Here is a 103,259-nt window from a genome sequence, read left to right as displayed (position 1 = left end):
CCATTAGCCAGGCCCCTCCATTGCAATGCTGTCCTTTCCTTCTGTAGCCTTGGCAGGCTGGCCCGTGTGCACCCTAGGTCTGCCCGCCTCTGCCTCCCACTAACCCAGGAGCTCTCAGAGGCAGGGGCTCACCAGAAACCTATCTGCCACTCTGTCTATCATGTGCACTCTTCTGTCCCCTGGAGCAGTGTGCTTGGTGCACAGAGGACTGTGCTGACCGAGTTGGGCGAGGACCTTCTGAGTGCAGATTCCACCCCTTGGTCACGACTTTTGCCAGGTGGGTGGGGGCTTGGGACAGCTGGAGGTGGCGTGACAAAGTGCAGCAGTGATTTCACCATGAGCTGTTCAGCCGCACTGGGACATCTCCTCTCCTCCTTCAGGCCAGAGCAGTGGGGAGGGGGGGTCCTCGCTCTCAAGGGAGAACCCAGGGGATGAGGGGCGGGGAAATCCCTCAGACCAGGGAGAGAAGTGTTGTGGGGATGTGGGGGAGTTGGAGGGGGAGGGGGAGTCCCACCCCCACCCCAGGCTTCATGATGTCAGACTCTGCCCGTGCCTTTCCCAGTCCGGGACAAAGACCCATTGAGAGTTGGGTGGGGCTTGAACGCCTGGGTCCTGGAGAAGAGAGGGGCCTGGTGCCTGGGCTTTGGTGGTGGTGGTTGGGGTGACAAGGAAATCCTGGAGGTATTTGCATGTCCCAGCCTTCAGCATCAACACCCACCTCGTTGGAGCTGGAGTTGTGTGCTGGTGTAGTGTGAGGCTCCATCTCCTCCCTGGGTGTGAACTGAAGGCTGTTGCTGGGGAGAGGACAGTGTCCCACAGGAGCACTCGCAATAGTCGCTGACATCTGCAACTTGGGTCTCCAGGAGCCCTGTGGGAGCAAGGCAGCTGGAGCCCATGAGAGGAAGGGGCTGGGTGAGAGGACCTGTGACTGGCAGGCAGGTACACTGTCTAAAAGGACAACCGACCTACAGATCCAGTGGCCGGTGCTGCCGCATCAGCTGATCTCTTACGAGAAAGCAGGTGTATCAGTTTTCCAGGACTGTTACAACAAAGTTTCACAAACTGGGTGGCTTAAAAACCAGAATTGAGGCCAGGCACGGTGGCTCACACCTGTAATCCCAATGCTTTGGGAGGCCGAGGTGGGTGGATCATGAGGTCAGGAGATCGAGACCATCTTGGCTAACACGGTGAAATCCTGTCTACTGAAAATACAAAAAAATTAGCCGGGCGTGGTGGCGGGCTCCTGTAGTCCCAGCTACTCAGGAGGCTGAGGCAAGAGAATGGCGTGAACCCGGGAGGCAGAGCTTGCAGTGAGCGGAGACTCCTCCACTGCACTCCAGGCTGGGCGACAGAGCAAGACTCCAACTCAATAAATAAATAAATAAATAAATAAATAAATAAATAAATAAATAAATAATTTTTTTTAAAAACCGCCAGCATTGAGCTTGAATTCCAAGATCAACAAGATCAAGGTGCTGGCAGCATTGGTTCCTTCTGAGGGTGTGAGGATCTTTTCTGGGCCTCTCTCTGTATGGCATCTTCATCTTCACATGCTCTTCCCCCTGTATTCACCCCTGCCCAGATTTGCCATTTATTTATTTATTTATTTATTTTTGAGACATAGTATTGTTTTGTCATTGAGGCTGGAGTGCAGTGGTGCAATCATAGCTCACTGCCACCTCGACCCTCCAGATTCAAGCGATTCTCCTGCTTCAGCCTCTCGACAGTAACTGGGACTACTGGCTTTTTTTTTTTTTTTTTTTTTTTTGGTAGAGACATGGTCTCACTATATTGCCCAGGCTGGTCTTGAATTCCTGAGCTCAAGAGGTCCTCCTGTGTTGGCCTCCCAAAGTGCTGGGATTACAGGCGTGAGCCCCTGCACCCTGTCAGATTTCCCGTTTTTATAAGGAAACCAGTTCTTTTTTTTTTTTTTTTTCCGAGTCTGATCTTATTTATTTGTTACTCAAAAAATCTTATTTCTGACTGGATTCAGACTTAGAAGTAGAAGCTCGCAGAGAGGAAAGTCTGCGTCTCTTTGCAATTTGTTCCTGGCGCTTCTCCTTAGCCTCCTTCATTCTTTTGGCCAAAAGTTTAGCATATTCTGCAGCCTCTTCCTTGTTTTTCTTAGTACGCTGCTTCTTCAGAGCAATACGCCCGCCGTTTGTGCTGCAGGACACGTGGAGTAACAAGACGCTGAATCTTGGGTGCTTTGGTCCTAGGTTTCTTACCTTCTTTGTTTAAGGGCTTTCTTACAACATACTGGCGGACGTCATCTTCTTTAGAGAGATTGAAAAGTTTGCGGATTCTGCTAGCTCTTTTGGGGCCCAGGCGGCGAGGCACTGTAGTATCAGTCAGTCCAGGAATATCCTTCTCTCCTTTTTTTACAATAACCAAGTTGAGAACGCTCAGATTGGCATCCACAATGCAACCACGAACTGATTTTCTCTTTCTTTCTCCCGTTCTCCTTGGTCTGTAACAGGAATGCCCCTTACTCAGTAGCAGGCGGACACAGCCATGGGTCAAGACACCCTGCTTCATGGGGAAACCTTGTTTGTCGTTCCCACCACTGATTCGGACCACATAACCCTTCCATTCTTCACCCAGAGCGTCAGCAGCAACTTCTGTGGCCATACGCTTCTCATAAAAAGTACGAAGTTTGCGTTCATCGTCCACTTCAATGAGTTTCTGGCAGCCAGTGGCTGGGAAGGAGATGTTCAGCTTCATCTTGAAGCAGCTGAACGCCTCCAAGGCGCCACGGAAAAGAGCGGAAACCAGTTCTATTGGATCAGGATTCGCCCATCTCGTTTTAACTTGATTACCTCCGTGAAGACCCCGCCTCCAACTAAGGTCACATTCTGAGCTACTAGGGGTTAGGACTTCAATGTGACTTTGGAATTCCTAGCAACAGGAATTCAGAAGGAAGCTCTCGGCCATGGGGAGCTCTCACTTAAAGCTTAAAGCTCTCGTAGACAGGGGCTGAGGCTTGATCCATCCAAGGGTCCTTGCTGTCCTCAGACAATGCTGGCAGCTTCACAACCAGTCCTCCGCAGGACTGTGGCTTGCTCAAAATGCAAGTTCAAGGGCCCCACCTTGCACCTGTGGAATCAGAAATTCTGGAGGCCCAGTTATCTGCATTTTGTATGTTTATTTATTTTACAGACAGAGTGTCACTGTGTCACCCAGGCTGGAGTGCAGTGGTGCCATCATAGGTCACTGCAGCCTTGAATTCCTGGCCTCAAGTAATCCTCCCGTCTCAACCTCGTAAACTACTAGGATTATAAGTGTGTTCCACCACACCCAGCCTCATCTGCATTTTATTTTTATTTATTTATTTGATTTTTTTTTGAGACAGAGTCTCATTCTGTCACACAAGCTAGAGTGCAGTGGCATGGTCTTGGCTCACCACAGCCTCTGCCTCCCAGGTTCAAGCAATTCTCATGCCTCAGTCTCCCGAGTAGCTGGGACTACACATGTGTACCACCACCACCACATCCAGCTAATTTTTGTTATTTTAGTAGAGGCGGGCTTTCACCGTGTTGGCCAGGCTGGTCTCGAACTCCTGGCCTCAAGTGATCCTCCAGCCTCAGCTTCCTAAAGTGCTGGGATTACAGGCTTGAGCCACTGCACCTGGCCCCATCTGCATTTTTACAGGCCCTCCAGGAGATTTTGAGCACGCTGAAGTTTGAGTATCTCTGCTTTATATGTTCTCCCGTCTCTCTAGGACCACACCAGAGAACTGCTTGCTCGGGAGAGAAGAGCACCCCATGTCATTAAGTGTAATTCCTGATTTCGGGTTTCCCACCAACCAGGAGGGAGGCCTCCACCATCCCCTGTCAATATGAATCCTTTACATTGAGGAAGCACTGGACAGTTTCCAAAGCAATTTCACACTCATCCCCTTTGTTGAGCAACTCTAGAGCCAGATAAGCTAAGTCCTGTACAGACGCTTCTGTGTTTTTTTTTTGTTTTTTGTTTTTGTTTTTGTTTTTGAGATGGAGTCTCGTTCTGTCACCCAGGCTGGAGTGCAGTGGCATGATCTTGGCTCAGTGCAACCTCTGCCTCCCGGGTTCAAGTGATTCTCCTGCCTCAGCCTCCTGAGTAGCTGAGATTATTTTTAGGTGTGTGCCAACACGCCCGGCTAATTTTTGTATTTTCAGTAGAGATGGGGTTTCACCATGTTGGCCAGGCTGGTCTCAAACTCCTGACCTCAGGTGATCCACCTGCCTCAGCCTCCCAAAGTGCTGGGATTACAGGCGTGAGCCACTGCGCCCAGGGCTTCTGTTCTTTTAAAGGTAAGGAGAGGCCAGGCATGGCGGATCACACCTGTAGTCCCAGCATTTTGGGAGGCTGAAGTGGGAGGATCATTTGAGGCCATGAGTTTGAGACCCACCTGGGCAACACAGCCAGATCCACATCTCTACACAAAATACAAAACTTTAGCGGGGTGTGGCGATAGGCACCTGTGGTCCCAGCTACTCAGGAGGCAGAGGTGGGAGGATTGCTTGAGCCCAGGAGGTCAAGGCTGCAGTGAGCCATGATCACACCATTACACTTCAACCTGGGCTATGGAGCAAGACCCAGACTAAAAAAATAAAATAAAAAATACGGATGAGGAGGTGGAGCTCCGGATACGAAGAAGATGCATGCATGATGTTATAGGTAATAAGCAGCCAAGCTCACCACAACTCCCCTCTCCCTAACCTCCCCTCCCAGAGGACAAGCCTCCGTGGATTCCAAAGCGAAGGCAGACGTTGGTGGTGCACCGGGACTCATCTGGCTCCCAGCTGGGCTTAGTTTGGCTCACAGAATGTTAATGTAAAAAGACAAATTCCTTTGCTCAGTTGCCAATACTGTAAAAGCAAGAAATCGCAAATAAAAATAGGAATTCCCACCTTCTCTTGACGAAATCAGAAGCTCTAGCCAGGTTTGCCTGCCTTGGGCGCGGCGGCCGTGTCTTGGAGCCCTCTCCCGCCAAGCCTGGGCCTTCCCACTCTCTGCCCACACCCAACATTGAGGCTGAATGACCAATGCCCTTTACCATCAAGTGAGAGCTGTTGCTTCCTAGGAGCTAAGAAGACGGTGAAATACAGCTCCTATCTCTGTTTCTATCAAATGTGGGTGGGCTGGGCACGGTGGCTCACGCCTGTAATCACAACACTTTGAGTGGCCGAGGCGGGTGGATCACTTGAGGTTAGGCGTTTAAGACCAGCTTGGCCAACATGGTGAAACCCCGTGTCTACTCAAAACATGAAAATTAGCCAGGCAAGGTGGCGGGCGCCTGTAGTCCCAGCTATTCAGGAGGCCGAGGCAGGAGAACCACTTGAAACTGGGAGGTGGAGGTTGCAGTGAGCCGAGATCGCACCACTGCACTCCAGCCTGGGCGACAGAGTGAGACCCTGTCTCGAAAATAAATAAATAAATAAATAATAGAAATATTTTCCCAGTTTCAGTTTCTAATACATCAGGCAACTAGAGATATAGCCCACTTCAACAAGAGCTTTTTGGAGTCCTCAATAATTTCTCACAACGTAAAGGGGTCCTAAGACGGAAAGGTGTGAGGGCCACGACCTTCAGAGGCCATCCAGGTGTAGTGAATGAGCGAGATACAGGGGATTGTTACATGAGAGCATCTTAAGTTGTATTCTTCCAGGAAGGGCGCACTTTGCACGTGAAACATATAGGAATATGGTTCACCTCCACAAGACACTGAGTTCCTGCCCATTCTTTTTTTTTTTTCTTTTTTTTTTTTTTGAGACAGGGTCTCACTCCATCACCCAGGCTGAAGTGCAGCAGTGCTATCTTGGCTCACTGTAACCTCCACCTCCAGGGTTCAAGTGATTCTCCTGCCTCAGCCTCCTGACTAGCTGGGATTATAGGCACATGCCACCATGCCTGGCTAATTTTTGTAGAGATGGTGTTTCACCATGTTGGCCAGGCTGGTCTTGAACTCCTGACCTCAAGTGATCCACCTGCCTCAGCCACCCAAAGTGCTGTAGGCATGAATCACTGTCCCTGTCTCCTCCCATTCTTAAAAGCTGTATCACTCTCATTTTGGTTGCCCGACTTTTTTCTTTTTTGACACCGAGTCTTCTTCTGGAACTCCCAGTCTTTAGCGATCCTCCCATCTCAGCCTCCTGAGTAGCTGGGACCATGTAACCGCATTGGGCTAGAAACTGGGACATTTAAAAGCATGAGATACACCAGCACACAATCCATTAGCCATCTGGTGATGATGCCATCAGGTGTCACGGAGCCTCCTGGAAACTCCATTGTATACTCATGAGAGAACCACGGTGAAAAAGGCAAATAAACATCTTTGTAGGCCGGGCGTGGTGGCTCACGCTTGTAATCTCAGCACTTTGGGAGACTGAGATGGGTGGATCACTTGAGGTCAGGAGTTCAAGACCAGCCTGGACAACATGGTAAAATCCCATCTCTACTAAAAATACAAAAATTAGCCGGGCTTGGTGGCGCGTGCCTGTAGTCCCAGCTATTCAGGAGGCTGAGGCAGGGGAATCGCTTGAACCCAGGAGGTGGAGGTTGCAATGAGCCAAGATCGTGCCACTGCACTCCAGCCTGGGTGACAGAGACTCTGCCTCCAAAAAAAAAAAAAAGAAAAAAAAAATGTCTTAGTAGTTTCCACCTTCAGGAGCCCTACAAAAGGAGTCCCCGGATCTTACTTTGAGAACCTTTATAGTAGTGTCCAATGTTTTGGCTTCCCTGAGCCACACTGGAAGAAGAATTGTCTTGGGCCACATGTAAAACACACTAACACTAATGACAGCTGATGAGAAAAACAAAAAAAAGTCACAAAAAATTATCATAATGCCTTAAGAAAGTTTACGAATTTGTGTTAGGTGCATTCAAAGCCATCCTGGGCTGCATGTGGCCCACGGGTGGAACAAGCTTGCCTTATAGGCACTGATTTCTACGGCTGTTTTAGGAAGATCTCAAGGAGAGGAAACATTAAGTTTCATCCCCCGTTATTGCAACATGAAGGGGGAGAACAGAAACGAATTTTCTTCACCAACTTTCCTGGCAACTTCCAGGACACACCAGCCCCACATGACCCACCAAGCACTGGCGCTTGCAAGGCAGGGTCAGGACAAGCTCTTAGCACAGGCCCTTGGCAGAGAGAAAGGACAACAGACACTCTGGTTTGGAAAACAAAAGAATCAGCCGTTTTATTCCAAGACCTGTGTTCTGGGGCAGCAGGAATAAATAAGGAAGGGAGGGGATGGGGGCAGGGCAGGAAGGTTCTACGTCCTGCAGCACATCCCACACTTTGATCGATGACAGCAGCCGCAGCAGAAAATGCAGATGGGGAAGTGGGTGTCTCGCCTCCTTCGCCTCTGGAGCATGGGCTGTGAGAAGGAAGGGAGTGTGAGCAGGGAACCGACCTGGGCATGCGGAGGGAGCAGGGGGCTGGGAAGGGCGTCACTGGTGTGCTCACCGTCCAGCTGGCCCTGGCTCCAGCTCTGTCCTGAGGTTGCAGCTCTGCAAGTTGTCCCGTCTGTGAAAGCAGAAGGGGGTGTTGAGGATGGCAGGGGGCCCGGCGGACCTCTGAGACTGGCTCCCAGCAACCTGCTCCTCTCCAAGTGGTTTAAACCCAGAGCTCAGTTGGACTCCTAGGAGGGGCCTTGCTTTCTTGCTTCTGCTCACCTTCCCATGGGCGGCTCTTCCTAAAAAAAAACCTCCCAGATCCGCCGCCTCCTCTTTCCACAGCTCCTACTCTTCTTTGGGACATCATCTTCCCTTGCCTGGATGACAGTACCAGCCTCCTAACACATCTCCCTGCATTCTTGCCCCTCAATCCATTTGCCACACAGCAGAGTCACTTTTTTTGTTTGTTTTTTAGACAGTCTCCCTCTGTCGCTCAGACTGAAGTGCAGTGGCACAGTCATAGCTCCCTGCAGCCTCGACCTCCTATGCTCAAGCGATGCTCTCACCTCAGCCTCCTGAGTAGCTGGGACAGCAGGTGCACGCCACCACACCCGGCTAATTTTTAAATTTTGTGTAGAGGTGGAGTCTGGTTGTGTTGCCGAAGCTGGTCTCGAACTCCTGGGCTCAAGTGATCTTCCTACCTTGGCCTCCTGAAACTCTGGGATTGCAGGCGTGAGCCATGGTGCCCGACTGGCAGACTAATTTTTTAAAAAACGTGGCCAGTGAGATTGTGGTTTTCTCCATTTAAAAAACCTATAGGAGGCTGGGCGCAGTGGCTCACGCCTGTGATCCTAGCACTTTGGGAAGCCGAGATGGGAGGATCACCTGAGTTCAGGAGTTCAAGACCAGTCTGGCCAACATGGTGAAACCCTGTCTCTACTAAAAGTACAAAAATTAGCTGGGCGTGGTGGCGGGTGCCTGTAATCCCAGCTACTTGGGGGGCTGAGGCAGGAGAATTGCTTGAACACGGTAGGCGGAGGTTGCAGTGAGCCCAGATGATGCCATTGTACGCCTGCCTGAAAGACATAGCAAGACCCTGTATCAGAAAAAAAAAAAAAAAAAAAAAAAAAAAAAGCCTATGGGGGCTTCCTCTTTACTCCAAGGAAAAGTCAGCGTCTGTACGGTTGCCCACAAGACTTTGGGACTCTGCCCACCCCTCGGCCTTATCCCCAAGTCCCACCGTCTCCTCTTGCTCAGCCTGACCCTGGGCTATGCCAGTTCGTCCTCTCCTCGGGTCTCTGCTGCCTCCATCTCTCACCCTCCAAGACGAAGGCCAACTGTCACTTTCTCCTGAAACACTTGCTTGACTGCCAGCCCCTTGACCGTGCCGTGGGCCCGCCACCCGTGGCATGTGCCTGCTGTCCCAGCTATTTGGGAAGCTGAGGTGGGAGGATTGCTTGAGCACAGGAGGGCGAGGCTGCAGGGAGCTATGACTGCATCACTGCATTCCAGCCTCAGCAACAGAGCATGACCCTGTCTCTAAAAAACAAACCAAAAAAGTGACTTTACTGTGTGGCGAATGGATCACGGTCACTCTACCACCGTCTGTTATGTGATTCATGAATAGCATGTACTAGACACAATTATTTGTTCATGTTTTCCTCAGTCTTTAACGAATTCCCTGACCAGGATGAGAGGTCTCCTCTCTCATCTACCTTGTTCATAGCCTTGTCCTCACTGTCTAGAATAAGACTCCACACAGCGTAAGGGCTTCGTAGATACCCACAGAATTAGGACCTTCCAATCCCTGTCACTTGGTGCTTCATCGATTTCTGTTCTTTTTTGGAGATGGAGTCTTGCTCTGTTGCCAGGCTGGAGTGCAGTGGTGCAATCTCAGCTCACTTTGCAACCTCCACCTCGCAGGTTCAAGTGATTCTCCTGTCTCAGTCTCCCGAGTAGCTGGGATTACAGGCACCTGCCACCACGCCTGGCTAACTTTTGTATTTTTAGTAGAGATGGGGTTTTACCATGCTGGCCAGGCTGGTCTCAAACTGACCTTAAGTGGTCTGGGCATGAGCCACCGTGCCTGGCCTGGTTCCTGTTCAGCTGCCGGCCCCCCTGAGCTGTCCTGAGCTCTACTCAGTGCTTGGGTGTCTCTAGTGCCCTAGGCTGGCGCCTGGCTCTCCCATCCCTGCTGCCCTTCTAAGGACCCAGGCCACTGGGCTCTCACCTGTTGTGGGAAAACGGAGCCACTGGTCAGGCTGGCGAGGAGGAGAAGGAGGAGGAGGCAAGTGGCCCAGATCTGGGAGCTCAGTGCCATCGTGCCGTCTGTCTGGCTGTCCCACTGCTAGGTCTTGAGCTTGCTCTGGTGTCTGGGACCCAGTGACAGTCGCTTTTATGGGGCCTGCCAGGGGAGGCAGTGGTCTGGGCCCCCTCCCCTTTGCTCTGACTCATTTCCAAGAAGGTGGTGGCGCCGAAAAGGCGGGAGAGATAAGCGGGAACAGAGCGACAGGGAACAGGGTTGTGTCACCCTCAGCCGGCAGAGGTGTGTTCAGGGGGTGGGGCAGACGGGGTCACAGACACACACTGCTCGCCAGCCATCTGGGGAGCCCTTTCCCCATCATGATGTCATTCTGCTGATTGAGAAAAAGTTACCCCTTTTGCTTCAGCGGTTAAGCAGTTTGATGATCTGAATCAAGGTTCCGTTCTCCTTCACCCACTTCCCTACCGCCTGCATGCACACAGGGCATGGCCAGCAGCTGCCAGGCTCCTCAGGAGTGTCCGGCATATTGGGGGAAGCATCCATTGCTTTAAGCTCTCACCACACATGTATAGGTTCTGGCAGGGAACAGTGGATAGCCCTGAGCATGGCGAGCATCAGCGTGTGCCCCTGATCCGCACGCGGTGTTTTCCCAGCGTCAGACCCTTGAGACGTGTCTCTGGTAACTGGAAAATGTTTGAGCAAACTTTTGGCCATAAATGACAGCAGTAATATGGCCCAGTGCAGTGGCTCATGCCTGTAATCCCAGCACTTTGGGAGGCTGAGGCAGGAGGATCGCTTGAGCCCAGAAGTTCAAGACTAGCCTGGGAAACGTAGGGAGACACCATCTCTACAAAAAAAAAATTTTTTAAACGAATTTAGCCAGGCGTGGTGACACACATCTGTAGTCCCAGCTACTTGGGAGGCTGAGGCAGGAGGATCACTTAAGCCCAGGAGGTTGAGGCTGCAGTGAGCTATGATCGTGTGACTGCACTCCAGCCTGGGTGACAGAGCGAGACCCTGTCTATAAAACATAAAATAGCAGTAATAGGAATAGCTGACATCTGCTGTCTGATGAGTACATTTTATACGATGGCACATGTGTTGACTCACTTCTGCACCAACTTAGCCTGCGCCGCCTGTTCTCCCAGCAGCACTTGCTGCCCCACCTTCAGCTCTGCTCTGTGTTCAGGGGCTGCCTTCTCGGTCACCCAACCCCAGGGGCTTGGGCTCCCCAGACCCCACTCCCTTTCAGGAGCCTCCTCCACGTTGGACACTCATTTCCTTCACTTTACAGAAAAGGCACTGAAGGCAGAGATCAGGGCATGGCCCAAGCTTGCCCAGGCAGAGGTAGAGCTGGGATTCTGACCTGGACAGCCTGAACCCAGGGCCTCTGCTCTTACCCACCAGGCTTCCCCATCTCCCCTAAAACACAGCAGGGTACAGTGGCATGCTAGAACTGGCTCAACAGAGCAGACCGTGCACATCTCGAAACTCTTCATTCACTGGCATCATGCCGGTACCCTGAAATCAGCAGTGGTGGGAGTGTTGACACCAGGAAATGGGCAAACCCTACAAGCCAGGGACATTTTTGGGGAGCCGGTTCCTTAGGACACCACTAGCTGGGGGATGAACCCAGGCGGCCTGACTGCAGTGCCTTCATTCCTTTCCACTACCAGGCCGAGCTCAGGGTGCACACGGCCCAGGGGATCCACAAACCTTGGTTCCAGATGGGCCCTTGGACATTTTGCCACTTTGCTTTTCATTCCAGGGCCATCCAGTGTCAGCCCAGTCACCAGAGCCTGGGGATGTTGCTGTCGAGGAGTGAACACTTCTTCCTGACTGCTGAACCGCTGCCAAGGCCCACTCAGGCACAGAAATGGACAGGCCCTGCCATCTGCCTCCTCATCCACACCACGTGGGAGGTTCCTCTTGTCACAGCTTGAGGAACAAAGCGCGACCCCATCGGTACAAAAGCCTGACTGTGGTGCTATGCACCTGTAGTTGGTCAAGGCTCCAGTGAGCCGTGATCGTGCGCCACTGCGCTCTAGCCTGGGTGACAGAGTGAGACCCTGTCTCTAAAAACTAAACGAATAAAGATGGCCTCAGATGGGAATAGCTAGGAAACAGAGACAGGACTCTTGAGGCAAGAGACGATTGGGGGGAGGACATTTGGGAGGAAAGGCAGAGCATGGAGCGCCACAAGGTGAGCAGAGTGGCAGGCCCAGCTCCTGGGAGTGGATGGAGTTGAAGGGGGCTGCAGGATGCGGCAGGGTCCAGTGAATAGGGGCGTGCTCACCCGGGGACTCGGCAGCAGCCCCCAGCCCTACCAGGCATCACTGCATCTCAGCTCAGGACAGGTTTCATCATCAGCAGGGGCAGGGGTCACAGCACAGGCGCCAGAGCCTCGGTGCAAGGCGACAGGCTGACGGGCCAAGCTTGGCGCCCTGGCCATCTGCCCTTCCTGGGGGTGAGGGGCTCAAGGCCGGGCCCCACTATTGGCTGGTGCAGAGGGGAGGGCTTCAGCCCAGCAGAGTAGGGCCAGGGGCTGGTTGTGTTTTCAGAACTGCTGACACGGAGACCCCCGCCTCTCCTCCAACATGGGACATGTCCTTGACCCCAGCTCCCCACACCCTCATGCATGCCTAGGGCCTCAAAGGGGACATTCATTCCCTAATTCCTTCATCCATCCAACCAACCACTGGGTACCAGGTGGTGCAGCTGGCAGGGACTGCACACAGCCATGTGCACAACGGCGGAACCATGCTGCTTGGAGCTCTGTAGACCCCAAGCCCCTCCCCGTTCCCGAGATGGACAGACACACAAGCAGACAAGGCGGGGGCCACATGGGGCCAGTTTATTGCAGTTAAATACCTCTCTCTCTCTATTTTTTTTGTCAATTTTTCCATAAAGAAAATTAAAACACACACACACACACCCAAAGGGGAGCAGGGACCCAGAAACAAGAGGTGGGGTGGGACGTGGCCTCCCTGCATAGGTCCAGGCCCCGGGTGGCCCCCCAAAGGCTCCCCTCCTTCCCATCAGCACCCTGTCTCAGTACCTCCAGAGAGCAGGAGGCAGCGGGACGCGGAAGGGCCTCTGTCCCCCTCCCTCTTGCCTCCAGGTGAGACCACTAGAAGTGCCGGGGCTTAGTGAGGGCCGGGAGAAGGGCGACAGACGGATGGGGAGGGAGGATACCGTTTCCAAGTGGAGGAGGGCGGTGGGCACTGTATCCACAGAAATCCATTATTTCTCCCCGTTTTTTGTTAAAAATCTACTATAAAAAAACGCAGCTGGGGGAGGGGCGTGTGTCCCTCTCTGTGCTAAGGGCTGGGGAAAGGGGCAGCAGAGGCCGGCGTGGGCGGCGGCGGCTGCGCGGTGGCGGCGGGCGTCACTGCCGGGTGCTCTCGCCCACCATCTCCAGGTTGTGCTGCTGCAGCTGGGCTCGAAGCAGGGCGTTCTCATTCTTCAGCTCCTCGATCTGGCGGACACGACGGAGGACAAGGGAGCTGAGGGCCAGCGCCTTGCATGTGGGGCTCCTGGGCCCCGACCCGCTCCAGGCCCTGCACCCACCTGCTGCCTCAGGAGCTCGTTGTCCATCTGCAGCCGCTCGGCCTCTTTGAAAGTCTCTTGCATGCGCTGGTTGGTCTGGCGCAACTCCCGGATGTAATCGCAGGCCTTGGACAGGATCCCTCCTTTACTCTGGGGGGCGAGGGGACCAGGAGCCTTAGGGCGGGCACCACCCACTGGCCTCCACCCCGGGGAAGACTCCTGAGCCCCATGGCAGTTGGACTTTCTGCATGCAAGGGTTGGGGGCCAGGCCCACCGCAGCCACTAAGGGTCCCGGATGCTCACCGCTCCCGTCTTGCTGTTGTCTGCATTACAGTCTGGAATGATTTTCGAAAGCTGGACGATCCAGTTGTTGATCTTGTCCCTTCGCCTCCGCTCCACTGCGGGAAACAGAGCCACAGCCACGGCTTCGCTGACAGGGCTCGTGCCCGAGCGGCCGTCCTCACAGGGCAGAGGCTCAGCCCAAGGACACCCAGGCACAGCGCAGGCCCCACTGAGACCATAGCCCTGGGAAGTGAGGGGCCGCACCCTGAGCCCAGCCGGCCCCCACCCCAGCTTCTCAAGAGGAACAAAGAAACCTGGGCCCTCCAGTGCCACACACGCTTTTAGGACGGGCGTCAAAGGTCAGGCACTTTGAGTTCGTTTTACGGGCCTGCCCCGTCACACTTGTACAAATTTGAATCGACAGTTAAGAATAAGGAAATATCTCATGGTAATTGGCGTCACTGGCTTCTTTTGAGAAATGGAGCTCTGGTCACAGTGGGCACGTACTGGGAGGCAGGGATGGGCAGAGCCGCTCTTCGCAGGACTAGTGCCCCTCACTGGCTCCCGTGGCCCCTGCACTGGATTCTCCAGTCTCCCCAGAGACTCTGGGCACTGTGATTTTGTTTTTTAACTCATCTCTAATTCCAAGTCTGACCATGTTTCACCCCTGCTTAAAATCCTTCCACAGGGTAATGGCAGATCCCAACTGGTATTTGCAGTTCCCAGGCCTGGCCCACAAGGCCAGGAAAGACACAAACCCTATGCTGAAGGCCAGAGATGGCAACTCATAGAAGATTTTACTTAAAAAACCCAGATTTGTGATTTTACTCCATAAAACTCCACAATCTCACGCCAACTGTGTCGGCCGGGTAGCAGCTGTCCCCAGACAGAGCACAAGCCTGTCTCTGGCCACATGCCGTCCTGATACCTGCCTGGGGTCTGTGTGCCACGGAGCCTGAGACCCCTGACCCAGGGCCTGCTAAAGCCAGGCTGTCCCAACCCTTCACCGCCTGCCAAGCCCCAGCACCAGGCACCGTGGGGACAGGAAAGAACGCTCAGCTACCCCCATTTCCTACCCCACGGAACCCCAGCCCCCTGCCAGGGTGGCCCATGCTGTCTGTGGCATTGGCGGCGGGGAACAAAGCCTATAGCTAGGGCGGAAGCGGCAGGAAGGCCGGGAATCTTTTCAAAGCCTTGGATAATGGTGATGGGATACCAGCCTGGGGTCCAGTGAGCCTGAGAAGGAGGGGTGGGCCACAGCCTGCCCATTACCCTCACACCCGGAGATCAGCTGCTCCCCGGCCCCGCCGTTCCCTCGAGAAGGCTGAACCCACCCATCGGCAAACCCCACTGGGCTGTGGCCGTGTGCCGCTGACTGGCCTCTCCCTGCCTCCTGTGCCTCCCACTCAGGCCCGAGTGACAAACCCCCCGAATGACATGGACTTTCCTCCTCCCACCGTGACCACTCTTCCCTGGCCCCTCTTCCACCCTTGAGCTCCCTCTTTCCTCCAAAACCAATACCCGAAGATCAGAGCTCGCTATGGAGCACGGTCCAGGCCCTGCACTGGGTTCAGCGAGTGCTTGCTCCCCTGTTACTATCACGGTGCGCCGAACCCTCCCACCAAAGACAGCCACACCTGCCTTTGGGAACTCTGGCCAAAAGCAGCAGCGGAGCTGACAGTCCAAGCCCGGAGACACCGCTGGCACAGTCCCCAGCAGAGGGCTCCTCGCCCAGGGGTCTGTGGAGGAACTCGGCAGATGGCCTTGTTTCGGCCTCTGCCTTCCCTCAGCCCTCTCAAGGGCTGGGCACCGGCTGCAGCTACATCCTCTCCAGCGCGCGTTTACTTCTTACACACCTACTGTCTGCCCTACTGTATGCCAGGCCCTCCGCCAGGCCGGGGTCCAGGGTGGAAGCAGCCCCACTGTGCCCCGTTGGCACCCGCAGCACCACTGTGGGCAGGTGGCACTAATCCCATAGCATTTGTGTCACCACTGAAGATGGTACAAAGTGCCTCGGGAACGCCAGGCGCCGAGCCATGGCCTCTGCACGGGAATGGGGGTGGGACGAATCCTCAGAGATCCAGGAAACATTTGGGCTGGTTCCTGAGAGAAGGGCTCTAAGGCAGGCAGGTGGGAAGATCCCAGAAATTTTGGCTTGAAAACCATTTCAAGGTGTGCAGGGGCGGGAAGAGGTTGTAAAGATCGGTTGTCAAGGCCTTGCGTGGTCTGCTCACACGTCAGGACCAGGGTGCTCTGTTCTATAGTGAATTTCAGATCCTCCTCTAGAGGCCCAGGCCCTTGAGTCTAGGCCCTGACTTCAGCAGGTGGTGATGCTGTCCAGCCTGTGGCTTTGGAACACCATCATGGCACATTTGAAATACAGGACCAAGGCCACGTTCATTCCACAGAAGCACTTCAGTAACTCCATAGGACACTTAAAATTCAGAGGCTAGGCGGGGTGGCTCACGCCTGTAATCCCAGCACTTTGGGAGGGCGGATCACATCAGGCCAGGAGTTCGAAACTAGCCTGGCCAACATGGCGAAACCCCGGCTCTACTAGAAATACAAAAATTAGCCAGGCATAGTGGTGTGCGCCTATAATCCTAGGGACTTGGGAGGCTGAGGCATGAGAATTGCTTGAACCCAATTGCACTCTAGCCTGGGTGACAGAGAGAGACTCTGGCTCAAAAAAAAAAAAAAAAAAGAGAAAATTCAGAAGCGAAACCTTCCAGGACTGAAGAAAGAAATGGACAAATCCACAAACATAGTGAGACACACGGACATCCTTCTCAATGATTGGTAGAACAAGTACACAAACAAACAAACAAAATCAGAATAGAAAACCTGAACACTTAACCAGCCTGACCTCACTGACCTGGGGGGACATTCTGCCTGACGGCAGCAGACACCTGTCCTCATCAATGCCCTAGAAGCTTCCGCCAAGCTAGGACACATTCAGGCCCGTCGGGTAAGTCTCATCAAATTTCAAGGAACTGAAATCATACAGAGTATGTTCTCTGACCATAACAGAAATTAAAAATCAGTAACAAAAAGATATCTGGAAAACCCACAAATATTTGGAAATTAAGCAATCTGCCTCCAAATAACAGAAAGGTCAAAGAATAAATCACAAGGAAAATTGGAAAATACTTTAAACTGAATAACAAAAACACAACACATCCCAGTGTAGCTAAAGTGATGTTGGAGTGAACTGGCAACTCTAAACGCTGTTAGGCAAAGACAAAGCTTAAGAATCATCTCAATCCCTGCTGTGAAACATAAATCCTGTAAAATAAAGATTTTAGTAGAAAATTGAAAAAAAAAAAACCTTAAAAAGCCAGGGTTGGGGCATGCCAGGGGAGCCAAAGCACAAAACCTAGCAAACTGAATCCAAAGTGAGTAGAAGGGGCCGGGTGCAGCGGCTCACTCCTGTAATCCCGGCACTTTGGGAGGCCCAGGCAGGTGGATAACCTGAGGCCAGGAGTTCAAGATCAGCCTGGCCAACATGGTGAAACCCCATCTCTACTAAAAATACAAAAACTAGCTGGGTGTGACAGCGGGCACCTGTAGTCCCAGCTACTTGGGAGGCTGGGGCAGGAGAATCACTTGAACCCCAGAAACGGAGGTTGCAATGAGCTGAGATTGCACCCTGTGACACAGCAAGATTCCGTTTCAAAACAAAAAAACAAACAAAACAACAAAGTGAGCAGAAGCATGAATTAGTAACATTAAGAGCAGAAATCAATGAAACGGAAGAAGCAATCCAATCTGGCACCTAAAAATCAGATTTCACATAGAAGTCTCGATTTCTGGCTTCTCAGAGTTTCTGACAACAGTGGCCCTAGATTCTGACAGGGCAGCAAGGGGAAGGTACTGGGCAAGGGCCACCCTTCAGGCAGGACACACGTGCCCCAGATCATTGGGGGCCCCCCACACCCTTTCCTATTTTTTTCTGAGACAGGGTCTGGGTCTGTTGCTCAGGCTGGAGTGTAAAATCAGCTCACTGCAACCTCCATCTCCCGGGCTCAAGTCACCCTCCCACCACAGGTTCCCAAGTAGCTGGGATTGTTACAGGCATGTACCACCAGGCCTGGATAATTTTTAAATTTTTTTTGGTAGAGACAGGGTTCTGCCACATTGCCTAGGATGGTCTCAAACTCCTGGGTTCAAGTGATCCGCCTGTCTTGGCCAAAATGTAATCCCAAAAGTGCTGGGATTCCAGGTGTAAGCCACCACGCCCAGCCACACACCCCTTCCTAACATGCCAAGTGCACCTCCCTCCCTCAGGCCCCTGCAGGCATTTGAGTTTGTGACACTGGGATGATCTCCTGCGGTACCAAGAAGTGGTGGGAAGGAGGGAAAAAGAAGTGAGAGAAGCGGATCTGAAACTCACCATAGAACAGAAACTTGGGGTTTGTGGCCATAAGGGAAGAAGAGGGCAGGGCTGAAAGCGGCTCTGGTCTTAAGTTTCTGGCTTGGGCAGTTGTGACAGGGGTAGCTTTTGCTGCTCTGCAAAGAGGAATGTTGCATGAGAGCCTTTGGAGAGGGGAGATGGCACATTCTGTTTTGGGCGAGTTGAGTTGGAGGCATTACAGGGATGTCCGAAGATGGAAATCTTGAACGGGTAGTTCAGAATGTGGGGCTGGAGTTGCAGTGAGAGGAATGGAATGGGATGGAAACACAGTTCCTTGCATTACCAGGAGCCAGGTGGTGGGCAAAGCCTGGGAGGACATCAAGGAACAGTCCTCAACTTTTTGTGAGTCACGCACTCTTCTGGAACCAAGAAGAAAGAGGACCACCTACAAGTGGGAACGGAGTTTGGGGGATACTGACCAAGAGCTTCCAAGCCTGTCGCTGGGCCTCACACATCATACACCTGAGGCCGACGGAAGAGGGGCTGGACCTTATGAAACACCAGCAAGACTGGGCGTGGCAGCTCAGGCCTGTAGCCAAGGCTGGAGGACTGCCTGAGGCCAGAAGTTCAAGACGAGCCTGGGCAGCATAGCAAGACCTCTACTCTACAGATAAAAAAAAATGACCCCATGTGATGGCACCTGCCTGTGGTCCCAGCCACTCAGAAGCCTGAGGTGGGAGGACTGCTTGAGCCTGGGAGGTCAAGGCTGCAGTGAGCTGTGACTGTGCCACTGTACTCCAGCCTGGGTGACAGAGTGAGACCCCCTTCTCAAAAACAAAAGAAACACTCGCAGCTAAAGCAGTTTCTCAACTTGTCCACTATGACAAATCACCTGAAGAGCTGATGGAAAACACAGATTCCCGGCACCCCCACCTACTCACTTGGAACGGGGAGAGCCCTGGAAATTTCATTGTTAACAGTGGGGCAGGAGAGGCAAAGATCACAGGAGAATCAGAGAGGGTGCAGGAAAGGAAGATTCCAGAAAGGAACAGAGGGAAGCAGGCAGCGTCAGATGCTTGGAGCCCAGACAGCAAAGGAGGCCAGCTGATGTGGCAATGGGGTCACCATGGGTGACCTGAGTGGAGCTGTTTTGGTAGAGCCATGAGCCAGACGGCCGAGGGTACTGGGAGGATGAGCAGATGGGGCAGATGCTCTGCAAGTCAGAAAGCAGACAGGACGGGGCTGGAAAAGTGGGCAGGTGACGAAGACTGCTTCACAAGGACAGAAAGTCTCAAGACTGCCTGGAGTCACATTAACCGAGGGAGAGGCAGGGGTGAGAGTGGGGTGGGAGGGTCCCGAGTCCTCTCCTCAGCCTGTGTGGCCACCTCAACTCACTGCATCCCCACCAGGTGTTGGAGGCAGCCGTGCTTCCAGCATTTCACAGAGGGGAGACAGGCACGGAGATTAAGAACCACCGTGATGCCCCACCATAGATAAGTGGTAGCGTGGGGGCTGCTCTGGGGGCCCCTCAAACACTGCATCCCAAAACCAAGCTCAGATGCACCCCTTCCCTTCCAAGCATGGAGGGGAGTTCAGCACGAAATCCTGACTCTCCAGCCATGGAGTCCTCCCCCCATTCCCCTCAACCCCTGCCCTGTCTCAGGCCTGACACCCGAGTGGTGTCCTATCTCCCAGCCTCTTCCCACCACCCTTGCCAGCAGCCTCCACGCACAAACCCCTCCGCTGGCTTCTCATCACCCTGGAATAAAACCACAGGAGTCCAGACAGCCACACTAGGGACTTCTTCCAAGGTCCTCCACCATCTGGCCTGGGCAGCCCCCTCCACTGCGCCGACTTCCTCTTTCTTTTCCTGAATTCTGCTCTTCTGCAGACACACCACGGCGGTCCCGGTTCAGGGCCTGGCCTGTGTCCTAGCTCTTCCCTCTGCCCAGCACTCTCCTGAGGTTCTCAACAGGCCCCTTCCCTCAGGTCCCTTCAGGACTCTGCTTCAATGTCACCTCTCGAAGAGCCCTTCAGAGCACAGTGCCATGCCGCCATCACCCGCCACCTCCTTCCCCAGCTTTCCTCTCCTGCCTGTGCTGCCTGATGCCTGCTTTGGCTGTGTATGACTCCCATCTCTCCCACCAGAACACGCACAGAGAGCTGAGACCTCGTCTGGCCTATTACCTGCTGCACTGCCATATCTGAAGACGCAAAACGGGGGCTGGCCGTAGTATGCACACGCTGAATGAATGCCTGAACTCAGAGAGGAACTGCTCAGAACACAACGACCTGGGCCACAGACCCCAGCCCCATGGCCACCGTTAGGACTGAGATTCAGCGCCTCACTCAGGCATTTAAGGCCTTCCTGATCTTCCCGACCTTCCCTCCTGAGGCATTCCAGATGGAACTTCTCCCACAACCAAACCAGCACCCCACAAAGTAACCTGACCCAAACTCCCCTCTCCCTGGGGAAGCCTCACCCCAGCCCACTCCCCATCAATGTCCCACGAGACCCGTGAGACATGAGCCCGCCGGCCTTCGAGCCTCCCCAGCGCTCCAGGCCAGACTCCAGACCTGGCACAGGGCTTGTGCCGCTCGGCCCAGAACCCATGGGCAGTAAATATTTGTTGAATGATGGTTGTTTGGGTATAAGCACTCCCCTGGCACTTGCACGCTGCTGTGCCCACTACAGTGGCTAGTGACAGGCGGGGTGGGGGCGAGGGGACAGTGTCGAAGGCCAAATGACCTGAGGTGAGACTTGGTGTTTCTGGAAAGGGCAGGATGCTCCAGCCTTAGGCAGCCAGAGGCAGAGCTTCATGCAGTTTCTGCCTCAGATGTGCTCTCTGGGGGAACAGACCTACTTCTGGAGGCCAGGCAGGCATGGGAATGAGGGATGTGAGCATGACAGCTGCCACATGGAAAGGTCAGCTCAGGTGAGCCCGGTCAGCCCCAATTTTCAAGTGGGGCAGGCAATCCGTATGGGAACGTGAAATCCACCATCTTAGATGTGGGCCATGAATTCAAGATCACCAGCCGGGTCGACACATGGCCAGTTCCAGTTCACACTCCCTGTCCCTCTATTTCTGACACTGTACTCTCCCCTCGTTGCTCACTTTCTACCTTTACAGCGTCCAGCAAAGCCCTCTGGAGCACTTGTGGCCTGCCAGGAGTGGCTTCCCTCTCTGTCACTCCACACCCCGGGGCTGGCTGAGCCTGTGAGGGTGGTGGTCAGGGGGGACCCGGAGCCACACCTTGTCCTCACCTTCATTGTGCTGGGCTCTTCTCCTCTCATCTCGGGGTGTTCTGGTTCCATCAATTTTTCTAGAAAAGGAGGGAAAAAAAAGGGGCATGTATTATCACAGATTTGCTTGCCCAAGCATTTGTTAAGTATTAGACTTAAAAATTATCTTTTTCAGGTAAATCCGTGTGCAGAAACGAGATGATACTTTATGTGCACTAAAGAAGCAGAAACAGGCAAAGAAAAAAAATTACACCATGTGCCTGCTTCATGCTAACTGCCCAGCTTCTACTCCAGAAACCCCTCCCTTCAGTTCCAATGCCAGGCCCGCCTGGTGTCCCCTGCACATACGGAGAGTAGGGGTGTGTCCGGGGGGCGATCGTCCTCTGTGTTCCTGTCTGAAGCACATCCTGGGGCGTCATCATGACGTAGAACTGGCCTGCAGGGATAGTGGGGGTTAGTGGCAAGACAGGGTGAAGTCAGAACTGGTTGCAGGGGCTTCCCTCCCTGCTGGGCCCGCTGCCTCCCCGACCTGCCAACCTGGCTTCTTCCTCTCCTCACCTCCAGCCTGCAAGCTCTGGTCTGTGGTCTGTACGGACACAGCCGTAGTATCTCCCACACTGGACGCTGGGAAATAGGCAAATCGTGCCTCCCCGCTGACAGCCTCGGCCGCAGGGCTGCCACCATTGCTGAAGGGATTTTGGATCACAGCCTGGGGAGTAGGAGGACAGAGACTACCCTTAGCTTTCTCTGTTCCTCTATCCGGTCCCCTCATTGCTGTGCTCGGGGTTTACTGCATTCTCCGCAATTAACAGGAGTGGGGACTCCTTCTGCGAGTAGCATTCTGTCCTGTGTCTCAGACAGCCCTGGAACATGGCAGGAGGTCAGCGATCACTTGCTGAGCCAATCCGTTTTGCACTCTAAGAAACTTTTCTCTTAGACACATCATTCCCATTTTGCAGAAAAAAAAAATTCCAAGAGCACCGTCCCCAGGTTTCAAGGTGCACAAGAGGGATCTGACCCCATGCAGCCTGAGGCTTGAAGGCAGCATCTCCTGGGCGACACCTGCCCCACCCCCGGGGATCCCCAAGAGCAGAGCCAGTGTCCCCTCTCCACCCCCCGTCCAGGGGTGGCAGGGCACCTACCAGCGGGAAGGGCGCTGCAGGACCTGGGGGCACAGAGGCAGCGGCGGGGCCCGGGCGCTGGGCTGCCCCGTCCACACCCACCTGGGTCACAGCCTGCTGCCCCCCCGCGAAGGCAGCGGTGGACACGACGCTGACGGCGCCAGTCGTGTCGCCCTGGCCGTCCAGCTGACCATCAGTCACCTGGACTACGCGGTATGTCACCTGCAGGGGGCGGCAGAGCGGCGAGGCCGGCGCTGGGGCCAGGTCCGAGCCTTCCCGGCGCGCCCGCCCGCCCGCCCGCTCGCTCGCCCGCCCTCGCGGCCCGCAGCTCACCTGTCCTCCATTTGTCTCTGTGCGGAACTGGTACTGGATGTTGTGGTCGCCGAACGCCGCCTGCTGGACGCTGGTGATGGCCACCGCTGTCTGCTCCTCCGCTCCTGGGCCGTCCCCGCCTGGGGCCGAGGAGGGTCGGGGCACGATCACGGCCGCGCCGGGCGCCCCCAGCCCTCCCCGGGCGCGGCCGGCCCCGCAAACACTCACCTTCCTGCAGCTCGACACCCTCCTCCGCCTCGGGTCCCTTGTCGTGGCTGCCGGGGGCACAGGAGGGAGCGGGATCAGCGCGGCTCGCGCCCCCGCCCCCGTGCCCAGCTGCAGGGCCCCCGTCCCTCCCGGCTGCGCCTGAGGCCGGGGGCGCTGCCGGGGCCGGGGTCCGGGGGCGGGAGACGCCGGGTCCCCCCCCGCCTCGGCGGCCTCCATTTTGAGCCGGGCCCGCGGCCGCTCGGGATCATGGCGGCCCCGGCCTGCAGGCCGCGGGGCCGGGGCCGGGGCGCGGGGGCACGGCCAGGCCGGGGATCTTACCTGGCGGCGGCAGCAGCGGTAGCCGAGGCAGCGGGATCCAGACCCGGGTCCAGCATGTCCATGGGGGGGGCGGGGGCGGGGGGGGCGCGGGGCCCGGGGGGGAGGGGAGGGGAGGGGAGGGAGGGAGGGGAGGGGGCGGGCGGCCGGGGGGGCCCGGAGCCCGGCGCTCACGCCGCGCGGCAGGAGGGGACGGAGGAGATACGGGAGCCGCTCGCGCTGATCACGGGGACAAACAGTGGGGTCATGTGAGGAGGAGATGCCGCCGCCGCCGCCGCAGCCGCCGCTGCTCCTGCAGCCGCTGCAGCCGCCGCCGCCTCCGCCTCCACCCGCCCGCCGGCTCCGGGCGGCCCGAGGCTCCGGGACGCCGCGCGGCCGCCCCCAGCCCGCCCGCTCGCCCGCCCGCTGCACGCGGCCCTCGGGCCTCCTTCCCTGAGCAGCCGCCGCCGCCGCGACTTTTTTTTTTGAACACGGCCCGCCCTGGCTGGCCGCCGCCGGTGCCCTGGATCGCCGGCTCGCGCAGCCGCCGCCCGGCCTGGCCCAGTCCGGCGGCGGATCGCTGCTGCAGCCGCCGCCGCTTTCTATTTTTCCCCCTTTTTTTTTTCCTCCTTTACTTGAGCTGCGCGCGCGCGGCGGCGGCGGCGGCGGCGGCGGCGGCGGCGGCGCGAGCCCGGGGCGGACGCGCGCTGGGGGAGGCGGCCCGGGAGCGCGCGCGCTGGCTGTCTCCGGGGGCGGGCGGGCGCGCGCAGGCCCGGGGCTCCGCGGGGCGCGAGGTCGCCGCGCGCCGCCCGGGTGAAACGAGGTCCGGATGGAACGTCGGGGAACCCGGAGCAGGGGCTCGGGTCGCCGGGGGCCAGGTGGGCTGCCTGAGTTTGGAGACAGTAAAGTAGGTCGGTGGGGGGTGGGGGGATGGGCTGGAATGGGAGAGGGGCGCGCGCGCGCTCCCGGCAGTCGGCCTGCGGAGCGCGAAGGCGGAGGACCGGGGCGCATGCGCACGCCTGGGCGGGGCTGGGGCGCGCACGCAGGCGGGCGGCGGCTGCGCGGCGGGGCACGTTCTCCGGCCGGCGGCGCGGGCGCGGGCGCGGGCCGGGCCAGGCTGGGTCTCTCCTTCCCGGCCCGGGACTCCGGCGCCCCCGGGACGCGGGGCTTTACAGACACACACGGGAGCAGTCCCCGTTCCCCGCCCTACGCGGCTGAACAAATGGTTCTCTCCAGAGCTTGTGATTATACGTTTTATTAGACTCGGGAGGGGCATGGCAGGGCTTCATCAGTGTTCCTTCAAATTAAAAAAAAAATACAAAAGCTACGTAGAAAACGTCAGATCAGACGACTAAACTTTCCCGACTCAGGGCCAGGTTCTGCAAGGGAGAAAGGAAGAAGGGTATGAGCCGCGGGGACCGGCTGGGGACCCAGGGACGATCTGGACGCCAGGGAGGGCGGCCCTCACCTTCTTGAGCCTGCGCTCGCGGGACGCCTGCGAGTCGGTCTCCGAGTAAGGGGGCGGCGCGGGGGGATAGTAGGCCTCTTCCTCCTTGTAGGGTCTCCGTCTCTCCCCCGACCCCTTCTTCTTCACGGCCTCCTCCAGTAGCCGCCCATCATAGGGGGGGTCCCCGGACCTGGAGCCGTTGTCCCGAGGGTCCCGGGTACGGTGGTAGTGGGACCTGGGGTCGGCAGGGAGGCGCTCCCGAGACCTGATGTCGTCGTAGTGAGGGTCCCGGGAGCGTGGGAAGTCTCTCGAGTCTTCTTGGTCATAGAGGTCGTCCCGGCTGCGGCTCCGCGGGGGCATGTAGGCCCGGCCTCTCCTCCCACCACTACTCGGGGGAGATCTGCTCCCTGACTCGGCGGAGCTTGGCGGGGTGAGGTCGTCCAGGGCGTCCACGGAGCGGGCCCGGGGCCGCCTGGCCCGCCAGCCCCCGCCTGCCTGCTCCCTGGGGGTCTCTGGGTCCCATTCCCTAGGACTCCGGGGGGAGTGGCCACCCCACTCCTCATCCCGGATCGGGGTGAGGGCAGGGCCCCGAGGAGGCCGAGATCGCCAGTCGTCCTCATGGAGGGAGGTGACTTCACTCATGGCTGCAGGGAAGGGGGGTGTCACTGACTACTGGAGGAGCCCAGGTTTGCCCAGGTCCAGGGTTTGCACCAAGAGTCCCCGGGGCAGGTATCAGGGAGACATGCTTCCCCCTCCCCCCTGCAAGCTTAAAAGCCCTCAGACCCCAAGGTTCCTGCTCACCCCGCTCCACACGGCCATTGGGGGGGCCAGGTCGAGAAGGGTCAAAATTGGCCAGCTCCTTCTCCATGTAGTACAGGACCCGCATGGAGTCGTCTTGCTGGCTGGCCTGAATCCTGTAGCCACTGCGGACTTCTAAGGACAGGGTGGTGGTGGTCGGTTTGGGAGGATGGATCCTGGCCCAGCCCTCTCCCTTACAGGCACATCCAACTTTGGGATGATGGATTCTCACCAGAGGCCACACTGCTGTCTGTGTCCCGAAGCAGGGGTACGTAGGAACCTTGGCCACCAGCTGGGGGAGAGTGGCTGTCAGTTGCTGCTCACCAGGAGCAGAGCCCCTCCTCGGCTCCCAAGACCCTCTTCCTTCCAGCCCCTGCCCCTCAGTGTCCGGATGCCCAGCACACCCCCACCAGCTGTTCCTGCTTCCCCCAGCCTCACCTGAGCTACTCCTGTCGAGGTCCCCAGGGTACCCTCCAGGGTACCCGTTGTAGGCAGGGCCCATGGGAATCACAGTTGGTAGGGGCGGGGTCTTGGCGGGAGACAGGTGGGCATAGGTGCTGGGGGCATAGATGCTGGGAACACCTGAGGTGGCTGCTTTGCCGGCGGCATACACTGTGAGGACACAATGAACATGAGAAGGCGGGTGGGGCAGGAGCCAGGCTGCCCCATACCCATTGGCTTTCAGAGGGACCTGGGCCTGGACCTCCTTCCCAAGCCGCCCTCTCCACTGTAGAGCTTCCGTGGGCATCTGAGTCCCTGCTGGTCCTCATTCCATTTCTGCAGCATCCCTGAGGTTGGGGGACACCAGCTTCACAGAGACCCCACCCCACTTCCTGTGTGGTTTTTCAGAGGGTGCACACAGGCAGCCCACGGCCTCAGGGTGGCAGGACAATGTTTCATTTAACAGCATGGTGATTTGCCAACGTTTGCCAATCAAAAGGTTTTACCTAAACTTCCAACTCCCCAGCTAACTTACTGGAAGAAGTGGCCACCCATGGTCTGTGTGTTTACAGGGCAACAAAGCTGCCCCTTTATATAAAGCCCAGGTGCTGCGTCCACCACTGTCCCCACAAGCCAAAATCATGTATCCTCTTTGGCGGCCAAGCCCCTGCTCTAGAAAAAATGAGTCATCTGGGAGACGTGCATCCTGCCCACCTGGTCACCTTCCAGACCGAGATGCAATGGCAGGAGCCTCAGGAGTTAACTTGCCTGCCCTGGCCAAGCAGCAGTGTCTCCTCCAGTGTTTCTAACTCATGGACTGCACCCATTCCTACCCGCCCTGTCAGGGTCTAGGCTTGACAGCTCGAGGTAAGATCCTCCTCCCTAGGGCAAGACGCTTGCAAAGTTCCTGGGCCCTAGGCAAGTGGCTTCCTCCCTGGGACCCCAACAGGTAAATGGAGGAAAGAGATGGGCCCAGAGAGGGTGCCTCACCTCTGATTTGGTTTGGAAGCAGAAGGCTAAGTGCACAGCCTAGAGGAAGCCCATTCATTAGCGCAGGCAGCCTGCAACTTCATCAGTGGCAGAGGCTGTGGCAGCAGCAGATGTAACAGGGCCTCTGCCAGAGAGTTAATGGGGTGCCAGGTTGGGGTGACAGGGTCTCCAGATGGAGGAAATGTGGTGTTGGAAATGTGGTGTTGGGACATTAAATGCTGGGTGTTACAGCATTTACAGTCCTGGCCCTAGCTCTGGTCTTAGTGGGTTCACTGCAAACTTGGTTGCAGCCCATCTGTGAAATGGACCTAACACTCACTGCCTGGGCAAAAAGCTGTCAGCTAAACACGACAAGAGGCGGGGGATGAAATGGCCTGCATAAGCCTCCAGGGAGCAGTGGAATTTTTTCAGGAAAGTGATCCTTTGAGGAAGCAGGTTGCACACCACTGACTTCAATGACTATAAAATTAGCCAGTGACTTCCTTAATACCCACAACACCCCATGAAGTGGGGACCTAACAGAAGGAAACAGGACTCAGAGAGGGAAGGCTGCTTCTCTGGGGTCACTCTGTGTGCACCAGGGATCTGACTGGTGCCCTGGCCCTCAGTCACTACCGAGGCTGAGAGTGGCAGTGCCCAGCAGTTGGCAGACGTAGAATATTTTATATAGATCAGGTCCCATGCTCAATGGCGTGCACATGAGCTCACCGAATCCCCAAATGCACCCAGAGCGGTGAGCTTTGCCATAAGCCCCATTTCACAGGGGACGACACTGAGCTTTAGGGAGGGAAACTGCTCACTGGGCTTCTGAGCAGGAAGGTGTCAAGCAGGCCTCAGCTCTCCACCTGCCCACGCTTGCAAGGATTGCCTGGTACTTCACTGTTCATGTGTCTTGGGCTGTGCAGAAAGGCCAGTCTACCCAGACACCCTCCTGAAGGAAACCAAGGACTGGCAACAGCTGTGGTCCCCGAGGAGGGGAAATGGGACAGCAGTTGGAGGGATGCTGAAGTGTCCATCAGTGCCACTTAGTGTACACGCTGTGGCCTGGTGTCCCGGGGCTGATGGCTGTGACCACGTCTATCAGCTCCTCTGTGAAAGTGTCCCGTTGGGATATCACAAACATTCACAAAAGAGGCAGGAGCAAGTCTTTTTCAATTGCACATGTCTGACTCCTCTCATAGAGTTAAGTCTCTCTCTCTCTCTTCTGTCTTCTCTTACCTTCCCCTGCTTGGTTTGCTTACTTCCCCTTTAGCTCTAGTCCCACAGCCAGTCCCAGCTCTCCACAGTACCCATGCTGGTGTGCTAGATATGACCCTAGACATAGTAACTGGGCAAAATGTGCAGCATTCCTGTGGATATGTTTTCAAAAATTTGCTTAAATTTGGCCAGGCACAGTGGCTCATGCCTGTAATCCTAGCACTTTGGGAAGCCAAGGTTGGGGGGCGGGGCGCGGATTGCCTGAGATCAGGAGTTCGAGACCAGCCTGGCCAACATGGCAAAACCCTGTCTCTACTGAAAATACAAAAATTAGCCAGGTGTGGTGGCAGGTGCTATATCCCAGCTACTCAGGAGTCTGAGGCAGGAGAATAGCTTAAACCCGGGGGACGGAGGTTGCAGTGAGCCGAGATCACACCACTTCAGTCCAGCCTGGGCGACAGAGTGAAAATGTCTCAAAAAAATTGCTTAAGTTTAAGGCCAGGTGTGGTAGCTCATGCCTGTAATCCCATCACTTTGGGAGCCTGAAGCAGGATCACTTGAGGTCAAGAGTTTAAGACCAGCCTGGGCAACATAGCAAGACCCTGTCTCTACAAAAAAATTTTAAAAATTGGCTAGCATGATGGCACATGCCTGTAATCCCAGCACTTTGGGGAGGCTGACTTGGGAGGATCACCTGAGGCCGAGTTTCAGATCAGGCTGGGCAACATACTGAGACCCCGTCTCTACAAAAAACAACAATCAAAAAATTAGCTGGGCATAGTGATGTGTGTCTACAGTCCCAGCTGCTCTAGAGGCTGAGGCAGGAGGATTGCTTAAACCCAGGAGTTGGAGGCTGCGGTGAGCTATGATTGCACTACTGCACTGCCTGGATGACAGTGAGACCCTTTCTCTAAATAAAAAAAAATTTTTTTTGCTTAAATCATGTAGTGTTGTAAACCTTGTTTGGTTTCTTACCTTTTTCACTTAAGATTTGTTTTCTTTTTTCTTTTTTTGGGGGGACAGTCTCACTCTGTCGCCCAGGCTGGAGTGCAGTGGCGTGATCTCAGCTCACTGCAACCCCCACTTCCTGAGTTCAAGGGATTCTCATACCTCAGTCTCCTGAGTAGCTGGGATTACAGGCGAACACCACCATGCCCAGCTAATTTTTGTATTTTTAGTAGAGAACGGGGTTTTACCATGTTGGCCAGGCTGATCTGGAACTCCCGACCTCAAGTGATCCGCTCGTCTTGGCCTCCCAAAGTGCTGGGATTACAGGCGTAATCACTGGGCCTGGCCAAGATTTGGTTTTTTAAGAGGGCTTTACTTTCATGTGAATAGTATCTTGTACTGTTGAACATTTTTACCATGTGTATGGATTATACTTACAAAAGAAAAAAACAACATACATAAAAAGAAACTGAAAGTTGGAGGAAGTAAATGACAATCTAAAGCAGCAGACCCTCCTCAGCCTACTTTCTCCCCACTTGCTAAATTCACACCCTCCAGACCAATGCCACTGTCCTGGGGGCAGGTGGATGGCCAACTCCTTCCCTCGGACTCAGGATGTTGCCCGAACCAGGGTGGCCATGAGCAGGGCACTTACGGGCCTCAGGGCAGCAGCACTTGTCTGGGCAGCAGGGGCACCTGACGTAGCAGCAGCAAGTATGTGGGCAGCACTGGCACCAGCAGATGCCCAGGAGGAGGAAGACGAGGAAGGCAGCCAGGCACACCACAACCACGAAGAGCCAGTCTGCAAAGAGAGAACAGGCCCTGAGCCCGGAGGCTTGGGAGGAAACAGGGCACAGCAGGGGCACACGGTGCGCAACCAGCACTGACGTCGGCGACTATTTGCAAAGCTCACCAAGGAACCTGCAACCCTGGCTGGATTCTTTGTGCTAGAGGCTGCGCATGGCACACTCCCCATTCTACCATCCCGGCCAGTCCCCAGTTAGGGCCCTCCCGCAGGTGCAAATACACAAGGCAGAAAACAAGAGGCAGCCTGCCCAGAGGGAGGCAGACTGCAGCCCCCAGACCAAAGAGAGCCAGCTGCCCAGATGCCACGCCCTCAAGAGCACCGCAGGTGCCAGTCACAGAGCCCCGGCCTGCACCCCGGCTCTCCTCAGCCCAGCCCAGCCCAGGCCACTAGATGCCTCAGAGCCACAGTCAGGCCAGGTTAGTGAGGGGTCCACAGTGAGCAGGGTTTAGTGGGGAAGGGGATACTAACTAGAGTCAGAAGCAGTAGGTGATGTGTGGGAGCTCCTCAGAAGCCCAACACAGGATCCACCCCCCGTACCTTCCATGGGCCCCGCCTGAAAACCAGGTAAGAGCTCAGCCACCCCTGAGGTCCTCCCTGGAGGGACAAAAGAGAAATAGATTATGCTGGCCAGAGCCAGCCCAGGCTGCGCCGCCCCCGAAAGCCCAGTTCCAGGCTGGCTAAGTGGAAGGTGTGCCCTGAAGTGGGGAGGGGCTGAGGACTGAAGCCCTAGCGCATGGCTCCTGCCCTCCACCCGCCCACATGTGAGTGCTCATAGGAAAGAAATTCCCATTGCATAATCCACCTGTGTCTCATGCCACGAGGACTCCAACACAAATCCCAGGGGGTTCTGAGGGCTCTGCCTCAGCTTGGGCACCCTAAGTTTTCCTCATTCATAGGTTTTAGCACCCCAAAGGGCTCCAACCACGGTGATAGGGATGTCCTGTTCCAGCAGGCACAGTGCCCTAGGGCCCACGAGATAAAGAGACAGACAGGATCTCAGCTCTGTCGCCCAGTCTGGAGTGCAGGGGTGCGATCATGGCTCACTGCAGACTCAACCTCCTGGGCTCAGGCGATCCTCCCACCTCAGCCTCCGGAGTAAGTAGCTAGGGCTACAGACACGTGCCACCACACCTGGCTGAAATGGTTTAATTTTACTTTACAAATCTGAAAAAAAATAAACACTGAATATATAGTAATAAACTGTCTTTGTGAGAACATAATCACAAATTTTTGTTTTAAAACAGGAAGGGACCCATTGAAGCAAAAATGCCCACATATGAAAGTCATACGCAGTCCTGGTTCTGGGGCCCACAGGGTCTCCATCTCTACTCAGGCATTATCACATTCGCGCATCTCAGACCAGGTTCTTATCTTCCCTCGAGTGCCCCCTGGAGCTCTGAGCCCCACCAGCATTGTGTCTGAGGGGCCTCCACAGGCCCAGTGCTGCACCCATGAAGCCCTCCCCAGAGCTCATGCACTTGGCACCGTAGGCCCTCGCAACAGGACAGAGGCATGTCAGTCACGGCTCTCAAAGCATGGTCCTGTCCACAAGGCCAGAAGAAGTATTTTTAGAATAACACTAAGATGTTATTTGTCTTTTTCACTTGTTCTCCCATGAATGTCCAGTGGAGTTTCCCAGGCTCCCTGAAGTCATCATGGCCCTGATGCCTAATGGACTATATGCTTGTGTATGTGTGTGTTTCTTGAGCCAGGGTCTCTGTCACCCATGCTAGAGTGCAGTAGCATAATCACGGCTCACTGCAGCCTTGACCTCCTGGGCACAAGCGATACTCCTGCCTCAGCCTCCCAAGGAGCTGGGCCCACAGGTGCATGCCACCACGCCTGTTAATTTTAAAATTTTTTGTAGAGTCAGGGTCTTGCCATGTTGCCCAGTCTTGCTTGTGTATCTTGGGCTTGAAAAATTTCCCCATTTTAATTCCTAATATATTAAGCAACATATAGACATAAAACCCACAGGAACAAACAAAAGCTCTTGGAGACCCTCGATAATTTTTTAGAGTGTAAACAGACCCGGAGACTAAATTTTGGGAACTGCTGATGCAAATGGTGCATTTTACCAAAGAACACGAAGAGGTTCCTGGGTCACTGGTGCACGTGTTCCGTCCCCCACACATGAACTCTGTCTTGCAGCCCAAGTACTCCCCAGTCACGTGCTCACTCACACATGTGAAGATGGCAGTATACAGCCCAGCGGCGTCACTCCTGCAGAGCACATGCCACACGAGACTCCGTGTGTTGGCTTACAGCAGGGTACCTGGCGGATGGCAGCATCCCCCTAACACATGGAGGGAGGCCTTCCAGCCACACAGACACCCCGCCCTGCCCCTGGGTGTCTGGAATCGGCTTCGTTTCAGCTGCACTCACACACTCTCTGTGTGTGCCATGCAGCGCCATCCCAGCGGGGCACACGGCAAAGCCACTGTGCTTTAGCGAGGGACTCAGGTGAGATGAGGTCTTGGGGATGTAGCAGGAGGTGGGTCAATTTTGCACACCATCAACTGTCCTCATTCACTGCCCATGGACTCTGACCATGTCTGGAATTTTTTTTTTTTTTTTTTTTGGGACGGAGTCTTGCTCTGTCGCCCAGGCTGGAGTGAGTGCAGTGGCGTGATCTTGGCTCACTGCAACCTCTGCCTCCCGGGTTCAAGCAATCCTCATGCCTCAGCCTTCTGAGTAACTGGGATTACAGGCATGTGCACCACCACGCCTGGCTTTTATGTTTTTTGTAGAGACGGGATTTTGCCATGTTGGCTAGGCTGTTCTCGAACTCCTAGCCTCAAGTGATCCCCCCGCCTCCGCCTCCCAAAGTGCTGGGATTACAGGCATAAACTACTGTACCCGGACCCCAAGTCTGGATTTTTTTTTTAAATGAGACTTTGAAGAGGCAGAGTCACCAATTCTCTCCACTCTTAGTTTGGCTTGGCTGATTGGAGGCACTGTGGGCCAGTGGTCCCTGCCTGGGGTGCAGGGCACAGGGGGGCCTAAGTGACTGGCAGAGCCTGGGGGAGAGCAGAGCAGGCGACAGAGCCCAGAGGGTAAGCTGGAGGGCAGAGGGCGGACACGGGGGAGGACAGACAGAACAGAAGCGGACAAAAGGAAGGGCCATGCCTCCCCCTTCCCAGGCCCACTCACCAAGGACGATGAGCTCTGCGTAGGCCTCATTGTTCCCCTCGAGGTCCTGGGCTGAGACCACAGAACAGTAATACACACCGCTGTCCCCCCACGCCGTCTCGTCAAAGGTCAGGTCAGCATCTGGGTCAGGATGAAAAGGCGTGAGGGCACCTTAGAGGCCGGGGCACCTAACCCCACAAGGGTCAGAGCCCCCTTCCCAGCACATCCAGGAGGGGGCAAGCGGTGGGCTGGGCAGGCTGAAGATGATCAAATGCATATGCAAAGATTCCTACCAACGGCACGCGGCCTTTTACGCCCCGTTCGAAACACCTGGACTACTACAAGAAGTCTGCGAGGCAGGGCCGTTATCACTCCTGTTTTGTGGATGACGTATCGGGTCTGGAAAAGCTGCACAGCTCCTCAGTGTAGAGCAGTAATGGTGCCCTCAGAGCCTGAGGTTGGTTTTTTTTCTTTCTTTCGAGACAGGGTCTCACTCTGTGGCCCTGACTGGAGTGCAGTGATGTAATTATAGCTCACTGCGGCTTCAACCTCCCAGACTGAAGCAATCCTCCCACCTCAGTCTCCTGAGTAGTTGGGACTACAGGCACACTCCACCACACCCAGCTCTCTTTTTCTGTTTGAATCAGAGTTTCGCTTTTGCTGCCCAGGCTGGCGTGCAATGGCGCGATCCAATCTTGGCTCACTGCAATCTCCGCCTCCCAGATTCAAGCGATTCTCCTGTGTCAGCCTCCCATGTAGCTGGGATTACAGGCACCTGCCACCATGCCTGGCTAATTTTTGCATTTTTAGTACAGATGGGGTTTCGCCATGTTGACCAAGCTGGTTTCGAACTCCTGACCTCAGGTGACGCACCCGCCTCACCTTCCAAAGTGCTGGGATTACAGGCGTGAGCCACCACACCCAGCAGTCTGTGCTTCTCAACTTCCAGCCATCTCTGAACCACCTCTCAGATCCAAAGTCTGAACTCCCCTGATGTGAACTGCCACCCACAGGGCCTAGTGTACACCAGGGATGGGTGTGGAAATAAACAGTCCAGATTCTAGGTACCAGGAGATGCCCAGGCACCCATAAGGAGTGGGTGTGTCTGTGTGGGGGAGAGAGACTTACCCCCCACCCGGGCCTTGGTCCCTCCCCCTCCCCTTCCATCCCCACATGCCAGGTCAGGCCCAGGGCTTGGGGACGCTCATGTCTGAAGCAGCTGCAGACAAGGAGCCTGTTAACTCTGCCAACCATCAAAGTGTTTTGGCACATCCTGTTTCCTCTCTGCTCCTCAGGCCCTAATTAGTTAAATACCTTCAGCCTTTCACCAAGGTGGGACGCGGGCACCTACCAGGCAACTCCGCCTTAGGCCAGTGGGGAGAGAAGTACACTACACTGGGCATCTCGGGCAGGAAACGCCCTCAGCTTCCCAGCCTCTTTCCTGCCAGCCTGACCTGCCTGCCACCTTCCCAAGGACGCGCTGCCCTCCTGCACGACAGCTCTGTGATGGCGGCAACCACGCATGCCAGTCCACAGCGCCTGGCACCCCCAGGAATGAAAGAACCCTTTCCTTCTTCTTTCTTCACAAGGAAGGCCTCATGTCTACAGAAAAATTCTCCTTGCAACCGTGTCTCACTACAGCATTCCCGACGCCTTCCCTAAGGTTCCACGGTCCCCAAGGCCCTTGGCACAACATGGTCTCTAGCTACCATGCCAGCCTCACCCCTGCCATCGCCTTGGCTCTAGATTCGCACTGTCCCCCAATGGGCTGGGCTTCTCCCACAGCTCCCCCAACCAACTGGTGAAGTCTATCTCCCAGCTTAGGGGCCGACCATCCCTTGCCTGGTGAAAATGTGGGCTCCACGAGGCACAGCCCTGTCACTGCTGGGTCCCCAGTGCCTGACACTATACCTGGCCAGGAGTAGAAATGAACACCCTCTTTGCCGGACACGGTGGCTTACACCTGTAATCCCAGCGCTCTGGGAGGCTGAGGCGGGTGGATCACTTGAGGTCAGGAGTTCCAGACCAGCCTGACCAACATGGTAAAACCCTATCTCTACCAAAAATGTAAAAAATTAGCCAGGCATGGTGGTGCGTGCCTGTAGTCCCAGCCACTCAGGAGGCTGAGGCAGGAGAATCACTTGAACCCAGGAGGCAGAGGTTGCAGTGAGCTGAGATCGCGCCAGTGCACTCCAGCCTGGGCAACAGAGCGAGACTCCATCGCAAAAAAAAAAAAAGAAAAAGAAAAAGAAATGAACCCCCTCTCCCGTCATGCTAAAGTCCCTTAACTTTTGTCATCTGTCCTGTCATTCTGGGCACATGGCTGGATTCAAAGACACATTTCATTCATTCATTCATTCATTCATTCATTCATTCTTCAACAATAATTACTGAGTGCCACCTACGCTCTAGGCAGTATTTGAGACACCTGGTATACCACAGCAACAGTTCTCAAACTGCAGCCTCTAGACCCTGGGGTTCCCCAAGACATTTTCAGGAGATCCTGAGGTCAAAGTTATTTTCCCAACAATACTAACTGGAGTTTTCCAGAGGCTACGTGACATATGACAGACATCACAGCAGACCGAAGCAGCTTTGAGAAGCCAGGCTCTTCTATCCAGCCAGGCTTCAGAGATTTGCAAAACAATAAAACCATGGCACCTTCTCATGCACAATATTTTGTCTGCTTTCAGAAAATGACTGTTTTTCATAAAAATTATTTTATTTATGTTAATCTATAATGAGTTGTCATTTAAACTATTTTGTAAACTTTTCTCAGTTTGCTACCTTTGAAAACAAACTCTTTGAGCTCTTATTATTATTATTATTATTATTTTTTGAGATGGAGTCTCGCTCTGTTGCTCAGGCTAGAGTGCAGTGGCGCGACCTTGGCTCACTGCAGCCTCCGCCTCCTGGGTTCAAGCGATTCTCCTGCCTCAGCCTCTTGAGTAGCTGGGATTATAGGCGCCAGCTACTCATAACTGGCTAATTTTTATATTTTTAGTAGAGACAGAGCTTTCACTATGTGGGCCAGGCTGATCTGGAACTCCTGACCTCAAGTGATCTGCCCGCCTGGGCCTCCCAAAGTGCTGGGATTCCAGGCATGAGCCACTTTGCTAGGCCTGAGCTCTTAATTAACCTCAAAATCAAGAGTGTAAAGAGGCCTAAGCCCAGAACCTTTGAGTTATAAATCCTTGCCCTTGTCCTTCTAGAGCTCAGATTCTAACTGGGAAAGAAAGACAAATAAAAAATGTAACTATGTCACATATCAGACAAAGATAAGCTGTATGGAGAAAAGGAATCAGGGACAGCAGACAGAGAGTGCCAGGCGTGGAGTGGGGGCTGTGCCATTTTAAACAAGGAGGCCAGGGAGGCTTCCAGATATGGTGACCTTCAGAGCAGATGTGAAGGGGTTGAGGACACGACTTCCCCTAATGATCAGGCATCTAAGCCACTGTCAAGTGATCCACCTGCCTCGGCCTCCCAAAGTGCTGGGATTTTACAGGCATGAGTCACTGCCCTGTGCCCCCACCATTTATTGAGCTCTTACTATGTGCTGGGCCCCTCTGCACACATTCTTTCATTGAATCCTCATAGAATTCTAAACTAGGTTCTCCTAAATCCTCCAGGTTTGCCACAATGCCCTCTTCGTCCATCATTTTTCCACCTGTATCTTTTCTGAGAGGGCCTAGCTTTGTCGCCCAGGCTGGAGTGCAGTGGTGCGATCATGGGTCACTGCAGCCTCGAACTCCTGGGCTCAAGCAATCTTCCCATCTCTAGAGTAGCTGGAATTACCAGGGTGCACCATCATGCCCCGCTAATTTATTTTTTGTAGTGTCTGGGTCTTACTGTGTTGCCCGGGCTGTTCTCCCAACTCCTGTCCTCAAGCAATCCTCCTGCCTCAGCCTCCCAAAGTGCTGGGATTATAGGCATGAGCCACCAGTGTCTTCAAATGAGACCCTGACTATGCCTCTCCAACAATGGAGCTCAAGAGCTGGTCCCTGCTGTAAGCAAAAGACGTGGACAGGAACCCCCTGACATAGCAAATGGATCTTATAGGCCAGGGGTTGAAATCTGGCATCTCATAGGCCAAGGCTGGACCTCACTGTGTTTTATTTGACCTGTCTGACGTTTTCAAAACCCACAAAAAATATAGTTTTCTGGCTTCTTTTGATCCATCCTAAGGCCTGGGCACACCTTCTTCCTGCAGGGCGTACCCTGTTCCTGGTCCTGGGCTGGCGCTGATCTCACCCGGGCTGAGCGTTGCTTTCATTGTTTTAGGTTAGGGGAGGAGATGCCAGGTCTCCAGGGGGAACAGCAGCCAGGCCTCCTCCACATCTCCAATCTCTGGTTCCTTTATACACTGCAAAGGTGACCTTCATGATTTCAGAGGTCCCATGGGCTCTCTGCTGCAGTGCAGCTGGAGTTGGGGGCACTTGGACCCCAAGGAGCCTGAGGAGGTGGTACAGGGCCTCCTGTCCAGGTGCTGGTCTATCACCCAAAGCATGAAAGGATGAAGCAGGGCATGAGCCACCTGACCTGAGGGACGCCTGGAGTGGACGGCCTCCTAGTTCACCCAGGACTATTTTCACTTTTGAAACCAGGATAGGCCGGGGATGGTGGCTCACATCTGTAATCCCAGAACTTTGGGGGGCCGAGGCAGCAGATCACCTGAGGTCAGGATTTTGAGACCAGCCTGACTAACATGGCAAAATCCCATCTCTACCAAAAAGATACAAAAATTAGCCAGGTGTAGTGATGTGCACCCGTAATCCCAGCTACTCCGGAGGCTGAGGCAGGAGAATCACTTGAACCTGGGAGGCCGAGGTTGCAGTGAGCTGAGATCACACCACTGCACTCCAGCCTGGGCGACAGAAAAAAAAAATAATAAAAAATAAGCAGCACAGTGGGTGACCCTAGGAACACCACGGGGAGTCCACTTTTCCCCATCCTCAAAGCTGAAACGGAGGAAGCTCCTTTGGCTACGGGTTTTCCTGAAAGGACACACACACAATGGATGTTTACACTCAGGGCCTTGATCAAACACGGGCCCAGGTGGGGGTGGTTTGAAAGACCCAGGCCTGTGAGGCCCCTGAAGCATGCAGGGCCCCTTTCCCCAGACAGAGCCTGGGGGGTCATCCTGGACTTTTGTGCCCAGCAGAGGAAGCACCCTCAGTATTTGGCTTGTCCTGGCAGGAGCTGAGCAGTCATGCCCAGTCCAGGCAGGCACAATCCCTGGGTTAGAGGGGAGGGGGCCTAAGAAGCTCTGTGACCTCAGTAACAGTAGGATGCTCATGGCTGAGCTGCCCACAGAAATCCAGGGCAAGCAAGCCTGGTGCGTCCTCTGAAACAGAACTGACACAGGCTCAGCCCCTGGAACCCTGCTTCCCATCGATCCTCCAGCAGAATGTGCTCCAGTTCCTGGCTTCCTGGGGTCTGCAAAGGGATGCTCCCTTCCCCCTTCTGTCCCATGCCCAACTTTAAATGCTTGTTTAAGACAGTGAACACACACTAAGACATGAGGTAGATGAGCCCTCATCCCTGGCACCCTGCCCCTCCCCTTCCTCTCTGTCTTCTAGGTTCTGTAGGGCCCAGGCCCAGGCCCTCCTCAAATCATATTCACAGCCCAAGTCACTCCATGTAGCACATCACCCAGTGCTATTTTCTTTTCTTTTTTCTTTTTTTTTTTTTTGCAACGGAGTCTCACTCTGTTGCCCAGGCTGGAGTGCAGTGGCACAGTCTTGGCTCACGGCAACCCCCGCCTCCCAGGTTCAAGTCATCTCCCTGAGGACAGAAACCAGCCATCCCAATCACCTCTATCCCCAGCACCAATGACACATAGTAGATGCTTGATAAATACCAAATGAATGAATGAATAAATGAATGACTGCCCTTTACTTAGTCCCAACAGGCACATCCTATCAGGAGGCAAGCACTACAGTTAAGAACAAGGGTTCTCAGGGCTGCCTGGGTTCAAACTCCAGCTCCAGACTTTGACTTCCTATGCGCCCATTTGAACAAGGTAACCTCTCTGTGCCTCAGCTGTCGGGAGGGTAGAGGAGAGGACTCAGTGGGAGAAAGTGTGTGCAGTTCCTGGCACGTCGTAGGCTTTCTCCATTAAGATCTCTTGCCCCTGCAGTTCACTCCTGCCACCTCCTCTGAGTTCTGTGGACCACCCTAGGCAAGCAAAGGGATTAGGAACTTGGCCACTAGACCCGAAGCGGCCGAGTTAGAATCCCAGCCCCTTTACCAGCGATGTGATACTAGGCAAGTCACTTTCTCTCTCTGGGCCTCTGTAAGATGACAGTAATAGAATCTATTCAAATACTATGTGGTCTGAGTTAATCCTTGGGAACCTGGATGGGAGCTTAGCACACAGTAGACCCTTTATAAGTTGTTACTTAGATAAATTTTACTTCTTACTGCTCGTGTTATTAATATGATTATAGAACAAACCCTGGCGTCCTCTCTCCATTACCTAGTTTTGTTTATCTTCAAGCACTTGAGAGTGTGTTGTGTTTGTCTCTCTCACTGCAATGTGGGCTCCATGAGGGAAGTAGTTTGATGTTTTTTTTTGTTTTTTTTTTTTGAGACGGAGTCTCGCTCTGTCGCCCAGGCTGGAGTGCAGTGGCCGGATCTCGGCTCACTGCAAGCGCCGCTTCCCGGGTTTACACCATTCTCCTGCCTCAGCCTCCCAAGTAGCTGGGACTACAGGCGCCCGCCACCACGCCCAGCTAGTTTTTTTGTATTTTTTAGTAGAGACGGGGTTTCACCGTGTTAGCCAGGATGGTCTCGATCTCCTGACCTCGTGATCCGCCTGTCTTGGCCTCCCAAAGTGCTAGGATTACAGGCTTGAGCCACCATGCCCGGCCTGATGATTTTGTTAACAGCTGTATTCCCGGGGCCCAGAACAGCACCTGGTACATGACAGGTACTCAAAAAATCTTCGTTATTAAATTAAGGAATGGAAAGATTAGCAGAAGGAAGAATAGTAGAATAGAATTGCTCCCTTTAGGCTGGGTATGGTGTCTCCCAGCACTCTGGGAGGCCAAGGCGGGCAGTTCATTTGAGGTCAGGAGTTTGAGACTAGCCTGGCCAACATGGTAAAACCCCATCTCTACTAAAAATATAAAAATTAGCTGGGCGTGGTGGTACATGCCTGGAGTCCCAGTTACTTGGGAGGCTGAGGCAGGAGAATTGCTTGAACCTGGGAGGTGGAGGTTGCAGTGAGCCGAGATCACACCACTGCACTCCAGCCTGGAAGCCTGGAGTCCAGAGCAAGACTCCATCTCAAAAAAAAAAAAAAAAAAAAGAATTGTTCCCTTCATTGGTCCTTTCAGACACTGGCACTCAAGAGCTTTCAGATGGGGACTCCAGGTCCAGTACAAGGATGCCAGCCCCACCACCCGGGCAAGCCCAGCCTCATCCCCCTGCCCCGCCCAACATACTTCCGGTGATGGTAATCCTCCGACCCTGGTAGTAATCTCCCAGGGTCACAGCGTTGCCCTGCTTGGTGGCCACGACCCTGACGGTGCGCACGCTGTCCTGGCACTCGACGTAGGGGTTGTAGCCTGGGTTCCCGGCTACCAGCTGGGCATTGAGCTGGTTGTCGACGCTGGCTGGGGAGAAGGCATCAGCGATGCGGTCCCGGCAGAAAGACTTGTACTTCCAGATGACGATGGGTTGCGTGGGGGTCGAGGTCATCTGGTAGGTACAGGGTAGGGTCACGGGCTGGAATAGGATCACCACATGGTAGGGGTCGGACACGGTCACCTGGATGGCCCTGGCAGGGGCTGAGGGCAAGAGGAGAGAAGCAGGGGTTGCTGTGAGCTCAGGGAGGTGTTTCAACAGGAACGCCACCTGTCACCAGCTTGACACTTGCAAGTGTGTGGCTTACTTACAGAGTGCCTGGCACACATTGTTCCTTAATCACCAGGACCAGTGAGGTAGGCAGGATAATCATGCCCATTTTATAGACCCGTGGGGCTGAAGTGGCAGGTGCACGGTGACACAGCCAGTTTCCTTGGACTCATCCGCCATCCCTCTTCCCAGCCTGTGGCCTCTGAATCACACCAGTCTCCTCTTCCCTTTGCCATTCACCCACAGCAAGGGGCCTCTGTGTGGCCTGGGCAGGCAAGCCCAAATGGCCATGTCAATGCCCCCAGCGCCCAAGGCCCCACTTCAAAACCGACTACCAAGGATTCCAGGTTATCCGGGGTCTTTTGAATTTGGAGGGAAAACCGCAGAGTTGTTTGCCTGAACTGCTTTGCCATGGAGGGACTAAAGCCCCCACAATATCTCCATCAGCCTCCCACCACCTCACCCTACTCTAAAGTCATTTCAAATGACTTCACCAAAAGCGTCTGCTGAAAGACCTCATCACTACCCAAACATCCCATCCTGGTGAAAGCCTGCCAGCAGAAGTCGGTTTCAAGTCCGTAAATCCACCCCATCAGACTCTTACGCACGTATAATCCGGAACCCGCGGGAGGTGGGTGGGGTGCGGGGGATGGGAAGTCCCTAGTCCCACACCCACCCGAGGCCTGGGCATTGTTCCTTCGTCTCTGTCCCTCTAGGAAGCGTCTGATCCAGCCCTCCCGTGCCCTCTCCCCGTTACTCCAACACTTAGAAAACCCCGGGAGCGCCCAAACTCCATCCCGGCTTTTCTTTTCCTAGTGATCGGGCGGTCCTCCACTCCCTCCCCACAAAGAGTTCCATTCTCCCTGCCGCTCCGGGTCTTACCGTCCAGGGAGTTTCACTTCCTGGTATCTCCCAGATAAGGGCGGGGGGAGCGCTCCCAGGCACGGATGGGGAATTCCTCTCACTCCGGCACGCAAGAGATCGCCCAAGACCCAGGGGATCGTAAGGACCCAGCCTCTGAGACCTCCCGCTTCCCGCGCCCTAGGCGCCCCCGCCGCCTCCAACTCCATCCATTCCCCTCTACGGTGCCCTCCGCCGTTCCGCAGCGTCAGGGGCCCCGTGCCCCGTACCTGTGAACCAGGTGCTAAGCAGGAGCCACACGAAGACTACCGCGTCCCGGCCTGGGGCGGCCGGGTGGGAGCCCAGCCCTCTAGAGAGCCCGCCGGCCACCAGCGCCATCGCGGCCGTCTGGGCGCGTCCGGCCCGCGCGTCCCTTCCAAAGTATCTTAGGGGGCGCGGGGCGCACCAAGGCCAGGAGGGGTGCACGCTCCTCCCCTTCCCACTTCCGTTCCTTGTCCCTACAACAAGTCCATCCTGCTGCGTTCTAGAAGTTTTAATGAACGTAAACGAGGTGGACAAAGGGCACGCTTTCAGATATGGGGAAGAAAGGTGCTTGACCCGCCGCGGTTCTCCGAGCCACACTCCACCCGCTGCGCGCTCCGGTGAATGGTTCGGCCCAGGTACACAAGGGTGGGAGCCGAGGGCTGGGCTTGGGGGTGAGTGGCGGGGAGGGGTTCCTCTGCCTCCCTCCCCGGAAGTGGGCTGACCCAGGTGCGCTCCGGCCCCCAGGGCCCGAACCAAGTGACTGGCCCGCTGGGAGGGCGCCTGCGGACCACAGGTCCCGTCCGGCCCCCATCTGCTCCGGCCAAACTAAGCGCACCGAGATCCACGAAACCGAGACCCACTTGGAGCGATTCACCTGTTGAGATAGGGCAGGACCCGCAGCGCACCTGTTCCCTCCCTACCCACACCCCTCTCCCCGGCGGGCGATGGACCAGCCTAGGTGCGCCCTGCCGGGAGGAGCGAGTCTAAGCAAAGTCCTGGCGGGGAGAGGCTTGTCGGTGGCGCCTGACTTCTCCACTTCCACTGGGGTTCGTCCGGACCGGGTGGAGGGGGGCACTTCAGGCCCCCTGTGTCTCCCAGTTAGATGACCTGAGAAACCCTCTGAAGTCCCCGGAAGGGAAGCTTTGCCCCCTCAGGGATGCCCGAGGGGAATCAGGCCCAGGAAAAGTTGGAATTCCACTTCGGAAGTTTTCGCCACCTCCCCCACCCGTTCCCAACTTGTGGTTCGGCCCCTGGGCATCCCTAGCCCCAGGTCAGCCCTCCGGAAATTCTGGCTCTTAAAGGGGCCGAACGAAGGCGCTGGGCCTGGGACCGGTTTCCGCGTAGGAATTCCCGGGACTAGCCACCTGCAACCGAGGTCCGGGGCGCGGCGCGGCGATCAGCCTGCGCAGCGCTGGGCGCGACTCTGCTGTCTCCAGGTGGCGGCGAGGGGAAGCGCATCCTGGGGGAACCCTGGGCGCTTCCTCGCGTTAGACTCCCCCAAGTTGCCAACTGGTCACTGGCTGGTTTCGGTACCCATGCGTGCTTTGTTTTACTGGCCCTGTTAACACTCAAGCCAGTTGATGTCCACCTGCTCACAACCCGCCTGTGGCTCCTCCTCACTCTCAGCAGAAACTGACCTTCCCTCTCTTATCTCACCTCCTCCCACTCTCTGGCTTACTCAGCTTCAGACACCCTGGCCTCCTCGCTGTTTCCAAATATGCTTCTCACAGTCCTCAGAGCCATCGCCCGTGCTACTCCCTCTGCCAGAACACCCTTCCCGCAGATGTCCACATGAACTTCCTCCTCCGGTAGGACACTTTGGCAGTGACACCTTCCCTGGCCACTTTTTATAAAATTTCAACCCGTTCACGTTCCTTCATCATTTTTAAAAATGTTTTTATGATAAAATATGCAAACTATAATATTTATCGTTTTAACCATTTTAAGTGTAAAATCCAATGGCATTAAGTACATTCACAATGTCCTGTACCAGTCACCACTCTTTATCCCCGAAACTGTTTCAACACCCCCAACATAAACTCTGTGCCCATTAAACAATAACTCCGCATTACCCGCTACCCTTGCCCCTAGTAATTTCTATTCTACTTTGCTTATTAAATTGCCCATTCTAGATGCCTCATGTAAGTGGAATCGTCTAACATTTGTCCTGTGTCTATTGCATAAAGAATAATGTTTTCAAGGTCCATCCATGTTGTAGTATGTCAAAGTCATGTAGCATGAAGTAAGATCAAAATTTCTTTTTACAGCGAACTAGTGTACCATTGTATGTATATGCTACGTTTTATTTATCCATTCATTTGTGGATGGACATAGGTTGTTCCTACCTTTTGACTATTGTAAATGGTGCAGCTGTGAACACTGGTGTACAAATATCTGCTTTCATTTCTTTTGAATATATGCCTAGGAATGGAATTGCTGGGTGACTTGGTAGTTCTATTTTTAACGTTTTGAGGAACTGCCAAACTGTTTTGCCCAGTGGCTGCACTATTTTACATTCCCACCAGCAATGCATGGAAGATTCCAATTTCTCCACATCCCTACCAAAACTTATTATCCATTTTCTTGATTATAGCCATCCTGGTTAGTGTGTGAAGTGGCATTTCATTGTGGTTGTAATCTGCATTTCCCCAATGACTAATGATGTTGAGCATATTTTCACGAATTTATTGTCCATTAGTATATCTTCTTTGGAGAAGTGTCTATTCAAGTACTTTGTCCATTTTTGAACTGGGTTGTTTTTTTGTTGTCAAGTTGTAGGAGTTCTATATATACTTTGGATATTAATCCCTTGTTAGATATATGATTTGCAAATATTTTCTTCCATTCTCCAGGTTTTTTCACTTTCTTGATAGTGTCCTTTGGTGCACAAAAGTTCTTAATTTAATGAAGTTCAATTTACCTACTACTTTTTCTTCCTTGTACTTTTGGTCTCCTATTTATGCAATTGTTGCCAAGTTCAATGTGATGAAGATTTCAACAATATTTTCATCTAAGAGTTTTATAGTTTTAACTCTTAAATTGAGTCTTTGAACCATTTTATTTTATTTTGTTTTATTTTTTGAGATGGAGTCTCACTTTGTCACCCAGGCTTGAGTGCAGTGGTGTGATCTCTGCTTACTACAACCTCCGCCTCCCGGGTTCAACCAATTCTTGTGCCTCAGCCTCCCAAGTATCTGGGATTGCAGGTGCGTGCCACCACACAGGGCTAATTTAATTTTTGTATTTTTAGTAGAGATGGGATTTCACCATGTTAGCCAGGCTGGTCTCGAACTCCTGACCTCAAGTGATCCACCCACCTTGGCCTCTCGAAGTGCTGGGATTACAGACGTGAGCCACTGCACCCGGCCTGAGCCATTTTAATTTTGGTATGTGGTAGAAGGGTCCAACTTCATTTTTTTGCATGTGGATATTCAGTTTTCCCTCTACCATTTGTTGAAAACACTGTCCTTTTCCCATTAAGTGGTCTTGGCTTCCTTGTCAAAAATCAATTAATCATATGTGTGAGGGTTTGTTTCTGGGTTCTGCATTCTATTTCATTGATCTATATGCCTATCCTTATGCAAGTACCATATGTTTTAATTACTGTAGCTTTGTAGTAAGTTCACAGTTGGGAAGTGTGAGTCCTCCAACTTTATTTTTTTTTCAGTATTGTTTTGGTTATTGGAGACCCCTTAAAACTCCATATTAATTTGAGGATCTGCTTCCATTTCTTTGGAAAAAGATGTTGGAATTTTGGTCAGCGTTGTGTTGAATCTGTAGATTGTTTTGAGTAGTATTGACATCTTAACGTTAAGTCTTTCTATCCATGAACACATCTTGCCATTTCTTTAGATATTTGTTAATTTATTTTGATATTTGTTAATTTATTTTAGCAATCTTTTGTAATTTTCAGTGTACAAGTCTTTCCCCTTCTTGGTTAGATTTATTCCTAAGTATTTAATTGTTTTAGATGCTGTTGTAAATGGAATTGTTTTCTCAATTTCCTCTTCAGATTGTTCAGTGCTGGTGCGTAGAACCACGAATTATTTTTGTGTGTTGATCTTGTACCCTGCAATTGGTTTAACTGTAGTAACTGTCTTGTGAATTCTTTTGGATTTTCTATATATGGATCATGTCATCTCTGAATAGAGATAGTTTTACTGCTTTCTTTCCAATTTGGATGCCTTTTATTTCCTTTTTCTGTCTGATAGCTCTGGGTGGAACTTCCAGTATAGTGTTCAATAGCCATGGTGAAAGTGAGCATCTTTGTCTTATTCCTGATCTTAGGGGGAAAGCTTTCAATCTTTCACCATTGAGTATGATGTTAGCTGTGAGTTTTTCATAAATATCATTTATCACATTGAGGAATTTTCCCTGTAGGATTAGTTTTCTGTTTTTTTTTTTTTTTTTTTTTTAATCATGAAGGTGTGTTGAATTTTGTCAAGTACCTTTTCTGTATTAATTCAGATGATCATATGTGTGTTTTTTACCTTCATTCTAATAATGTGATGTATTACATTGATTGATTTTCTTGTGTTGAACCACCCTTGCATTCCTGCATAAATCATACTTGGATATGGTGAGTAATCCTTTTAATATGCTAATGGATTTGATTTGCTAATTTTTTTTGAGGATATTTGTATCTATATTCATAGGGGTTTTAGTCTAATTTTCTTGTGATTTTTTTATTTGACTTTGGTATTATGGTAATACTGGCTGCATAGAATGAATTAGAAAGTGTTTCCTTCTCTTCAATTTTTTGGAAGTTTGAAAATGATTTGTGTGAATTCTTCTTTAAATGTTTGGTTGAGCTAACTCGTGAAGCCATCTGGTTTAAGATTTTTCTTTGCTAGGTGGTTTAAAATTAGTGGTATTGCCACTTTCATTTCTAATTTTAGTTATTTGCGTCTTCTCTTTTTGTGCTTCATCAGTCTCGCCAAAGGTTTGCCAATTTTGTTAATCTTTTCAAAAAACCAACTTTTGGTTTTATAGATTTTTTGTCTGTTCTCTTTCTCTATTAGTTTCTGCTCTAGTCTCTATTATTTCCTTTCTTCTGCTGGCTTTGGGTTTTGTTTGCTCTACTTTTTCTAGTTCCGTAAGGTGTAAGTCAGGTTATTAATTTGAGATAGTTCTTCTTTTTAACATGTACATTAATAGCTGTTACTTTCCCTCTGAGCACAGTTTTTGGGGCATCTCATAAGTTTTGGCATATTTTGTTTTCTTTCTCACTTGTCACTAAGTATTTTCTAATTTCCTTTGTGATTTCTTCTTTGACCTATTGATTGTTTAAGATAGTGTTGTTTAATTTTCACATATTTGTGAATTTTCATTTTTCCTTCTATTGATTTCTAACTGTATCTTGTTGTGGTCAAAGAAGATAGTTCGTTTTATATTTATTTTAAAATCTACTGAGATTTAACTTATGGCTTAACATGTCATCTATCATAGAGAATGTCTCATGTGCACTTGGATTTTTTTTTAATCGGGTGAGTGTTCCATATGTGTCTGTTAGGTCTATTTGGTTTTTGTGTTATTCAAGTCCACTATATTTTTACTTATTTTCTGTCTGTGTGTTCTATCCATTATCGAAAGTGGGATTTTGAACTCTCCAGCTATCTTGGTAGAACTGTGTATTTCTCCTTTAAGTCTATCAATTTTTGCTTTATATTTTGAGGTCTGTTATTAGGTGCAGAAATGTTTATAACTGTTATATCTTATTAATTTGTAATGTCTGTCTTGTCTCTTGTAAATTGTTTTGATGTAAAGTCAATTTTGTCTGATATTTGCATAGACATTCCAGCTATCTTTTGGTTACTATTTGCATGGAATATCCTTTTCCATCTCTTTTGCTTTGAACATATTTATGTCTTTGGATCTAACACGAATCCTTTATAGACAGCATATTGTTGGGTGATGTTTTTAAAAATACATTCTGGCAATCTCCGTCTTGATTTAAAGAAATGACTATCAGCCAAATTACTGCCACTTTGCTACTTGTTTTCTATATGCCTTTGGGCTTTTTGTCCCTCATTTTCTTCATTACTGTTTACCTTTATGTTTAATTTTTTTGTAGTGAAATGTTTTGATTCTCTTTTCATTTCCAATTGTGTATATTTTGTAGCTTTTTACTTCGTGGTCATAGAGGAGATTATATTATATATAACAACCTAAAATTATAATACTCCAATTTGCATTTATACCAGCTTAATTTCAGTAATACATATAAAAACTCTGCTCTTATATAGCTCTGTTGCTCCTTTTCCTTTTTCTTTCTTTTTTTAAATTTTTTTGAGATGGAGCCTCACTCTGTCGCCCAGGCTGGAGTGCAATGGTGCAATCTTGGCTCACTGTAGCCTCTGCCTCCCGGGTTCAAGAGATTCTGCTGCCTCAGCCTCCCCAGTAGCTGGGATTACGGGTGTCTGCCACCATGCCTGGCTACTTTTATTTTTGTATTTTTAGTAGAGATGAGGTTTTACCATGTTGGCCAGGCTGCTCTTCAATTCCTGACATCAAGTGATCCACCTGCCTCTGCCTCCCAAAGTGCTGGGATTACAGGCATGAGCCACTGTACCTGGCCTCTGTCATTCCTTTTCTGTTGTCAATGTCACAAATCACACCTATATACATTGTTTTCCCAATAACAAAGATTAATAATTGTTTTCATGCATTTTATATCATGTAGATAATAAAAAATGAAATTACAAACTCAAATTATGATAACAGTAGCTTTTATAATTGCTCATGTATTTATCTTTAGCAGAGATTTTTATTTTTTTCTTCATATGTTCAAATTACTGTCTGTATTCTTTCATTTCAACCTGAAGGACTTCCCTTAGCATTTCTAGTAGGGAAGGACTAGTGGTAATGAACTCCCTCAGCTTTTGTTTATCCAGGAATGTTTGAACTTCTTCCTCATTGTTGGAGGATAGATTTGGTAGCTATAGAATTCTTGGTTGATAGTTGTATGTTTTTTTTTTTTTCTTTTGGCATGTCAAGCGTATTAACCCACTGCCTCTGGGTTTCCAATGATAAATCTGCCAATAATCTTATTGAGAATTTCTTGAATGGGACAAGTTGCTTCTCTCTTGCTGCTTTCAAGATTGTTTCTTTGGCTTGGGCTTTTTACAGTTTGATTATAATGTGTCTCAGCTTGAATCACTGGGTTTTTCATACTTGGAGTTTGTTGAGTTTTTGGATTTGTTGATTCATGTCTGTCTTCAAATTTGGAAAGTTTTCAGCCTTATTTCTTAAATTACAATTCTTTCTTCCTCTTTTTCTCTCTCTTCTTCTGGACCTTCTGTAATGTGTATGTTGCTCTACTCTGTGGTGTCCCACAGATCCTTTAGACTCTGTTCAGTTTTCTTTAATTGTTTTTCTTCCTGTCCCTCAGACTCAATAAATTGTCCTATCATCAAGTTTGCTGATTTTTCTTCTGCCTGCTCAAATCTGTTTTTGAGCCCCTTCAATGAATTTTTTATTTCAGTAATTGTATTTTTAGCTCCAGAATTTTCCTTTTGGTTCCTTTTTGCATTTTCTATCTTTTTACTGATGTTCTTCTTTTGTTCATACATCATTTTTCTGTCTTTGTCTATGTCTCCTTTAGCTGTTTGAGCATCTTTAAGACAGTTATTTATGTCTTTGTCTAGTAAGTCTACTTCCTGGGCTTCCTCACGTATAGTTTGTTTATTTTTTCTTTGAATGGGCCATACTCTCTTGTTTCTTTGTATGTATGTCTTGTGACTTTTTTGTTGAAAATGGACATTTGAATCTTACAATGTGCTAACTCTGGAAATCAGATTTTCCCCGTTCCCCAGGATTTCCTGTTTGTTTTTTGTTTGTTTGTTTGTTTGTTTATTGTTATACGAGGTCTCTGTGCTAGGATCAACCTAAAATGAAAGCTTATGATCATCTTAGGTCTTTTCTGAATTTGCATCTTTCCCTGAGCTTGTGCAGTGCCTTTTAAATTCCCTTGTATACACAGTTGCTTTTGAATGTCCTGATCCCTAAATGTCCACCTTCCAAAGGGAACAAAAGGGGAGAAAATCCAGTGGCTATCCCTTGATACCTTCTGGAAGCCAGTTCAGCTGGTGGGGATTAAGCCAATCGTGGCCCACCCCATGTGTCTGCACAGCTGTGATCAGAAGTAGTAATCCAGAATCCCAACACAGAACTCTGATATTTGGAGGATGAGTCCATATTGCTCATCCCTAGGTACTAATACTGGCTGATACTTTATAAATAACATCTCATCAAATCCACACAAGAGCCCTATGTGGCCAGTACAATTAAAATCATTTGAAAATAAGGAAACGGAGGTTCACAGAGTGAAAGCCATTTGATCAGTCTTTCATTGCTGGAAGAGACTTCACTGAAGTTCCTCATCTATGTAAAAAAGAAAAAGCAGCCTCTAATAGCTGGGAGCTGGCCTAACAGTAACAACTGGGTCTTGGTGTTGCTAGCAGCTTGTCTAGAATGCACTGCTAGATCATGGTGTTCTCCTATTGAAAGTGAACAATTTTCACAGAACAACAACAACAAAGGCCTCTCTGTAACTGTGATGCATCTAGACAGAAACAAGACTGCTCTGTAATTAAGCCTGAACAGAGACGAAACAGGAACACTGTCCAAACCATAAAATATCAAACATCCCCTTCTCTCAGCTGATCTGAGTGACTGCTGTTTCTTTACCAATTGCAGTTTTAGCTTTGCTCCATTCTTCTCACCTTCTAGAAAAGATATAGTTGGTTACACTTGTTGTGGGCAAAGGACATGAACAAACACTTTTCAAAAGAAAATATACATCTGGCCAAGAATCATATTAAAAAGCTCAACATCACTAATTATTAGTGAAACGCAAATCAAAACCACCAAGAGATACCATCTCACACCAGTCAGAATGGCTGTTATTAAAAAGTCAAAAAACAACATGCTGGTGAGGTTGCAGAGAAAAAGGAATGCTTGTACACAGTTGGTGGGAGTGTGAATTAGCATGTAAGACAGTGTGGCAATTCCTCACAGACCTAAAAACAGAACTACCATTCAACCTAACAATCCCATTACTGGGTATACACCGAAAGAAATATAAATTGTTGTCATAAAGACACATGCACACGTATATTCATTACAGCACTATTCACAATAGCAAAGACGTAAGATCAACCTAAATGCCCAACAATGGTAGACTGGATAAAAAAAATGTGGTACATATACACTATGGAATACTATGCAGCCATAAAAAAGAATGAGATCATGTCCTTTGCAGGAACATGAATGGAACTGAAGGCCATTATCATTAGCAAACTAATGCAGAAACAGAAAACCAAATACCACATGTTCTCCTTTATAAGTGGAATCTAAATGGTAAGAACACCTGAACACATAAAGGGGAACAACACACACTGGGGCCTATCAGAGGGTGGAGTGTGGGAGGAGGGAGAGGATCAGGAAAAATAGCTCATGGGTACTAGGCTTAATACCTGGGTGATGAAATAATCTGTACAACAAACCCCCATGATGTAAATTTACCTCTATAAGAAACCTGCACACATACCCCTGAACTTAAAATAAAAAGTTTTTTAAAAAAGAATTGGTTACACTTTTTGATAGCACCCAACCCAAAGCAAATCCCCACTTCTTTGAATCCTTCCCAAAATCATACAACACAGCCCAAATTCTGTTAGTCTTCTCTGACACCTTCTTCCTGAGACACCGCACCGTTCCCCGTGGTGTACATCTGCCCTCACTGCAGCAAGTCAAAAAACCTAACTTTGTTCATAGGTGCATGCCTGATTGTCTTTAGCTGACGGGTATTCACATAGCAAACCTGTTCCCACCTCAAGGCCTTTGCATGTGGAGTGTGCTTAGTTCAGACCTCGCTTTCTCTGGAATGTTTTTTTGTTTGTTTGTGTTTTGAGACAGAGTCTCACTCTGTCACCCAGGCTAGAGTGCAGTGGCACAATCTCAGCTCACTACAACCTCCACCTCCCAGATTGAAGCAATTCTCCTGCCTCAGCCTCCTGAGTAGCTAGGATTATAGGTGTGTACTACCACACCTGGCTAATTTTTGTATTTGTAGTTGAGATGGGGTTTCACCATGTTGGCCAGGCTGGTCTCGAACTCCTGACCTCAGGTGATCCACCTGCCTCAGCCTCCCAAAGTGCTGGGATCACAGGCATGAGCCACTGTGTGAATCTTCATGACCATCTTATATAGGTCTGCTCAAATGTCACTTCTTCAGAGAAGCCTTCTCTTCTCACCTACCTGTCTCTCCACAGGCTGGGCATGGTGTCCCACGCCTGTAATCCCAGTACTTTGGGAGGCCGAGACAGGAGGATAGTCTGAGGTCATAAGTTTAAGACAAGCCTCTACATGGTGTATACATTTTCTTTATCCAGTCTACCATCTCTACCAAAAATTTTAAAAATTAGCTAGGCATGGTGGCACGTCCCTGTAGTCCTAGCTACTTAGGAGGCTGAGACAGGAGAATCACTTGAACCCAGGAGTTTCGGGCTGCAGTGAGCTATGATTACACCACTGCACTCCAGCCTGGGTGACAGAATGAGACCCTGTCTCAAAAATAAATGAATAAATAAAAATAAAATAGTCTCTATATTAGTTGGCTAGGGCTGCCATAACAAACACCAGAGACTGGGTGGTTTAAACAATGGAAATTTATTTCTTCACAATTCTATAAGCTAGAAGTCCAAAATCAAGGTGTTGGCAGGGTTGGTTTCATTCTGAGGCCTTTCTTCTTGGTGTGCAGATGGTTCCCTTTTCACTATGTCCTCACTTGGTCATCCCTCTGCCTGCATTCTAATTTCCTCATCTTTTAAGGGCACTAGTCATATTGGATTAGAACCCACTCTAACAACCTTATTTTAACTTAATTACCTCTTTAAAAGTCCTGTTTCCCAGTACAGTCACATTCTGAGGTATTGGCGGTCAGTGTTTCAACATATGAACTTGTGGGGTCACAATTCATCCCCTAATAGTCTCCATCCCCAATCTCTCTTCATGCCTTCTTTTTTTCTTCAAAGCGTTTACCATGACCTGATGTTTTATTAGTCATTTATTTGTTTACCATCTGTGTATTAGTCTATTTCCATACTACTATGAAGAAGTATCTGACACTGGGTAATTTCTAAAGAAAAAGATGTTTAATGGACTCAGAGCTTCACATGGCTGGGGAGGCCTCACAATCATGGCAGAAGGCAAAGGAGGAGCAAAGGCATGTCTTACATGGTGGCAGGCAAGCAACCGTGTGTAGGGGAACTGCCCTTTATAAAACTATCAGATCTCACCAGGCACAGTGGCTCATGCCTGTAATCCCAGCATTTTGGGAGGCTGAGGCGGGTGGATCATTTGAGGTCAGGAGCTTAAGAACAGCCTGGCCAACATGGTGAAACCTCCTCTCTAATAAAAATACAAAAATTAGCCAGGTATGGTGGCGCACATCTCTCATTCCAGCTACTCAGGAGGCTGAGGCATGAGAACTGCTTGAACCCGGGAGACAGAGGTTGCCATCAGCTGAGATCATGCCACTGCACTTCAGTCTGGGTGACAGAGTGAGACTCCACCTCAAAAAAAAAAAAAAAGAAAGAAAGAAAAAGAAAAGAAAAGAAAAAAAAAAAAAACATCAGATCTTGTGAGAGTTATTCACTATCATGAGAATAGCATGGAAAAAACCTGCTCTCATGATTCAATTACCTCCCATTGGGTCCCTCCCATGACACATGGGGATTATGAGAGCTACAATATGAGATGAGATTTGGGTGGGGACACAGTCAAACCATATCACTGGCCAAAGCATTCAATTGCCAGTTCACGATTTGCTATACTCCCTTATCCTGCCATAGCAACTAATGATGTTGCAGATGGTACCACCTCTGTTAGCCACAGTATCTGAAGGGACTTTGTGGAGTAGAGCTCTCCCCAGCCAACTTTGGATACTTCACATGAAAAAAAATTTTATTAAGCCACTAAGATTTTAGAATCCTTTGTTACACAGCATAACTTAACCTATCCTGACTAACACATCCCCTAGGATGGATGTAAGCTCCGAGAGGTCAAGGACTTAGCCTGGATCCTTGGTGCCTGGTGCAAGGTGGATAAGTGATATGGTTTGGTTTTGTGTCCCCGCCCAAATCTCATCTCGAATTGTAATCCCCACGGGTGGAGGGAGGGACGCAGTGGAAGGTAATTGGATTATGGGGGTGGTTTCTCCCATGCAGTGAGGGAGTTCTCATGAGCTCTGATGCTTTAAAAGTAGCTGGCAGTTCCCCCATCGCTGTCTCTCTGCTGCCACCTTGTGAACGTGCCTGCTTCCCTTTCGCCTTGCACCATGACTGGAAGTTTCCCGAGGCCTCCCCAGCCATGCAGAACTGTGAGTCAATTAATCCTCTTTTCCTTATAAATTAACCAGTCTCCAGTAGTTCTGGCCGGGTGCTGTGGCTCACATCTGTATTCCCAGCACTTTGGGAGGCCGAGATGGGCAGATCACTTGCGGTCAGGAGTTCAAGACCAGCCTGTCCAACATGGTGAAACCCCGTCTCTACTAAAAATACAAAAATTAGCTGGGCGTGGTGGCTCATGCCTGTAATCCCACCTACTTGAGAGGCTGAGGCAAGAGAATTGCTTGAATCTGGGAGGCAAAGGCTGTAGTGAACCAAGATTGCATCATCACACTCCAGCCTGGGGGCTAGAGAGTGAGACTCTGTCTCAAAAAAACAAAAAAAAAGGAAAGTCTCAGCAACGTGCCTGGGGTCATGTGGCTCACACAGTGCCTAGCACAATTCTGGTACAACTAATATTGTCCTATCGGTCACAGCTGTGGAAGACATGGTTGGCTACACCAGGTCAGCATTCTTTTCTACAGCTCTCCTGCATACAAAACCCTGATTTTGTTTGGGTCTTCAGCGGCTTTTCTGCTAAGAAAAAGCTGACCTTACCCAGTCCTAGGGAACAAATTCTAAGTGGTTTAAGCCAACGATGTAAACTTCATTTATTTTCAGGGATTGGTTTAGACCTGGGCATGGGCCCCGATCCTGGCCAATAGAACTTCAGGGCAGAGCTGATGTGAGGATTTTGGAAATGGTTTTAACTCTGTGATATAAAGGATAATACCAGAGGAAAAATTCCTTGTAATAGACATTAGCCATGGAAATCATTACTGCCATTTGCCAAGAGATTCCTGGAAATAGTAGAGTTCCATTTCTTTTTTTTCTTTTCTTTTTTTTTCTTTTTTTTTTTTTTTGAGACACAGTCTCGCTCTGTCGCCCAGGCTGGAGTGCAGTGGTGCGATCTCGGCTCACAGCAAGCTCCACCTCCCAGGTTCATGTCATTCTGCTGCCTCAGCCTCCCCAACAGCTGGGACTACAGGCGCCTGCTGCCACGCTCGGCTAATTTTTTTGTATCTTTAGTAGAGACGGGGTTTCACCGTGTTAGCCAGGATGGTCTCGATCTCCTGACCTCGTGATCCGCCCAAAGTGCTGGGATTACAGGCGTGAGCCACCGCGCCTGGCTAGAGTTCCATTTCTTTTGGTAGATTGGTGGTGCCATGTAGCTGTTTCTGGCCAATGGTTTGTGAGCAAGTGACATGACATGTGTTACTTAAGGGCAAAGCATTTAATGTAGACCCGAAATCTTACAGAGAGCTCTTTCCTCCTCCTTGGAAGAAACTGAAGATGTTTGAGATGGCAGTTGCTCCATCACCCTGGATTCCTGAGTGATTCCAGTACCGATGCACAATGAGTAAGAAGTAAACCTTTCTTGTTTTATGTTATTGAGATTTGGGGGAGTTGTTTTTGTTTTTGTTTTTTTGTTTTGAGATGGAGTCTTGCTCTGTCACCCAGGCTGGAGTGCAGTGGCACCATTTCAGCTCACTGCAACCTCTGCCTCCCGGGTTCAAGTGATCTTCCTGCCTCAGCCTCCCAAGCAGCTGGGACTTCAGGTGCGTGCCACCACACCTGGCTAATTTTTGTATTTTTAGTAGAGACAGGGTTTTGTCATTTTTTGTATTTTTAGTAGAGATAGGGTTGGCCACGTTGGTCTCAAACTCCTGACCTCAGGTGATCTGCCCTCCTCAGCCTCCCAAAGTGCTGAGATTACAGGCGTGAGCCACGGCACCTGACCAGAAGTTTATTATAGTAGCAAATAACTTATCTAGATTGATACCAAAATAGTATCAGGAGTAAGGTACTGAGGTAATTAAAAAAGAAAAAGACAGCATTGGCTTAGATACATTTGGGACAAAGACACTTATTTGAAACCTGAAGGATGGAAGGTGTCGCCTGAGATACTCTGGAAGGCAGATAGTGCATTTTATGGACTTGTAGCTTTCAAGGAAGCAGCTGGAATATAAGATATTAGCAGTAGATATTGGCCAAAGTTAGCTAAAAATTGAGAAGGCCTTTGAGAGACAAAGTCCAATTAGAACTCAGCTTTTGACAGGGATAAAATCAAGAGTATATGCCTAGGTAAATAATTATTACCCATTGTTTAAAGAATCTCTGAGTGAATTAAGACACTACCAGAAAATGCTTTTGGTGGACAAATTCCTCAGTGAAAGAGAGATAAAGGATATAGCTCTCCAAGGATGCTTGATAGAGTTTCAGGTACCTGAAAAGAGAGAGAGAGGATAAGAATATCTTTTTTTTTTTTTTTTTTAGACAGAGTCTTGTCCCGTCGCCCAGGCTGGAGTGCAGTGGTATGATCTTGGCTCACTGCAACCTCCATCTCCCGGGTTCAAGCAATTCTCCTGCTTCAGCCTGCTATGTAGCTGGGATTACAGGAGTCCACCACCACGCCTGGTTAATTTTGGTATTTTTTAGGAGAGACAGGGTTTCACAATGTTTCCCAGGCTGGTCTCGAACTCCTGGCTTCAAGCAATCCTCCCACCTTGGCCTCCCAAAGTGCTGAGATTATAGGCGTGAGCCACCGTGCCCAGCTCGAGAACATCTTGAACAGAACTACGACTGTGTGTGTGTCTTTGTTTGTTTGTTTACATATTTAGTTGACTGGAGGCTTATAAGAACTGTAGGTCCCAAACTTTGGGAGATAGAAAGCAGGCTGAGTAAACTGCTGATGTCTCGAGGAGGGCACATCTTCAGATGTAGCCAAGGAGACTATGAGAAAAGGAGATATTTCCCTGGAGAGTGAGACATGAGCCACAGAGAACAATCATTTGGGAATCCCTCTACCCTCCCCACACACACCAAGGAGCTGCTTCGGTGCTAGTTAAGGAATCTTTCCCGTCTACAAGATAGGGGGTCCTTGTAATGTTTTCCCACTGGATTTCAGAAGTGGTACAGAGCAGTGATTTCTGTGTGTCTTCTCTCTCTCTCTCTCTCTCTCTTTCTTCTTTCTCTCTCTTTCTCTCTCTCTCTCTTTTTTTTTTTTTTTTTTTTTTTTTTGAGACAGAGTCTCACTCTGTCATCCAGGCTGGAGTGCAGTGGTGTGATCTCAGCTCACTGCAACCTCTGCCTCCTGGGTTCAAGAGATTCTCCTGCCTCAGCCTCTCAGGCATATGGGACTATAGGCATGCACCACCACACCTGGCTAATTTTTGTATTTTTAATAGAGAAAGGGTTAGACGGGGTTTCACCAGGTTAGTCAGGCTGGTCTTGAACTCCTGGCCTCAGGTGATCCACCCGCCTCGGCCTCCCAAAGTGCTGGGATTGCAGGTGTGAACCACTGGGCCCTGCCTCTTCCACTTTCTAATGGTCATAAAGTCATTTTGTCCCATTCCGTCGTTATATATTGGGTATGTGGAGGGCCAATCATTTGCCTTTGTAGTTCGTTTGTTCTGATTTAAGCTCACCCATTTTGTTTCCTACCTAGCTCATGTGGACATTTGACCTTTGGCCCTGCAACCTATGACAAGCCATTTGATGACACAAACTGAACTATACTCCTGGAAGCACAGTGGATCAAGGTTCATTCCATTGCCTTGGCTGATCCTCGAGTTTTGTGAGTGACTTCACAATGGCCAGGAAGTTCCTAGCCTCCTTCTACAGCCTTGGTTCACCATGCTGGACACCCTCTGGCTGCTTAGCCTTAGCCTTTCTTGCCCTGCTCTGTGGGCCTAGATGTTCATCAGCTGTGCATACAAGAACCTCTGCCAGCGAGCCCTACTCTCAGGCAGTGATGTTGTCCCGAAGTGTGACCATCCCATGGCACTCTGGTACTTCTCTTCCATTCTTGGGAAAGATCCTTCTCTGCTTAATTCAATGCCTGACATAAGGAAATTGCCTGGGGGTAGCCTTCAACTGACCAACCCTCAGCCCTCCCAGCCCGGCCTCTATCGCTGCCGGGGCAATGATGGTACGCTTATGGTACAATATAAGATCGACTTCCAGGATGTCACCAACCCTCATGTTACGCACAAGAGCCTGGACCAAAAGTCCTTGCAGAATGAGACCCTGATCCTGGATGGCAAGGTACTCAAGTTTACCAGCTGGGACCCCTGGCAGGACTGTAACCGTGGCGGGGAACCGGGTGAGCGCAAACACCTGGGGTACTGCTACACTGAGGAGCCCCTGGAAAAACCCGTGCCCTGCCGGCTGTATCTGAGAGACGAGAAGATGCAATTCAGCCACACGCGGCCCGAACTGCAGGTGGAAGCCTGCCACGTACCCTGCAACCCGGCCAAGGAAATTCACCAGCCATACCTCATCTTTGACATTTACCAGCCCGGCAAGTGGACGAACAACAGGTGGCTCACCTTGTCCCTGGGCCACCATCTACAGGTGACAGGACCAGAGCCATAGCCCTGCCCTTGACCCTCACCCAGGCTTTGTTTTCTGTGCTCACCTGGGCTTGGGGGTTACCTTCCAACGGAAAACCAGACTCTTTCTCCCAGCCCATAAGCCTTCATGGTGGTTCTGCTCAGAAAAAGGTCTCTTCACTGGCTTGCTGAGATGTGCATTCAGGAAGAATTCCCTGGTGTTTCCTCTGAGTGTGCCCTGGGCAGATGATGTTAGGGACACAGCAATGACCTAGTTCTTGTCTGCACAGGCTTCTGATATTCAGGGGGAGGCCAAATGTAGAATCTAGAGACCAAACTACTCAGGCCCATGGGCTCATGCCAATGTAGACACTGATGTTTCTGTCTCCTGATCAGACCCCGGTGGATACAATTTATCTATCCATCCTTGCCCCAGTGCCACAGTGTCTTTGGTTTTCTTCTTTTTTTTTTTTTCTTTTATTTATTTGTTTATTTTTGAGAAGGAGTCTCCCTCTGTTGCCCAGGCTGAAGTGCAGATTGCACTTCATTGCAATGGCACAATCTCAGCTTACTGCAACCTCCATCTCCCAGATTCAAGCGGTTCTCCTGCCTTAGCCTCCCAAGTAGCTGGGATTGCAGGCACCCCGCCACCACACCTGGCTAATTTTTATATTTTTAGTAGAGAAGGGATCTCACTGTGTTGGCCAGGCTGGTTTCAAACCCCTAACGTCAAGTGATCTGCCCTCCTTGGCCTCCCAAAGTGCTGAGATTACAAGCACAAGCCACTGCACCCGGCCCACAGTGTCTTTTTATACCTTTCAGTAAGTCATGATATGTAGTAGTGCTTCCCAACTTTGTTCTTCAAGATTGTCTTGGTTATTCTTGGCCCATTATATACAAATTTTGGAATCAGTTTGTAGTTTCCACCCCAAAGCTTCTTTTTTTTACATTGGGACTTTGTTGAATCTAAAGATAAATTTGGGGAGAATCAATATATATTCAATATTTAGTCTTCTAATCCATGAAATGTGGCAAATACTTCCTTTATTTAGTCTTTCTTTAATTTCTCCCAATAATGTCAAGTTATTAATGTAGAGGACTCATGTATCTTTTATTATATTTATTCCTAGGTATTTAATTTTTTCATCCTATCATACACTGATCTTTTAAATTTCATCTTTTAATTCTTTGTTGCTGGTAAATAAATCATATTTAATATATGACCTTGTATCTAATTTTTCGCTTGTATCTTACCTCCAGTAAAATGCTGAATGGAAAAGCTGATGGCAGAAATACTTGTGTTATTCTCAGTATTTTACTATGAAGCATAATTTAGCCCGAGGTGTTTTTGTTTGTTGGTTTGTTTTTTGTTTTTTTGAGACAGGGTCTCACTCTGTTGCCCAGGCTGGAGCGCAATGGCGTAATCTCAGCTCACTGCAACGTTCACCTCCTGGGTTCAAATGATTCTCCTGCCTCAGCCTCCCTAGTAGCTGGGACTACAGGCACCAGCCATCACACCCGGCTAATTTTCATATTTTTAGCAGAGATGTGGTTTCGCCATGTTACCCTAACTGGTCTCAAACTCCTGACCTCAGGTGATCCACCCACCTCGGCCTCCCAAAGTGCTGGGATGACAGTTGTGAGCTACCGCGCCCAGCCTGCCCTAGGTTTTTAGTAGAAACATTTTATCCTCTTAGAAAATTTCTTTTCCTAGTTTGCCAAACGTTTTGAGCCATAAATGAATGTTGAGTTTTATCAGATGCTTTTTCTGTATCTACTGAGATAATAACATGGTTTTTCTCCCTTATTCTGTTAATGTGGTGAATTACATTCATTGATGTTCAAATATAAACCCAAATTTGCCTTCCTGAAATAACCCAGTTTGGTCTTTATATTTATCCTTATGTAAAGAAAATCACTGGAATCAATTTGCTAATATTTTCTTTGGGATATTGCGTCTATGTTTACAAAAGAGATCGACCTGAGATTTTTCTTTGTTGTAATGTCCTTATAAAGTTTTGGTATATGGTGATGCAAGTCTCGTAGAAATGTTCCATCTTTTTCTATTTTGGGAAAAGTTTGGAAGATGAATTTTATTTATTTATTTATTTATTTATTTATTTATTTATTTGAGGCAGGGTCTCTGTCACCCAGGCTGGAGTGCAGTGGCACAATCTGCACTCACTGCAACCTCTGCCTCCTGGGTTCAAGCTGTTCTCCTGCCTCGGCCACCCGAGTAGCTGGGATTACAGGTGCCCACCACCATGCCCGGCTAATTTTTTTGTATTTTTAGTAGAGATGGGGCTTCACCGTGTTGGCCAGGCTGGTCTCGAATTCCTGACCTCAAGTGATCCTCTCATCTTGGCCACCCAAAGTGCTGGCAAGTGCTGGCATTACACGTGTGAGCCACCCTCTGAGAAGGGGTTTAGAAAATGGAATGGAAGGAAAGGGAGCAACTGAGAAAAATATTTGTTGAAGATGTATTGAGTCACGCAGATGGCTGAGGGAAGAGATGGGGACCAGCACGTGCAATGGTTCTGGGGCAAGAGCCCCTCTGCCTGCCTGACAGATTCAAGGAAACAGTGGGAGGCCAGTCTGGTTGGAGGGTAGGGAGTAGGGGGAGAGGTGCAGGAGGTCAGAACAGTAACCAGAGAGAATTTTTTTTTAATTTTTTTTATTTTTTTGAGACGGAGTTTCACTCTTGTCACCTAGGCCAGAGTGCAGTGGTGCGATCTTGGCTTACTGCATCTCCGTCTCCCAGGTTCAAGCGATTCTCCTGCCTCAGCCTCCCGAGTAACTGGGATTACAGGTGCCCACCACCATGCCCAGCTATTTAGTAAAGACGGGGTTTCACCATGTTGGCCAGGCTGGTCTTGAACTCCTGACCTCGGATGATCCGCCTACCTCAGCCTCCCAAAGTGCTGGGATTACAGGCGTGAGCCACCAAGCCCAGACCCAGAGAGGATTTGTTTACTGCTTTATCCCCAGTGCTAAGAAGTGTGCCCAGAACATAGTAAGAGTTCAGGAAGTATGTGTTGAGTGTTCACATGTGACACGTTCATGCTCTTGTTCCATCCCTGGGAATGTAGTCTCACCCCTGGGAAAGGAAGGGGGACAGGTAGTAGAGAAAATTCTGAATAGACAAATTAAGTTTGCTCCTTTCCCAGCAAAATGGAGGGCTTGGAATAGAAATTAAATATGGTTGGCGGGGCACAGTGGCTCACGCCTGAAATCCCAGCACTTTGGGGGGCCAAGGTGGAAGGATGACTTGAGGCCAGGAGTTCGAGACCAGCCTGGGCAACATAACAAGACCCCGTCTCTACAGAAAAAATTTTAAACTAGCCGGGCATGGTTAGCATGCACCTGTAGTCTCAGCTACTCAGGAGGCTGAGGTGAGAGGATTGCTTGATTACAGGAGTGTGAGGCTGTAGTGAGCTGTGATTGCAGCGCTGCCTTCCAGCCTGGGTAAAAGAGTGAGTCCTTGTCTTAAAAAAAAAGAAAAAATAGTGTTGTCAGCTTGTCATAAAACAAAAGGAGATGGTGACCTCACACACCCATGTGGTGGCTACAGTTCATCCCACTGCCCAGGGCTGAGGCCAGAGTTCATGGGTGACCTCACAATGTTCAGGGTGGCACCGGCCCACTGCCCCAGCCCCAATCCACCATGCCACCCATGCTGTGGCTGCTGCTCAACTTTGCTGCCCCGGCGCTGGGGTTCTACTTTTCCATCAGCTGCCCCAGTGGTAAGCAGTGCCAACAGGCCCTACTCTCCGGCAATGACATTCTCCTGTATTGCAACTCCTCGGGGGCACACTGGTACTACTTATTCACACAAGGCAAGAAGGGCAGGCTCGCCAGCCTCACCAATATTTCCAACATGGAAATAATGCCCGAGGGCAGCCTTCTCATTAAAGATCCATCGCCCTCCCAGACGGGCCTCTACCACTGCTGGAATAAGAATGGCCGCCAAGTGGTGCAGTATGAAATTGACTTCCAGGACATCTCCACCCTGCATGTAACACACAAGGACCTGGGTCAGAGGCCCCTGCAGAACGAGACCCTGCCTCTGGGCAGCAAAGAGCTCATTTTTACCCGGTGGGAGCCCTGGCAGGACTGCAACCGCTGTAAGGAGCCGGGCGAGCGTAAACGCCTGGGGTACTGCTACATTGAGGAGCCTCTGAAGGAAGCCATGCCCTGCTGGCTCTATCTGGGAGAGATGCTGGTGTGGTCTAGCCGCTTGCGGCCTGAGCTGCAGGTGGAAGCCTGCCACGTCCGGTGCACCAATAACACACAGTTAAGGGTGGATTACATCATTTTTGACAACTTCAGGCTCGATGAGGAGACAGAATTTGTGTGGCTTGACTGTCCCTTAGGATCCATGTACAGGTGATGGAATCCCTGCCTCTGGCCCCAAGCCAGGTTCTTCCCGTCTGGGGATCCTTGGTGGTAATTTGTGCAGAGGGACGAGGGGGCGTTCTATGCAGGTCAGCCCCATAGTGGTCATCAGGACAGTGCCAGGCCCTGGTCTTAAACAGTCCAAGGGGGACACAGCCCAGGGTGGTGCGAATTGGAATGGGAAAAGCACAGGCAGACAGATGGGGCTGTGACGGGGGAAGCCCAGGAAGCTTAGGGACTCCAACAGGCCCCTGCCTCATCTGGGAAGGTCATTGAGACCCTGGAAGAGAGGCTGTTCCCCCCGGGGCTTCCCATCAGGGCCTGCCTCCCAGAATTCACACTCATCTTGCTTCCTGCCAGGAGTCCCTGGAAAATACCCCCTTCCCCTCCTCTCCCCCAATCCACCTGCCCCTTAATAAGAAATGCAGGCTGGGCGCAGTGGCTCATGCCTGTAATCCCAGCACTTTGGAAGGCTGAGGCGGGTGGATCACCTGAGGTCAGGAGTTCGAGACCAGCCTGGCCAACATGGTGAAACCCCGTCTCTACTAGAAATACAAAAATTAGCCAGGTATGGTGGCACATGCCTATAATCCCAGCTACTTGATAGGCTGAGGCAGGAGAATCACTTGAACCCGGAGGTTGCAGTGAGCCGAGATCACACCACTGCACTCCAGCCTAGGCAACAGTGGGAGACAACTCTGACTCAAAAAACAAATGCAAAAAAACAAAAACAACCCAGAAATTCATTGTCTCACCCTTCTGGAGGCTGTAAGTCTGAAACCAAGGTGTCAGTAGAACCACACTCCCTCTCAGTCCCTCTGAGCTGGGCAGAATCCTCCCTTTTTGTAGCTTCTGGACGCAGTCAGAGATCCCGGTCTTCTCTGGCTTGTGGCTGCTTCTCTCCAATGCCTGCCTCCATCATCACTTGGCATTCTTCCTGGGTGCCTGTGTCCCTGTTTCTCTTCTCCTTTTCTTAAAAGGACGCCGCTCAGATTGGATTGAGGGCCCACCCTATTCCAACATGCTCTCATCTCAACTGATTATATCTGCAATGGTCCAATTTCCAAATAAGGTTACATTCTGAGGTTCTGGGAAGGACATGTGTTTTGGGGGGCCGCTGTCCAACTCAGTGCAGAGGTCTTGCCAGCCCCCGGCCACACGGGGTCATTGTGATGTGTTAAGGATACTAAAGACTGTAAAGTGCCTGCCACAGCATCCAATAAGAAGTTCCACAATGTACCTAGCTGGGAACGCAAGCTTTTATGATATTGTCTGTGGAGTATCCTCTCTGTTCTTCCACCACGCTGGGTATGTCAGTGCCTGATTCATTCTCCACTAAACACGTGTTCACTGCACATTTATATGCCAAGCTCCATTCTAGGGACCAGTGAAACAGTGAAGAACACAACCAACAGAGATTCCTGCCCTTGTGGTGCATAAATACATAGTTTTATTATTGTTGTTGTTTTTATTATTATTAGAGACAGGGTCTTGCTCTGTCACCCTGGCTGGAGTGCAGTGGCGCGATCACGGCTCACTGCAGCCTCAATTCCCCAGGCTCAGGTGATTCTCCCATCTCAGCCTCCACAGTAGCTGGGACTACAGGCATGCACCACTATGCTCGGCTAAGTTTTTAAGTTTTGTAGAGATGAGGTCTCACTCTGTTGCCCAGGCTGGGCCCAAACTCCTGGATTCAAGTGATCCTCCCACCTCAGCCTCCCAAAGGGAGGGGTTACAAACCTGAGCCACTGTGCCCGACCTATTGTATTTCAGATGGTGACGGAGCAGGGAAGAATGCTGGGAATAGGGGAAGTTAAAAGTGTAAAGTGGTGGGGTCAGGGAAGGTTCCTCTGAGAAGCTGCCATTTCAGCCCAGACTGAAAGGAGGTGAGGGAACTCTGGGGACAGAGGGAACAACCAGGGCGGAGGCTGTGCCCAGCATATCAGAGGAACATCTAGGAGAGCAGCGTGGCTGAGCAGAGTGAGTGAAGGGGAGGGTGAAGGAGATGAGACCAGACAGGCAAAGGCAGGTGGACAAATCATTAAAGGAGTGCCCTTGCTAACTCCTCCAAATAACCTTATGAGGTACAATCATTACTCTCAATTTTTTTGGTTTGTCGTTTTCTTTTTTGGGACAGGGTCTTGCTCTGTCACCCAGGCTGGAGTGCAGTGCTGTGACTGGCTCACTGCAGCCTCAACCTCTTGGGCTCAAGTGATCCTCCCACCTCAGCCTCCTGAGCAGCTGGGACCACAGGCGCATGCCACCGTGTCCAGCTAATTTTTTAAATTTTTGCAGACATGGGTTCTTGCTTTGTTGTCCAGATTGGTCCTGAACTCCTGGGCTCAAGCCATCCTCCTTGCCTTTGCCTCCGAAAGTGCTGGGATTACAGGTGTGAGCCACCAAGCCCAGTCTAGACTCTTATTTTTAGATGAGGAAATGGAAGTTCAAAGAGCTTGAGGCATTTGCCCAGGTCACCCAGCCAGTAAGGGGTGAGGCCAGTAAGGGGTGGGGCCAGTAAGGGGTGGAGCCAGTAAGGGATGGGGCCAATAAGGTGTGGAGCCAGTAAGGGATGGGGCCAGTAAGGGGTGGAGCCAGTAAGGGATGGGGCCAGTAAGGGGTGGAGCCCTGGGAGCCCCCACCCCACTGTCGACGGCTGCACAGTGCTCCGTGGGGAGTGGCAAGGAGGGGGGCGGAGCGGTGCTTTATTTTTTGTTCCTCAGGGAGAAGGGGGCCATTGTCTCCACCTCCCTTCAGACGTCGGTCCCTCCTTTCTCCCTGGGCCCTGCACCTGACCTTGTCCTCCTCGCAGGCCCGTCTACTGGCATGCCAACGACACCCCCCTGACGTGGGAGAGTCAGCTCTCCGGCCGGGACTTCACCACCTTCCTGGACCCCTCCACCGGCGGCAGGCAGCTGCAGGTCTTCCAGCCGGCCATCTACAAGTGCTTCGTGCAGCAGGAGCTCGTGGCCCAGTTCAACCCCGCTACCAGTCCGGAGACGCTGGAGGCTCAGTGGAGAGAGAACGATGCCCAGTGGCGGGAGGCAAGGAAGGCCCTGCCGGGCAGAGCGGACTCCGTGCTCAAGGGGTTGAAGCTGGTGCTGCTTGTCGGCACCGTCCTGGTCCTGCTGGGGGCGCTGCTCAAGTTCATCCGCCCTTCCCCGGGCAAGAGAAGCAAACAGGTGCTGATGGTGAAATAAAGCGAACCCCCGATGCACAAGTGGACCCAGCCTCCGGTTCCCTCTTAGCCACAGCCTCCCCTTCCGTCGCTCCCGCCCCCGTGCCCACCCACACGCTGCTCTGAGTTGCATGAACCAGGACAGACCTGTGGCCATAGCCCAGGGTGACCGGGCTCTTCCCTGGGTCAGGTCCTGCTCTGTTAACTCATTAGTAATTTCCATTCCACAGATGAGGAAACTGAGGCTGGGGATTCTAGTTCAAACCAGGTTGCCTGGCCCAAGCCCTGTGTTCTTCAGAAGGAGGGAAAGATGGAACGAGGCCATTCTTTGGGTGTCTCCCCAAGGGTAGTAACTCATAGCCTCCTCACTCACCCCATTCCCCCAACAAGATGGGGAATATGAGCAGGGCATCCCTAGGCTCCCCAGATCTCACTGGGCCCTGCTGTCTTTCCCTGCCCATCCCTTGCCCGCCCTCCCTACTGTGCCCAGGCCTTCAGGCCCAGCCACCACTCCCCAAGTCAGAGGCAGTACCAGATACGCACCACTTTTCCAGGCTCTTGCAGTGGAGCGAAGCCCCTCAGGCCCTTGGAAGGGGAGACAGGCCCTTCTGCTGGTACAAGGCGCCAGGTCTGGCTCAGCTGACCTGCAGGAATCACCAGGCCTGGCTGTTCCCAGAAATCACACACTGTTCAGCAAAGTGCAAGAGTGAACAATAATTCATGCCATTAAAATTCATTGCCCTGATAGTGCAGTGAAGCCATGACTGGACAGAGATGAAACTCTCCCAGAACAGAACCTCTGCCCCCAGGACAGGGCTGGATTCACCCCTCATGTACCAGACACTGTTGCCAAAACACTTAAGGCTTCATGTGGTGCCCAGATGTTCAAAGATTCCTGCAGAATGAGGGAGCGTTCCCTGAGGACTAAAGAGGCTTCCCTGGGAACCAGAGGTAGACAATAATAATGATAATCATAGCAAACATTTGGGGACTTCCTGGTGTGGTCAAAACTCAAACCCTTCATAAGTGCTATGTCCCCACAATCACCCAAGAGGCTGGTGCTACTGTTAACTGTGTCTTGCAGCTGAGAACATCAAGACTCAGAAGCTCCAAGCAACCTACCTGAGGTCACACACTGAGCTTGGGAAGGGGCCAGTGGTTGAAAGGTGAAAGGAGACCTGAAGTGCCCACCCCAGCTCTCAGGGAGCCCCCCAGTGCCTGCACCCATAGAAGCCCCCATTGCGTGGGAGCTGGAGGTGGGACAGGGAGAGCCAAGCACGGGTTCCACACTCAGGGGTTTGTTCTGCACAGCACTGAAGTCTCACAACCTATAGCAGAGGCTGTCAGTGCCCCAGTGCTCCAAGGCTCTCAGGGCAGCCCCTAAAGTGACCCCAGTGACTTCCCACCTCCTGGTGTCCATGCCTTGTATGATGCCCTCCCCTCCAGTGTGGACCAGACCTGTGACCTTGCACCTAACCAATAGCGCACAGTAAAGGTGTTGAGCTGTCACTCCCTAGCTTGCCTTATGTTATCTATGACTCTGTGTTAGCAGATCAGAGGGAGGGAGGCTTGTTGGCTTGATGAAGTAAGCAGCCACATTGAGGAAGTCCACACGGTAGGGAGCTGTGGGTGGCCTCTAGGAGATGCAAGTGGCCTCTAGGACCTGAGGGAGGTTCCCAGTTGAGAGCAAGCAAAAGGCTAGGACCTTCAGTTACACAGCCAGAGGGAAACGAACTCTGCCAATAACCCAGATGAACTCAGAAGTAGATTCATCCCCAGTCGAGCCTCCAGATGAAAGTGCAGCCCAATCCATGTCTGACAGCAGCCTTCTGAGACCTCAGATGGAGGGCTCAGCTAAGCTGTGCCTGAACTCCTGATCCATAGAAACTGTGAGATCATAGACGTGTGTTGTTTTAAGTCACTGAATTTCTGGCGATCTGTTTTGCAGCAACAGACAACAAATACACTCACCCATATCCCTGGAAAGTCCTGGAAGTTCCCTGCAGCTTTAGCAGTCATGGGCATGGTTCCAGTGGGTGCCAGGGGCTTCCTAACTCATTCCAGAAGCCTGCTGAGCCACTCATGGAGCAGGCTGGAAGCTGGGCAGTTGACACCCCAGGAGCAGTCCTTAACCTCGAGGGACAGGAACAGGAGCACCCAGCTTCCTCACCCCTCTAAGGCACACTCCCCAGGGGTAACATTCACAGGTGCTGGGGATTAGAGTGACATCTTTGGGAGGCGTTATTCAGCCTACCCCAAGCAGTTGCAGGCACAGGCTCTGGGGGTGGGTGTCTACTTGGTGGATGGAGCTGATTAGGACAGGAAGGCAACTGTGGAGAGAAAATCAAGGTCATCAGAGCCCAGAGTGTGTGGGACCCTGTAGGCCAAGGTAGTAGCTGTGGGCTTTATTTGAGATGAAATGGGAGCCATGTGAGGGATTTGAGCAGTGGAGAGACATGACCTGATGTCCACTTAAAATGATGATTCTCCTGAGGTCAGGAGTTCGAGACCAGCCTGGCCAACACAGTGAAAACCCATCTCTAGGAAAAATACAAAAATTAGGCAGGCGTGGTGGCGGGGCTGTAATTCCAGCTACTTGGGAGGCTGAGGCATTAGAATTGCTCGAACCTGGGAGGCAGAGGTTGCAGTGAGACGAGATTGTGCCACTGTACTCCAGCCTGGCTGACAAAGAGAGACTTCATCTCAAAATAATAATAATAATAAGTGATTCTGACAAGGTGGGGTTCTTACAGGTAAGGGTGGGTTGCCCCCCAGGTTGCAGCAGGGAGTAGCAGCTGCTTTGCATGTGGCCAGCTGTACAATGAGAAACTTTCCTCACCAAGCAGGAGACATGGTCAGGCCCAGCCTTGCCACCTTCCCCTGAACCACAGAGTATAGTGTAAGACAAAACATGCCCCAGATTCCATTTTTAACCATTCTATTCTTCCCTATTGCTTTTCTTACTGTAATTTTTTAACTTCTTAAGCCTATGTTTTTTGGGGGAAAATAATTGCTTATAAATGCAATTCCAGTACTTAGCCTTGCTATATGACTCTTCTATTCTGCCAGAGAAAGAAGAGGAGAAAATATTCCCTTTTTTCTAAAGCTGCAGAAATGTAGACAAAGCTGCCACTAGCCTATATGTCACCTTAGAACAAATTGTATAAAGGCCTGCTGAGTGGAGCATGGAATGGGTTCCCCTCATCCCTTAGCTGGACACGTTGGACAGTGCTCGACCTGTACAACTCCACATGACGACCCTGAATACAGATGTTTTCTGCATCATAAAATTGTCTTGGCAGGCCAGGCACAGTGGCTCACGTCTGTAATTCCAGCACTTTGAGAGGCCGAGGTGGGCAGATCATGAGGTCAGGAGTTCGAGACCAGCCTGGCCAGCATGGTGAAACCCTGTCTCTTCTAAAAATACAAGAATTATCCAGGTGTGGTGGCGTGCGCCTGTAATCCCTGCTATTGGGGAGGCTGAGGCAGGAGAATCGCTTGAACCCAGGAGGCAGAGTTTGCAGTGAGCCAAGATCATACCACTGCTTTCCAGCCTGGGCAACACAGCAAGTCTCTGTCTCAAAAAAAAAAAAAAAAAAGAGTCCTGGCAAATCCTACTGCTATGGAAGGAGTCTCATTTATTATTCTGTATTAGTCAGTATAGGATAGGCTCTGCTGCAGCAATAAATAGACTCCAGAATAAAACACAGAGGTTTATTTCTCGCTTACACTGATACCAAGCAAAAGAGGCTTGCTGCCAGATGCACAACAAGCCAATACTATGGCAGTAGGTTTTTGAGAAAATAAAAGCTTTGTATAGCAGGTTAACTTCCAAGGAGACAGGAGTCCCACTGAAATCTGTCTCCCTATGCTGGCTTTAAGGCAGTAATTTTACCAGGAAAGGTTCAGGGGGTGGATTCTGGGATTAGCCGGTGATTGGTGGAAGCAAAGCGGAGGTCTGGGAAGTCCTCTGGCATGCACAGTTCTCTCTCATGCCTCCTTAGGGGGTCCCATGTGAAAACTTGAGGGGTTAGTATGAAACTTTGGGTTGTGACTTCAGCAAGCTGGTTCTGCACAGACTCCACTTAGCCATATTGTTTCTGATTCATTTCAGCCAGTTCTTTTATCTCATAAGTGGAGGGAGTGGTTCACATTTCCACAAGTTGTTTCTTATCTGCCATCCTGCAAACTCAAGAATTTCTGTTAGTTACTGATTTCTTTAACTCTTTGGGGCATGGCTTCAACATCGTAGTCACAGCTCAGGTGGCTTTCTTTCACGTGATTCAGATAACTCAGGAATGCAGGCTGCCATCTGAAGTACCGGCTTCCAACGTCACCACACAATGGACAGAGAGAACATGGAACTGAGTATGAAGGGTAGAACTGGGCCTAGAAGTGTCATCTGTTTTGTCCACTGGCCAGAACATTTCATTGGCCAGAATGCAGTCACATGACCCCTCCTCAACTGCAAAGCAAATTGGGAAACATGGCTGCCTGTGTGCCCAGGAAAAGGAGGTAAATTGTTGGCTATCTGGCCAATTAATGCCCAGACAGGGATTCAGAAATTGTGGCCATGTCCTGTGAAAGCAATTCTAACCAAACAACAAAGAATCTGTAATTTTGATTCCTTGTACAAATAATTTGTTGACCTGAGAGTAATATGGACTTCTCTGAATTCCTAAAACTTGTATATACTTATCAGTTTCTTGTTCAGACATAAGAAGATCATTGGCATCTATTAATACCTCTTTACAGGCAGGGCGCAGTGGCTCATGCTTGTAATCTCAGCACTTTGGGAGACTGAGGCAGGTGGATCACCTGAGGTCAGGAGTTGGAGACCAGCCTGGCCAGCATGGTAAAACCCTGTCTCTACTAAAAATACAAAAAAATTAGCCAGGCATGGTTGTGGGTGCCTGTAACCCCAGCTACTTGGGAGGCTGAAGCAGGAGAATTGCTTGGACCCGGGAGGTGGAGGTTGCAGTGAGCCGAGATCACGTCATTGCACTCCAGACTGGCCAACAGAGTGAGACTCTGTCTCAAAAAGAAAACCTCTTTACTGCACTATGGACTGCTGCTCGCTTTTCCCTTTTCCTTGCACCACACATGCCCCAATGTCTCCTTCCAGCTCCAATCAAACTGGTTGAATAAGCTGTTTCTACTCACTACTCTCACTACATGCTGCGCCCTCCAACCTAGAAAACTTTTATTTTCCCCTTCTCTTAGTTAACTGCTCTTATACTTCAAGTATCATTGCCTCATGGAAGTCTTCCCATCACATATATGTTTTCAGAATGGTCATTAGTGCTGCTCCCTGAATCCCCTTGGCTCTCTCCCTTCCAAGCAGGGTGCCACTTCTGGTCCATCCAACAGGATGCCACTTCTGGTCCTCCTTATGGTTGTGTGGGGCCTTGCAACTAGCTCTGGCCAATGAAATGTGGGCAGAAGTAATACAGTCACTTCTAGGCCAGAGCACTTAATTGCCTGGGCAAAGATACTCTAGGATTTTCTTTCACTCTGCACAGAGCCCACAATTCTTGAGGTGGAGGCCATTCTGCCAGCCTGGATTGAAAAGGAGAAGTGAAACTGACCTACAATAGAAGTGACAGATAAGAAGTAAACTTTTGTTATTATAAGGTGCTAAGACTTTGGGGATGTTTGTTACCACAGCATAACCCAGCCTATTCTGACTGATACATTCTCCTTTCAAAACACTTGTCACTTTTGCAATTTTTCACTTGTTTCTCTCACTATCAAATTAGTATTTTTCTTTAAGCTACAAATTGAGAGCTCCATGAGGTCAGGAATTTGCGATTGCTGTTCTCCATTGTATCCCCAGATTCTGAAAAAGCTGGAACAACATAAAAGCTCAATAAATGTAAACTGAAGGGCCGGGCGTGGTGGCTCATGCCTGTAATCCCAGCTACTTGGTAGGCTGAGGCACGAGAATTGCTTGAACCTGGGAGGCAGAGGTTGCAGTGAGCTGAGATCGTGCCATTGCACTCCAGCCTGGGTGACAGAATGAGACTCTGTTTAAAAAAAATAAAAATAAAAAAATACTAAACTGATGGAAGAAATGATTGAGCAAGAATCCTGGGAGGTAGATACAATTATCCTTATTTGACAGGGATAAAATGGAAGATCGGAATGGTTGCATTGATTGCTCAATGTCACATCTCAGGTAAGTGGCAGAGATTGGATCATAACCCAGGTCTAACTGAATCCAGAGCTTGTTACAACAATGTGCTGCTACCTGTTCTGAATAGGTAGGTCTCAGGTTACCAGGTCTTGGTGCTTATTCCCAAGGGGTTTTGTTCTGCCACCAAGGAATGTGTCTGTGCTGGTGATATGAGGCTAGGGACCTATGGGCCATTGGGAAGCTACACTAAAATGACCCACAGCTGGCCAGGCACAATGGCTCACACCTGTAATCCCAGCACTTTGGGAGGCTGAGGCGGGCGGATCACGAGGTCAGGAGATCGAGACCATCCTGGCTAACATGGTGAAACCCCATCTCTACTAAAAATACAAAAAATTAGCCGGGTGTGGTGGTGGGCACCTGTAGTCCCAGCTACTCGGGAGGCTGAGGCAGGAGAATGGCCTGAATCCAGGAGGTGGAACTTGCAGTGAGTGGAGACTGCGCCACTGCACTCCAGCCTGGGTGACAGAGCAAGACTCAAAAAAACAATAATAAATAAAAAAAATAAAATGACCCACAGCTGGCTGGACAAGGCAAAAATATTCATGGTGGGCAGGGTGTTAGTCAACTGTCTGTCTGCCTTTCATTTTACCTCTTTTTAAATTGAGTGCTCACTCTCTGCTAGTGTTATGGACTGCATGTCCCCTCAGAAATTTGCATGTTGACCTCTTAGCCCCCAATGGCATAGTGTTGTGGGGAGCCCTTGTGACATCATTAGGTCATGAGGGTGAAGCCCTCATGATAGGATTAGTGTTCCTATAAGAGACACCAAAGAACTTGCCTTTTCTCTCTCTGCTCTCTGCCATGTGAGGACACAGCAAGAAGATGGCCATCTGCAAACCAGGGAGCAGCCCTCATCAGACATCTCTTCACCTGGCACCTTGATCTTGGACTTCCCAGCCTCCAGAACTGTGAGAAATAAATGTTTGTTGTTGAAGCCACCTAGGCTATGGTAATTTATTATAGCAGCCTGGACGGACTAAGACAGCCAGACTCTGTGCCAAGAGTTTTAGGGTCGTGAGCTCATGACATCCTCATGACCATTCCAAATGGTTCCTGTTTTTCACAAGAGGAACTCCGGCCCAGAGATGTGAGCTCATCTGCCTATGTTTACAAAGTATATCGGTTAGTGTATCAGTTATGGCTGCAAAACAAAACATCCCCCAAGTCAGAGATTTAAATGATAAGCATTCATTATTGCTTACAAGTCTACAAATTAGTTGGGCAGTTCTGGTTTCAGCTGTGATCATTCTTGCTTCTCTGATCAGCAGCAGGGAATTGGGGTTGGCTCTGCTGATCTTGGCTAACTCAATAGTTGGCTCTCTGTAGGCTGGACCAGATGTCATCAGCTGGAGCAACTGGGTTCTCCTCCATTTGGTCTCTCATTCTCCAGCAGGCCAACCCAGGTGTGTCCACAAGGTGGTGGCAGGAGTCCAAGAAAGTGAATGGAAGTTGCAAGGCCCCTTGAAACCCAGCTTCCGAACTAGCACAGTATCACCAGGGACTGGGACGTAGAGGCCTCACCTTGTCATGTGACCTGGAGGTCAGGGTTTTGGAAGCCCCTTGGGCAAGGTTGAGTTAAACCAGACAAAGCAGTTCTCTACTGTTGCCTAAGAAATCATCTAAAATGGCTTAAAACAACATTGATGGATTTATCTGTCCATTTTGCAAGTTGTTAATGTAGGCTGGGCTCACTCATGCATCTGTGGCCAGCACTGTATAGCTAGATGGCTCTGTCTCAGAGGGCTGGATGACAGTTCGCTGGGGAGCCTCCAGCCTCTCATCCTCCAGCAGGCTAGCCCAGTCATGTTCACAAGGTCATGGCAAGGTCAACTAAGAGAGGACATGGAAGCAGCAAGGTTTCTTGAAGTCTAAGCTTGAAACTAGCACAGCATTACTTTCACCATGTTTGAATGACCTTAACAAATTACAAGGTCAGCCCAGATTCAAGGGGTGGAGACATAGACTCTATCCCTTGATGGGAAGAGTGGCAAAGTCACCTTGTAAGAATGTACTCAAGGAGGCATGAAGAAGTGTGTCCATTCTGCAACATCCTACCACAAGCTGTCAGTAACACAGCTTGGATTATAACCATGATGCACGTGGCCTCCACATGGCCTACTGTCTTTAGCTGTATCACTTCTTTTTTTTTTTTTTTTTTTTTTTTTTGAGATGGAGTCTTGCTCTGTCACCCAGACTGAAGTACAATGGCATGATCCTGGCTCACTGCAACTTCCGCCTCCCAGGTTCAAGTGATTCTCCTGACTAAGCCTTCTGAGTAGCTGGGATTACACATGCATGCCACCACGTCTGGCTAATTTTTGTATTTTTTTAGTAGAGTTAGGGTTTCACCATGTTGGCCAGGCTGGTCTCGAACTCCTGACCTCAAGTGATCCACCCACCTCAGCCTCTCAAAGAGCTGGGATGACAGGCATGAGTCACCATACCCAGCTGCATCACTTCTGTTCCTCTCCTTGGCTTCCTTCGGCTTCTCACATAGCTTCCCTTTCTGTTATTTGAGCCCCCAAGAGCTTTCTGTATTAAAATACATTTGCCTGGAAGTAACAGATATCTGAGCAAAGCATTCTAAGCTGAGAAGGAATTTATTGGGTCTTGGAATGGAGAGCCAATACATTGAGAGTCCAGGGTTTGAGTTGTGCTTCAGGCACGGTTAGATCCAGGTGCTCACACAATGTCCTCCAAAGTCATCTTCCTCCATCTCTCTACTCCACTTTTTTTCTGCATCGCCTTAATCCTCAAGCAGATGCTTCCCATGAAGAGATGAGGTGTCCTTCAGTAGCTCCAGGATTCCATCATGGCTGCTTAGCAACCTTGATAGGGGGTGAGCACATCCCCTTGTAATAAGAACATCAACGGTAGCAACAACATTGGAGTATTTACTGTGTGCCAGGCTCTTGTCTCAGTACTTGGCAGGTGTTTGCTTATTTTATCCTTATTACACCCTATAAGGTACAAATAATCCTCACTCCCATTTGACCCATGAAAGAACTGAGGCACAGACATTACAGGAAAGGGATCCAGATCCAGACACCAAGAGAGGGTTCTTGGATCTAGCACAAGAAAGAATTTCAGGGCAATTCCATAGAGTAAAGTGAAAGCAACTTTATTAAGAAAGTAAAGGAATAAAGAATGGCTACTCAATAGACAAAGCGGCCCCAAGGGCTACTGGTTGCCTATTTTTATGGTTATTTCTTGATGTTACGCTAAAGAAGGGGTGGATTATTCATGTCTCCTCTTTTTAGACCATATACGGTAACTTCCTGATGTTGCCATGGTATTTGTAAACTGTCATGGCGCTGATGGGAGTGTAGCAGTGAGGACAAACAGAGGTCACTCTGGTTTTGGTGGGATTTGGCCAGCTTCTTTACTGCAACCTGTTTTATCAGCAAGGTCTTTATGACCTGTATCTTGTGCTGACCTCCTATTGGTCATCCTAAGAGTTAGAATGCCTAACCGTCTGGGAATGCCGCCTCATTTTACCCAACCCCATTTAAAATGGAGTTGTTCTGGTTCACATGCCTCTGACACAGAGATGATATCCAGGTTTAAGGTTACATTGGTTGCAAGTGGTGGAGCTGGGTGTTGAACCCAACTGTGCTGGCTTTAGAGTCCTTGCTCTTAACTATCACTAGCAGAAAAATAATAATAGCAAACCGTTATTCAGAGCGGATAGTCTGTGCCTGGCGTTATTCTGAGTATCAGGAAATCATGATCATGATCATGATCAACATCCATTGAATCCTTCCAGCAGCTCTATGATGTAGGCCCTAGGAGGCATTATCTTCATTTCACAGAGGGGGAAATTGAGGTACTGAGAGCATAGACAAGCCTGAGGTCCCCTACGGAGCAGCTGGGACTTGAACCCAGGCAGCGGGGGTCCAGAGTCCCCATCTGCCTCCCCCAGGGCCTCATCCCTGAGTTGGGGGTGAGGTCAGCCTCAGAGAACTTCATGAAGTAAGATGGAGGGAGGTGCCCAGGATAGCCCAGCGAGCTCACGAGCTATGTGTCCACCTTTCCCTCCTCTCCCCTCTTCCCATAGCCTGGTCCAGTCTTCCCAGAATTCACTTGTGAATAGACTGACCTAATGCAAGCTGGACCAGTGGGGTGAGTCCAGGCAAAGCCAGCAAAGAGGCCAGTGGCCCAGCCTGAGCCACAAGGCGGGGCTTGCCAGGGCCCAGAGTGGTTGGTGTGAACCTATGCCAAGAAGGGCATGGGGGTGGAAGGGAAGACCCCCTCATTCCCCAGAGCAGCTGGGGCTCGCTTCGAGTCCTGCCTCACGCACCTGCACGTGACTGTAACCTTGACACTTATCAGACCTCTGCAAAACAATCCTCGTCCACTGCCCCGACAGGAAGCCTGGGCAAGATGCCAAGTCGTATTTAATGCGTTTATGAGAAACCAAGACGTGGCTATTTATAGCCCTTTGATTCATCTGCCAAGTGAGAACGGCGTACATGCAGTGACATCTTACGAGTGGAAAGTAGGCAACGCCGTCTGCCCCTTACCACAGACAACAGGCACACCCTGCTGTGTGGGCTCAACAGGGTCTCACGCCAACATGTGGGAATGCCGCGGACAACGGTCCCCGTTCTGAAGTGCAGAAGCTGAGGCTTGGGAAGGGACAGTCACTTGCTTCATGGACAGTGTGTGGCGGGGCTGGGGAATGGAATCCAGGCAGACTCTTAACTCACCCCGCGAGCTGTCTCGGCTGCACGGTCCACACCCCACCGTCAACTCCTTTAAAGACAAAACTCTTGGCCGGGAGCAGTGGCTCACACCTGTAATCCCAGCACTTTGGGAGGCCAAGGCGAGTGGATCACGAGGTCAAGGGTTCAAGACCAGCCTGGCTAATATGTTGAAACCCCGTCTCTACTAAAAATACAAAAATTAGCTGGGAGTGGTGGTGTGTGCCTGTATTCCCAGCTACTCAGGAGGCTGAGGCAGAAGAATCGCTTGAACCCAGGAGGCGGGGTTGCAGTGAGCCAAGATCGTGGCACTGCACTCCAGCCTGGGCAACAGAGCGAGACTCTGTCTCAATAAATAAATAAATAAAACAAAAAGCAAAAACAAAAACAAAAAACAACTTTTCTGAATAGTTAGTGGGACTCTTTGGAAACATTCTGCCTGTTTCCTGCCTTCTTTTTTCAGCCCTATCTCTTCTTTCTGGCTCTATTCCTTCCTCTTTGATATTAAAATACTTTTCTTTTTTTTCTTTTGAGATGGAGTCTTGCTCTGTTGCCCAGGCTGGAGTGCAGTGGTGCAACCTCGGCTCACTGCAACCTCCACCTCCCAGGTTCAAGTGATTTTCCTGCTTCAGCCTCCCCAGTAGCTGGGATTATAGGTGTGCATTACCACACCCAGCTAGTTTTTACTTTTTTTTTTTTGAGACAGAGTCTTGCTCTGTCGCCCAGGCTGGAGTACAGTGGTGCGATCTCGGCTCACTGCAAGCTTCGCCTCCTGGGTTCACGCCATTCTCCTACCTCAACCTCCTGAGTAGCTGGGACTACAGGCGCCCGCCACCACACCCGGCTAATTTTTTTTTGTATTTTTTTTTTAGTAGAGACGGGGTTTCACCATGTTAGCCAGGATAGTCTCGATCTCCTGACCTCGTGATCCACCCGCCTCAGCCTCCCAAAGTGCTGGGATTACAGGCATGAGCCACCATGCCCGGCCTAGTTTTTGTATTTTTAGTAGAGATGGGGTTTTGCCATGCTGGCCAGGCTGGTCTTGAACTCCTGACCTCAAGTGATACGCCCACCTCAGCCTTCCAAAGTGCTGAGATTACAAGTGTGAGCCCTCGGCCAACAGTGCTTTATTTCTTGTCTCTCTTTTCTTCATTCCTTTCCCCTTTCCTTTCCTCTTTTTCCTTTATTTCTTTATCTCTTTTTTTCAAGGCAATAAACATATTAGTAATTGCTGATGTTAGAATGGGCTCACGAGTATCCCAAGTCTTCCTCGCCCAGCCTCTGTTGATTCTCCAGTACATACCACGATTCCCCCCATTTCACAGACATGGTGGGAACGCCAGGGGCGGCTCCTCCCAGCTGACTCCCCCGTGCATGGGTGATTTAGTTTGCTCCTGTCGCTGACACCCGTGGTGTTGTGGCCACTGCAGCTAAAATCCAAAAGAGGGCACCAGCAATGCAGCAAGAAAGTGCCCACCCTTGAGGAAATCTGATGTTCAATTTGTCCTTATTTTGCGGTGATCTTTTGTGGTGGGAGGTTCCTGGAGGTGTCCCCATTGCCTTTCATGAGGCCTCCTCTCTGTGCCTAAGTTTCCACATATGTAAAATGGGGTTAGCACTGGCACCCACCTCATTCTTACTGTCGGGAGGAATACACTGTAATATGGAGTGCTTAGAACAGTGCTTGGCAGCATGTGCGTCATGAATGTTTCCTGTTGTTGGTGGCGCTGTTGTTATTAGACCCTGGCTTTGGAAGCTGGGTCAGACACTAGCAAAGCCCTCTGCCTGGGCGTGCCCACGGGGACTGTTCCGGGCCGCAAGCTTCCACGCTGAAGCCCGCCCTGCAGGCAGGATGTCCGGCCTCCAACCGCAGCCTCCAAACCTTGATCGGTAACTCTGATTTTCTTGCCTCTGATTTTATTGCCTCTCTGCCCAGATATCATCAGTGGGGGCGTGGACGCTTACATGAACGCTTGGGGTCTCATAAGGGGCACCCTGCAGATTCCAAGATTCACAGCTTCTGGCCTCAGGTCCTGACTGCTCCCCACCCCCAGCCCCTGGCATGCTGGTGTTGCCACAGTGCCCAGTCACCTATCTCTCCTCCACAACTTCTTCCTTCCTCCAAAGGCAAGCAGTAGTCATATTTCTGCTGTCATGTGTCTCTCACAATTTCCACCTTTTTTTTTTTTTTCCCCCCCTGGAGACAGAGTCTTGTTCTGTTGCCCAGGCTGGAGTGCAGTGGTACAACCATAGCTCACTGAAGCCTTGAACTCCTGGGTTCAAACAGTCTTCCCACCTCAGCCTCCTGAGTAGCTAGGACTACAGGCATGCACCACCATGCCCTGCTAATTTCTAATTTTATTTATTTACTTTTTTCTTTGAGACAGAGTTTCACTCTTGTCATCCAGGCTGGAGTGCACTGGCACCGTCTCGGCTCACTGCAATCTCCACCTCCTGTGGTTCAAGCGATTCTCCTGTCTCAGCTTCCTGAGTAGCTGGGATTACAGGCACCTGCCACCATGCCTGGCTAATTTTTGTATTTTTAATAGAGACGGGGTTTCACCATGTTGGCCAGACTGGTCTCGAACTCCTGACCTCAGGTGATCCACCTGTCTCAGCCTCCCAAAGTGCTGGGATTACAGGCATGAGCCACCGTGCCTGCCTAATTTTTAAAATTTTTTTTGTAGAGACAGGGTCTCACTATGTTGCCCAAGCTAGTCTCAAACTCCTAGCCTCAAGTGATCCTCCCACGTTGGCCTCCCACATGGTGGGATTACAGGCGTGAACCACCATGCCCAGCCGCCTCCACATGTCTTAAGGGGATGTTTATGCCACTGATTCGTGATTATCAACGTTACCACAGAGCCCTTCTCTGTTGACTTCCTGCCCTGGAACGGGAGGAGTGGATTCAGACCATGCCCCTTCTGATGTAATGATGCCACACAACCTCCCTGGTCTCAGAGTCCGTATCCGTGAATGAGAATAACAGTACCTACCTCAGAAGGTTGTGGTGAGGAGTGAACAAATTCATTCACATGAGGCACTGAGAACAGGGCTTTGCCCACACTACAGGCAGTGTTTGGACTCTCGCTGTTGTTCATAACTATGATCATCATCACTTTTATTTTATTTTAATTTATTTTTTGACACGGAGTCTCACTCTGTCACCCAGGCTGGAGTGCAGTGGTATGATCTCAGATCACTGCAACCTCTGCCTCCCGGGTTCAAGTGATTCTTCTGAGTAGCTGGGATTACAAGCATGTGCCATCACGCCTGGCTAATTTTTGTATTTTTGGTAGAGACGGTGTTTCACCATGTTGGCCAGGCTGGTCTCAAACTTCTGACCTCACGTAATCCACCTGCCTCGGCCTCCCAAAGTGCTGGGATTACAGGCATGAGCCACCACGCCTTGCCCCATCATCTAGATTCTACAATTGTTAACATTTTTCTGTATTTACTTTATTACATATCTTTCAGTCCATTCCTCTATTTATCAAGCCATCTGATTTTTTTTAAATGTATTTTTAAAGAAGGTTAGAGTAAAGTATTTTAAAGTAGACATCAGTACTCTTTGCCCTTAAACATTTCAGGATTCATATCACCAACTGGAGTTCAATGTTTGCAGTTATTTTTGAGGTTTTATAAATTTGCATGCAATGAAATGTACACATCTGAAACATCCATTTGCTGAATTTCTTAGTATTATCACTATTATTTAGAGATGCAGTCCCGCTCTGTACCCCAGACCGGAGTGCAGTGGTATGATCATAGCTTACTGCAGCCTCGACCTCCTGGGCTCAAGCAATCCTTCTGCCTCAGCCTCGAAAGTAGCTGGGACTACAGAAACATGCCACCACGCGTGGCTATTTTTTTTTTTTTTCTCCACAGGGTGAGTTCTATGCCTGGGGAATTAAAACAATTTTTAAAAAAGAGATAAGGTCTCTCTATGTTGCCCAGACTGGTCTTGACCTCCCGGCCTCAAGTGATCCCCCTGCCTCGTCCTCCTCAGTAGCTGAGATTATAGGCATGAGCCACTGTTCCCACCTCCATTTGCTGAGTTTTGACCAATGAATGCAGTTATGTAATAAGTATACACTCCTGCTTTAGACTACAGCCCCTGTTAAGATGAAGAACATCTCCAGGACCCCTGCAAAGTCCCCTTATGCCCCTTCCCAAATGATCCCCACCTCCACTCCACCCCCAGAGGCAATCATGGTTTTGATATTTTTATACTTTTACTTTAAATTTTCAGGATGGATGACAGGTGTGTGATGGGAGGGACCTTAGTTAAATTTTGTGGTTGGCAGCTAGAATTGAAAAAAGAAAAAACCTCATTGCGGCCAGGCGCGGTGGCTCATGCCTGTAATCCCAGCACCTTGGGAAGCCGAGCTGGGCAGATAGCTTGAGGTCAGGAGTTTGAGACCAGCCTGGCCAGCACAGTGAAATCCCATCTCTACTAAAAATACAAAAGTTAGCCCGGTGTGGTAGTGGGCACCTGTAATCCCAACTACCTGGGAGGCTGAGGCAGGAGAATCGCTGGAACCAGGAGGCTGCAGTGAGCTGAGATGGCACCACTGCACTCCAGCCTGGGCAGCAGAGCGAGACTCCATCTTAATTAAAAAAAAAAGAAAGAAAACCTTGTTGCTCCCGCCTACAGAATTTGGATACCTAATGAACGTGATCACACACAGCAATGACCAGCTTGGAGGGAAGGAGGGACCCTCAGTGCTGAGAGTTGGGACAGTGTCCACTGAGGGCCCTGGTCCTAGCACTGAATGAGCCAGGCTGTTTCAATTCCTGGACAAGCACTGGTTCACCCATTGTGTGTGGACCCCTTACCCTGGCTGCCTCATGTAGGATGCTGTTGGCTGCACGTAAGAAAGAACAAATTCCAAACATCTTAAAACAATAAGGACATGTATTATTTTACAGAACTGCTAGTCCCCCAAAGGCGGGGAGGTTCTCCAGGGGTCAATGCATCAGTCAAATGACGGTCTTATAGACTCAGGCTCCTCAGCATGTGGGTAACATCATCCCTCATGGTGGTAACGTGGCTGCCACAGCCCCAGCCATCATTTCCTGTAGATGCAAAGCATCACAACCATATACTTCCTCTTGCTAAAATCCTACTCTACCCATTTCCTTTCTGTATTTTCAGTTTTTAGCCTCTCTGATTCTGCTCTTACTACTAACTCATGGGATTTCAAATCATGGGGATTATAGGCTCTCCGAAGTGCTAATGAAAGAAATTGCAGAAAGAAAAGAAGAAAAATGATGTCTTTCTCTGTGGCTTCAGAAAATCAGACACTCCTCAGCATCATAAAACTCTGTTTGCAAATATTCTTTGCAGGCTGCAGGGACATCAGAGATCATCAGTATGTCTTATCAAAGGAAACTTTAACATTGCAGCATCTGTGATTCGGATTTATCGCCCTGGGACTAATACTTAAATTGCATGTAGATTCTGAAAAGGATAAATATTTGTGAATTTTCTGTTAAACCAGAGGAATATTTTTACCACCCCCCCTTCTTCAATGTGGATGTAGGGAGAACAAAAACATGTGATGCTGTTAGAACTCTGCTCTAGACTAAGAGTTTGAGCGCCCAGTTTCAGCCAGCTAATGCTTCCTCACACTGTCACATTTCTCTCTGCGAGGCAAAGAAATAGTTTATTTCTCTTACATTACTTTTTTTTTTTTTTCTTTTTGTGAGATAGGATCTCTCTCTGTCACATAGGCTGGAGTGCAGTCGTGTGATTATGATTCACTGCAGCCTTGATCTCCCGAGTTCAGATGATTCTCCCTTCTCAACTTCCTGAGTAGCTGGGACTACAGGCACACACCACCACGCCTGGCTAATTTTGTGTATCTTTTTAAAAAATTTTTAGAGATGGGGTCTTGCTATGTTGTTCAGGCTGGTCTTGAACTCCTGGGCTCAAGTGATCCTCCTTCCTTGGCCTCCCAAAATGCTGGAATTACAGGTGTGAGCCACCACACCCGGACTCCTACAGTACTTTTTTTTTTTTTCTTTTGAGATGAACTCTCTGTCGCCCAGGCTGGAGTTTAGTGGTTCTATGTCCGCTCACTGCAACCTCCACCTCCCAGGTTCAAGTGATTCTCCTGCCTCAGCTTCCTGAGTAGCTGGGACTACAGATGCACACCACCAGGCCCAGCTAATTTTTCTATTTTTAAAAACAGAAACGGAGCTTCACCATGTTGTCCAGGCTGGTCTCGAACTCCTGACTTCAAGTGATCTGCCCACCTTTGCCTCCCAAAGTGCTGGGATTACAGGCATGAGCCACCATGCCTGGCCTCCTACAGTACTTTTTAAGGCCAAAAACATTTTACCCCAGATGGCTTCCACTAGCCAGCCCCCAGCAGACTCCCTCTAAAAGTCAGTCACTGCTGTGACTTCTCCTTGTCCAGGAGTGTGTCCCAGCCTTTCCCAGAACCAATCACCAATAAGGAGACAGGAGAACTATGCCTGGCTTAGATCACTCAGAGGCTGAGCGTACTTTTTCTGAACACACGATCAGAGCTAATAAACAGGCTAATAAAATTAAGGCTCTGCTTACAAAGAAGTAAAGGAAAATGGGCTTGCTTACTAATAATGCAGATTCCCAATTCCTGCTGCTAGTTGCACGGCTGCTTCTGTAGACACTCTGCCTCCTTCTGGCTTGGCACTTTGATCTTGTGTTTATGCCTCAGGATGAACAAACCTCAAACACTCAGGCTTCTTAGAATAGGAGGTCCTAGAGGAGGAGTGGTTTCTGAGAGAAGGAAGCACCTGCCCACACCTCTTAAAAGGAAAGTACCTAAGCTTGGCTGCCTGCTTATCTTTGAGATTTTATTATCAATCAGGCCTTCTGTCACAAGTGATTAAAACCCAAACTAGCTTGAGTACAAAGGGAATTTATTGGTTCTTAGAATGGAAAGTGGCGGATTTCAGGTATGGCTGGATCCAGGTGCCCCTACAATACACTCAGGATTATGCCTCTCTCCCTCTCACCTCTACTGTCCTCAATACTGACTTCATTTTCATTCAGCGAAGATGACATCCAGCAGTTCCAGGCTTAGAGCACAGCAGATAAGTAACCATGGCAGAAAAAGAAATGCCACTTTCCCAATAGTTCCAGCAAAAGTCCTGCAGCTGTCTCTCATGGCTTCACTTGGATGGCGTGTTCATTTCTGGACCTGGGGAATGTAGTTGGCTGTATCCAAATCACATAGACTAAGAGCAGGAGAGGTTGGCTCCTAAAGAAAATAAGAAGGGTAAACGAACGCCCATCAGGCTAATCTTTCTCTTGTATGTAGAGAGAGCCCCGGAGAGCATCAGCCTGTCCTGTTTTACCATGAAAAGCAATTCAAAAGATAACAGGGTGATAGGGGCTCAATAAGCTGGGACTGGACAGGGAGAGGTCTTGGAAGAGACAGTGTTGAAGGCAAATCCTTGAAGGATAAGAAGTCAGTGTTTTAGGTGGCAGGACCTGTGAGGGCAAAACACCTGAGAAAAATCAATATTTGATGAATGAGTGGATGAATGAATGAATGAATGAATGAGTGAATGACTAAATGAATGAGTGAATGAATGACTATGGACAGACACTGTATACAAAGAGCCCCATCTTCTTGCTCAGAAGGACCCACGACGAGCCCCTGTAGTACTGGGAGAATTGGAGTTGGGCTGCAGACCTTGCAGGGAAAATGGAGAGGGAGAGAAGGAAGAGGAGAGAGGAGGAAAGGAGGAGGAGGGAAAGGGTCAGTTGGACTCCCCAGGAGCCATGAGGAAGGACCAGATGGACCCTACCTGGGAGACCACGTCCGACGTTGCTCTCTTGAGGGTCCTGGGCTGCCTGGAAACCCTCCCCCCTCCACAGCCTCCACTCCCTGCCCCTTCCCTCCCCCGCCTCACTCTCACTTCCTCTTTTCTGTTCCTCATGCGTACCAAGCTAGCTCCCATCTCAGGCCTTTGTGCTTGCTGTTCCCTCTGCCTGGAACACCCTTCTGTAAGAACTTCTCAGCCCTCAGATCTCAGCCAAGAGTCCCCTCCTCCAAGCAGCCCTCCCTGACCACCCCAACTGAATTACCCATCCCTCTACACCCACAGCCTCTTCCAAATCACACCATGCTGCGTACCTTCCTCTCTCTGAAAATGTCATGTTTGTGAATCTGTTGTGGTCACAGTTGTCACCCTGTCAGAGGCGTTTGAACAAGAGTGACTCCATCTTGAATAGGGGCCGGGTGAAATGAGGCTGAGACTTACTGGGCTGCATTCCCAGATGGTTAAGGCATTCTGAATCACAGGGTGAGACAGGAGGTCAACACAAGATACAGGTCATAAAGACCTTGCTGATAAAACAGGCTGCAGTAAAGAAGCTGGCCAAAACCCACCAAAACCAAGATGGTGATGAGCGTGACCTCTGGTCTTCCTCACTGCTACACTCCCGCCAGTGCCATGACAGTTTACAAATGCCATGGCAACGTCGGGAAGTTACCCTATATGGCCTAAAAAGGGGAGAAATGAATAATCCACCCCTTGTTTAGCATATCATCAAGAAATAACCATAAAAATGGGCAACCAGCAGTCCTCGGGGCTGCTCTGTTTATGGAGTAGCCATTCTTTATTCCTTTACTTTCCTAATAAACTTGCTTTCACTTTACGGACTTGCCCTGAATTCTTTCTTGTGGGAGATCCAAGAACCCTGTCTTGGGGTCTGGATCGGGACTCCTTCCCTATAATACTATTATTACTGACTTATTAATATTCTAGGGTTGTTGTGAAGTCTGGATGGGAGTCAGGCACAGTGTTTACCTGTTTGGCCTTGCAGTGTCCAGCCATGATTGTGGCCTCCTGCCTCTGCGACCCAGTTCAAGTGACCTCCCTGCTCTGGGACTGTCTGTCTCCCCGTAATATGGAGACTTCTATATTGCTCTTCTATACCTCATGTCTCTCTTTTACACACACACACACACGCACACGTGTGTGTGTGCATGGCTGTGGTGCAGGTTTGATGACCTCATGCAGATGTCTAGAGCATGGTTCTAGGCAGAAAATGGAAAATTATTTATAATATAGTTAGTTCAACCAGCTACAATATAGAGAGGGATTTCCTGGCAGGCCACGTGACTTCCATGATGGACTGGGTCTGGCTTCGCCTTTAACCCTCTCCCCAGCCTCCCCTCAACTCTCAAGAGTCAGCTAGGGGCCATCGCCCTGCATGCAGGGAGGCTGGACAGCAGAAAGCATCAGCCCCATGATGCTCCCTGCCCTGCCCCTGCTGTCACCAGGTGGGACAGCTAGACTGAAAGGGCTTCCACAACTCTGGGCTGGGCACCAACAGCCAGGGGAGCTGGAGATTGAAGGGTAACATGTGCAGACTGGAATAGGAAGTTCCCTGGCCTCCAAGTCAGGCCTCCCTAGGACCCTCCTGCCCTCAAATCTGGAAGCTCAGTGTCTTCACCCTTTAGGTCTCTGGGAGATAGGAGACGGAGACTTAGGAAAGTCCAGGGGAAAATAATTTCCAAGTAATAACACAGAAAACAAAACAAAGCTACTAAACCAAAGGATATTGCTGTCAACCACAGTGACTTTCACACTTTTTTTTTTAACTGTAAGAGAGTCATTTGACATCACAACCTAGAATATATACTTTGAACCAAAAATAAAATCCTAAGCCCCCCAACTAACTAAGTGGACCCCCTTATGGGCCAAATGGACCCCAGAGACATCTGAAAACCTGAATTCTAGCCATGATGAAATGGGAGGTGCATATGCTTCATTCTAGCCCCTCCCTTCTGGAGTTTAGGCACAACTGACCAACAGTAACATTAAAATACAGATCACGGGACTGACAGAGTAGACTCTTTATGGCAATCAGATCCCAAATTCCAAGCTGACCCTGGTCACAAGTTCTCTGGGTGCTGCCACTTAGAAGATTTCATTTGCATAACAAGGGCCATGGCTTCTACAACCCCTTATGTTAGCTCAAGCATTCTTTTCTAAGGACTTCTTAAGTCTTTAGGCAAAGCTTAACTCTTCCAACCAAATGGCAATCAGAAAGTCTTTGAATCCACCTATGACCTGTAAGCCCTGCTCCCCACCCTCTGACTCAAGATATCCCACCTCTTCAGGCTGAACTAATGTACACCTTCCATGTATTGATTTATGTCTTTGCCTGTCACTCCGGTCTCCCTAAAATGTATAAAACCAAACTGTAACCTGACTCCCTCGGGCACATGTTCTCAGGACCTCTTGAGACTGTACCCCAGGCCATGGCCACTCATATAGGCTCAGAATAAACCTCTTTAAATATTTTACAAAGTTTGGCTTTTTTGTCAACAATACACACTCACAATAAGAGTTTACCAAAGTAACATTTCCTTAAGGCTGGAGACAAACTCTGATACTCTGAAATTTCTTTTTTTCTTCTACTTAATTCCATTTCCAAAAAAAATTGCTGGTTTGGACCTTCTAAACTGATCTCATGAACCACTAACAAGTCACTACTCACAGCGTGCAAAGCTCTAATTACACACTAGAAAGTATGTTTTAATACCGGGGGAAAATGGGAAAGTTTTACCCATAGAATATTCCTTTACATTACACTGAATGTATTTTACCTGATAGACAATGCTATACTTTTGCTTAAAGCTAATTCCTACTGCAGACAGATGGAGAGTATACCATGGATAGGCACAGGCAGAGGAGGCTCTGCTTTGTGGGCCTAACTTCATTCACTCCTTCCACAAATCTGTACCAGGTGTTGGAGGGTCAGCAGCAGTGGCGTGCTGTATTAGTCTGTTCTCACACTGCTAATAAAGACATACCTGAAGGCTGGGTACGGTGGCTCACGCCTGTAATCCTCAGGGTGGCCAAGGTGAGCGGATTGTGAGGTCAGGAGATCGAGACCATCCTGCCTAACATGGTGAAACCCCGTCTCTACTAAAAATAACAAAAAATTAGCCGGGCGTGGTGGCGGGTGCCTGTAGTCCCAGCTACTTGGGAAGCTGAGGCAGGAGAATGGTGTGAACCTGGGAGGCAGAGCTTGCAGTGAGCTGAGATTGCACCACTGCACTTCAGCCTGGGCAACAGAGTGAGACTCTGTCTCAAAAAAAAAAGAAAAAAAGAAAAAAAAAAAGACATACCTGAGACTGGGTAATTTACAAAGAAAAGAGGTTTAATTGACTCACAGTTCAGCATGGCTAGGAAGGCCTCAGGAAACTTACAATCATGGCGGAAGGGGAAGCAAACACGTTCTTCTTCACATGGTGGCAAGAGAGAGAAGTGCTGAGCCAAAGGGGGGAAAGCCCCTTATAAAACCATCAAATCTCATGAGAACACACTCGCTCTCATGAGAACAGCATGAGGGTAACCTCCTCCATGATTCAGTTACCTCCCACTGGGTTCCTCCCACGACACATGGGGATAATGGGAACTACAATTCAAGATGAGATTTAGGTGAGGACACAGCCAAACCATATCACATGCTGAAGCCAGTTTATCCCAACTCACAAGAGCCCTTTGTTAAGTTTTTCAGGAATTTTGGTTGAACTCGCATTGGTAGCTTGAAATCATGCGTGGTGGAAGATTTACACCATGGAATCAGCCACTCTATAAGTCAACATTCCCCCACCCCTGCAATAGTTGTTAAACCTTTATGAGCACATTGCTAGTCAGCAGTGACCAAGACCTGGTCCCTGCCCTGGCAGAGCCTGTTCTAAAAGGACGGGGGCACAGTTTACTCAACCACAACAACACATATAAACATGTGCCTTATGTGTGCTATGTGCTATACACCTGCTACAAAGGAGAAGTATAGGAATTCCTGAGAGAAGATAACAGAAGGGACTCAAACAAGGCTTCTCCAAGGACACGAAGTTTCAGCGGAGACTTGAAGGATGAGGGGATTTAACTAGACGAAGAATGCAGGGAACAGTATTTCAAGGAGATGGAATAGTGTGTGCAAAAGGCCGGTGCTGAGAGAGGATGGTGAGTCTGCGCAGCGTCGCTGGAGTGGAGAGGAAAGAGGAGCAGAGTGAAAGAAGGAGATACCAGGCTGGAGATGGGAGCATCCTGGCCATGTGGGGTCTGAGGCAGCATGAGGCCTCTGGTTTTTACGCAAAGAGCAGTTCTCACAAGGCTACTCCCGCGTTGCCATGCCCTCTTTTACACCTCTTCCTATCGGATTCTGCAAACTAAATTTATGGTGCAGATTGCACTCACTGCCGCCTTTACAGAAGCAGAGGAGAGGGACATCTCCATCTCCTCCTGATATGACTTTTGCTAACCTGCATTTTAAAAGTCAGCCTCTGAAAGGTCAGATGTGAGCATGAGAAGCAAAAAAAAAAAAAAAATAGAAAGAAAAATCCACAGCACTGAAAAGCTCTTCATTTCACTGGCAGTAAAATAAGAAGCATTTACTTTATGGTTTTTCTTTCGGCCTAAAGTGAGCTTTGAGGTGATGTCAGGAGGTCATTAAGGTGGGACCTAATCAACCCGCACCTGGAAGATACTTTGAGGGCAGCCAGGAAAGCCTCCAAGTAACAATCGAAGAAACCAGGGGTTGATAGTGAAAGGGCACAGCTGCTTCTAGCATCTGTTAGTCTCAGAGTGAGAGAAAAAGAGCTCCACTTACCTGTGACCACAGAGGGCAGAAGGAGAACTGTTAGGTGGCAATTATGTGGGGGCACATCTAGCCCAAAATAAAGAAGGTCTTTCCTGACCGACCAGAGGCAGGACCCCTCCCATTCAGCATTGCAAGAGGTTGTGCTTAGATAACCTGGACGGGTCCAAGTTGGGGGATTTGACCTCTCCCGCTCCCATTCCCATGCCTGGGAAGTCATCTCAGCCGCTATTGTCAGGAAGCGGTGGACACTCCCTTCCTAACAATACTTCTCGCTTGTTGTATAACCTTGGGGTGGCTGCCTAAGCTGTCTGATCCACATCTAAAACTGGGGGCAGCCGGGTGCGGTGGCTCACACCTGTAATCCCAGCACTTTGGGAGGCCAAGGCGGGTGAATCACTTGAGGTCAGGAGTTTGAGACTAGCCTGGCCAACATGGCGAAACCCCATCTCTACTAAAAATACAAAATTAGCTGGGCGTGGTGGTGCGCGCCTGTAATCCCAGCTACTCAGGAGGCTGAGGCAGGAGAATCACTTGAACCCAGGAGGCAGAAGTTGCAATGAGCCAAGATCACACCACTGCAGTCCAGCCTGGGCAACAAGAGTGAGACTCCGTCTCAATCAATCCATCAATCAATAAACGGGGGGCAATTTTAATAGCCACCTCAGGCCGGGCGCGGTGGCTCAAGCCTGTAATCCCAGCACTTTGGGAGGCCGAGACGGGCGGATCACGAGGTCAGGAGATCGAGACCATCCTGGCGAACACGGTGAAACCCCGTCTCTACTAAAAAATACAAAAAACTAGCCGGGCGAGGCGGCGCCTGTAGTCCCAGCTACTCGGGAGGCTGAGGCAGGAGAATGGCGTAAACCCGGGAGGCGGAGCTTGCAGTGAGCTGAGATCCGGCCACTGCACTCCAGCCCGGGCGACAGAGCCAGACTCCGTCTCAAAAAAAAAAAAAAAAAAAATAGCCACCTCATAGGGTTGTTTTGAGGATTGTAAAGTATAATGCATGTAGTGTTTGAAGAGCATCTGGTGCATAGTAAGTCCTCGACAAAGTTAGCTACCATCGGTAATAGTATTTCCAGCCTCCCTGCTTTTCCCCCAAATCAAACACACCGGAGATGTGAGACGGGAGTTAAATTCTTTTACTGAAGGGTCAGTTTATTAGTTTTGACTCTGCTGCCAGTGCAAGAACCCCAATTTCAAGTTGACTTAATTAGAAAGACAACAATAACAATGACAAAGATGGAACTTAATGGTACACACAACTAAAAAGTCCAGATATGTTTAGCTTCAGGTGTAGTTGTATCCAGGTGCTCAAAGGATGACATGAGGAGTGTCTCCCTGTCCCTTCTGCCAGTTCAATGTGCCTCTGTGTTGATCTCATTCTCAAAATGACTCCTCCCTTCTGGGGGAAACAGTGGTCACCAGCAGCTCCAGGTTCACCTTCTACCATCTAAGCAACTCAGACAGAGGATGAGCAAATGTCCTAGAGTTGGGTCTCGGTCCAGTGTGACCATGAATCTATCCCAGAACTAAGGACAGTCGCCAGGGTTACATAGACTCCCATTTCCCAGGCCTGGGGCATATGTCCATTTCTAGAGTTTGGAGAGGGGAATCACATCTTACTTAAATCACCGGGGCTAAACATGGGTAGAAGTGCGCCCTAAAGGAAAACAGGAGTACCGTGACCCAAAGAGGAGAAAATCGTAGCTAAGCAGGGTGCAGCAACATATGTTGCCTATAGTCATGCAGATCTCTTCTTGGAGGGCTCAAGGATGTGACTTTACCCACCTTTCTTGCCTCCCAGGCTTGGAAAAGGAGGTGTCTGAAGTGCAAGCTGCTCTCTCCTGCTCCCTTTTTCTCTTCTCAGTCTCCCTCTAACAGCCTTTTCTTTGCAGCCCTCCTGTCTGGGGTTCCTCTACTTTCCTGTGAAATTCCATCCTTGCATTTCTTTTTTTAATTGAGGCTTCAGTCAGATAATAATAGAAGCTCTCCTCCAGCCAGCTCTCCTATTCTTAACGGGTCACACACATGTTCCAGGCTCTGGTTGTGAAGTGGCTATAATTTGGTGCCTGGATCAGTCAGGATTCAACCACAGGTAGGGGGCTGAAGCATCACTAAGAAATACCTATAGACTGATTAGTTGCTACAAAAGGACTAGTTACCGGATTTGATCTTATGCAATTTAGGGAGCTGGTTAAATGGTCTCTGTCAGGTTGTTATCTTTGAGTCAGATGCTTGAACTGAACCCCATAGGTGCAGGAAGTCAGGAAGGGAAGATGGAGGTAAGGTTGAGGAGAGCAAAGAACAAGATAGAACCCACACGCATAAGCCAGAGTCCACGAGGACAAACCAAACCCCATGTGAGTTCTTTTGTAAATTTTATTTATTTACTTTTTTATATTTTCGAGACAGGGTCTCAGTCTGTTGCCTATGCTGGAGTGCAGTGGCACGATCATAGCACACTGTAGCCTTGACCTCCCGAGCTCAAGCAATCTTCCTGCCTCAGCCTCCCAAGCAGCTGGGATGCCAGGTGCGCAAAACCACACCTGGCTTAGTTTTCAAAATTTTTTGTAGAAATGGGGTCTTGCTGTGTTTCCCAGGCTGGTCTCAAATTCCTGGCTTCAAGTGATCCTCCCACCTTGGACTCCCAAAGTGCTGAGATTACAGGCGTGAGCTACTGCGCCCAGCCCCATGTCAGTTCTTGTTGCCTCCAACCTCGGTGGTGTGGGTATACTGCTGGAGCCGGGGTCTTTTATCATGGGGCCAAGCACACGTATCTGGCCCCAAGAGTTGTGCTACTGAATGCCAAGGGTCTTATCTAGGTCTGATTGCTCACTGCACAAGCCAATTACTGAGACAATGTGTATTGTCAGGGAAGAAAGGCTTTTATTGCAGGTGGTATGAGCCAGGAGATGGGAGACAAGTCTCAAATCTACCTCTCTCTCTCAAACTAAATTTAGGGGTTTATATAGCAGGGAAGGAATGTAACTACATGCAAGAAAATAGGAATTAGGGAGGGGTGAGGAAGAGAAGCTGATCAACAGGCAGCAGGTGGTCAGATAAGGAGCATGGTGTTTCATCATTCTAGATGTGTTGATTTGGGAAGTTTTAGTTCCTTGATACTATCTGGGAGAACTGATAGTCGGTTTCCTGAGAAAGGAACTCAGATAAGACACATGTAAGTTTCTCAAGCTTTAAGACGGGGAGGGTCAATTTCTATGTTTATTCAACAACAACAAAAAACCCATAAACATCAGTTCTATGGGAAAATTGGGCCAGTTTCAGATGGAGAAGTTGAAGGAGGATCCAAGGGAAGGTGGAGCATTGAAGAACCAATGAAGTGAACCGACAGATGAAACTATGCATGAGAGTCTAAATGGCTGCTACATCCCCTGGCCCCTAAATCTCCCACAAAGATTGCTCCTGTGGCTCAACCTAACTGGGAACATACCAAAAGGGGAATTCTGGGAAATGTAGTTCAGCCTAACCAAGTTGTATTGCTGAGTTCCAAGGGTCTGACCTAGGCCTGATTGCTCACTGCACAAAAAGCCAGTCACTGAGACAATGAGTATTGCCAGGGAAGAAAGATTTTATTGCAGGTGATGTAAGCCAGGAGATGGGAGACAAGTCTCAAATCCACCTCTTCAACCAACTAAAGTTAGGCACATTGCAAAGCCACCACAGTCTACCCCTTGTCACCCTGCAACCATATACATCTCCTTTAACCACACTTCATCTCCAAATAGAGAATAACAAAGTTTTGGTGTTACCTAAATGTTTCCAGTTAAAACTTAAAACATGCCAATCTTTTCCCAAAAAGAGGATACAATAACCCTTTTTAGTCTTTGGATGATGTTCCTTCTTCTCCCAGCTGATTCACACCACTCCATTGATGCCTTGTAGTTTCAATACCAAAATATAAAGTGAACTACTATTAACACACCTTATGTTAGACAATAAATAGAGAGAGGGGAAGAAGCTAAAAATATGTGGTTAATATATATACAAACATATCCATGTCAAATTAAGGAAGAAAGACTTAAAACAACTGTTATAAGTAGTTAAAAAAAAAGAAAGAAAAAAAAAGAAATCCAACTCTGTAAAATATTTAAAGAGGTTTATTCTGAGCCAATATGAATGACTATGGCTAGGGTAACAGTCTCAGGAGGTCCTGAGAAAGTGCCTGAGGTGGTTGAGTTAGTTTGGTTTTCTACATTTTAGGGAGACAGAAGTTACAGCAAAGATATAAATCAATGCATGTAATATATACGTGTTCAACCTGGAAAGTTGGGAAACTGGATGTGGAGGGTGGGGCTTATAGGTCATAGGTGGATTAAAAATTTTTCGGATTGGCAATTGGTTGAAAGTGCTAAACTAAATACTTGAAGTCAGTAGCGAAAATATGCTTGAGTTAAGATAAAGCTGGTTGTAGAAGTCAAGGTTCCTGTTATGTAGATGAAGTCTTATGGGTGGCAGCTCTCAGAGAGCATGTGATGCTGCACCAGGGTGGGTTGGAACTGGTATCTTGTTGCCACAGAGTCTGTTTTGCCAGCCAGTCTCATGATCTCTATTTTAATGTTAATGCTGGTCAATCGTGCCTAATTTCCAAAATGGAGGGTCTGAAATGAGGCACGTCTGACCTCCCTTCCTGTCATGGCCTGGAATTCAGTGTTTCAGGTTTCTCTGTGATCGCCTCAGCCAAGAGGGGGTGTGTTCAGTTGTTTGAGGGGTTTAGGATTTTAGTTTTGGTTTACACTACTACAGTTTTTTATTTCTGGACACATAATCATGGCTGGCATTTATAATTATGTTTACAGCTACCTTTCCCATCACCTATTCCATATGCACTTTGCCCTCAGCAACTACCTCATCTGGTTGGATCTTTGCCTGGTAGGATGACCTAAACCCTCACTTCTGAAGGACCTGAGCCATTAGCAGCCCTGTTTCAATTGAGTTGCTGTAGTTTTCCATTGACTTCAATCACAAGACTTGAGAGTACTAAGAGACACCCTAGACCATATTCTGTATTCCAGACATACTCTTTATACTCAATTTCCCTTTATAGTCAGAATTAATTGCCTTGGCCAGTATAGTGACCTCCCCTGTGGCCTGTTGATTCAGTGGCATGAGGATTCCAAAGTAACCAGGGGGCACTCTCAACTTCCAGTTCACTGGAATCATTGTTGTGTCTGCTGGTGGAAGCATCACTCCCTTTGGGAATAGGACCTCTAGACCAGAAGAACCTAGAGTTGTGAGAGGTAGCAAACATTTTGATAGTGGATCACTAGGGGAAATAATAAGAAATTCCAATCCTATTTTCATCCCTTTATGTTGGAAACCCATGAATCCTGCCTGGGGAAAGACAGCACCATATATTAGTCATTGATTTAGGGCATATACCACATCCTGGAGGACATTGCTCCAGTCCCACAGGTGTTGCTATATAGATTATGCTATGATCTGAATGTCTGTGTCCTCCCTGCCGAATTCATATGAAATTCTTTTTTTTTTTTTTTTCTTTTTGAGAGGGAATCTTGCTCTGTCACCCAGAGTGTGGTGGCATGATCTCAGCTCACTGCAACCTCTGCCTCCCGGGTTCAAGCGATCCTCCCACCTCAGCCTCCAGAGTAGCTGGGACTACAGACACACACCACCACACCCAGCTAATTTTTGTATTTTAGTAGACACAGGATTTCACCATGTTGGCCAGGTTGGTCTCGAACTCCTTACCTCAAGTGATCCACCTGCCTCAGCCTCCCAAAGTGCTGGCATTACAGCTGTGGGCCACCACACCCGACCTCATATGTTGAAATTCTAACCCCTGAGGTGATAGTATTAGGAGGTAGAGCCTTTGGGAGGATGATTGGGTCATGAGGGAAGATCCCTCATGAATGAGATTAGTGTCCTTGTAAAGAAGACCCGAGAGATACTGTGCCCCTTCCACCATGTGAAGACACAGTGAGAAGGGACTGTTTATGAACCAGAGAGTAAGCCCTCACCAGACACTGAATCTTCTGGTGCCTTGATCTTGGACTTAACAGTCTCCAGAACTGTAAGCAATAAATTTCCAGTGTTTAAGCCACCCAGTTTATGGTATTTTTGCTAGAGCAGCCTGAATAGACTGAGACAGATGACACTGAAACCAAATCTTCAAAAGTCCCTTTCTAGTTCCACTTCTGGGAAAGAAGTAGTAAACCCAGGCAAGAAGGAGTAAACATGTGCTACACTTTCTTTTCCACTGAACACAACTAGAAAATCCAGACAGACTACACGGCCCAGCTATTTGACAATTTTGGAAAGTCAATTATAACAGTTGCATTAGGAAAGGACACAGAAATTCAAAGTACCACCACATCAATGATGAGTTTACTATTTGATTTTCCTCCTTTATCCCCTGACCTGAATTCAATACAGTCCAAAACTTGGAAGTGAGCACTGTGGTGCAGACAGGGAGAATCCTAGGAGAGGACTGGCCGAAGGAGCAGAAAAGGGTACTTTTAAAGTTCAGAGGGAGTTTATTTCCTCCCCCTTTTCTCTGTTTTCTTGCAAGCAATCCCATTGCCGTAGCAGAGCAGCTGGAAGAAGCCCAAAATTCAGGAAAGGACTTTTCTCTCCATTCAGTGGACAGGATCAGACTCCATTGCCTTTTCGTTCCCTCTCTGTTCTCCAACCTCTTGATCCTAGACCTGGTACAATTATGAAATTGGGCAGTTTCTGTCTGGACGATCAAAAAGGGGAGCCCAGGGAACCAGAAAGTATCGGAAGATAGCAGAGAGACAAGGGCTTGAGAAAGTCACCCCATAAAGTTATTTATGAACTCATGGACTCATCTGGCCCTGATTAGCATGCCACAGACTAGAAACTGAGCTAATGATTAGATTTCTGCACAGGCCCCAGACTGACTACTGGATGACACATGTGGAAGATAGATCAGAATAGCATTGCAAATGCTTCAAAAACTGAACTGACATTGGAACCACAGGGCATAGAAGGCAAGTAGGAACTTAGCAGTCTGAATCTACCCAGGTTAATTGGCCACAAAAACAAAACCATCAATATTCCCAATAGGATTTAAGCAAGACTCAGAATGTCATAATATAATGCTCAAAATGTGCAGGATGCAGTCCCAAATTACTTGGCATACAAAGGATACCAAAATTCTTAACTCTCATGGGAAAAGACAATCAATCCATGCTATTGCAATGACATATACTTTGCAATTATATATACAAAAACTCTTAAACAAATATTAAAGATATCAGCAAGTAAATAAAACACGTGAAGGAGAAACAAATGGAAACTGTGTGACTGAAAAACACTATAACCAAAATAAAAAATTCATCTAATGGGCTCAATAACAAAATGGAGATGGGAGAAGAAAATCAGTCAACTTAAAGATACATCAATAAAAATAGCCAAATCTGTATAGCAGAAAGAAAAAAGATGTAAAAAAAAAAAAAAAAAAAAATGAACAGAGCCCTAGGAACCTGTGGGACAATCACAAAGGTCTAACATTTGTATCCCAGAGGCCAGAGGAAAGTGTGGTGCTGAAAAATATTTTGAAAAAATAATGATGGAAAACATCTCAAGTTTAGCAAAAGCTATTATGACATAATAAGAAGTAAATATTTTTTTTGTTTTGTTTTTGAGAGAGTATAGCTCTGTTGCCCAGGCTAGAGTGCAGTGGTGCCACTGAAACCTCCGCCTCCCGGGTTCAAACGATTCTCCTGTCTTAGCCTCCCGAATAGCTGGGATTACAGGCATGCACCACCACACTCGGCTAATTTTTGTATTTCTAGTAGAGACGGGGTTTCACCATGTTGGCCAGCTGGTCTCCAACTCCTGATCTCAGGTGATCCACCTGCCTCGGTCTCCCAAAGTCTCCCAGGCATGAGCCACCACACTTGGTCAAGAAATAAGTTTTAGTCTATGTCTTCCCCCACTTCCTGACACACTGCTCCTAAAACAACTGAAATATTTTTGTATGCTAATGAAATGATTGATGGTTGGGGGCTCCAGGACAGCTTCAGAATGAGGGTTCCTTGCCTAGAGAACCAAACATGTAATGAGTTGGCTGGAACTTCTAGCCACACCCCACCTCCATCTCTGGGGAGGAGGATGGGGAGTGAAGGTAGAGTTCATCACCAAAGGCCAATGATGCAATCAATCATGCCTATGTAATGAAGCTTTCCACCAAAACCCAAACAGATGGGATTCTGAGAGCTTCTGGATTGCTGAACAAGTGGAAATGCTAGGAGGCAGGTACAGCTGGACAGGACATGAAGCTCTGCACCCCTTCCCTCATACCTTGCCCTATGCATCTTCCATCTGGCTGTTCCTCATTTGTATTCTTTGTAACAAATGAGTAAATATTCATACTGAGCAAGGTTCGTTTTTCCTGCACTCAGTAAGCCAATCACTGTGGCGAAAGGTTTTGCAAAAAAGAAAGGGTTTGTTCGTGAGACAGCCAAGCGAGGAGGTGGGTGAACGGGTCTCAAATCTGCCTCCCTAAAGATAGGATTTAGGAATATTTATGAGATAAAGAAGCAGAATGGTCTGAGGTGTGGAGAAAGGTAATTTGGATAAGAAAAAATGAGGTAATTGGCAATCTTCACACACATGGTCAAGCCTCGTGGCTCTTCATAGGAAACACGTTTAGAAAATTGTGGCATTAGTATGATCTGCAGGAAGATCTTTATGGCCCTCTGATGTCAAAAGCTCACCTCTTGGACATTCACGCAGGCCCAGTTGAAGTGGTCTCAAGTGGCTTGAACTGGACAGGAGCTGACCCCAAATTCATGAAAAACAACTTTAAGCAACTGTTACCATGGTGACCTATATGTCAGAGATGTTGTCTATAGGGAAGCTAGTAGATTGCTTAGCTACATAACTTTTATCTATATAGGTATTAAGATTAACTAGAAGTAAGGAATTAAAAGGAAGTAAGGCAGGTTAAGGTCAGTGGGCTTAATCAAGTTAATTCTCAGTTTCAGTATATGGAGTGGGTTCTGTGAGCCATTCTAGCAAATGACTGAACCCAAGTAAAGGATCTTGGGAACCTGTAATTTGTAGACAAGTCAGACAAAAGTTGTGGATAACCTGGGAACCCATCACTTATGATTGACATCTGAAGTGGGATGCAATCTTACGGGACTCAGCCCTTAACTTTTGGGATCTGACACTGTCTCTAGGTAAATAGTGTTAGAATTGAATTGAAATGTAGGACTCCCAACTGCCATAGGAGAATTTGCTTGAACAAAAAAACCCCACACTTCTGGCGTCAGAAGTGTTGAGTGCTAAGGGTGAGTATAGAAGAGGGAAAACAGTTTGTTTTCCCTATATACAGACTTAAACCTGCAGATTCAGGGAGCTAAGTGAACCCCAAATAGGATAAACCCACAGAAATCCATGCACAGACAAATCATAATTAAACTGCTAAAAACTAAATATGAGGAAAATATCTTGAAAGAAGCAAAAAAAAAAAAAGAAAAAAGAAAAAAGAAAAAAAACTCAACAAGTCAATACATGTGAATAATTCCAATGATGGCATATTTCTCATGAGAAACCATGGAAGCCAGAAGGAAACGGCCTAATGTTTTTAAAGTGCTGAAAGAAAATAAGTGTCAATCTGGAATATTCTATCTCCAGTGAAAATACCTTTCAGGAATAAAGGCGAAATAAAGACATTCTTAGGTGAAGTAAAACTAAGAAAATTCATACCCAGCAGAAATGCTGTAAAAATATTGCTAAAGAAATTGCTTCAGACAGAAGGAAAATGATACCGGAAGGAAACTGGAACCATCACGAATAAAGGAGGAAAACAGAAGTAATAACTACCTGGATAAATACAGTAGGCTATCCTCCTCTTGAGTTCCCTAAAATCTGTTTTACAGTTGGAAAAAAAACTATAACATTGGCCATGGAACTTTCATGAATGTGTACGTAATACACAACAAGTATAACATAAAAGAGGGAGAATTAAGGGACCTACTAGTGCTAAAGTTTTGAGTGATAAAATATTGTTTCTAAATACGGTGTAAAAAGTTCAGTATGCATTTTGTAATCCCTAGAGTTACCACCAAAAACGTATACAAATAGTTATAGTAAAAATCATAATTGAAAACTTAAAATGGAATACTAAACTATGTTCAAATAAGCAAAAAAAAGTCATATGGCCAGGCGCCGTGGCTCACGCCTGTAATCCCAGCACTTTGGGAGGCCGAGGCAGGCAGATCACAAGGTCAGGAGATCGAGACCATCCTGGCTAACACGGTGAAACCCCATCTCTAACTAAAAATACAAAAAATTAGCTGGGCGTGGTGGCAGGTGCCTGTAGTCCCAACTACTCGGGAGGCTGAGGCAGGAGAATGGTGTGAATCCAGGAGGTGGAACTTGCAGTGAGCCAAGATCGTGCCACTGCTCTCCAGCCTGGGCAACAGAGCGAGACTCTGTCTCAAAAAAAAAAAAAAAAAAAAAAAGTCAGGAAAGGAAAAAGAGAGGAACAAAAACAAAATACACTGGGCGCAGTGGCTCACGCCTGTAATCCTAGTACTTTGGGAGGCCGAGACAGCTGGATCACAAGGTCAGGAGTTTGAGACCAGCCTGGCTAACAGGGTGAAACCCCGTCTCCACTAAAAATACAAACATTAGCTGGGCGTGGTGGTGGGTGTCTGTAATCCCGTCTACTCAAGAGGCTGAGGCAGGAGAATTGCTTAAACCCGGGAGGCGGAGGTTGCAGTGAACTGAGATCACGCCACTGCACTCCAGCCTTGGCAACAGAGCAAGACTCCATCTCGGAAAAAAATAAAATAAAAAAATAAATAAATGAAACAAACAGAAAACAAATGATAAAATGGTATACCCTATCCAAACATTATTATTACATTAAATGTAAATGGTCTAAATATACCAATTAAATGAGATTATCAGGATAGATTTAAAAATTCACTTAACTATGTGCTCTCAACAAGAAACTCCTTAAATTTAAGGAAATTTGTAGGTTAAAAGTAAAAGAGTGAAAAAAGATACACCTGTAAAATTAATCAAAGGAAAGCTGGAGTTGTTATATTTATATCAGACAAATTAAAGTTCAGAAAAAAAAATTACCAGGAGTAAAGAGAAGCATTTCATATTGATAAAAGGGTCAATTATGATGTTTTAACCTAACAGAGCTTCAAAATACCCAAAGCCGTGACAAGCAGAGAGAGGGTCGATGAAGTTGTTAGATTAAATGTCGCATGCATGAAACAGGTTGCAGGTCTTGTTGGGCCTTTTGTGGGGCAATTACACCAGTATTTAAAAACCAGTTTTCTTGAAGAATCTGTAATTGCACAGCACCATTCCCAAGAATGAAATATCTGTATATGGTATTAAAAACCCATTTTATGCTACCAATGAGTTTCTTCACAGAATTGGAAAAAACTGCTTTAAAGTTCATATGGAACCAAAAAAGAGCCCGCATCTCCAAGACAATCCTAAGTCAAAAGAACAAAGCTGGAGGCATCACGCTACCTGACTTCAAACTATACTACAAGGCTACAGTAACCAAAACAGCATGGTACTGGTACCAAAACAGAGATATAGACCAATGGAACAGAACAGAGTCCTCAGAAATAATACCACACATCTACAGCCATCTGATCTTTGACAAACCTGAGAGAAACAAGAAATGGGGAAAGGATTCCCTATTTAATAAATGGTGCTGGGAAAATTGGATAGCCATAAGTAGAAAGCTGAAACTGGATCCTTTCCTTACTCCTTATATGAAAATTAATTCAAGATGGATTAGAGACTTAAATGTTAGACCTAATACCATAAAAATCCTAGAGGAAAACCTAGGTAGTACCATTCAGGACATAGGCATGGGCAAAGACTTCATGTCTAAAACACCAAAAGCAACAGCAGCAAAAGCCAAAATTGACAAATGGGATCTAATTAAACTAAAGAGCTTCTGCACAGCAAAAGAAACTACCATCAGAGTGAACAGGCAACCTACAGAATGGGAGACAATTTTTGCAATCTACTCATCTGACAAAGGGCTAATATCCAGAACCTACAAAGAACTCAAACAAATTTACAAGAAAAAAACAAACAACCCCATCAAAAAGTGGGCAAAGGATATGAACAGACATTTCTCAAAAGAAGACATTCATACAGCCAACAGACACATGAAAAAATGCTCATCATCACTGGCCATCAGAGAAATGCAAATCAAAACCACAATGAGATACCATCTCACACCAGTTAGAATGGCGATCATTAAAAAGTCAGGAAACAACAGGTGCTGGAGAGGATGTGGAGAAACAGGAACACTTTTACACTGTTGGTGGGATTGTAAACTAGTTCAACCATTATGGAAAACAGTATGGCGATTCCTCAAGGATCTAGAACTAGATGTACCATATGACCCAGCCATCCCATTACTGGGTATATACCCAAAGGATTATAAATTATGCTGCTATAAAGACACATGCACACGTATGTTTATTGCAGCACTATTCACAATAGCAAAGACTTGGAATCAACCCAAATGTCCATCAGTGACAGATTGGATTAAGAAAATGTGGCACATATACACCATGGAATACTATGCAGCCATAAAAAAGGATGAGTTTGTGTCCTTTGTAGGGACATGGATGCAGCTGGAAACCATCATTCTTAGCAAACTATCACAAGAACAGATAACCAAACACCGCATGTTCTCACTCATAGGTGGGAACTGAACAATGAGATCACTTGGACTCAGGAAGGGGAACATCACACACCGGGGCCTATCATGGGGAGGGGGGAGGGGGGAGGGATTGCATTGGGAGTTATACCTGATGTAAATGACGAGTTGATGGGTGCAGCACACCAACATGGCACAAGTATACATATGTAACAAACCTGCACGTTATGCACATGTACCCTACAACTTAAAGTATAATAATAATAAATAAATTTTAAAAATAAATAAAAAAATAAAGATAGGGGACATAATTTAAAGAAAAAAAAAAACCATTTTATTTTTATTTCCCGGAAAAAAAATACACAAAGTGAAAACTGATGAAACAGGAAAGAGAATAAAGAATTCTACAACTGTACTTAGAGACCAACATTCCCCTCTCAGTAATAAATAGAATTAGTAGAGAGAAAATTAAGGATATAGAAGTTATATATCACAGACATAGAACTGACCCATCAACCAAATGGCTTTAATCAACATTTATGGAACATCTCCGCCAAAAATAGCAGAATAAGAATCCTTTTTACATGCACATGGAATACTCACCGTGACAAATGGTACTGTGAGTCATGAAACAGAAGTTAAGAAGTTGAAAAAATTTGAAATCATAGAAAGTATATCATTTGACCATTTAGAACTTTTTTTTTTTTTTGAGACATAGTCTCACTCTGTCACCCAGGCTGGAGTCCAATAGCACAATCATAGCTCACTGAACCCTCAAACTTCTGGGCTCACGTGAAATTTTTTGTAGATATTTTTTGTAAATTTTTTATGTCGCCCAGGTTGGTCTCGAACTCCTTGCCTCAAGCGATCCTCCTGCTTTGGCATCCCAAAGTGCTGACATAACAGGCATGAGCCACCACACCCTGGCCAGCATTAAACTAGAAATCAATAACAGGAAGATAACAGGAGAATCTTTATCATTTGAAAAACAGGACATTCCAAAGGGAATTAGGAAATATTCGTAGCTGAAAGAAAGTAAGAAACATCAAAATTTGCGGAATTCTGTTTAAGAAGTTCTTATATAGAAATGTATAGTCTTAAATGTTGATTATATTAGAAAAGAAGAAAGATCTCAAGTCAATAATCTAAGCTTTCCCCCAAGGAAACTAGAAAATGAAGACCAAAATAAACCCAAACGAAGAGCAAGGAAAAAAATAAGAATAAGTGCAAAAA

At 49.2% G+C, this 103,259-nt stretch overlaps 5 protein-coding genes, 1 long non-coding RNA gene and 1 pseudogene across 11 annotated transcripts; 2 read left to right on the top strand and 5 right to left on the bottom strand.

Moving 5' to 3' along the window:
• Positions 1-1,925: 1,925 nt before the first annotated feature.
• Positions 1,926-2,760, bottom strand: LOC105495644 (small ribosomal subunit protein eS6-like; annotated as a pseudogene).
• A 4,398-nt stretch (positions 2,761-7,158) lies between these two features.
• HAM (hepcidin antimicrobial peptide) lies at positions 7,159-9,770 on the bottom strand. Its single transcript, XM_011765213.2, has 3 exons — positions 9,614-9,770; positions 7,454-7,513; positions 7,159-7,364 (listed from the first exon to the last, which is right to left on the bottom strand). Exons 1-3 carry the CDS (start codon positions 9,701-9,703, stop codon positions 7,260-7,262), a joined length of 255 nt encoding a protein of 84 aa, XP_011763515.1. The 5' UTR covers positions 9,704-9,770; the 3' UTR covers positions 7,159-7,259.
• Positions 9,771-12,472: 2,702 nt separating this feature from the next.
• LOC105495645 (upstream transcription factor 2, c-fos interacting) lies at positions 12,473-24,056 on the bottom strand. Of its 4 annotated transcripts, XM_024797090.2 has the most exons (10): positions 23,055-23,256; positions 22,737-22,783; positions 22,530-22,648; positions 22,218-22,418; positions 21,634-21,784; positions 21,424-21,511; positions 21,097-21,155; positions 13,499-13,593; positions 13,217-13,345; positions 12,473-13,124 (listed from the first exon to the last, which is right to left on the bottom strand). In XM_024797090.2, exons 1-10 carry the CDS (start codon positions 23,114-23,116, stop codon positions 13,035-13,037), a joined length of 1,041 nt encoding a protein of 346 aa, XP_024652858.2. In that variant the 5' UTR covers positions 23,117-23,256; the 3' UTR covers positions 12,473-13,034. The 4 variants fall into 4 exon arrangements, with proteins under 4 accessions (XP_024652858.2, XP_070942417.1, XP_070942416.1 ...); XM_071086316.1 differs by lacking the exon at positions 22,218-22,418; XM_071086315.1 differs by having other exon boundaries at positions 12,473-13,345; positions 23,055-23,183.
• On the top strand, positions 23,781-60,334 carry LOC105495537 (protein FAM187B-like). Its single transcript, XM_011765216.2, has 2 exons — positions 23,781-23,908; positions 57,374-60,334. The coding sequence occupies exon 2, from the start codon at positions 57,622-57,624 to the stop codon at positions 58,300-58,302; it is 681 nt and encodes a 226-aa protein (XP_011763518.2). The 5' UTR covers positions 23,781-23,908; positions 57,374-57,621; the 3' UTR covers positions 58,303-60,334.
• Positions 24,270-42,168, bottom strand: LOC105495538 (lipolysis stimulated lipoprotein receptor). 3 transcript variants are annotated; one of them, XM_011765221.3, is made up of 10 exons: positions 41,782-42,168; positions 40,240-40,584; positions 32,813-32,932; positions 30,197-30,253; positions 29,507-29,653; positions 25,714-25,887; positions 25,508-25,567; positions 25,279-25,410; positions 24,499-25,121; positions 24,270-24,409 (listed from the first exon to the last, which is right to left on the bottom strand). In XM_011765221.3, exons 1-10 carry the CDS (start codon positions 41,888-41,890, stop codon positions 24,374-24,376), a joined length of 1,803 nt encoding a protein of 600 aa, XP_011763523.1. In that variant the 5' UTR covers positions 41,891-42,168; the 3' UTR covers positions 24,270-24,373. The 3 variants fall into 3 exon arrangements, with proteins under 3 accessions (XP_011763523.1, XP_011763524.1, XP_011763525.1); XM_011765222.3 differs by lacking the exon at positions 30,197-30,253 and having other exon boundaries at positions 41,782-42,165; XM_011765223.3 differs by lacking the exons at positions 29,507-29,653; positions 30,197-30,253 and having other exon boundaries at positions 41,782-41,997.
• On the bottom strand, positions 55,731-83,471 carry LOC105495535 (uncharacterized). The gene is made up of 4 exons (XR_011617442.1): positions 83,336-83,471; positions 66,373-72,934; positions 63,410-65,836; positions 55,731-56,152 (listed from the first exon to the last, which is right to left on the bottom strand). It is a non-coding gene; the product is annotated as an uncharacterized lncRNA (long non-coding RNA).
• LOC105495536 (protein FAM187B) lies at positions 61,924-65,876 on the top strand. Its single transcript, XM_011765214.3, has 2 exons — positions 61,924-62,645; positions 65,464-65,876. Exons 1-2 carry the CDS (start codon positions 61,924-61,926, stop codon positions 65,849-65,851), a joined length of 1,110 nt encoding a protein of 369 aa, XP_011763516.2. The 3' UTR covers positions 65,852-65,876.
• Positions 83,472-103,259: the final 19,788 nt, after the last annotated feature.

The sequence above is a fragment of the Macaca nemestrina genome, chromosome 20, assembly GCF_043159975.1.
Source record: "Macaca nemestrina isolate mMacNem1 chromosome 20, mMacNem.hap1, whole genome shotgun sequence".
Taxonomy (NCBI): domain Eukaryota; kingdom Metazoa; phylum Chordata; class Mammalia; order Primates; family Cercopithecidae; genus Macaca; species Macaca nemestrina.
The sequence above is the reverse complement of the archived record's forward strand: the minus strand, read 5'-3'. Positions and strand labels throughout refer to the sequence as shown.

Coding starts and splice junctions, on each gene's coding strand:
- LOC105495536 (XM_011765214.3), top strand. CDS start 61,924: ATGCCACCCATGCTGTGGCTGCTGCTCAACTTTGCTGCCCCGGCGCTG. Junction 62,646..65,463: donor CCCTTAGGATCCATGTACAG/GTGATGGAATCC, acceptor TCCTCCTCGCAG/GCCCGTCTACTGGCATGCCA.
- HAM (XM_011765213.2), bottom strand. CDS start 9,703: ATGGCACTGAGCTCCCAGATCTGGGCCACTTGCCTCCTCCTCCTTCTC. Junction 7,514..9,613: donor GCTCCGTTTTCCCACAACAG/GTGAGAGCCCAG, acceptor CTGCTTTCACAG/ACGGGACAACTTGCAGAGCT. Junction 7,365..7,453: donor GAGCCAGGGCCAGCTGGACG/GTGAGCACACCA, acceptor TCCTTCTCACAG/CCCATGCTCCAGAGGCGAAG.
- LOC105495645 (XM_071086314.1), bottom strand. CDS start 24,041: ATGCGCCCCGGTCCTCCGCCTTCGCGCTCCGCAGGCCGACTGCCGGGA. Junction 22,649..22,736: donor GGGTGTCGAGCTGCAGGAAG/GTGAGTGTTTGC, acceptor CCTCGGCCCCAG/GCGGGGACGGCCCAGGAGCG. Junction 22,419..22,529: donor CAGAGACAAATGGAGGACAG/GTGAGCTGCGGG, acceptor CGCCCCCTGCAG/GTGACATACCGCGTAGTCCA.
- LOC105495538 (XM_011765221.3), bottom strand. CDS start 41,890: ATGGCGCTGGTGGCCGGCGGGCTCTCTAGAGGGCTGGGCTCCCACCCG. Junction 40,585..41,781: donor GCTTAGCACCTGGTTCACAG/GTACGGGGCACG, acceptor TCTTGCCCTCAG/CCCCTGCCAGGGCCATCCAG. Junction 30,254..32,812: donor CGCAGAGCTCATCGTCCTTG/GTGAGTGGGCCT, acceptor TTGTCCCTCCAG/GGAGGACCTCAGGGGTGGCT.
- LOC105495537 (XM_011765216.2), top strand. CDS start 57,622: ATGTTCATCAGCTGTGCATACAAGAACCTCTGCCAGCGAGCCCTACTC.